Source organism: Punica granatum, chromosome 3, assembly GCF_007655135.1.
Source record: "Punica granatum isolate Tunisia-2019 chromosome 3, ASM765513v2, whole genome shotgun sequence".
Taxonomy (NCBI): Eukaryota; Viridiplantae; Streptophyta; class Magnoliopsida; order Myrtales; family Lythraceae; genus Punica; species Punica granatum.
In genome coordinates, this window is record NC_045129.1 from 6,271,746 (window position 1) to 6,409,235 (window position 137,490).

At 37.7% G+C, this 137,490-nt stretch overlaps 17 protein-coding genes and 1 long non-coding RNA gene across 28 annotated transcripts; 10 read left to right on the forward strand and 8 right to left on the reverse strand.

Annotated features, from left to right (window-relative positions):
* The first annotated feature begins 1,687 nt into the window (after positions 1 to 1,687).
* On the forward strand, positions 1,688 to 3,316 carry LOC116201844 (cold shock domain-containing protein 3-like). The gene is made up of 2 exons (XM_031533272.1): positions 1,688 to 2,095; positions 2,561 to 3,316. Exons 1-2 carry the CDS (start codon positions 1,773 to 1,775, stop codon positions 2,994 to 2,996), a joined length of 759 nt encoding a protein of 252 aa, XP_031389132.1. The 5' UTR covers positions 1,688 to 1,772; the 3' UTR covers positions 2,997 to 3,316.
* A 1,674-nt stretch (positions 3,317 to 4,990) lies between these two features.
* Positions 4,991 to 6,121, reverse strand: LOC116201845. Of its 2 annotated transcripts, none has more exons than XR_004155954.1 (4): positions 5,859 to 6,121; positions 5,587 to 5,722; positions 5,373 to 5,412; positions 4,991 to 5,086 (listed from the first exon to the last, which is right to left on the reverse strand). It is a non-coding gene; the product is annotated as an uncharacterized LOC116201845 (long non-coding RNA). The 2 variants fall into 2 exon arrangements; XR_004155953.1 differs by having other exon boundaries at positions 4,991 to 5,160.
* Positions 6,122 to 9,727: 3,606 nt separating this feature from the next.
* On the reverse strand, positions 9,728 to 10,782 carry LOC116201827 (chaperone protein dnaJ 11, chloroplastic-like). Its single transcript, XM_031533242.1, has one exon. The coding sequence runs from the start codon at positions 10,744 to 10,746 to the stop codon at positions 10,270 to 10,272; it is 477 nt and encodes a 158-aa protein (XP_031389102.1). The 5' UTR covers positions 10,747 to 10,782; the 3' UTR covers positions 9,728 to 10,269.
* Positions 10,783 to 17,392: 6,610 nt separating this feature from the next.
* Positions 17,393 to 22,348, reverse strand: LOC116201038 (calcium-dependent protein kinase 16-like). 3 transcript variants are annotated; one of them, XM_031532107.1, is made up of 13 exons: positions 21,752 to 21,890; positions 21,475 to 21,652; positions 21,156 to 21,286; positions 20,901 to 20,942; positions 20,400 to 20,541; positions 20,226 to 20,304; positions 19,666 to 19,835; positions 19,293 to 19,419; positions 18,912 to 19,027; positions 18,720 to 18,827; positions 18,572 to 18,634; positions 18,268 to 18,441; positions 17,393 to 17,986 (listed from the first exon to the last, which is right to left on the reverse strand). In XM_031532107.1, the coding sequence occupies exons 3-13, from the start codon at positions 21,284 to 21,286 to the stop codon at positions 17,855 to 17,857; spliced, it is 1,284 nt and encodes a 427-aa protein (XP_031387967.1). In that variant the 5' UTR covers positions 21,475 to 21,652; positions 21,752 to 21,890; the 3' UTR covers positions 17,393 to 17,854. The 3 variants fall into 3 exon arrangements, with proteins under 3 accessions (XP_031387967.1, XP_031387964.1, XP_031387965.1); XM_031532104.1 differs by lacking the exon at positions 21,475 to 21,652 and having other exon boundaries at positions 21,752 to 22,348; XM_031532105.1 differs by lacking the exon at positions 21,475 to 21,652 and having other exon boundaries at positions 20,400 to 20,511; positions 21,752 to 22,347.
* Positions 22,349 to 29,813: 7,465 nt separating this feature from the next.
* On the reverse strand, positions 29,814 to 31,509 carry LOC116201161 (naringenin,2-oxoglutarate 3-dioxygenase-like). Its single transcript, XM_031532291.1, has 3 exons — positions 31,051 to 31,509; positions 30,365 to 30,793; positions 29,814 to 30,261 (listed from the first exon to the last, which is right to left on the reverse strand). Exons 1-3 carry the CDS (start codon positions 31,423 to 31,425, stop codon positions 29,947 to 29,949), a joined length of 1,119 nt encoding a protein of 372 aa, XP_031388151.1. The 5' UTR covers positions 31,426 to 31,509; the 3' UTR covers positions 29,814 to 29,946.
* Positions 31,510 to 41,357: 9,848 nt separating this feature from the next.
* Positions 41,358 to 43,582, reverse strand: LOC116201162 (protein WUSCHEL). The gene is made up of 3 exons (XM_031532292.1): positions 42,946 to 43,582; positions 42,548 to 42,657; positions 41,358 to 41,999 (listed from the first exon to the last, which is right to left on the reverse strand). Exons 1-3 carry the CDS (start codon positions 43,388 to 43,390, stop codon positions 41,619 to 41,621), a joined length of 936 nt encoding a protein of 311 aa, XP_031388152.1. The 5' UTR covers positions 43,391 to 43,582; the 3' UTR covers positions 41,358 to 41,618.
* Positions 43,583 to 53,384: 9,802 nt separating this feature from the next.
* LOC116201933 (RNA demethylase ALKBH9B) lies at positions 53,385 to 57,686 on the reverse strand. 3 transcript variants are annotated; one of them, XM_031533400.1, is made up of 6 exons: positions 57,430 to 57,683; positions 56,059 to 56,661; positions 55,080 to 55,165; positions 54,514 to 54,824; positions 54,162 to 54,233; positions 53,385 to 54,051 (listed from the first exon to the last, which is right to left on the reverse strand). In XM_031533400.1, the coding sequence occupies exons 1-6, from the start codon at positions 57,599 to 57,601 to the stop codon at positions 53,760 to 53,762; spliced, it is 1,536 nt and encodes a 511-aa protein (XP_031389260.1). In that variant the 5' UTR covers positions 57,602 to 57,683; the 3' UTR covers positions 53,385 to 53,759. The 3 variants fall into 3 exon arrangements, with proteins under 3 accessions (XP_031389260.1, XP_031389261.1, XP_031389262.1); XM_031533401.1 differs by lacking the exon at positions 57,430 to 57,683 and adding an exon at positions 57,146 to 57,405; XM_031533402.1 differs by lacking the exon at positions 53,385 to 54,051 and having other exon boundaries at positions 54,158 to 54,233; positions 57,430 to 57,686.
* Positions 57,687 to 58,351: 665 nt separating this feature from the next.
* Positions 58,352 to 61,404, reverse strand: LOC116201934 (uncharacterized RNA-binding protein C17H9.04c). Its single transcript, XM_031533403.1, has 7 exons — positions 61,188 to 61,404; positions 60,162 to 60,547; positions 60,005 to 60,044; positions 59,598 to 59,671; positions 59,307 to 59,473; positions 59,053 to 59,133; positions 58,352 to 58,740 (listed from the first exon to the last, which is right to left on the reverse strand). The coding sequence occupies exons 1-7, from the start codon at positions 61,384 to 61,386 to the stop codon at positions 58,692 to 58,694; spliced, it is 996 nt and encodes a 331-aa protein (XP_031389263.1). The 5' UTR covers positions 61,387 to 61,404; the 3' UTR covers positions 58,352 to 58,691.
* Positions 61,405 to 61,580: 176 nt separating this feature from the next.
* On the forward strand, positions 61,581 to 63,543 carry LOC116201936 (60S ribosomal protein L8-1). The gene is made up of 2 exons (XM_031533404.1): positions 61,581 to 62,091; positions 63,016 to 63,543. Exons 1-2 carry the CDS (start codon positions 61,652 to 61,654, stop codon positions 63,356 to 63,358), a joined length of 783 nt encoding a protein of 260 aa, XP_031389264.1. The 5' UTR covers positions 61,581 to 61,651; the 3' UTR covers positions 63,359 to 63,543.
* A 4,164-nt stretch (positions 63,544 to 67,707) lies between these two features.
* Positions 67,708 to 70,279, forward strand: LOC116201987 (AAA-ATPase At3g50940-like). Its single transcript, XM_031533485.1, has 5 exons — positions 67,708 to 68,223; positions 68,341 to 68,439; positions 68,523 to 68,949; positions 69,335 to 69,676; positions 69,809 to 70,279. The coding sequence occupies exons 1-5, from the start codon at positions 67,835 to 67,837 to the stop codon at positions 70,010 to 70,012; spliced, it is 1,461 nt and encodes a 486-aa protein (XP_031389345.1). The 5' UTR covers positions 67,708 to 67,834; the 3' UTR covers positions 70,013 to 70,279.
* A 2,859-nt stretch (positions 70,280 to 73,138) lies between these two features.
* Positions 73,139 to 76,320, forward strand: LOC116201134 (peptidyl-prolyl cis-trans isomerase Pin1). Its single transcript, XM_031532257.1, has 2 exons — positions 73,139 to 73,618; positions 75,980 to 76,320. Exons 1-2 carry the CDS (start codon positions 73,384 to 73,386, stop codon positions 76,102 to 76,104), a joined length of 360 nt encoding a protein of 119 aa, XP_031388117.1. The 5' UTR covers positions 73,139 to 73,383; the 3' UTR covers positions 76,105 to 76,320.
* Positions 76,321 to 82,559: 6,239 nt separating this feature from the next.
* LOC116198990 (putative disease resistance RPP13-like protein 2) lies at positions 82,560 to 86,647 on the forward strand. The gene is made up of 3 exons (XM_031529273.1): positions 82,560 to 85,520; positions 85,861 to 85,923; positions 86,261 to 86,647. Exons 1-3 carry the CDS (start codon positions 82,653 to 82,655, stop codon positions 86,411 to 86,413), a joined length of 3,084 nt encoding a protein of 1,027 aa, XP_031385133.1. The 5' UTR covers positions 82,560 to 82,652; the 3' UTR covers positions 86,414 to 86,647.
* A 4,543-nt stretch (positions 86,648 to 91,190) lies between these two features.
* On the forward strand, positions 91,191 to 95,189 carry LOC116199012 (putative disease resistance RPP13-like protein 3). The gene is made up of 2 exons (XM_031529301.1): positions 91,191 to 94,244; positions 94,565 to 95,189. Exons 1-2 carry the CDS (start codon positions 91,446 to 91,448, stop codon positions 94,703 to 94,705), a joined length of 2,940 nt encoding a protein of 979 aa, XP_031385161.1. The 5' UTR covers positions 91,191 to 91,445; the 3' UTR covers positions 94,706 to 95,189.
* A 4,414-nt stretch (positions 95,190 to 99,603) lies between these two features.
* Positions 99,604 to 103,766, forward strand: LOC116199013 (disease resistance protein RPP13-like). The gene is made up of 2 exons (XM_031529302.1): positions 99,604 to 102,442; positions 102,796 to 103,766. Exons 1-2 carry the CDS (start codon positions 99,689 to 99,691, stop codon positions 102,943 to 102,945), a joined length of 2,904 nt encoding a protein of 967 aa, XP_031385162.1. The 5' UTR covers positions 99,604 to 99,688; the 3' UTR covers positions 102,946 to 103,766.
* Positions 103,767 to 107,955: 4,189 nt separating this feature from the next.
* LOC116200316 (putative disease resistance RPP13-like protein 2) lies at positions 107,956 to 112,194 on the forward strand. The gene is made up of 3 exons (XM_031531176.1): positions 107,956 to 108,398; positions 108,569 to 110,785; positions 111,106 to 112,194. The coding sequence occupies exons 1-2, from the start codon at positions 107,956 to 107,958 to the stop codon at positions 110,034 to 110,036; spliced, it is 1,911 nt and encodes a 636-aa protein (XP_031387036.1). The 3' UTR covers positions 110,037 to 110,785; positions 111,106 to 112,194.
* Positions 112,195 to 116,226: 4,032 nt separating this feature from the next.
* On the forward strand, positions 116,227 to 117,453 carry LOC116200317 (putative disease resistance RPP13-like protein 3). Its single transcript, XM_031531177.1, has one exon. It carries the CDS (start codon positions 116,227 to 116,229, stop codon positions 117,451 to 117,453), a length of 1,227 nt encoding a protein of 408 aa, XP_031387037.1.
* A 29-nt stretch (positions 117,454 to 117,482) lies between these two features.
* On the forward strand, positions 117,483 to 119,543 carry LOC116199014 (disease resistance protein RPM1-like). 2 transcript variants are annotated; one of them, XM_031529303.1, is made up of 2 exons: positions 117,483 to 118,957; positions 119,275 to 119,543. In XM_031529303.1, exons 1-2 carry the CDS (start codon positions 117,512 to 117,514, stop codon positions 119,377 to 119,379), a joined length of 1,551 nt encoding a protein of 516 aa, XP_031385163.1. In that variant the 5' UTR covers positions 117,483 to 117,511; the 3' UTR covers positions 119,380 to 119,543. The 2 variants fall into 2 exon arrangements, with proteins under 2 accessions (XP_031385163.1, XP_031385164.1); XM_031529304.1 differs by having other exon boundaries at positions 119,284 to 119,543.
* Positions 119,544 to 119,627: 84 nt separating this feature from the next.
* LOC116199011 (kinesin-like protein KIN-7F) lies at positions 119,628 to 127,796 on the reverse strand. Of its 5 annotated transcripts, none has more exons than XM_031529300.1 (14): positions 127,320 to 127,796; positions 125,845 to 126,295; positions 125,513 to 125,602; positions 125,319 to 125,419; positions 125,066 to 125,179; positions 124,909 to 124,990; positions 124,745 to 124,812; positions 124,590 to 124,655; positions 124,372 to 124,496; positions 123,302 to 123,638; positions 122,790 to 122,888; positions 121,505 to 122,671; positions 120,576 to 120,895; positions 119,628 to 120,249 (listed from the first exon to the last, which is right to left on the reverse strand). In XM_031529300.1, exons 2-14 carry the CDS (start codon positions 126,041 to 126,043, stop codon positions 119,928 to 119,930), a joined length of 3,090 nt encoding a protein of 1,029 aa, XP_031385160.1. In that variant the 5' UTR covers positions 126,044 to 126,295; positions 127,320 to 127,796; the 3' UTR covers positions 119,628 to 119,927. The 5 variants fall into 5 exon arrangements, with proteins under 5 accessions (XP_031385160.1, XP_031385155.1, XP_031385159.1 ...); XM_031529295.1 differs by having other exon boundaries at positions 123,302 to 123,662; XM_031529299.1 differs by having other exon boundaries at positions 123,302 to 123,662; positions 125,845 to 126,304.
* Between the last annotated feature and the right edge of the window lie 9,694 nt (positions 127,797 to 137,490).

Below are 137,490 nucleotides of genomic sequence, written 5' to 3' on the forward strand. Positions count from 1 at the left end.
TCTGACTGTTTTGAGAAAATAGCTTTAATTAAACAAGAATGCATCATCAAATGTGTGTGTATCATAAATCCGCGAGTATTATAGAGCTTAATGTAAGGAAATTCTTTGGTACCATCAATGTACCGATTTTCTCTACTTAATAGCCGTTAAATTGTACTAGAGAGATCGTGAGAAAGAGAGGCGGCGGTCCAACAACCAGGAGTGCAACCCCACTTATGTACAGCCCCTTGATGGTACCATTGATCAAGGATTGGCTAATCGACATCCACTAATCACAAATCACCAGTTAATTACAGATCACGTGATTGCAAATCTGCTTGCTGATTATTACGTTATTAGTAAAATCTATTAAAGAATTTTCCAGCGAAACAAAATAGACAGGTCTTGCCGTCGAGGATAGTATTGTTAGTGAATTACACATCGAAATCCACACAGAAAATTAATTCCGTAAGTCACTACATTGCTCTAATTGGCTATATTAACATATCCACGAAATTTAATTATTATTGAACGAAAATCCTGAAAGCTGGATTAAGAACTTATACCAGCCATACGCATATTGTATGCAAAGATTGCGAAGATTTGTGTAATGTAATCAATGCTCTATTACAAGAGGAAAAGATAATTATGGACGAATATATATATATATATATATATATGTACTAGTCCTCCGCACGCAAGAGAAAGTATCGCATAAACTCAAGAATTGTTATTTTTAAAAAGATTATCTTTATTTTTTAACACATATAAAATTTGCTATTTTTTTAAAATAGATAGTGGATGAGATAATATATGAGTTTTTTATTTTATTTTTGCTTGAAAATAGATTAGATTCTTTAAATAATATATTAGTGATTTTTTATTCTTTATTTTCAAATTTTTCTTTCAACTAGGAGAGATTTTAGTAGTTTATATATCTATACTACCACAAAAATGAGACGGACAGGGCTTTGTCTAACATTCCTGTTCCAATAATGCACATTATATATTATTTGAAAAAAAAATTAAGATCATTAGATAAGAACAACTTAGAGAGTAAAATTATCTTTTTAAATATTTTCTTAACCGTTCATATCTTCACTTTTCTCCATTCCCATCTTTTCTCTCTCTTCTCTCAATTCTCGCATTCTCTCCTTTTATCTCCCTTCTCTCTTTTTTTTTGCTTTTATATATGATAAAGTTGAGTTTTAGGAAAAATGGTTTCGGTTATAAAATGAAAATTTATCTTAAATAACAGTAAAGATATAAGGTATAAGATGTATTATACATATAAAGAGCCCACGTATAAATTTTTATTTTCTATTCAAAAAATATAAAATCTTATGTTTTAAAACTTGGTCACATAAGAAAAGGGACCTCGATATGTATTCCGGATAATCCTATGATCAGTTTTAGATATGACCTCTCGATCGATGACATCCATATTCGTATAGATCTAATCGAAAAATAAGTTAAATTAATTTCAATTACATTTGCGATTTATTTAATAATACTCCTTTTTTTGCCTTAATTATACTCTTATTTTAATTATTACGTATAATTTTCTCTTTCATCCTTTTTCCTAAAAAGGAATTTCAGTAGATATCTATTAGGGTTTTCCCTATTTTTGTTCAGAGTCGTCCCCGGCTGCTTATATATATAAGCCCTAGACTGCCCAATACGCTTCTCTCACTTATTTGGTTCATCACTCAACTACGTCTCTCTCTCTCTCTCTCTCTCTCTCTCTCTCCCTGTGCTTGTTGATTAAATATCGAACTCAATCTATCAATCCGATGGCACAGCAGGAAAGATTGTCAGGCACCGTCCTCTGGTTCAACGACTTCAAGGGCTACGGCTTCATCAAGCCGAAGGAAGGCAGAGAGGACGTGTTCGTCCATCACTCTTCCATCAGATCGGAGGGCTACCGAAGCCTCGCTGAGGGCGAAGAGGTCGAGTACTCCCTCTCGTTGGAGCCTGGTGGCAAATCAACATCTGCTATCGACGTCACTGGCCAGAACGGATCGAAGGTGAAGGGCAGCTCGAGTGATGGCCAGGGCAGTGGCGCTGGGAGCAGGCGAGGTGGCTTTGCTAGGGACTGGAGGGGCAGCAGGGATAGGTAAGGCCGGCGAGACCTAATTGACGTAGACACAAATTTAAATTATCTCTGATAAGAAAAGCCGCGCGTAGTCATTATTAATGGGGTTCTATCAAACCATAAATTGTTGAAACATACTACCGGATTATTGGCGCGGATTACATAATTCATGCTAATTAAGCTATCTTTTCCGCTTGAGCTTCAAACAACGATGGATGAATTATTATAGACATCACAAAATATAAACATGGTGTAAAATAGAAAAGCATATTTGGTCTGACTATGAGCACTTCAGTGATATTAGAACTCGATACCGAACCTAATATGCTCATTGCTCGGTTTCATTTAGTTCAATTTAATATTGATCTTCACCCAATTGTTCCTCATAAAAAGAATATTTTTCTTCGCATGTTGCATCTTTAGGCAAGTTAAATTGATTGTGTTGTTCATTCTAGCAAGGGCCTGATTGATGATAAAAAAAAACAGGTACTGTCGTGGACCGGACGGGGCCGGTGGTGACAGGTGTTTCACTTGTGGAGAGGTCGGTCATATGGCCCGGGAATGTCCTCACTCAAGGAGTAACCATGCTGGCAGCAGTGGGAGCAGCGGTGGTGCTTGCTTTAGGTGTGGTGGCACTGGCCACATGGCTCGGGACTGCAGTCGCAGTACCAACGGTGGAGGACAGTCCTGCTTCAACTGCGGGGGTTATGGCCACATGGCCCGGGACTGCACCAGCAAGGGAAACAAGAGCAGCAGTGGCTATGCCGGCAGCAGCTTTCTTAGTGGCGCCTGCTATAACTGTAGCAAACCGGGCCATGTGGCAAGGGACTGTCCCGAAAGGCCAACCAGTCCAGGCAAACCAAAAATGCCGTGCTTCCATTGCGGGGAGAAAGGGCATTTCGCAAAAGAGTGCCCCAGTTAAGAAATATCTCGACTCTCCATCATCAAAAACAAAGAACAGCTCACGATGAGTAACCCAACGAGAAGTACAGATCCCCGACCGCCTTTCTCTCCTAACCATTCTTGTTTTTGGTTGGCTTTACTAAATGTAGTACTGTTGGATCGAAGACTATATATCAATTATACACAGGATGGTTACTATTATTTCAGATGGCTTTTCCGGAGACTAATTATGTTTTGTGCACCGGCTTGCCCAGGATGGCGGAATTTGTGATATTCTTGCTTCTGATTTGATTGATGAGTTATAACATATTTCTCCACCCAACTGAGCCTGAACTCATATATTTCATGATGTCTCAAAGCAAGTATTCATTGATCAAATACTTTATATTTTGGGATGTCACTGATTTCCTTAGCTCATCGCTATTGCCCACCAGCCTAGCTGTCTTTCTTTTTTATTCCATGTTTTGCCCCTATTAAGATTTTAGTGCAGCTGATGCCCTGATCTGTACATTAAAATCTTTCTGCTATACATATTGTTTGTTGATGGAATCTTGCTCCATCCAGCTTGACTTAGATATTCTACCTTGTTCATGCTAAGGGATTTGGCGCGAAAGGATTTCACAATATTTACTTCCCTTGTAAGAAAAATTAGAGGACTTGGTTTATGGGTTGGTCACAACCCCTTCATTCGGATCCTACTGGTGCGTTTGATTTTAGAGTTAAAGTAACTTTGATTTTGATTGTAGAAAATGACAAATGATTGTATAGTGTGTTGAGTTAAAGTTAAAGTTAAAATTTTTGTGATTTTAACTGCGAAACCAAACGGAGTGTACGTGTTTGACTGACTTAATTATCTCCATAGCCAAACCACATCCAAAAAGGCGCTAGCAGGGACATATGCTGGTTTACCAAGACTTACTGAATCAATCATGAATTCCTTTATGATTTCGCGATGATGAGATGATTAAGGTGAGTATATCCAGTTGAAGTATATGGAAACATACTAATCAAATAAATTAATGGAGCAACTGCTCATGCTTCATGCATTGCTATAATCGCTGTATATAAATACACATCACAATAACTAGCCTTCATGCACGTCCGATTGCTTTTAGGTTTGCGGCAAACTCAAATTTTGCTTTAAACAGTCCAAATAAAAATGACAATATCTTTCGCATTCAAAAGGCCTATTCCCGCCTTAATACAAAAGGGCTAAATATTTGCTAAGCAGAACCGCGACTTACTGTTTAGTTTTATAACATTGTTAAAAATTACAGCTGAAAAAAGAGTTTAACCAAAACGTAAGTTGCAAATATTTATTATTTTTGTATTATGATGGGTTTAGGCGAGGAATTGCGAAAAGTAGAGTTGATTTCATCTAGATTACTAAAGTACAAATGAGTTCGCACGTGAGTGATGGCTATTAAAAGCTATCACGCATGCACGAAGCATGATTGCTTTCGGGATCGATGCAAACTCGATTATTGGCTTGAACGATTGAACTCATTATACTATTGTCTCAGATCAAATCCCAGATAGTGGACGGCATAAAAAAGTAAACACTCGATCAAAGTATGCTAAAATATGTGCAAATAAAGATATATATAACATTAAAGTAAAAAATCGATCCGAACTTTTGCCTCATATTTAACAACCAAAAAAATACTCGATCCAACATCTATTTATTTTATTAATAAATTTAAATGATACATGTTTAACAAAATTATGAGCATATAATTTGTAAATACATACACACACGAAAAGACACAAAATTGGAAAATTAGTAAATAGAGAAGAAATTGGCTCAACTCTCCTTGGACATTCATTCACCTTCAACCATTTCTCATAGAAAAATATTTTGCTAGATGAATATGTTTGGTTAAGTAGACCTAAAGCAGCCAAAAAAGATATCCATTTTAGAACGCGATTAATCATCAGCGAAGAAGGGAAAAAGAAAAAGAAAAGGAGAGAAAACAATTGCAAATTGCAATTTGCAAATTAGCAGCAAATTGATTAATATTCCTTGTAACCTTCATTGCATACCTCAGATGAGCATCAATTCTTGAAATTGAGAGCGGAGATTAAGCAAAATCGAACATGAACTGGAACCTAAAATAATGAAATTACCATTATTGAGTAAGTAATCGTGCGATATGCGTAATAAACTCTTCTAAAAAATTAACCTGAAATGGGAAAAAAAGATTATTATGTCAACATTATAAGCCAGAACGTTTTCAAAGGCAAACACAACCGAAACAACACATCAAATAGATTACTTTTCCTTTTCGTTTTCCCTACTTTTTTTTCTCCCCTAAAGGAGGACAATTCATTCAAGCACTTCGAGGAAAGAAGGAACAACGTGAGAAAAAGGAAAAGGATTTGTACCCCTGATTACCTTGATCCCAAACCCCTTCTTGGAAGGTAAGCAGTAGAATCTGCAGAAGATATTGCAACTATTTTAAGCAAATACATCACTAATCAGAAAGGTAAGATTGTAATATGATTTTACAAAAGTTGATGGTGGATTTTACGGAACTCTCCGAGTTTGATGCCCCCCCGTCTCACACCTGAGTAAATGTCATACAGAAGCGAGAGGTTGATGTTCTTACGCTTCCAACTTGATTGCACGCGAATGCAAATGTCGGACATGTCATTTGTTAATCAGCGGATTTTGGTGAGCCGAGAGCCCTAATGGAGTAGCCCGGGCCCCCATTGGCCCAAGCCACTTGTTCTCCACCCTGCATGCTGTCCGGAAAAATACCCCGATAAATCAACAGTCGATGGCATAGCAAAAAATGAAAAGATCGGGATCAACATAGACAACCTACAGATAGAAAGCATACAGAGCAGACAACACCGACTTTCAAAGACTGTACTTCACCTGGAGCCTCGTCCTCGAAGATGGAGTTGACGTTCTTCCCAACAGTCGACAGCGCAATTGTTTTGGACCAGACATTTGACCAATGCGAAACAAAACTCTGCCTCTGAATCCATGGACATACTGTTTTCCTACTGCCCAACTCCTCCCCAGCTGCCTTCCACCTGTTATGCCGGAACTTCACTGAGTTGCATGGCTGGATGGCGAAAAGGGGGGAATTCGATCGCTAGGAAGGAACCGTCAAAACCTACTGATTTCTCTTTTGATGGGAGGGGGAAAATGGAAGATATATTATTAACTCGAAGAAAATAAAAATTGACTGCCTAAGCTTTTATTAACTGCGTAAGCCCTTGTGGTATCTATTTGAGGGCCCAATAAGCCCATTGACTGCAATTCCGTGATGTCAAGCCCATTATTAACATGCATGAAGAAAAGATTGCCAACTTCGCGGACTTTGTTCCACTGAGAATTTAGTGAGGGTAAATTCCAAGACACGCCTATAGCTTTGTCAAATACTACCTGCACTTTCTCGTTTTAAAAATACTATTTTTGCTGACATGATAGCTAAGCGGACGTCAAGGTACAATATTATGAGGTTGCACTTTTAAATATAGTTTTCAATTTAAAAAAATAAATAGAAAATCTAAAATAAAATTGAAAAAAGAACAAGGGCAGATTGTCGATGGGACTCCATCGCCGGCAACCTATACCATGGCGAGGTCACCGGAGGCCCTCACCTAGGAGACAAGTGGCCGGCCGGGGAGACACCGCCGATCTACCTCACCTTGGGGGACATGTGGTTGAGAGGGGTGGCTCAACCGCCAGTCTAGCCCCTCTCTACAATAATTTTAGAGGGAAGAGAGACGGAGCAAGACCCCACTAGCGATCTGCCCTTGCTTAATTATTGTTTTTTTTTAATTTCAGTTTTTTAAATTTTAAATTTTTCATTTATTATTTGAAATTAAAATCAATATTTAAAAGTGCTACTCTAGAATATTGTACGCGGCATCCACTCAGCTACCATATTAAAAAAATAAGGGCGGTCATTATCCTATTTTAAAGGGAAAGGGTGCTAGAACATTTGGAATGGAGAGACCCATTTTAGTGACTCATTTCCCATTTCATTCCAGAAAGTGTAATCCCTACTTATTTTGGGAGTCATTTCTGGAACCTATTTACATATCTATTAAAGGGGAAAGAGTGGCAGGCATTGAGAGCCATGCTTGATACGTGGAGTGCGTCAATTGTCCCTGGACCCTCTAATCCTGGCCCGGGGGGGGATGGGGATGGGGATGGGGATGTGGATTTGGGGTTTCGAGTTTCTCTTCCCCACAATGGCAACCTTTAATTTGTATTTTCGGCTAAGAACATGAATGATTTGTTTTTGTTGATAGGATATTAGTTAATATTACGTCGGCAATCACCGACTAATTAACATATGCTGTCGAAAACAAAGCCGATGCGGTTAAGGGAATATTCAGAGCAAAGCAAACGGCAGATGAAATTCTCTTAATCATAGAAAACGTTATAACCACCGACTATAAATACCTAGGTTGTGGACTCACTGACAGCTATATACAAGTTCCCTTGTTTAAGATTCAATTTATTCATATTCTTTTACTGAAGCCCCAGAAAATTATGCATAATTTGATGAGATCTACGAATTGTACATAAGTAATCGAAAACTAAGATCTAGCAACCGGCTCAATTTAAAATTACAAAAGTCACATTGACAAGAATTGAATCTTAAATGATTTAGTTCAACGGCACATTGATTAGCTTCTAGAAACATATCAAATGATTGGAGAGGGAAATATTTCTAGATGATGCCTCAATCCCATCATCCACTATATATATAATGATAATGTTTTTGCTCGAAGGAAAAACATATAAAATTATAATAATAAGGCTGGAGAACAATGAACATTTCTTTTCCCAATCCTTTAATAATATATATAGCAATTCAGAATAAATTTTTTTTATGTGTATCATAATACCAAATTTTGTTATTAACAATTATTTCCTTCACCCAACAAAGAAAAAAAAAAAGAAATCCATTCAGCTAATGAATGTGTTTTTTTTTTGTTTATTTTAATGCGAATGATTTGATATTCAAAAATTCAACAGTTTTCGATTGATTCAAGTTCGAATTTGATCGTCCACTAATAGATAAAATTCTTCCGATCGAAAAATCTTTTCATACATACTCAAACTAAAATCTAGCTTAAGAAAAAGAGAAACTCAATCATCTAAACCAATCTATTTGGTTCTAAGAAATGTCTTTATCTAGTCTTCTCTTCTTGGTGGGTGTAATATTATGTGCAGCTCAAACTACAGTATTATTTACAATTAAAAAAAAAGCAAAGGTTAAGGACTGCTACCACCTGAATTATTGATCAGTAATCGAATTCCTTTTCTTTTTTTATTTTCAAATAATGGATATATAATACTTATGAAATTATAATAATTCATTAGGTTTGAAAGATCGTACCCCTTTTGTTGTTTAGTGTAGAAGAACTGCCATAATTGGTTGGAACCATCGTCAGCCTAAGCAACAAAAGACAAGAAGATCAACCCCGAAAACTATGGACATTGAACAACATTCCAGCTAGCTGTCTTTTTCATTTTCCCGATGTTTCTCTGTATGCGGAGAAAAATCTACTAGTGACTATGGCAAATATTATGCTCTCGGGTTTGGTTCTACGATCCATGTTCTGTCACATCAATGATGATCTCGGGGAGTATATCTCGAAAGAGGAAGAAACAAGAACCGTGCTTCAATAATTTATCGATCGTCAACAATGCAAATATTCCTTGCTATGAAACTTCAACAACTGGAATGGTCCGTGCCCACACATTAATCAATAGATTTTTGAGATGGGGAGGAGTCTCTGTCAATTGACAAGGAACCCAATCAAAGTTATTAGAGAGATATTGGGAGTTATCAATATTGGACCACATAACCATGCATGCAAAAAGAATAAATAAAAAAGAAAAATCTATACCTCTAACGTCAAAGTAAATATTCGATGAATATTAGACAATCAAGTGGCTAAATAACATCCAATAAAAATACATATGAATAATATGCATAGTCTACAATAGTTTCATGGACTTTTATTTATATTTTCGTTATGATTACTCATTCATCGTGAATAAATAATACTCATTGAATTTTTTTTACCCTGACATCAAGCTCAAGGGGCCCGCAAACTTGTCGCATACAAACAATTTCGACCACTCCTTCCGTTTACCGATTGGTGTTCATTAATTGGTGAATCATATCTTTGAGTGAGTCCCTTCATCCCATAACTTGTTTTTCCACATTGAAGTGGAAATCCTTTTCTTTTGATGGATCTCCCGAGAGCCGGAAAGAACTTTATTTCACGAACATTGAACTCATGCCACCGGTCGTGCTTCTGAACGGACGAGATTAACCGTTAGGGAAATCTTATCAAGAGTTTGATATTCACGATGGATTCCACCATATAAAACGTTTGTATGTATTGACAAATATGAACTATGTATAGCATTTGTTTAGTGCATGCCATGTGTAGCTTCTTTCAAAGCAATTAACTTGGAAAATTCCAATTGCCGTGACGGTTCTGAACTCTCAAGGATTGGTAATTCGTGATGCAATTGCAGGCATATTTTTAAATTAAGGAAGATTGGTCAACCCCTCCAAGATCTCTCCATTACCACTTCTTCCATAAAACAGAGCTTCCTTTTTCCTTCCTTCCCCTGTTCTTCCCCAAGAAATTCACTACTCAACCATTAACACAGCTCGATCGCATGTACGGAACCAGAAGGATATGTTGCGCACATCTCATCGTGATTTCAAATTCGCGCTGTTGACAAAATAAACAGAGATCGAGACAGCAATGGAAATTTATACAAATCTCGTTTAACCAATCCATATACAATTATGTATGCATATTTATATCAGTACAACAAGTGCAATCGTAGCTCAATTACTAGAGATCATATTAGTGTCCCGCTAAACATGTCGCGCATCGAGGGGAGTGGCCTGATCATCAGAGAAGTGAGAACTTCCCTCTGTTATGTTCCTTTGACATGTACACCCGAAATATCTTCTATAGACAACAGATGATGATTTCTGCAATACTTAATCATCTCCCGATAACCCGACCACAGCCTCTCTAGCTTGGCTGAAACCAGTTTAGTCGATCGATTCGACTGCTTTGCTGATGATCCAAACACGTCTTTGTTGCACTAATTAGTAGTTGCTGACTGAATGGGCGTCTGTGAGACCCGATCCGACAAATAGTACTCCATCACAAACCTATCGCTTTCTTTAGGATTGCATAGAGTCGAGAAACCGAAGCACCGAGTGACCAGCAGGAGGCAGGCGCCTCATCTGCCAGTCTCCAGCCTGATTGGATCGAGAGCTTTTTCACCAGCACTGGTCGGTCTCCCAGTTCCGTCCTCGGTAACTTGAGAACCCGGATGACACGACCGTGAGCGGCCGGCTATTCCTGTACAACTTCCCGTCATATACAGCCCGTTTCTGGGGATCCGACAGGGTGGAGTAGGCAGCGTGGATTCTCATGAACTGATCGGCAGCATCCTTCCGCCTGACTGCGGCCACGTCAGGGTGGCACACCAGGGCCAGCCGCCGATACGCTGTCTTGATCTCTTCACTAGTGGCCGCCACGGGGATCCCGAGTATCTCATAGAAGGAAGCACACGCTGTCGCCATCTCGGACGACCGCAGTGGTGAGTTGTGAGACTTGCTCGACGTCCTGGAGGATGTGAAGGTGGCAGTGGCGGAGGCAACAACAGAACGGCGGGACAACCGGGGGTGACGCGGCGGACAGGTTGCCGCAGAGTGGCAGAGGATTGTGGATGGGGAGGAGGAGAGGGAGAGCATGATACGGTTGAGAGAAGCGGCTATTGATTAACTGGCTCTTCTTAATATAGCAACAGCCAACCGGTAAAGGGGGACTTGGGGAGTGTTTGGATGCGTATACATTTACAGGTGAAGAGGATTGGGGTTTTTTTTTTTTTTTTATATACCATGGTATCTGAAAGCCCTTTAAATTTCGAGTTTGAGTCAAGTCGATTCACTAAAAATAAATCTTTTTTAACGTGAATTTTCTCTAATCACGAGATTCAAATTCATAATTTTACTTAAAGAAATAAATATCGAATCACTTAAGCCAACTAACATTAATTTTTTTTTAAATAAGGGAGGTATAAACATAATAAGACAAGAATAGGAAAAGCGAAATAATTTGATATGAAAGTTCCACCCAATACCAATATGAATTAATTCAAGTAATTCGATATTTGTTCTTTCTAAGTAAGGTTTTTCGATTTGAGGCTCATAAAAAAAATCTTTTAAGTGTAAATCTTATGAATATGAAGAAATGCTGAAAGGGATTGACTTTATTAGGGAACGGATCTTACTCGAATTGAATTAATCTGAGTCTAATTGATTTCAAGATACCACGTTGCACATCGAAAAAAGAAGTCTTGATGGTGAGAATCACATCTGAAACCTCGAAGCCGACAATTTGTACCACTGCACTAAACTATTTATATATATATATATATATATATTGCTTGGATTGTAGCTTTAACCTGACCAGGGTTAAGGCAAACCGATAAAAGGGCTTATCCGATTGGAGGATGAGTCAGCAAACAACGGCTTATCCATAAAATATTTTTTCTATGGATGAGTCTAAAATGCACTGCATAAATGAGGTGGCCCTGTCCCTCCCTCCTCCATCGGATTTTATCTGCATAGATTTATTATTTTTCAAGCATACTATCGGCCTTTTGTGTAAGGAAAACAAATATACATATATATGTATATATATATAGCGCAGACAATTTGTCATGATACGAGCTCTTCACTCAAAAGTTTAATTACTAACAACATCATTCGTATTATATATAAATTTCAGATTTGTTCCTTACACAACAGATTTGAAATTCACGGGACTGACAAGATTGATGAATATTTTTTTTGTAGTATAAGATTTTGAAATAACACACTAGAAGCATTTCATGACCGGAAGAAACCGATGTGGGAGCACTTATGGTTTCATCGAAAGAATCAAAATTTGGTCGTCTTGACTGTATGTGATTTGAGTTGATATGAGACATTAGCATTGTGCAAAGTATTACAGGATAATTAAAGATGGAATACTTTCAGTTAGGAATTCAACTTCGACTTTTGTGATGATATCACGGTTGAGTTTTGGATTTAACTTTTAAGCATCGACCATCTTCATGACATTTCTCATATCCGCATATATCTTTCCGAAATTAGAAGAGTGAAGCCGAAGCACATACCTGGGTAGGCGAATTTTCATTCCTGTGGGCTCAATTTGCATGCCAGTATGTATCATGACACACCACACATCCAACCCGACAATGGCAAAATTCCGGACCCCCTCTCTTCATCGCTTCAAGCTCAAGAATGGAACAAAATTATGCCCATCAGGGCCATTACCAGTTTTTTCTTTTTCTTTTTCTCCTTTTTCCCCCTGACTTTTCGATATTTTATCCTTGCATGAATGGAATATTCAATTGAAAAACCGCGTCCCTCAGAATTAAAATTATAATCATGCATTTAATATCCGTTTCGAACGTATAGATCGTTTCAGACGGGAGAAAAATGATTTGTATTTCATGCATTTTAGACGATTCCATGGCCTAAATTATGGAAATCAACTCTTAAATATAAAGGGAAGAATGGAATGTAGAAGAAGAAGAAACCAACTCATATCCCCAGAGCCAGAGGCCACAGGTTCTCCCTCTCCACTCTTTTCTTCTTTTTTTCGAACTATAAAAGGAGAGTTATGACCTAATACAATAAAATAATTCTCTCTTTTGTTGCCTATAGACAAACCCTTACTTTGTTTTTCATGTACTTTTTTCCTTTATTTTTTCCTTAAAAATAATTATATGGTTAGAATGATTGCCAAAACTTTAATGGCGAACCGACTTGGCTAACTCAATTATTTCAGTCAAAAAGGTCGATGCCGGTTAAACTATGTAAGTGCATCGTTTCAATTGAGCAAATATGGAGTGATAACTAAGCAATGGTGGAGCCTTACGTAGATCCAAATTTGCAACTGGACATGACTGATTTGGAAGGACGTTTACACCTAGAAAATTATAACAGCAGTAATAATAACAATGATAATATTTCTCGAATGGACTCATAATATGTTTCGTTGACCCTTTAATTAATAATAATAATGTAACATATAATACAATTAACCTCCACATTAATTGCCCATATAAATAAATATTTTCTATTTATATAGTGGATAGACTAAAGACTCCAATCACCCATAGGTCACATGGCCAGCGATAGAGGGTTTTGTGCCTAATTATCTCACCATTGATGCGACTCCGCAGGCCACAAGCCAACTAACTATAATATTAGAGGATATTATGGAAGGAAAAGAGGAATATTTTGGATATAATAATAATTTTCTAATGATTTATTTTAAAAATTAGGAAAATATATTTTCTTTTTTGAATAATAAAATTTCCCGCCGCCGTACGTCAATATGTATGGGGCATATTCAAGTCCACGAGAAGCACAAATCCATTAATGAATAGGAAAATATCAAGTGCGACTGATTTCTCCTCCACTGATGCTGCCAAAATATCCACATATAAACTAAACAAATAATATATTTTTTTATCAGACAAGAAAAATTGATATTATTGCAAGTGTACCACTCTTATAACACTATGCTAGCTCATACAGTTGTGTAAATTATGTCAGTTCAGGGACGTGTATATGAAGTTAACTCTTATAAGTAGAGGATGGCTCGAAGCAGGCTTAGCACCATGTTGTTGTTGAAGAATAGTCTTTTCCAAGTGGGAATTGGCTAATCTAAACTAAGCAGTTGGACTATTTGAGGCCATGCGTACACACAAACATACATATATATATATATATATATATGTATACATAATAGAAAATAGGATATGGAGACTTTATGAAGAGATGTCATATTCATTCACGGGATATGAGTGACTCCATCTAGAATCGATGCTCAATGGGCCATTTGCATGGCTGATTTGAGAGTCACTCGGATATTTTGTGGATGGAAAATCAAGATGGGGTACCTTTAATGATCAACTAGGAGTCACCGTTGACTCAATCTCTAATAATTAACCAACGTCTCAATCTAATCGTCCCTGCAATGGTCATTTCTTTGATTTTTCGCATGGTTTTGGCTTTCAATATAGTTTCTATGACGTACCAAATACTGTTTTCATGACTTCTCATCAATGATCAATGTTCGATGTCCCTCCGTCTCGAGGATCCACTACATAAATATATTCTTGAACAGGCAAATCGAAACATCACTTTCAACTCTTCTCTTTAGGATTTTATAGGATTTTAGGATTTTAATTTTTCTCTTTAGAAGCATAGACATAATCCTTCTAAATAATGGTTCGGCCCCACAAACCCATTAACCAAAGTTGCACGATTCTTTTAATATCGTTTTCATTTTTTCGGCGGATGAACTAAAGTAAATGGATCATTTATTATTAAAGCAGTTCAGTGCTTATTTTCCTTAAACAATGTCTCAGATTTAAATTTTGTGAGTTAAGAAAATCTTTTATTATGAGAGTTTTACTCCTTAATTGACCGACCATATTTGAACTATATTAATCGAGGTCTGTTGGGTTTTTAAATATCAAATCACACACCGAAAAAGGCAAATGCATCAAATGGGACACCGGACATAACTTGAAGTTCATAGAAACGTGCATTTAACCTCTTCATATCAGCTTAGGATCAGACTTCATCCATTTATCGTTTATCTTCAATTTCTCAAACATCATCTATTCAATATTTCTTGTTTTTCTTTATTCCAATTTTTTGGCCAGGGATGAGCCAGCAGAGGATCAGACTATATATCCGATTAGAGTATATAAAATGCCACTTTTAACCGCTTCAATAAATCGACCGTGTCAAGTCGCCATGCTATTATATATTGGGGCAACTTATACGTAAATTGGCCGGCCAGCAATACGTGTACTCAATCTTAATTTTATTTTCTCACATATATATATTTGTACATCGCTATTGCACATATTATTAATATGTGTATACTTCTTCTATTGCATATATATTTAGACTAGGTCCATGAAAAGATTCATATAATTTCTCAAGAAAGAGACCTATGCAATAAAAAATAAAATAACTTTTGGTACGTCCGATTTGCAAACGGACCTTTATTATACATTGTTAATCAAATACAAGGTCATTAATTATTGATTTATGTCTTTTTTCTGCTAATTTTGTTTGCCCTGTGAAATGGCACTCGTTTAAAAATTAATATTGAACCTTGTTTGACTTACAAAGATATGCGAGGACGTAAGTACGTTGCACGCACAAGATCTGGCTTGAACCCTTCAAAGCCCCAAAAGGAACAATGCCATATGCCATGTTGATGTCGCCATCCCAAGTTAGCAAAATGGTTTCATCAATTGGGCTTCAAGTTTGTTCTTATCCCATGGATTTTTGTCACTCCGACAAAGACGGTTCCCGCATCTTCATCGATCAAGTCAAAAGAGATCAATTATTATATATTTGGACGGTGCAAATTATCGGTCGACCCCTTATAGAGTTAATGCCCTTTGAGAGGTGATAAATGTTAGATCGGATGAGTGTTGTTAATCCAAAGGACTATAAAGGGGACAGGATGAATTCCTGATTTGACAATTACGGCTTAAGTTAATCCTAGGGCGCGGCTAAGTTTTGTATCATTTCTTGATACACTTTTGAAGCCTCAGCTATTTTCTCCTGTAATTTCTATTATATCTAATAACACTCTAATTAAAGAGGTGACACCATTGATTTTATCTAAGGCCGCCCTTATCTCCTTTTGCCGTGGAGGTTTCACCATCATCATAGCCGCATATGTGTCCTTTTCACCTTTAATTTTGTTTCACGAATAGGAGCTGAAATTCGGAGTGCTTATCGAAGAGGTCGGCATTGTCGCATTAATACAGTTTGTACCTCATGATTCATGTGCAGCTTCCAAATCACTCTAGGTTGAAAAGTCAGTATAAGTTTATCCTGATTCGTGTCACAACAGGCATACCGATTACAGAACGAGTTTTCTCGTGTTTTCTATACTCACAAGCTGTAGTTTGATATTAAGGTTGAGCAAGGTTTGGAATTAGGAACAAGAGATATGTTCATGAAGTATGATTTATGAATAAATGAATCGAGTCGTCGACCGATATATTGCTGCTTCTTTTTATCGTCATTACAAGTCATTTTAATTTCATTACAATCTTTGTCTATATAAAAACTCCCAACATTGTTAGAAACCATCGTTTTCTCTTTTTAATTATTCGTGCATTTTCCAAAATGAAAAATAAAATAATTCATTCACACGGCAGCGATGCACATCCTACTATAGTATTATATATAACATATATATATATATATATATATATATGTAGAAAAACAAAGAAAACATGGCTTGCGACATTTGCTTGCGTTTGTGAGCGAAGTAAACAGGCTCGTTAATTAGTACAACTGGAACTGAGATGTACTTGCGTACAAGTACGTCAATTTTTAAATGTAAAATTGATATGAAAAATAGATAAAAGGGCGATCAAGACATGCTAAAATTATATGTTGGACACATTAGTTGTTCACGGGAATTACAATTTTTCAACGGTCCTTCAATATGCATCTCCTTTCTCTAATAAGCTATATGATTGATCTAATCACAATTGGATTTCGATCGGTAAGTTATCCTACCTACAACCATGCGACCGCACTGTTCGATCTTTACGTATAATGATTCAGCCTTTGGGGTTCGATGAAGACTTAACACACATTTGCCGGCCACCCGAATGATGAATCCGTACTTACATATTAGGATGGACTTAGACTTCTAAGTCCTACGGATTATGGCCCATGAAAGTCGAGCTGGGATGACACACTTCATCTTGGGGCTACATCAGAGGGATCAGAGTTAACCGCGCAGGGAGGATACACCGGTTCCGCCTCACCTCTGACGGCCGTTTTATCGGCGAGAATCAGTTGAATCTGTGCCGTGGCATTGGCTGAAAACATGAAAGGCTGTTCAGTTGGCGTGTGCGTTCCAATTTCCCTAAATGACACTTAAGATACACACAGGTCAAGAAGGAATGGGCGGGAAAGTGCTGGTGAGTGTACCGCATGATCGTCGGAAACTAGTTTCATACCGAGTATTTGCAGCACGCCCCTGTTGCTATCTATATATATACACGTTGCACGTTGCGTCAAATATCTTATATAATCAGGAACTGCATCGGATTTAAAAGGAGTAGCTACCACCGAGAGATCATGTTTAGATGCCGTGAAGGCATCAACCGAGGGAAACTAGGCACGGGTCTTCCTTATCTAGGTTGTTGTAGAATCGAGAACCGAGTGGTTAAGTCAGTTTTTGCCTTACAAGTATCTCATTCGACATCGATATCTGACACAAAGTAAACCTTGCAGAACTAGCAGAAGTCCAGGAAGGTTGCAGAACTTGCGAAGGAAATATGACCATAGCTTCCACCAGGTAATATATTTATCGTAACAAACTTCCAATTTGAGGCGCGCCCAAGAAATCCCGAACTCTCACTATAAGCGGACATTTTGTGAACTAATTTTAGTAACCATCAACACCTAGAGCTCACTCACGGACACAACTATACATATGAACTTTCAAAAGTACATGTGGCTAGACATACATATTCACAATCCTATGGCATACTAAATACTGACGTAATTGGAAAAAATTCGGTAGATGTCTTTGCAATGCACAATCTTTCAGTCACCAACATTTCTTTGAGAGAAATGATGGAGAAAATGAAAAAGAGGGGCAGCAACCGGGAGAAGTCGAGCTTGAAAACATTTTTGAAGTAAAAAAAACTTCCCCTGACTTCACACAGCGGATCTCTGTAACGAGTCTGCATTCTCTACCATGAGAGCTGGTTAGTTCAGCATGCTATGTCATAAACTTTGAGCTCATGCTTGCAGTCCTTAGCAGTCTCCGGAATTCCGATAAGCTTATTCTTCCATCCATGTCGATATCAGCCTCCTCGAGAAGGGGATCGATTGAACCTCTTAATCCAGTATGCTGCATAGAATTGCAACAAATGTAAGAAAATAACACAAAGAATGTACGCGACAAATAAGGCAAACGTGATAGCTTGCAAATAATTGATGACTTTATTTTTTTCGGTGAAGAACGGGGCTGAATCCCCAAAAAAGACAGAAAAGGAAACTAAATGAAGCTTGCGCAGCACCTTATTATGATTTTAATTTACCAATTTATATTTTTCTTACTTAGCATGACAAAAAAGAATGGACGAGCAGGGTTAAACAAGAAGAAAAATCGGGAAGGGAAAAAGAACTGACCATTCTAAGCTCCTCTGGAGTTATAAAGCCATCTTTATCAATGTCAAACTTCTCAAATGCAACTTGTGATCGCTGGAACCACTTCTCGGAGTTGTGTTCCTCTAGTTGATGCACGTGTAAAGTGGCGGCAACAAACTCGTGGAAATCCACCGACCCGTCTGTGTTCGTATCAATCTGTATTGAAACATCAAATGGAGTCATTCCATTTCAAAAGAATGCTATAAACCATAATGTCACCCGAAAAGGTTTTCCTCGATCATAACAAAAAAATGATTTATAAAAAAAAGAGGAGAGGGAAGCTCACCGCCTGGAGAATTTCTAAGACACGGGATTCTTTCAACTTCCAGGGGAGATCCTTAGCTAGGGCCTGCACGAAAACTAACAGAGTAAGCCAGTAAGAAGAGCTTCTATGAGAAAGCATCAGCAATGTAAGTTTGAAGTAAAAAATTTACCTGTTTCATTTCCTCTAGACTGATGTAACCATTTTTGTCCACATCAATAGCATCAAACTGATCCTTGAGATCGGCCAATTCATCTTCGTCAAGAGTGCTCGCAAGTGCCTGAGAGGAATAACAATGTAAGATGCCAAAACGGCATGCTGTGAAATATCAGTTTCAGAAAACAAGAGCATATTGTTATCTCACCCTCAAAGCAAATTGTTTAAAGCGGTTGTACTTTACAAACTGCCTCATATTGTGGAGAACAGATATGTCTATCGGTATCTCCGATGCGTCTCCTCCTTCTCGGACCCAAGGATGAGCTGAGATAACAGAGATCGATCAGCAAACTGAAACCTAGGAGGTGTTTCTGTCTGGCTCGAGCAATCCACAGACAATTTTCCAGTTTCTATCTTCTATTTTCCTCATCTCAAAATGCCTCAAATTTCACTTATACAAGACCTCCGGGACATATTTCATCCAACCGTGACTCACAAGTTTCCTCCTACTTTTCAGTGCTAGAAAATGGGAAAGTAAAAAAACCTCCATGCGCAATAATATTCAACAGTTAGAAGAGAAGATACATACAGAGGGCCTGAGCAGCAGTCAGTCTTGCCCGGGGATCCTTGACCAGTAATTTCTTCACAAAATCTTTGGCACTTTCGCTTATGGTGGGCCATGGTTTGCGGCGGAAATCCGGTTTCTTTCTTAAGACCTGCAAGAATATATACTCTTCGAATAAGTTCTTCCACTGAAAGGAAATCACAATAGAAACATCAAAAGAGACTAATTTATAGGCAAGCACAATCAAGAACGAGGAAAAATTAAAAGAGATACATAGAGAGTGAAACAAGATACTGCGCTTAATGAACCCTAGGACAAAAATAACGTTCAAATCTCATTAGTAGGTTAAGTTTTAGAAAGAAGGAAAAGGAAAGTCGTAACATAAGGATGTACCGACCTCCTTGAATATACCATCTTCGGTCTTATCCCAGAATGGACGTCGCCCGCAGAGTAAAATATAAGTTATCACACCAATACTCCACACATCCGATTCAGGTCCTGATTTGCGTTTCAACACTTCGGGAGCGACATAGTATGCGCTACCGACAATATCTTGGAACTTCCTCCCTGCAAATGAAGTCGAAGTCCAGATCAGCAGATGGACAAAGATGATCGGGAAAATAAAATACAGTCAACAATCGCATGTTGCGCCAAGCAGCATCAGACATTGGATTCATGAGTGCGGGGCCTGTAAGCTTGTACGATCACGAAGTTGCATTTATTGAGAGCCTTAGGGACATTCCAATTAATATCTAGTGGGCACTGTGGAAGTTAGCATACATGGTAACAAAGCAGGTTAACTGGATTGGGTCTACAGTCTCTCATGTTTCATCCCATTTATTTGATGTCGACAATGTTTGCCTAATTAATCGTCTTAGGCGAAGTGGATATGAGTGGATTCTCATCTATTGAAATTTTAGACGGGCTGATAAAGGCTTACAGCACAAAATTACTCACCTGGCCTTATGAAGTCGGACAGACCAAAATCCGTGGCCTTGAGGGGCGAGTTCTCCTTCTTTGATTTAAAGAGAAAATTCTAGGAGCAAGCAAGAGAGTAATATTGATACGAGGATTTACTAAATGTCAGGCCACTTGTAATAACATATAAGCAGAGCATCGTTTGGAAAATACCTCAGGTTTCATGTCGCGGTGCACCAGACCATGCAAATGGCACTCAGCTGCAACTTTGAGCATCTGACGCACAACTACTGCTGCGTCTTTCTCAGTGTAACGACTGTCCTTTCTGCTTAGAAGAAAGCCAGAGTATGAATTCCTGTTGTCAGATGAAATTCATCAATGGAAAGAAATTAAAGGATTCTCTCTGATCCACATTTGCTGTTTTACAGAATTTCAGTCTTCCATTATTATTTCTACTGCTCCAGATCTAATCCGCTGCTGGAAATTAACTCTCAGATCTTTTTCTCGTCAATGTCATCGATTAATAGCGACAGTTGTACAATCCAATTCCTCTCTGATTTGCAAAACCAAATCAGTTATTTACTAATATATATGGACTCTAATAATAAGATTTCTTCAAGGAAATTGAAATGATGAAAAGCATTTCATTGGAGAACCCGAACATAAGTATTAATTTAATAATAGAAATGAAGCCAAGTGAGAGGGGAAGCATACTTTGCCAATATTCGGTCAAGCAACTCACCACCCTCGCACAATCTGTAAAGAGAAAACCCAAACATATAAATTAATTAATAGCAGAACTGAAGCCAAGGCTGTGAAGAACTAGATATACACCAGACTTCGCGATTGGTATGAAGGAACGACATAATATCCAAAAACCAAAATCGTCCTATAAAATTGCATCATATACATTGTGACTGAATTCCCAAGAGATTCAGGGAATCGAAAGAAGAGGGCAGCACAACTTACTCCATAACAATGAACACATAAGATTCATCCTCGAATGCGTTGTGGAATTGGACAACATTCTCGTGGCCTGTTAAGGCTTGCAATATCTTAACCTCCCGCTTGACATCCTCGACAGCTACAGGAAGAACCATCTGCCACCAAAGAAATCATAAAATTTAAGTTGTCGCCCCGAAATGCACAGCTCTCAAGTGCGTCTTTCCATCAGATAGCATCTAAGGCATTTCTTTCTACATCTAAAGCAACCGGCTTTTCAATGGAAAAATCGGGGACTCGAGATGGCTGCACTACAGGAAGTCCATTAAAGCAAGAAAAAAGGTACCTTAAAGCCTAAAATTCACAGATTAAAGTGTCATTAGCTGAAACAGAGACAGAGGACACGGTATATCCTCCACTCAATTAAAGCTCTTCTCCAATGCTAATCCAAAGAAAAATCCATTAAAGCCCATGAAACAGACGAACCCCACATATCACCAAGGCTCCAAATTGAGCACAGAACACTGTTACAAAGGAATCCACGACAAATCACTGGAAAATTTTGCAGCATTTGGGTGAGCTCAAAAACATTGAAGAAGAAGAAGAAGAAGCAGAAGGGTCACCTTGTTCTTCTCAATTCGCTTAACAGCGACCCGATCCCCGGTGGTCCTGTCGGTGGCAACGTAGGTGTACCCGAACTGGCCGTGCCCGAGGAGCTTCCCGATGGTGTAGCGCCGGTCAAAGTCCTTGGCGTAACCAAAGTCCGTCTTCTTGCCGCAGGGGATGACGCCCCCGCTGCTCTGCTTTTTCCTGCGGCCTCTGTCTTTCTTCCCATCCTGTGCCCCATTGGGCTTGTTGTTGTTGTGGTTCTGATCGGAGGCGCCCTGCCTCATGGCTGCGGCGGCGGCGGCGTTGCTGCTGGAGCCGCTGACCCTTGTGGTGGAGAGGCATAGCCCCATGATCCGGAATGAATTGACCGCTTACTCGGGGCAGACACTGGGATTCTTCGTCTTGGTCCTTCTGCTTCTGCTTCTTCTTCGTCGTCGTCTTCATTCAGTCATTCATTAAATTATATGATATAGGAAAGTATGAGGCAGGAGATGAGGAAGAAGGGAAGAAGGAGAAGTATAATGGTCAAAGGAAGACTCCCTTTTCAGTGTGAAATCTTCGAAAGAAGAGAAAAAAAAAACCAAAAACCAAAAAAAAAAAAAGACAGATGAGAGAGAGAGAGAGAGAGAGAGAGAGAGAGAGCACAGTGATGGAATGGAGGAAGTAGAATGATCTCTGCCCGGCTTCCATTTCTCTTGGACGGATCAGATTGGGAGGGAAGGAAGGAAGGAGGAGAGGGAAAAAAAAAAAACTTTTTTTTTGTTGCATTATTGTTTCTTTGTTTTGTTTAATCAGAGGTTGCATTATGAGTTTTATTTATTTATTTTAATTCCAAAGGTTTTGACTTGTGTTCTGCCCTTTTCTTTGGAAATTTCAGTTTTGATTTTTGGCCCAAAAATTACAGCCCATAGAGAGTTTTGGCCGACCAAGTTCGTGTAGATTAGGAAACTCCATTTCAATAACACGGTTTTCTTTCTGTTTTGTTCTTTCCAAACAAGTTTTGCCCTTTTCTTTTTATTGACATCTTCTTTTAACCGGAAATTATCAATCAATGATTCATGCCGCTTCGCATAATAGAGAGGAAGAGTTCGTGCATAGCTAGCCTAGATGACTCGTTGGATAGTGTACTCGACTCGTGTTGACCTCTAACGCCTTGGGAGAATGGCTCCCTACGAGGATAGCTAAGTCGGCCAAACGCGGTCGGATCCGTGGTGTAACCTCCCGCTAATTCTGACGTTTAAAAAAAGGAATTAATCCTGGGTATATTATCGAGAAAAAGAAAGAAAGAAAGAAAGGAAACAAAAAAAAAGAATATTCTTATATATCATAAGAGATTATCGAGTGCTATAGGAGGCAAAAAGATAACGCTCCGCGGAATCGCGGTTTAAAATTTTAACTTTAACTTTAACTCAATACACTACACAACAAAACATACTTTTCCAAAATCAAACTGGTGAGCCCCATATATTATTTAATGTACAATCTCATACACTACAATTAAACGCACTGTAAATGTTTTACTGGTTCTTCTTTCCTTTTTTTTCTTTTTTTCCTTTTACAGTAAGTTCGGGTTGCATGTCAAGCCGGTCACTACAACGCTACGTCTGCTCGTAGAAGTACGGTGGTGTTATTAGAAGAGAATGATGTTCTACAATCGTGTAATAATTTTCATTAAATACAACCTACGGAAAAAAAAACTTTAAATACAATGACCGCGACCTGGATTTTACTTCATAAATTGAGAAAGCTTAACATCAAGAAAATAGAAATCATGTATGCTGAATGTTTTATGAATTACTATAGGATGTATGTATATGTCGATTACATATATATATATATATGTGTATACTAATTAATAAATATATAGTAGAAGTAGATAAACGGAAGATAAGGGGGCTGTATTTGCTCTAATCAAAACTTTTATGTGCCGGCATGCATGATTCCTAACATTTGTAAGATTGCCATTTAGATACTAACAGAGAACAAGAAATATAAATTATGTAATACATCATATACATTAATATATAAAATTTGAAAAATTAATGAGATTCGCAGAGAACTTAATTAAGAAAGTCTGAAACCTATCACCTACTCCCACGCATTATTGGGTGATTTGTACGCTCGAGGTTAGGAGTAAAGACACGCGGAGGGTTGAGGTGTCCTCGAACAACATTAAACTAGTCACCCGAATAATATTATTAAGTGTCGAAAAATAATATATTTTATTATTTAACATAATTGTATCTTATAAAAATTATTTATTTATTTATTTATTTATTATTATAAAATTTTCTTTTAAGTATTTGTTTAAGTTATATATTCAATAGAATATATTAAATTCATGAGCTTTTTTCTACTAATTTGTTTTGCTAACTAGTACTTTACTTACATCAAAGTATCGCTAAATTTGTATCAAAATTAACAATATTTTTTATTTTTTATGGTCCCGAAAGAACTTTTTAATTTATATATCGAAATTACAATAGGCATGTCAATATTCAGAATTTACTTTACATCTTCTAGACATAATAAAGCACTCCCATAATTTAAAAATTCATGTTAAACTATATAAATTTACTTACTATATTTATTAAATTTACATAGTCTATTGTTTCATTTTAAATATCCCTACTACAATTTTTTTTTCATGTTATATATAAATATTCCTATTTTTTTAAAGGAAATATATGTTCATCAACTCAAATTAATATTTGTTGTTTAAGGTTGATCATGGATGACTTACCTTTGACTCGATCAGGAAAGTGGACTAATGAAAGAGCGTGCAAGCTGGTCCTATTACAATTCAATCATTTATAGAAAGAAGGTTTTGATTATCCATATAATCTAGCGAATATGATTTATTTTTGCATTCATTCTATGCATAGTAAATGGATCTTTTATTCGCTAAATTATGAATCGATTTGTAAATAAAGTTCAAGAGTAATTTTCTATACTTGATCATAGTATTTTCAGTTTTAACTTTTTTTTTAGAATTTCATGGTTTAATTAATGTGATGGGTTAACAATATATGTAACATATGAAATTGCTTAATTAATGTCACGGGGCATGTGAAGGGTCAAGCAATGAGGAGTTGAGGATATAGCAACTAGAGCAATGACATTAATCCTCCCACATCATTTTACAATTATATTATATATATATATATAATATATTTAAATTTTGATATCCAATCTTTGCAATACTTGAGGAAATTATGCAAAACTTTAACAATTGTATATACATAAAAATCATCGACCATGGAAGATATTGCTATTTGTCTTATGTCACTGCAATTTTTAATTAGCTTTTAAAAGGTTTCGACGACTTCGCTTGATTTCTCTGTATTAAATTTCTATCTCCGATTAAGGTTCATGTGCATCTCTTCAAAGCTTAATTAGCTTTACAAAATATATGGTCAGGTTTATGTATCATTAAATTTTTTTATAACATTTTTATCTGATTGTAATTTTCTTTAGAATTTTATACTTGATGTGGGTTGACTTTGTTGACTTACATTTCCATGTCCCCATATATGCATTGAATTAATTTTTGTTTGTTTCTTAAATTTTTATTGGTAATTTTTAGTTTATAGATTATTAGCTTGGGTAACACTCATGGATTTCCAATCCCTCTAATGAGTGCGCATTAGTTCAATAATATGAAAAATTGATATTTTTCTAGTTAAAGTGGTAAAATAGATGTATTATTACATACATAATAAGTTTATTTTAGCATAAACATTTTATTTATTATAAATTTTTATTTATCTTGTTGGGATGTTCTACTCAAATCGTGAAAATGAGGATTATCATAAAACAATACAAATGACTCGAGAATAAAAAGGGCTATGCTTTACCTACAATTATATATGTAGTTTAATTACCAATTGACAAAAGAATTAAAAAAGGAAAGGCGACCGGAGAGAGTAATGTGTGGGTCTAACCATAACTATGAGATTGTGGATAATATGATAATACAAGCAATTAAATGAGTGTATTAACCAAATTGGGTGTGAAAATAGCCCTAGTCTTTTCCTTAATTTCTATTAAAAAAAGACATAATATTTTCCAAAAGGCCAAAAAAAAAAAAACGAAGACAAGAAAAATGATGGAAGTGCTGCACTTTTAGTTTTAGTTTTAGCTATCTTGTCGGTTCTTTTTCGGCTAAGTTCAGATGCGTCCATGGGAATATTTCCCGCCGGAAATCATTGCCATATTAACACAAAAAACATGTGCATTTTATATTCACCGCCAAAGGGAGGAATTGGAAAGAACACAGGTTACATAGTATTCAAACGTTGTCTACCTGTGCTAAATTCGGCCAGCTATTACTTACGTATGCTGTTCACTACACATTGTGAGTGGAACACCGATGTACTTACTTCAAGACCTAAGGATTTCGAAAACGTGGATGCTCAAATGAGCCATATCTCATTTTCTATAATAATGATTTGTACCTCTTAGAATATTATTACCATAAGTAGATTAAATAACAAATAGGACGATATTTCTCCACTTTATGGAAAAAAAGAACAAATGTTTCCTCACATTTGATTCTTGCACTTCCGATTTAAAATTGAGAATATCAGCGCGTTATCAACTAAGTTATCGTCTCATTGATACTTGATTTGCATATGCTTGAATATTACGGGATATGTAACTTCCACGATCGATCGGTCTTATCCATACTTACTCTCATTGAATATGCAAGTATGACAAATACTCGAAAGGCAGCTTTCGGTTGGAAAAAGAACATAAAAGTTCCACACGTGCTTTGAATAGACTTTAATTTATTATTTAATGTGTCAATTCTGTCTTCCTTCTTCTTCAAAGAAGAAATTAAATATGGAACATTTGATAGAATTATACATACGAAGCACCAAGGAAACGAATTTTGCTCCCCATGACCCGAAAATTGGACTTGGTCAGTGAGGACTAGGTGGCAATCGTTTCGAGTAGAATTTTCCAGTTTGCAGACTAATGAGAAAGCAGTGTAAATTGACCGTTTCTTCAAAATTGGGTGCAGTGCAGCAGCACACATCCTCATTAAGAAATCAAGAGATTTCATATTTGATTCATGTAAGTGAAACTGTTTCTATCTCTTTATTTGATATTTTATTTTTTGTAATATGCCATGAACTTCCCTTATAAATAAAAATGATTGATGATTTCTTTGGCAATATTTGCATTTTTTTTTTGTTACAACGGAAGCCGCAGATCCTAGTATAATAATGAAATAAAAATCCTATTAATTAATAAAGAAGTGCAGATAGTCTCACACAGTATCGAACTAAGAACCTCTTAATTATTAGACAATGACGTGTATTATTACGCTACACCCACTTTTGACATGTATATGTATTTCTATTGGATGATTTCTCAGCAGCCTTGACTTTTAGAAACCCCGACCAAAGTTCCGGAGCATGTTCACGAGCATCTTCTCCGTTACTGATGGCATTACACTAAACATGGCTAATTAACAAGACATCTAAGCATATGTATATATATGTCTGTGTGTATGCGCGCATGATACTAGTTTCGTTTCTGGGCCGGTGTACATAGCTTGCTACACGTACATAGATAGATCTCAATAAGTGATTAGTGCTATTGATCAACGTCAGAGCTATAAGTTAAGTGGGAATATACTAATTATTTAGTCTTGTGTGAACATTATCATTGATATATATTATAAATTATGTATGAAAATGAGCTATACGTACGTTGTAGTTCAGATGTCACTTGTCGGAAGCTCGTCTCATGACTGGAATTAATAATAAGTTGCATTTGAATATGGTCAGTTTGCCACAATCTTAGAATGTATTTGTTTCAACTTAATTAAATAAATGCTTAAAAGTCAGTTACAAATTAGTTATTGGAGAAAATAAATATAAGAATGAGGGAAAGATGAGAGATAATGATCTAAACAACTTAATTATTAATCAAAAAATCAATTAATGAAATAAACAAAAAAAATTGACTTAATAAAATAAGTCATTCTTTACTTATTAGTGCACTTTATTTCTCACAAAATTTTTCTCATCCTTATTTATTTCTCCCTTCTTCCTATACATTTATTCCATTAACTAATTAAGTACTTAATTTTTAAACAATTAATTTATCAAACATCCCTTATAATCGTGTACACGTTAGGAGCGGATTATTAGTACATAATTATTTTGTTGCCCACCGCCCCAAGAAACAAATAAAAATCTATAGCATATGAGATCTAGTGCTACTTAATTATTAGCTTGGCTCATCATTGCACCAATTTCTTTATTTAAGAAACGACTTCCCTACCATATATAATTTTTTATTTTAAGATCAAAAAATAATTATGATATCTTCTAATAATCTAATAAAATAATTACGCGGGCTTTAATTAATTATGCCAAAATTAGGCCAAAATTCAACTATAGAAGGAATCCTTATGGAGCCTGTTGCTTGTAATACAAGGTATTCAGAGCAGGTGATAGCACAGTGAAGAGCCGTCTCCAACGAATCTTCCAGTTGGTCATCTTCTCATCGATTAACAACTCTTCCAATACCGGCATGCTAATGTATACTCCACTCTTGACCATTTCCACATAGAATTCTTCCATGTCCCGGGAGTCGGTGCGAACCAGTTGGCGATATATTCCGTGTGCGGAGGCAGCTGAAGACCAGAGCATGCCGAGCAATATCATGTTGCAATAGCTTACAGACTACAGTCAGTATAAGCTGGAAGCTTATGTAAATTCATGGTGGTACCGATAAGGATTGACCGAGGAATTCGAATGAAGAGGGGAGAAATGAATTTACCAAAAAGAATTTTGTAAATTTCTGATTCGAATGGGAAATTGAATAATTTTCCTGATTATAAATGGTTCCATATATGAAGGTTACCTTTGGATTGGATCCTTCCATGGGAATAAACTATAAACCTCCAGCTCGGAGGGTTTGGGGCTTAATCAAATTAGATCGAACTGTTTTACTACTCATGAGCCTCCCTTATAATCCGAAAAAAAAAAGAAGAAAGAAGAAAATGGGGCTGAATATAGGGCTGTGCAAAAAATTCCAAAAACCGAATCGTCCCGTAAAATTGTTCCGAACCAAATCAAAAACCGAATTAATTGGCTATGGGAATAATCCAATTTAGGAATTTAAAGGGAAACCGGTTATATGATGGTTATGGTTTTCAAAATTAGAAATCCCAATTCACCGTCCCATCCGAATATATATGTTAATTATATTATTATAATTATTATTATTCATTATTATTGATGTTCATATAATATAAAAGTCAGTAGAATCTTTGTCAGTGAATCCCTAATCTTAGTTCGGTGATTTCTATTCAAAAGATGATATTATATTAAAATTATAAATAAATATCCAGTAATATAATCTAAATCCCTCATCGGCTAATCCCCATTTTTATCTTTGTGATGTGCTGAATCTTTGATGAATGGATTGGAGTCCGCTAAGTTCTTGATTTCATAATTTTTCTTTTATTTTCTCAGTATCAGTTCAATCCGGTTAATCAAACCATAAAACTGGTTTAATTTCGGGACGATTTTTTTCATTATGATCCGTTACGGTCACTCAAATTCCGGAATCGAAAATCCGAGATGATTACGGTTTAAACTAAAAACCGTCCATAATCGTCCCATGCCCACCCCTAACTGAATATCTAACATCCTAGACAAAGACCATACCTATAAGACATGAAAGAGATGTCGAGTATATAAGGGGCCGGGCTTTAGAACCAAGTAATGCATTCTAAAACCATGCAGGCCACGACCCAAAATGGATAATATTACTAGGGGCTGGGCTGTCATGTCTGGTACAAGATTGGCCCTTTCTGCCAGAAGAAAAAAAACTGGATTGGCACTGTTGAAATAGCCATTTCAAAGCCTCCTGTCTACATATAATTAGCTCTTGAATCAGGTCCAAATAATCCAACCACACACATAATCAGGACGAAATCATGGACCGGTGATCGTTAAAGAAGGTTGGGCAATCGATAGGACGCTCATTTTAATCTTGTCATTGAGTATCTTGATGCCGATCTACTGCTCTAGTATCGCGTATCGGCGACCATTTTCGTTCAACCACACAAAGTTTCACTTCATATAATCGCATCTCGTTCAACAGTATATAATGCAGAAACACAATATCATGATCAGGGAGACATTATTAAACGTGTACATGTAGGCGTTTCAAATTAGAGTTTCTAAGCAAGTATGTCGTTCAAGGTCTTGGTCTCCAACTTGAGTCGTTCTGCGGATTCCATTTCCTTCATCTGCTGCTGCTCCTTGGCGAGCTTCTTTAGCCGGGCGACCTCGAGGTCCTTGCTCATCTTCCTCCGGTACATCTCCGCGAACGTGATCGGCTCCTCCATCACCGGCTTCTCTCCCTCTGGAACCTTGAGCGGGTACACTATGGCATCCGGGGCCGGGTTCTGGAATGTCGCTATTGACAGCCTGCTGCAGTCCGAGTTCACCACTGCCTGGTGGTCCGCGTTCTTGAACCTCCCGTTGCTGAGGAACTGCAAATTGCAAAGAAATAAAATGAGTTACCATCGATTGTTCGAACTTAATCGACAACATTATAGTAGAGAGTAATCAATCAGCGCGCGATTGCACACTCACGTGACCGTGGTCTCCGAGGTTGACAACAAAGGCACCCTCGATGGGCTGGACAGTGATCCAGGTCTTGCCGTCGTCCTTAGTGGCCTGGAGTCCGCCAACCTGGTCCTGGAGGAGGAGTGTGATGGTGCCAGGGTCAGTGTGACGCTTGAGCCCGAGGGTGAGGTCGGGCTGTGGGCACTTGGGGTAGAAGTTCACCACCACCTTCTGGTCCATGTCGACGCAGGCCTTGGTCAGGGCCTCCTTCTCCAGCCCCATTGCCTCCGACAGCACCCCGAGGAGCTTGCACGCCAGCTCCATCAGCTTCTCGCTGTACTCCTCTGTCACCGCCCTCCATCCCTCCGGCTTGTCCGGCCACCTCGTGTAGTCACGGCTCCGGATTGGGTACGCGAAATAGGTCACTATTTCGCGCCAGTCTTGCACTGCTTCTCCCTACAACCATAATCAATCATGACTTAATTATTTATGGTACAAAACAATCCTATGGCTTTGACTGACCAGACACTCAAAAAGTACATGAAATAATTTGTCAATCCATTTCTTGTACCATGCCAGCTCGTTAGGGAATGCATTTGAAGGAGGATATACAAATTAATATATAATGAATCAAATACTGACCAATACAAATTACAATCACCGTAACTTGAAAATGAAACGGACCGCGGCGTAATCCCGTGAGATATTATTACCTGGAGGTGGCTAGACACAATGAATCCGCCCTTCTTCCCCCCGGTCATATCAAACCTGAGCTTCTCCTCTGCGGGCAGCGCAAAGAACTCCTTAGCCAACCTCGTCATGTCCCCGATGAGTTTGGCATCGATCCCGTGGTCGATCACCTGGAAGATCCCCCATTCCTCGCATGCCGCCACAATCTTCTTGCATATCTCAAATCGCCTGCTCCCCTCAGCCTTGTCATCAATCCCGTCAAGTGAGATCACAGGGATTTCACTGCTGAACTGGTTGTACGCGACCTTGGGCCTCTCGTCCTCATCCCGCACGAACCTTGACTGCAGGGTCTTCTCCTCCGCAAGGGCCGTCAGCGTTGTTGCCGTTGGTGGCGCCATATTTCTGGATTCGATTTTTATTTTCCTTTGGCTTTGATTTTCACCTGAAGAGATTGTGTAATTTTGATGGTGTGGAAGAGTGATTGAGAGGACAGGGATTTATATATATGCAAAGTGAAGGTAATCCTGCCCGGGGGATTGAAGGAAGGTGGCAGCTCCCAAGTCCCAACCACCTCGTGATCGGTCTCCCCGGCCCCTCACATCTACCGAACTCGATCTTCTCTCCCCAGCTTTCTTTTCCTCTTTTGATTTTGATCTTCACACGGGCATAATCTAAAAAACCAAACCAATGATCAAAAGAGGGTATAACGCAATGACCTACATCATTGCTTGCTGACTTAAAAGGTCATAGTTTCGATACATAGTGAGACTACCCGTATCTCTTTCGTTAATAATTTAAGATTTCCTTTTCACTATACTAGGACTTGGACTTCTTTTGTGAAAAAAATTCGAACCAACCGGGCTTGGGCCCCTAATTCAAAAAAAAAAAACGAGGTGTAAATTCAATCAAATGAGGTTTGGCTTAATAGCGTACGTCATCGCTTGATAATCAAGAAATTCTAAATTCGATATTTATTGAAACTATCCGTCGTGCCCCTTTATTAGTTATTAGGATTTTTATTTGATTGAACCAAGTCCATATATCTCCCTTATAATAGAAAAAAAAAAGATTACAAATTCAAGTAAGATCTTTATCTATCGGATCGTCCGATTCACTTTCCAATTAGTATCATGGGAATGACTATGTCAAACATACAATTTCTTTTTCGAGTACCGATTCTACGTCCTATCGCAGCTTGTAATCAGGGATGGACCGAGGGGGAGAGTTGGGGGTGGCAGTCGCCCTCCTAAAATTTTCACGCCTTAAGAAAATTTATATATAGTCTTTCAAATTTTAATAAAAATTTTTATATTCACCCTTTCTAATTCAGAAAACTATCCTATAATTTACTCCCTTAAGAATCTCGTCCCCTAACTCCAAACCTTGGGTTCGTCCCTTCTTGTAATGGATCATTATGAGGAGTTATCATGGTAAGATTATTAATAATTAATCGAATTCGATGACCACGAATGCCTCTCATTATTATAAACGGATTTGTTTATCTTATTGATCAAAATCAATGCCGAGGAAATTTGATATTGACACAGCGAGATGGAGATTTGAAAAATTATTGATCTTCAATCACAGCCCTCTCTCTTTTGCCGGGTGAATTATGACCTCGCGATTCCTTGTTCGTGTTGATGTTTCTTTGTTTCACGTCATCTTTTATTTTCGAGGACCTTAGCTATATCTACCGAGCGAGCATAAAATCATTGGCTTCGGGAGCACAAAAGAGACACATATATGTCTGCACGGCAACCAAGGAAACGAGGACATATCTTGCTCGATAATTAATTACTGCCGATATGCTATGCAAGTATGCAGACGTAGGTTCTAATTAATACCGAATAATAGAGATTCTACACTCACAAGCAACATAAATAAATGTCATGAAATTGTAAGTATTATCTCCTGTAAAAATCTTTGAGATCAACGGGCACGGATTGCTTCATATAATTTAAAGGGATTTTTACCTAATATGGTCCATGATTTACTCGTTTTATCAAATTTATCATATACTTTTTTTTTGTCAAATTTATCTCATGATTTACTTTTTGCATCAAATCTATCCCGACGTTATTTTTTCCGTCGACATCTAACGGCCGTGCTGACGTGGCATGTAGAGAGATAATAGGCCACACTTGCCACGTGGGCGCCATGTCAACACGACTGTTAGATATCGACGGAAAATATAACGCCGAAATAGATTTGATACAAAAAATAAACCATGGGATAAATTTGACAAAAAAAACATATGATAGATTTAACAAGATGGGTAAATCATGGGCCATTTTAGGTAATTTCCCCTAATTAAAAAAATTATCTTCAATTCAACAATATAATTATTACTTTTCTCTTTTTCTTTAATTTTTTTAACCATTCAATTCAATTTTTAATATTAAATTCTATCAACTTTTCATTATAATTTTTCACAATTTAACAACACAATCATTACTTTCCCATAACTATTCATTACTTTTTCATAATTTAACAACGCAATTATTATTTTCTCTCAATTATTCATTACTTTTTCACACTTTTTCTCATAATTCAATACCACAATCATTATAAACTAATTAAAATTAAAAGTCAACTCAACTCAACTCTAAAACCAAACACAACCTAAGCTTGTTTGGAATTAGAGTCGGGTAGAACTGAGTTAAGCTCAATTTTATTCTAACTTTATATATATATATATATATAATTTAATTGTAATGATTGTGTTGTTGAATTATGAGAAAAAAATGTGAAAAAGTAATGAATAATTGAGAGAAAATAATGATTATGTTGTTAAATTGTGAAAAAAGTAATGAATAGTCGAGAGAATTTAGTATTAAAAATTGAATTAAATGGTTAAAAAAACTAAAGAAAAAATGGAGAAGTAATAATTGTATTATTAAATTGAAGATAAGTAGAGTTAAGTGACGTTAAATGTGAATGTGAAGTAGAGTTAAAATATAAGTATAAAACCAAAATGACATAGCTTCGTGTTTGGGTCAATTTAGTTGTCCGTACACGGATTGTTTTGACTTTGGAGGGTTAGGGAAGAACATCACGTGCCTAATATTACCTACCAGTTATCGTTATTTGTCGGGCACGTGCTTTAACAGCCACCACTTCTGCTCTTCTGTTTCAGCGGTGGAGAAGGAAAACGCGCACTTCTCCATCTAAATCAGTGGGCTGCTATGCTTATGGTCCACTGCATAGAAATATGACTTCGTATTGTTCAGTGTCGATTAATTAATTAAAGAGAGAAAGAGTGCATACTATTCATTTCTTGTTCTTCTTAGTCGTACTTTGTCTCTTTTGACAAAAATGTTTATCTAACTCGAAAAAATTCCATCTAACGGTCGCTTCGGTTCCCTTCCCCGTCGGATTTGGAGGAGCAGACTCCTTGCTAAAGACAGGGGTGCCATCCGATGGGGAAAGGGCACGATAACCCCCAAATAGAGGGAAGAGAGAAGAATTGCGCACAGTAACACCTCATATGCACCATAAGCATTCCGCGATGAATCGTCCCGGGCATCGATGCTACGTCCATACGGGCTATATACATCCCGATTGGGCCAATGGAAGAAGATGACCAATTCAATTACCTTTCCTAACGGCAAGAATATGCAATGCGCCGAATGAATACTGCAGGACTAATGGGCCCACGACACGAGAATTCCCTTGTTGGGCTCGGCTTAGCCCAGCTCTGCTTATCATGGGAGATGGCCCAATGGATTAGCCTCGTGCATCCAGCCACAATCGTGATAGGTGTGATCCAATGAGTTCTTTTTTCTCGATGAGTAACGAGGATTTTTTTTCAATGCTGAGAAATGAGTACAAATAAAAATGCTCAAGGGAAAGAAATTACAAGAGCGCGAAATATCATAGGATCCTCAAAGCGACCGCAAACGAAAAATACAGGAGATTTGTGATTTGTCTAATAAAGGTTTTTGATCGACTAGCCAAAGTCAACAGATATGGGAGTTAATTGATCTTTGCTTGTCGGTGGGTTGATGAACCAATAAGCCAAAGCAAGAGCTATGTCGTCCCGACCAAGTAGCTACCTCTATATATATAGTGTCATCAATCTATTTATATGCACCATAGCCCACTTGGGTCAAATTCCCTTATCATATGTATATAAACACAGAACGGAACGATAATTACACGAATCTGAACCATTTTCTTTGAATCTTGAGTTTCGGGAAAACATGCATGGCTATGCAAGATTTACAAGTATGGATGTATGTACGTATATGTATCATAACGTGACATGACGACCGAGCGGACTTAGTTCTATTACTTCTATTTGTGGATAGTAAATATTGATTGCACACGTGAAATTCAATCTATATATACACATATACACATATACATAGCCTTCACCAGGACGGCAGGCAAAATGGGCTCTTCCCGGATCCTTTTACATGCTCAATGATTTTACATGCAAAAAAAGTCATGACTCTCTCTCTATCTCTCTCTATCTTTCTGTCCCACAAAGAAAGCCAAAAATGCGTGCGTGCGTTGTCCTTTTTGGCTCTCGCAAAATCAATTTCCTCGTAAGGGACATAACGTACTTGAAGCATCGTAAAGCTACCGGAGATCTTCTCGGATCTACAACTCCCATTGTCGACCTCTACATACACCGCCCCCCCACATCCACATGTGTGTAGTGTATATGACCAAAACGTCGTCCATTTCTTTCATGGAACAGACGCACGTGAACAGACGGTCTGGATCAATATGATCATGTGGCGGTTTCTTACTATCAATCACAACTTGTCCACAAGATTCTTCTAGGTAAACGTTGGCCAATGAATTGTTTGTTATATACATCAGGTTACTAATTAACTTCCTAGACCTTCGGTAGGCATCGGCCTCGTAATTATTCAGGAACGTTTGGAGTGTGGAGATCTTCTTGTACGATATGTGTTCCTAGCTACATCCTCACAATTGGCATATCTTGACTATGAATGTACATGTTTTGGTTTTTCGGTTTCATCGTGGCAATCTGTTAGTCGTTGTGCCACCAACAGATTGAGGGCCATATCTACCATATATCTGTTGATATATGCACATCTTGTGGACCTCGACCCTGAGTTGATGGTCCCTTTCCACATAGTGAATGAACCCCAATGCCGAACCAAGAAATTGTACTGGGGGGTCGACCTCTCCATAATTCATTGAGTCATAAAAAAGAAAAATCTCAAAAACCAAAAAGGGAAACCGCATCCCGCCCAAAATCTTGGTGATGTCGACCCTCACAATCAATAGAGTGGCGCCTAGCAGACTCAAACAAAGACGGAACAAAACAGATAGAAATTTGACTCACACATCATCGAGTTTGTTGAATGTCTCTTTTGATGCTTCCATCATTATTAATTACACATATAGCATCCACTTTTTTATTTTTTAATATCAAACGATCGATATCTGAGTTTCGCTCGGCTTAACCGCTAGATATCCAGCATGACTTCGCAGAGAGACTCGGGTGTTTACCAAGAGAAATGGCGCTGTTCAACCACCAGGCTAAGTGGCGCCAACCCTATAGAGTTTATTGCTCGGTGTTTTTGTATTATATTTCTTAGAATACCAGAGAAAACAAAATTCTTCATTTTTGTTTTATGATCCTATTTTTTTTCCCCAGGAGATCAGGGAGTCATGAATTCTGGGTAGCAGAAGTAGCTATCCGGTTGAAATCTTTCAGTCGTAAATTGAGTACCTCTCATCAGTTTGGATTCAAACTTCCAGCTAATAAAAGTTTATACAAAAGTGAGGATCGAAGAGTTTTTAATTTACAAACATATATATATATATATAAGTATGAAGGAGCTATAGAGACGCTAATTACTCACTTGATTGCTCAAAAGGACCCAATGGCACTCCATTCAACAGTTCTCCCGCAGCCAACTAAAATGGGTAAAATGATCTAGAGTGCTGGTTAAAGGTTTTTTTTTTTTTTCGGTGTGAATCCTGATATCCCGAAGTTTCATTGGGCACCGACTAAACCATATTTTTACATTCACTTGAATCCGAAACTTTACTTAAGCGGAATAAATACCGAACCGTTTGAACCAATATAAAGTGCCGGTTAAAGCTTTGATAATAAGAAACCGAAAAAATGTGTATTATGTGTGTATTCACTCCCCGCAATCTCTAGAGCTGGGGTACATTTGGTCTAGGCAATCTCTTTCAGTTCAATGGGCAATAAAAGGAAAAAGTAGGCCGTACTAATAAACCAAAAATAATTAAAATATATATCTCTATCTATGTGTGAGTATATTGGTAAATTAGGTTCAATATTAATTATGGCACATTATCATTTCTGAATACCCACTTCTTAGCCACCGAAAAAAAAAAAAAGAATACCCACTTTTTAAATTTGATTGTCATTCCATAGCCTTGGGGTTTATTATATATACGTCCATCTTCCTCTCTGACGCTATATTCCTTCATTCTCCCTCACATCAAAAACAAAGGGTTTGTCCATATAAATACACATACGGATTGATCCGGGACTATCCGGATTGAGAGATAGTGAGGTTCTTAAAAGGGCTATAGAAAGGTAATAATTGTCCAAGTAATTATCGGAAGTAATCTTATTGAGAAAAATTAGAGAATTATAATATATAAATATCCTGAGAACATCAAAATGTTAGGTTATGACAAGTGTTTTAAGTTCCCTCGGTCCATAGTGACTAATATTTTTGTCTTGTTTTTGGGTAGAAATTTTTCTATGTCATTTATATTGGAGTCCCCATCAATAAAAATACAGTTTTTTTCTCGGTAGTCAATAAAAATCCAGTTTTAGAATCCGGTGGGGATAAATAAAGATATCACTCTCACACACGATCCTCCATGACCCTTAAGTGTGAATCATATACTAAGATTAGCTTCTCTTCTAAACATTAGCGATACAAACTCAATTTAAAAGCTCCATCTTAAAAATAATCATCTCCATATTATCATCTGCTCTTGTTGATGCTCAATTCATCTTTGGAAAATACACGTACGTCTAGCAAGTAATGTATCCCAATATATGAGCTGTCTATACATGATGCCATAACTAGCATCATATGAAACAGATCGATATAATTTGCTAAAATTACTTTGCATAGGGTCATATATATAATGTGATTTTTTTTTGCTGAATATAATGTGATATTATAAATCGTTTGGGAGAGCCCAAACCCCATGAGGCCATCATTGTTGTTCATCTTATGAAGGAACGACGAAATGGCTATTGATTTGATACTATGACAATAATTAACACATCGTCACTTTTCCCACTTAGACGAGTAGCTAAGAACATGGAAATATTTACTTTGAATTATTGTGCATTTGAACAATATGTCACATTTCCTCCGGGCGCGCTTCACGAGGTGAAAAAGGGTTCAAACTTCAAAATTAATGTTTATAACTTTATATAACCCTTATTTATATTTTTTAAATTTTGCCGCAGATCGTACATATATATTTTACGTGATATGATATTATTAAATTATTATATTTTGGAAATCCACAGAGTGAGTGAGGCCGTTTCCAATCTCCCACTTTCCATTGTATTCTCTAACAATTGTAGCTTTTGCTTTCTCAGAATCTCAGGTTTGCCTTTTCGGCCCGCAAGCCTTTACCCATCACTGACACAATATATCCAATCCTTCAAGATAATATATATCTATATGTAATAATCCTTTTATTTGATGAAGGTCCCCATGATCATATACCTAGCTAGCTAGGTTTCGAGATCCATACCTTCAAGGGAATCAGCATTCAGCATTAGAGCTGGTCTTCTACAGTGTTCATCTTAACTTTGGTGATCATTCGTCTTGCCACTTGAGTAGATGAGTCGTGAAATACGGGCTCCTAAAGTCCATTTAGAGATGGAGCCCATACGGTGCGTTTGGTTTCAGAGTTAACATAACTTTGATTTTGATTGTGAAAAAGGACAAATATTATGTAATGTATTGAATTAAAGTTAAAGTTAAAATTTTTGACTTGGAAAATGTGTATTTTTGTTGTGTAGTGGGTTAAGTTAAAGTTAAAGTTAAAATTTTTGTGATTTTAATCCTGAAAACAAACGGGCCAATAAAGTCTAATATTGAGGCCCACAATCTAATTGTGATAACGATTTTCAGAATTCAAATTCAAACATCTTTCTAGGTAATCGCCAAAGTTTATAATATTTTACAGGTATGTAACTTTATGGACAATTCATTCATTCATTCAAATTATAATTACTCATTTAAGTATCGAAGAGACAAATCGAAATTCCCTCCCGATATTCCCCTTCTTGCAGATTATCGAAGCATGGAGTCCTTTCCGACGATATTGGGTCCATTTCCCGACCCACATCAAGTGCGTAAATGGATTGTTAAAATAGCAAGGTACGGATAACATATTAATCATAAGAACACTTGTAATATAGTGAGAAAGAGCTTGATCGACATATTGGTGTGCCATTTTCTTGAGCATAGCTCGACTTTTTAGCCTTGATAATGATAGAATGGGAAGTATATAACTTGCTCCCACTACAAGAAAAAGCGTCTAAGTCGACACTTTTTTGTCAATGCATTTAAAATGCATTAAGAAAGGGTTGTTAAAAATGGCCTATGCCAATGCAAAAAAGTGAGTTGGCAAAAGTCGAACTACATTGACGTACTTATAGTGAGTCGGGAAAATTTTTTATATGATGATGATAAGATCTTTGGCAATGCAGTTTGTTGCGTTGATTGATGGAGATGCATATGCTGACATAATTTTTGTTGGGAAAGACACCTTTTTATGGGCGCAGCAACTTACGTGACATGGGACAACACAAAACGATACGTCAGCCAATGCGCAATTCTATGCTGACATAAATTATGCCGGGATAGGTTAGGCGAGAAAACAAAATAAAAAATTAAAATTTCCCGCTCAATACAATTTTGAAAATTTAAGCAACATAACTTTAAATATGCTGATTTTAAGAATGAGTGGTTGCCCATCTCCGACCCTTACTGGTCAACCTAAGAGCAAACAACTATTGCGTTCCACTTATTGAACAAGATTCTATGGTCAGTTCGCGACCCCAAGATGCTGAAGGCATCCTTGGAGTGATCTCGTAGTTCCTACGAGGTGGAGCTTCCTCTCCACTTCACTTTTCCACTTTTTCACTTTTCTTTATGGTCTCACATAAATTTTGTTAATTGTGGTTAATTTAATTTATGTTTATCATTCTTAATGACTTTTAATTTATCATTTGAGTACATATTACATACCAGGCTAATGCATATTGTACTCTTTTTTTAAAATTTTTTTTAGTTACTTCAATATGTAAATTACATCTACTAAGGGATATTTATTATGTATAATTGAATGACTGAAATAAAAATAATTGTATTACAAAAATTGTTTCTCCGTTCTTGCAGCGACGAGCGAGTCTTACGCTAGTTATGGTAAATCCAGAAGAAGTAGGAATCATGTGAAGTAAAGATATTTATTAATCTATAATATATTGGTCAGCTTGTACCATAAGAAAAATCGACATGTCTATTTCACCCAATTTGGAAAAAAAAAAAGAAATGTCGAGGCATAATTACTTCTTTTCTTTTTTGGACCAAAATTTATTTTTGATAATGAGCATACAAAATCTGAAAGTTTCATTTGTTTTAAAGGATGAATTTTAGTTCCTTTTATACCACAAAAGTGAAAATAATAAACAATTGGCGCAATCGTTTAAAGCCCCAATTCCAACATTGTGCATCACCAAATCGAAGAAAGATCATTTATTCACTAACCAATGAAGTTGACGTGAAACTACTCAAACCCATGGTCAATTGTCCCTGATAGCACCCTTGCTAAATTTCATAATATGTAATTTCAAATAAATATAGCTTAAAAAAGTTTTCACAGTATTACATTTTGAAGATAAAAAGTTTATGATATATTCATTTTTAAATGAATTTTTCATATGCCTTTTCTTATTGTTAATTAATGGAAAAACATATGAACATTGATATCGAAATTAATTGAACTTTGGTCTCGATTGATGATGTGATAGTGATGTACAGTGGTGTCATGATTTTGGTGGGAAGATAATTAATTAGTAGTTCGTTTTCATCAACTAATAAAGTTAATTAATGCAATCCACTGGGGTTGGTGGGATCCTTTCCTGCTGGAGTTAATAGCTGAAAAGCGTTAACCAATGATTATGTACTTTTCCTTAATCCAATGCATTTTGAAAATGATAGTATAGCATATATAAGGATATTTCGACAAGATTAAGGTTAACCTTCAATAAAGGTGATAATGAAGGGAATTAAGTTCTTAGCGTAACACTTGTCATGATATTGCCCGATCATTAATTAGCCTGCAACTATATATATTACAAAACTAACAAATGCATGATATCATCCATCACATTCTACATACTGGATGTTCGTAATATATATAACATTTCACAGTTAAACATCATATGAAATAATATAAGATATAATCAGCGATACTGGACTAATCAGATTTTCTTATGAAGGTCATCGACCTAGCTATAGTTGATTACGATGGCCAACTAAAGAGCATCAGATTATGATAATGCGGGTCCTATTAATGTAAGCTATGGCTAGGGCGAACTCGGGGACATGGCAGTGTAGGAGTTGAGGCTGAGCTCGAGGGAAGTACGAGAGCTGCCCATGAAGACATCATCGTACCAAATACCAGGACCTCCATCCGTGTTGTGCTTGATCCCGCAAAAGCCGTTGATGTTGTCATGCATTGGGAAAAGCGGTAGTGTCTCGATCTCGCGAGCGGAGTTTCTTTCTTCATCCTCTTCCTCCTCTTCCTGTTCATCATGTTCTTCGTTGACATTGCAGCCTTGCTTGTCAAAGATAGAGCGAGAAGAATATGGGTACGGGTCGACTGCAATCCATCCGAAATTGTGACTCATGGATCCTCCGACGCCGGGGCTCCCACCGCCACCGCAACTGGATGATATGGAACAATTCTATTCGAAGAAGAAAATCTTGGAGATTAATTAGCAAGACAACATGCTATGAAGTCTCCCTTTTGTACACCGAAAAAGAAAAAAGCCATGAAGTATTGCTATATATGGTCATTGAACTAAAATCTTGACTTTTCTTAGTTAAGCCAAATAAATAGATTTCATACAATGGATAAAAACACCGTTAGCAAGGGAACGGAACCAAAGTAAAAAAAAAAAATTGTCTTAAGATTAACTAAACGATGGACCGACCAAAAAAAAAAACCCTAAAATGTTGGACCCTTTCTTAATCTAATTTCCTTCACTAGTATACAGCCAATTCTCGTGAAGATGAAAGAATTTTGAAGTTTACTCAGCAGATCAAGACTACGCTTTATGTGAGCGGATTAAATACATATCGTAGTGTTACCCAAAAGAAAGAAATTTTTTTTTAGATATTTCTTATAATTTTACGTGTTACAGAAAAAGAATAAATCTCTTCTGAACAGGTCTTCTTTCCGAGGTTGAGCTAATTAATTTCTAGTAGCAATAGCAAACATTATTTAACTTACTCTAAAATTCTTTTCCATGGTGGCCGTGGAACCATATCCATAGTTAGCCATCTGTCCAAAAGCCACCAGACCAGCTGGGGTAGCAGCAGACGATGAAGAAGAAGGCAGTCCTGTTCGTATCATGTTTTGGTGAAAAAATACAAATTTAAATAATTTGTCGCCAGAAGTAAATTTCTTTGAGAACTACATCAAATTAGGAAAACAAAATGATGTTTATATGTATATGTCATAACAATATATAACATGGATGTAAGGGGATAGAGATCTTCATGTCTAATGTTGCGATGATATTTGATTTTTCTATAATATCTAATATCGTGTTTTTGACATTTTTGTCACAACATCCACAACTCCATTAGGGCACCAAAAATTAACATAAGTTCAAGTTGTTTCCTCACCGATAGCACTCCCGAAGTTCGGGTACTTGTTGTCATGATGAACCGGCAGATCGCCGAGTTTGCTCTCAGCGGAGGGACCGAAAGAGTTGGCAGCGGCCGGGAGGTGGTGAAGAGGGTTAGGGTTGGGGTGGTGGTCGGGGACGAAGCGCTTCTTCTGGCGCTCGCGGGCCTTGTGGTTCTGGAACCAGTAGAACACGTTCTTGCCCTCGATCTTGCCGTACTGCCGGAGCCGGGCGGAGATCCGCTGTATCTGATCGGCGCTGGGCGACCGCACCCCGTAGTTGTAGTAGAGGTCCTTGAGGATGCGTATCTGTTCCGTCGTCGGGGTCCACCGCGTGCTGCTCTGCCTGCAGAGTAAGCTGCTGCCTCCGCCACCGCCTCCACCTTTGCTGCCGCCGTTGGCATCTTCGTTCAGTTGCTGATGATGCTGCTGAGGTTGTTCCATGTTTGTGGGGCTAATGTTAGGACAGCAAGAGAACAAAAGGACGGCAACAAAGTAAATATGATTTTCACAGAGAGAGAGAGAGAGAGAGAGAGAGAGAGAAGAGAGAGAGAGAGAAGAGAGAGGGAGAGGGATTGGGGTAGGTGAGAAGTGCAGGGGAATGTTGAGATCGGAGGTGTGGGGTTATATTAATGGCGCAGGACCAAGAACTTGAGGGGGCTCCTCATCACCAATGGTAGCGACAGTCCATATCGACTTCGCGATTAGCAGATTCCGATAGTAACAGCTCAGTGATAATTGGGCCAAGTTCATCATGATTTAGAGAGGAACTCCTCATTAGTTGTCGAACTGTGTCATATATATTATATATATTATCGCGAGTTAGTTCGATTTTGAGATAAATTTTCTCATGGTGGGTATCAAGAGGGTTCCCCAACTTAAAAATGGTTTCATAGTGTAACTTCAGAGTAAGTACTTTTGGCCACTCTAGAGTGAAATGAGATAATATATCTATTGACAATAATATCATCATCCTCTTATCTAGTAAGAATAGTAATATAAGCAGATTATCTGCATAAGTTTCGTTCAACTTCGTGTTCTTTTGTTTTCAGCCTATGATCGAGGCTACTTCTTTCTTTCCGCATCATTTATATTTTTATTTTATGTGGTGAGCAATAAACGAAATGTGCGTAAAGAAATAAGTGGCCGATATGGACCACATAATTAGTAATAAAAAGAAAATGAGATATCCCCAAACACACAGAGCACATGGATGAAGAGGGAAATTTGGGGAGGAGATCAGAGGGGAAGATCTGGAGGAGAAGGACGAGTGAAGTTGATGGGCAAGAGGAGTGGATCATAAAAAGGTAAGGGGACAAAAGAGGCCAAAGAAAGGGAAGGGCATCAGGGGATATATTATATCTCTCTGTCATATATAGTGTTGTTACATTACATTACATGTATGTATTGTTTGCTTGGATGAAAAGGCAATGACGAATTATTCTTCAATTTCCTGTATTTTCATTATTGGAGAGAGAAAATATTGGAAAAGATGAAATCAAGAAAATGAGGCATGAAATGATATATTTGGGATGGACTGGGAAAGAAAGATGGGCCACAGGGGAGGGAGAGAGAGAGGAGCTTAATTGCGAATGAATGAATGAGTGAAGGCACCCACAAAATAATAACAATCATGGCATGTTTGAGTATCTATCCAAGAGATAATTAAAATTGGACAAAAATTCATGTTATAATGAAATCGAATAACTGAAAAGTTCTTATATACTTTGTTTCGATGCAAGTATTCATATAAAATACTTCACATCGGATAGATGAGAATTGTATATGAGAACTTATCTCCCTTCTCGGTTTTGATCGAGGGTTTGTACAATCATGTTTTTCTTTATTTTTTTTAAAGGTTACTTTTCGTAGTATTTTCCTCTCCAATTTTGCCTAGTTTTGTAATTCTTGTTGATGATTTTATCAAGCACCCTTTCAAGTAATACTAGATTAAAACTCACGCGTTGCGCGGACGATTATCGAAAAATATAAAGATAGAAATATTTAATTATAAAAAATTAACAGTAATTAATTTGAAAGTTGCATTAAAAATTTCAGTCTACAAATCAAAATTCAACCAAAGGTTAAGAATAAATAAATAAAGCTACTAACTCGAAATTCAGGAGAAAAGATTCCAGTAAATTATAAAATAAGAATAATAATGAAATATTCAAGGCATAGAAATCATAATAGTCTTACCGTTACTGACGCGGCATCTATAGTAAAATTAGGATAGAAATCTTGTCAAAAAAATCAATATCAAAATAATCAGTTTTAAATTTATATTAAAAATTCAATCAACAAATCAAAGTTTAACAAAAAAAAGACTTGGCAAAGGGAAAAATGAGGTAAATTCACAATGAAAAAAATAAAAAAATAAAAAAATATATTGACTCGAAGTTCATGGAAATAATATTCCATTTAATTATGAAATAAGAATAACAAAGAAATATCCAAGCATAGAAATTAAAAGAGTCTTACCGTTATTGAAGCGACTTCTATAGTGGAATTAGAATAGAGATCATATCAAAACAATCATTATCGAAATAATGAGTTTACACTAAAAAATTCAATCAACAAATCAAAATTAAACTGAGAAAAAGAAAGAATTCAATCAATAAATCAAAGTTCGACCAAGAAAAAAAGACTTGAGAAGGGAAAATGGAGGTAAATTACTTATCAAAATTTAATCAAAGAATAAGAATAAATAAATAGATCTATTGACTTGAAGTTCATGCAAAAACATTCCATTTAATTATGAAATAAGACTAACAAAGAATATTCAACACATAGAAATCAAAAGAGTCTTATCATTATTGAAACGGCGTTTATAATGGAATTATAATTGAGATCCTATCAAAACAATCAATATCGAAATAATGAGTTTACACTAAAATATTCAATTAACCAATCAAAATTAAACTGAGAAAAAGAAAGAATTCAATGCATATGTTTTTTTTTTATATAATCTAGATATATATATTGGTATAAGGTAAACAGTATATATATGTTTAGAGTTATTCATATTATATATATTTTGTTTTATATATTCTATATTTATATTCTTTATAAATAAGCAAACATTTGAGGTTCATAATTCTATATGTCATTTTCCAGTTGTGCTTCCCACCCCCCCCCCCCCCTCTCTCTCTCTCTCTATATATATAGATAATATTATGCCCTGCATGCCTCATTTTTATAAAGATTTTATTAAGATAATATTATATGTTTAGAGAATCATATACATAATTTTTAGATTGTGCTTGCCCTTTTGATAAGGTGCAATATATATGCATGTGTTTTATATAATCTATATATGTTTTATATAAACTATATATAGGTATAAGGCATACCGTATACATATATATATATATATACGTACATAGTCATTCATATGATAGATATTTTGTTTTTATATGATCTATATTTATATTCTCTATAAATAAGCAAACATGTGCTTTAGTCTATATATATTCAAAATATATTCTTTATACATATATATACGTTCAATTTCACACACACAGAATCTCGAGATGTATTGATGAATAAGAAAATTGTATAATTTAAATATAAAAGGATTTCTTAAAAATTAAGTGATGACGTAGCAAAATGAGATAACTCCGTTTGATGAGGTAACTGCCTGAGAATTCGATTTACAGTTCGGCTATAGATTATAATCCTGATTCTTCTTGAATGAAAGAATATATATAAATTCTGTAAATTATCTTTGAAAAAAAAATTGTAGGCGATCAATAATTGAACTTTTTCTCCTCTTTACTGCAGAAAATTTTGTGAAGGGGTTTATTCCCTCCTTTTAATGTGGATAGGATCTATCTTTTCTACCAGTCCCCAACTCCCAAAAACTCCTATCAATGACACCAAGATATTCTCCTGCACTCATATGGAATTATTGGGAACATGAACCACATCCATGCTTCAGTTCTATGCACCTCATTTGTTAATGTGTGCATGTTTCTAACCATACATAAATTTTAAAGAGAGAAAGTAAACCTTTTTGGCAAATCATCATTTCTAAATAATTACCAATAATTTTAGAGCCTATGAAAGTAATTACTCAATGAAGGGTGTCTGTTTAGAATCTACAGTCAGCATAATTAAATTTCGAACCACGATAGTACTTCGGATAGACATTTGCACTTTACAAACATATTTTCCTGTACGTACGACACATCAAAAAACTCATCATGGACTGAGATGTTTATTATCCTTATTAATTATCCTATAACAATATAATTTGTAAAATTGAGTTGAGCGTATGCATATATATATATATCCACTTCCATCAATTTCCACATTTTTTTGGGGGATTTTTTTTTGTGGGGGTTCAGTCGAGGTGATATTATATATCTCCCTTGATTTCAACCTGTAACAGTCCCAATTCCATTTTTCGACAATTCTGACTGCTGCAGTCACTCCCTCTTGCTTTCCTCCGTATGTATATATCTCTCTATCTCTTCTGCGAATTAACTTTTTCAGATTTGCGTTATTTTGTTGACATTGACAGCGCCATCATGAGATTTTGCCTTTCCTTATCATAGCATTTACAGTACACCTTACAAGAATCACACACGCTCTCTCTCTCTCTCTCTCTCTCTCTCTCTCTCTCAGAATCATATTATATTCCGGATTGGGTATTAACAGGATCCCTAATAATTATTAGGGTTAGATTAGGGTATAAACTCAGAGACAGTTATATATTATGAGTTATTATGGTAATCCAAACTAAGCCAATTCGCAATCCAAGCTCATGCGAGCTAGAGCTCACGAGCCCATATGAGCTCAAGCTCTGCTGGTTTGGTGAGCCTATACGAGCCAAGCCGAGCCTTCGCTAAGTACAACGAACCAAGCCCAAGCTCGAAGAGTTAAGCTTGCACGAGCTCAAGCTCGGGCCAAAGCTCTTGAAATAATAAATGAGCCGAGCTCGAGCCTAGTATATTCGGGCTCGGCTCGGCTCATTTACTCCCTATGTTAGATTGAATGATTAACTTCTAATTTAATGGGTTGTTCATAAAAGAAAAATATTAAATTGAGAAAACACGAGTAATTAATCCTCACTTTCTTGTCATGCATTTATGTAATAACATGTATTATCGTATTTTTTTTCTATTTTTTGTATGGAAAGATGAGTCCAATAAGGCAGTAAACGAGGCTTTCAGATTTTAAGAAGAAGAATGGAAATTCTTCAGAGCTGATTATAAGTCCTACTCCGCATAGAATGTATTGCAGAAGGTATCGGTTCTTATGAGCAGCTAAGGAGCCAAAATTCTTTGGATTCTATCATCCTAGAATATTTAAGATGTATATATGTTAGGAATTTTTCTGAAATTTAATTAGTTGTATCGTACATATTTTAACAGATTAATTGCTAGAGGGATTGGATGTTATCGTACGGTGTGCTCGCATAAGATGTTGGAACTGTTAAACTTGACTTCAGCCAGTTATCCACTAGATCCTCCATTTCATAGAGCTATACTTATAATGAAGACCCTTTTTTTTTTCCAGTGATCAATGGGGCCGGAGCCCGAATAATGAAGATTTCTAGGGTTCCAAAGTTCTAACATGTATGGATGTAATATGCATGTAAATATTTTTGCTCATGAATAGATTTCTTAAAATCAGTACTTCATAGTTTACTTGCAAGCACTCATGATCAAGTTCTTGTTGGTTGTCTAGTAGAAGAATGTTTGAATCATGGGATTGGTGTACTCCCAAGATTCTTCCAATTTTTCCTCGTGTATAAGCTTCGTTTGACTGGAAAGGCTTTATTCCCAGGAAAATGATGGCTTTTGGTTCGACTATCGTGGATTATATGAAATGTGAAAATTGAAGAGAAAATTTAATTATAAATTTTTTTAATGCGTTAAAAGTTGAAAGGTGAGATTATTATGTTATTATATTGGATTACGATGAATGTTGGTGATAATATAATATATAATTTATTTTTGCAGTGATGATCGTGAATTTCACTGCCGTAATTTCCATTGTAATCTAATAATTCCACCTATTTTGAATGCAAAGCCTTTATCGAACACGACTTGTAAAGTTATAACTTGAGCAAATAATTACAATTATTAATTTTCACAACATCTATTAACAATGCCATAAAATAGTATGTAAGGTTCGAACTACACAGTGAAACAAACTGCGAGTAAGGGGGTGTTTGGTTTGAGTATTGTTAGATAATATGGAATGTGAAGATCGAAGGAAAAGTTTAACTACAAATTTTTTTTTCTTGGACTAAAAGTTGAAATATGAGATTGTTAAATTATTTTGATTACGAGGAATGTTGGTGATAATATAAATACATGCTTTATTTTTGATGAGATGATTGTGGATCCACGACCGTAATCTCTATTATAATCTAACAATTCTACTTGTTTTGAATGCAAAGTCTTTATCGATTACGGCTATAAAGTTCTAACTCGAGCAAATGATTATAATGGTTAACTTTTACAACATCTACAAGCAAGCGCCGTAAAATACTATGTAAAGTTCGAACTTTACAATAGAACCAAACACCCCCCGTTTGGATCAATGTATTCTTCGGATTTTTTCGGGAAAATTCGAAGATTATGACTTATTTTACGTCGTTGGGCATAAATTCTTTAGGGGTGTGATTAAGAAATCATTTTCTCGGGTTAGGATTTTATGGGGAAAGTTGAAAATGTTTCACGATCGAAATGCTTAGTAATATTGGATTACGGTCGGGGGTTCCGCATTTTATCTCTATAAAAAAATCATTATCACCAATATCCCTTGTAGTATAATATATTTATCAAACATAATTATCTTACTTTTTGACTTTTAACTAACGTAAAATAATTTCATAGTTAAATTTTCCTTATAATATTCACATTTGCCGTAATTTAACAATATTCGTAATGGTTTCCCATGGGATTGTAAATCCGGGGAATCAAAATCTCATCATGACAGGTGATATTCTTGGATTATCATTGTGCGTCTCACCATCGAAATTCCTCAATTTCTCAACTTTGTCCATCTTCCTTTCTCATCCTGCACCTCCCGAGCTCTACAAATAAATAAGGGCGTTCTTGTAATTTGCATTCATTTTTCTGTCAAATTATATTTATTATAAGAACCTAGTATAATAAGATAGAAATAATAAATTTCTAATAAATGGTCATGAGTAGTTCCACCTAAGTATCAAATCTAGGACCTTTTGATCACTTAAAAACGACACGAGCTATTGCATTACACTCTCTTTAATTCTATCAAATTATTTGGAGTACCAAAATCGCTCTAATATCTTATTACCTTCTATATTACATAGAATTCAATATACTTTCATTTTTTGGGGCGAATATAAAATTTCAAATATAAAATTTTCACATTTTGACATATACACTTCAAGGATTTTCAAAATAACTAGTGAATTTTTCTTGTTATGCTTAACATTCTCGGTAATCTGACGAAACTCAAACCAAACACCGCCTAAGAGTAAAGGAATTATTGGGTTTTATTTGTCCTAGCTACTGGGGTTAAAGCAAGAATTGGGGCTATTGTTTGGGGGTCTAGGAAAGCTATTAATTGTCACATCCCTCTCCTCAGTTTCGATCATCAACTTTATGAGACTTTGATTTGGCAGTGAATTGAAACCCTCTCTCTATCTTATTCAAACTGCTGATAGCAGCTTACCTCATTCAATAGGTGATAACCTTCCTTGCACTGCATCTTAAAAAGAATTTTGCTCATCGGAGCAATCACATCCGTTGATTATCTCGGTTTATAAATTCTTTCCAAACGATCCATACTAAGGAAGCATTTCTCGTTACGTACAATATTGAGCTACCCCATTGGAGATATTATTCAGTACATGATACACTATAGTTCCTGTCCCCAGCTTTTTTCTTCGAGGTAATCATCTTCTTGATGTTATTTTCAATTCCACCATATCTTTCACTGGTACACCACCAGATCAGTTCCATATCTCTCTTTCCCTCCTGAGTTCTCTAGTCTTTAGACTGCTATGCTTGTTAGAGTCTCTTTTTCGTTCTTGGCAGAAAAGGAAATATTACCCACCGGACTCCGGTAAATATAATTACGACTAAACTCTTACGAAATTAACTTCTTAAAATAAGTAATTACGGAATTATGATCATCGATTGAAGAGGTCATGTAATTACATCGTAGACTAGAGCTTGGCCAACAGCCCGAGCAAGATAACATAGTAATTTAAAAACTTCCTATTTTCATGGGCAGATCGCATTTTAGGAATAAAATCTGGCCTGTAGTCAGAGGATCTTATCAATCAAGAAAAACTATAGGGCTCACTACTAAGTGACGGCTTGATAAATAGAACTTATTAGTCGGTCCGGTTCGTCTGATCCACAAAAATAATATCTCCTTCCCAAGTCGTGGCCGATAAATGAGCTTGACAATCAAGAATGGACCCTGGACTTACAGACCACTTTAAAAGCTTTCTATACCAATTTAAATAATATTCAATAAGCACATTCCTCCCCCCCCCCCCCCCCCCCCCCCCCCCCCCCCCCCCCCCCCCCCCCCCCCCCTCTTGACCACTCTAAACTCAAATTTTAATTGCCTTTTTTTCTTCTCAATCAGTTAGCGAGATTCAGTGTTGCCGACGTGTATAGCGCAAGGGTTGAGTTATGATAGATGGACTAAGAAGTCATCTTGTCAAGAATGTAAGAAAGAGGAATTGATCTCGTCCAAATATGATGGAATACCAAGAATAGGGTTTTCCAATATCATTAAAACATTATGATAAGTTCACAAATTTGTTATTATACAAGAACAAATATATAACATATACATATACATTGGCTGGAATATGATTGTCTATGTTACTTGCATAACTTGATAAAGTATTGTGGTGTATGTACAAGTACGGGGGGATCAATGAATGCACTTCATCATTCCCAAGTAAAGAACTTTCTCAAAATGGACAGACTCCCAAGTACAGCAAACACACACAACATATGCTCTATGTGAAGATTCTTCCAACACTTTCTCTCTTCATTTGCTCAGTGGCAAGGAAATAATATAAACAATTTCATTGGAAACCCTAAATGAAAAAAAATAAAAAATTACCGCTCTCAGTCACTTTCATATATTTTCTGCATTTGTTTCTTTCTTTCTTTTTTTTTTTTTCCCTTCCTTCCTTCTATATGTGTCAGTTTATTACTACAGTTCTAGGAAAGGGAGAGGTTCCTACATGTGAAGGAAGGAAACCCTAGAAATAGTGGTAGTGTGGCCCCATGCAGTTCTACTGGTGATGGCTGGGGCTTTTATTAAGTTAACATCAATGACTTATTGATCTAAATCAACATTGGGCTATACAGAAATATATCTACTGCAATTTCGATCTGCAAAAATCAATCTCGGTTAGCCTGAACATGTTCTTATAGATAGGCTTTTGAAGGGATTTTGGCCACGTATTGCTCACGCAACTTATCGACAACTTCCAACTTAGGAAATTCTTGCTCACTATCGCAAATTACGACTCTCGCGGATTGATTGTGAATGCTGATAAGTAATTCCTGTCACTCGAGTTTTTTTCGAGATTCAGGGTATGTGACCGTAAGTCCCCTCTAACTTCAACAAGCCGAGCCCATAACTTTAGATAAACGTGAGCAACTTTCCCGATCTGTCTCATGACCTCCAAAGTCACATGATCAGCATCGACAGGGCCAAAATCTACCATAGAGATTGACAGGGTTAAGAGTTATTTTTGGGTGATATGAGATGGTTTGCTCCGCCTTTATGCTAAGATATATGCACATGTCTCTGGATGGAAAGAAGAAAATGAATGGCTCCATGTGAATTCTTAACTAGAGATTGACTGTGCCGAGTGCCGACTAGTTTCCCAGCGATAATGAGATTACCTTTTATCAGTTTGGGATGTAACTAGGACCACACAGAAAGAGAGTAAAAAATGACACTGTGGGGAAATGGTTGAGATCAGAATCTCTTTGGGTACCAATAAATGAGCTACATTGACTATTCCTGAAGGGACCACAAAAAAGTACATATTATGTTCTATTAGGTGTGGGACTCCGCCTCAGGTACATTTCATTCACTAGGAGGCTATATATAATATTATACATATATATATGTATGCCTCTATATATGATCTCTTTTTGTTGAATACTCTACTGTATGTTCGAGCAAAAAAAAAAAAAGTCTGCTGTATGATCTCATGTGATAGACAGAGAAAGAAACAGAGATAAAGATATACCTAATTGATGGGCAATTTCATGGATTTTCATGCAAAAAAATAGGGATTCTGTTTGTGACTCCCATTCCTGAAACCCCAAGAAAAATGACAATAAAGAAATGTTTTTACTCGTTTTCCTCGTTTTGGAAAACGGAACGCCATGGAATAACTTTCCATGTTTTCTCAAAGTTCTGCAACAAATGAGAGCAGAAATAATAATAGGGTGAAAACCGAACTCTCATATGCATTCCTCACTAACTATATATAAACTCTCGATGTTTCGTTAAGGTTTTGCAAGTTATTTTATGGTTTTGGTACATACAGAAACTAATAAACCGAACACAATTATCGGAAACTCTCCAGATTGTATCTCGCTGAAAGACACTCACCACAATCATCCCTCGGACCTACAAGTATGCAAACTCCACAAGCAATACCAAAACCCTCAGCTCAAATGAAAACACAAACTGACAAACTCATGGACGAAACCTCCCGAGTATAATGCCATAAGAATCAATTGACTGCAGCAGCAAGACTCAATCTTTGGCAACTCCGAAGATCAATCAATACTGGACATTGAGAAAGGTGAATCCATCAATTCCCCAAGTTCCCCCGGAACCTTGGTCTACTTGAAGAGCCCTGACGAGGTTGATTCCTGTGATGAGGCGAGTCACCGTGAGTTTCATTTCGCTCTGGGTATCCCCTTGCTCCCGAGTTTGCCTCCCTTCTGCCAGACTGCCTCCTTGAATTGCGAGGTCTATAAGAACCGAACCTCCTTGGTTTTTCATCTTCGTATGACAAGGGTTGAATATCCTGCAAGTCGGGCTCAGGGGCATAATTTTTCGGCCGTTTAGATTCATCCATTCTCCTGAATGTTATCGATATCCTGAAATACAGATGAAGAGGCAGATGTAGGTAAGTCAGCAAACCAAACCACACCTGAAAACTGGAAGCAGTTTCCCGTTTTCCAGAACAAGACTGTATCAGAATCATTACCTCTTTGTTGGGACTGCCGGAACACAGTGCTTAGCTACATCAGCTCCATTTCCATTTAAGACAAGAACGGATCTGCATGAAAGCATTAAGTGTTTAGACGGATAAAAAAAAGGCAAAATCAACTAAATTAAGAGTCTCTTAGTATAACTTAATAGATTAAGTGCTTAAGAAAATCAATTATATCTTGTGAGTTGGTTGATGAATATCCACTTTATGAATTATAACTTCATAGGGAGCTTGGGCTCAACCCTCCCTTTAGATGTTCTCTCCATCCTCAGTCTCTCCAAACCGTTTAATAAACTTTGCATACTGAATTTTCAGAAAACCACTAAAGTCAGATTATAGTACTTACCCAACAGGCAGGGAAATGGCCATAGATCCCTCGAACTCACCAGCACCAATGACTTTCAGGTTTGAACCGAAACGTATATTACACTCGCTAAGAAAAGATACAGTACAGAATGGACGGACAAAATCATGGTTGTCTATATGCGGAGGAATGCAATCGCCTTCTTCGTAGATATTCACAATGCAACTGTCGGGTACACAAGTGGGAGGTAGCACGTGCCATCTAACTAATCTCCTTATTATCACCTTGAAAAGATGAGGTATAGGATCTACAAATTCGTTTTGAAGGATGCCAGGTGGATTTCCATTTCTATCCTGCAAGAAGGAATGCAGATGATAAGGCTTCTCAACACATCTGATGCCTAGAATGAAAGGAAACGGGATTCCATGCCACCACAATTCATGAGGTGCTCCATTTCATTCCACTCCTATCTCATATTATCGTATCGAATGAGCTATTACTATTCTTATAGAATCAATTAAACTTCTATAAGTTATATTCTTATGGCATGTTATGCAGAACTATGAAATAGAAAAAAGGCAGTGGGATACAGCTCAGCAGAAACTTACTGTCGCATAATTGTAACAGCAACCGAACTGCAGAGTTACACGGCCCTTCCCCCTCATCCACTTATGCGGGGCTGAGTATGTCCGATCTGTAGAAAGTAAGCAGATATTCAACGCTTCAAGAACTAATCATGATCAGTGACAAGGCCAGAGTCATTCATGTGCAAGCACAACTACTTTAACAGTCTCACTCCGGTTTTGCATATGCCCAGGAATATTTTCATAATTAAGGTTCATTTATGGAAACATGAGGAATGAGACAGGACACACAGAGAAAGATCAACTCCTGCTTTAGATCAAACAAAGTAATAGGTTGACTATTGGTTTGCAACAACCACAGATACTCCTAATTGATGACATTACTGTATTTTCTTTTGGATTATTCTTCTCCAGCTAGATACTTCACGGAATGGCCATTTTGCTCATCCTTTCATTTCTTTTAACTTCTGAACTAATATTACAGTTTCAGGATTATTAAAAGAAAAGAGCTTCACTATGGTTATGGCAACCAAAGGAAACAACTATAGGCACACAACTTTGCAAAATGAAATATCATCTCTCTAAAAGTACCAACAATCAAGTATAAAATAAACAAAATAGAGTGTAAGTTTGATTAGACCTAAGAAAACAGAGAATTCAGCCTAGATCCAGATAGCTAAGTAACACGAGATTCTAGTTACTTGAAGATTTTAACAAGATTCTCAATTCAACTACATGAACTAGCTTCTGGTATGGCTCAAGCTTATGCACATGCACATGACAGGGCACAGGTTAGCATATACGGGCAATGTGTATCATGTACTTTCATGAATATAGTTCTCATAGTCAAAGAAGGGATTAATTATTGAAGAAAAGCTAATAACATAACCCAAACAGTCAATTGTTTCTGTGAAATAGTTAAACCTTAGCAAAAACATAGACGAGCACATAATTGTCACGTGAGACATAAGCAAGGCATAGAATGCAGGGCGGAGTAGCTGACCTTTCAATTCTCCCCTTTTTCCCTTTTCCTGAAGTTCGTAAACATAGTCAACTATCCGCTTCTGTTCCGCAGCACTAAAAACACCGGTGTGAAGTTCAAGTCCTTGTAGGATATTTACAAGCTTTCCATTTATCCTCTCAAAGCATATGAAATCCTTGTTCCTCTTAACGTTCATAAACCGTATCTGCTCTCGTTGTTCCCTAGGTAACTTTGGCTTCTCAGGAACTGCTGATATCCTCAGCTCGCCAGTGGAAGCATCCACATCAACAACTCGTTTGCCAGCTTCCTGTTCATCTTCCTCCTCCAGCTCATCCTCCTGTGCCATGTCAGCCCAAGACATATGGGGACTCTGACTCCCAACAGCAAGTGATTCACACATAGTAGAGCTAGTTGATACTTCCGGGGAGGGTTCGAAGCATCCCTGGGCCCCATCTTTCCAACTACCCAGTGAATGTGTCTCTGCCTCATCTTGGTCACTGCCCAATGAATTCCTGTCACAGTTATCGTCGTTGTTCTCATTAAATTCAGGAGCTTCCTCAGCATTAGAAGTCAGGGTATTGAGACCCTCCTCTGATTGCAAAGGTTTTGGTTCACCATCAACTCCTGTCATCCAGGTTAGAAGAATAAAACATGCATACCAACTAATTGAAATTCCATTAAGCAGCATGTACATGTTCAAGGAAGCAAATAGCATAACCAGAGGAAGTACCGACAAGCTGGAGATCATTTTTAGTGGCTAGAATCCATAAATCGGGCGTGCTAAAAATTACTGGAGGAAGAAAAGACATAATATTTCACGGTAGAATGACAGCTAAAAAACCATGATACGAGACCATTATTGTGCAGAAAAAAGGCGGTATCTTGTGGAGAAACACTGGAAAGCTTGCCCAGATTTGATTCATCCCGATTTAGAAACTGGGAACAGAATGCTTCTGGTTGATCGCTAACAATAAGTCAACATCCCCCGCATCTTTGTTTCTATTGCATTCTATCTCATCTAATTCCGTCATGCAGTATTTGCAAAAACTGAACTACAGAATGAAGTGGTTCTTCTCCCAATTAAATTCATCATACAAGAAGGCCTTACTCATGCAGAATCGATTTTGTTTTGATTTAGTCCTGTGTCGTCCCCATCAAGTTCTTCAGTGTCGGAAGACCAATACAGTTGAAGGAGAAGAAGAGAGTAACCAACATTATACACAATATCCTACTCTGAATTAACTACAGCTGAATTAAGCTCAAAAGCACAAACTTTCCAACGCCCACCAGCAGAATTGTGCCGAACGAGCGCTACCGAGCTGTCTAAGCCCATAATTTTGGACGAATTCCTCAGGAACCGAACTCATAGCAAGAACGGAGAGGAGAGAGTACCGGGGGCGGCGAGGGAGCACACCCGATCGGAGAGGACCTTGGAGCAGCTGGGGCACAGATCCCGGGAGAGGAAAGGGAGCCACGTCGTGAGGAACTCCGAGGCGATTCGGAGATCCGCCGGCTGGTACTTCTCGAGGAACGGATCCTCCGGGTTCCGCTGACCGTCGGCCATCGCGAGAGAGCCCCCAGCTCGAGTCTTTTAAGTCTCAGAGAGAGAGAGAGAGAGAGAGAGAGAGAGAGAGAGAATAGTTCGCCTAGTTTCGAATCCAACATATATTTATGGGATAGATTAGCCTATATTGGCCAAATTATTATCTGATTAGATATTTTTGTGTTAAGTTTGGAGGAAGTATAATAATTATATGATCCGAATAATTTTTTTGGTTTAATTTTAACAGTATTTCAACCTATACATGAAAATATTCATCTAAAGTATTCTTCAATGAGATGACATATTCGGTGAGACTAGTTATGCTTTCAGTGGAATCCGAGTCTTACACTGGAAGGGACATACCCACGTATGGTATATTACAGCTACACCAAACCTGTGATTCTCATGTATGTACTTTCTTTGTAAACATCAGCCAATCATTATATTATCCCATGACATCAACTAATGATATCATATCTCAATAATTAATGTAATTTAAGACGTAGATGTGATGTAATGCCGTATACCCGTGTTCATGAATGAAGCGAACGAAAGTGCATTTTGTATTGCGGATGCCATAAAACTGTGACATTTATATATATTCTCGAAAGTTTCAGTCCTAATTATAAAATATTTTATGGATTCTCTCGTCAGTTATTTTTCAAAACAAAGTGGCTCATCATCAGCTACAGCTCCGATCGATGCTACCAAACACAAAATGCAAACTCAACGCCCTCAATTGCCACAATAAATAGATCGGCACAATCAAAATGCACAATTAACGAACATAAAGTAAAAGTTCTGGAGGTAAATAACATAACCACCAGTTATAATATTCATCTACATGCACTTTAAACTCGATGTAGCCACAGATTCTCCGTTGCAATGTAATACAACTAATATTCAACCACACATGATCTAAACTTGATTTCGCGACAAGTACTCCACTGTGCTCACTAACTGTCAATCGAAAATCTACAGGACCATCCATCGAATGCAAAATGCGCGAAAGAGGCCTGTATAAGTGACGGTCGACTTTTTTGACAGCATGGCTCAGCAAAGAAAGCCTAAAGGAAACCGGAGCAATCATGTTTACATCAACCCGAAGCTTTCATGGATCAGCAACGGGTTGCGGAAGATCTGGTTTCTGAGTCTTACATCTGTCAGAACATGAGTAAACAGAGTTCAGCCTATTGAAAATACTAGTATCCCTTGGCATGAGAGAGAAATGTGAATAGGCAATGGAAGTTGATCAATAAGAAGCAGAAAGTATGCAAGCCCCATATATGAATTTGCACGGCCAGGTGATTCAAGCAGTTCAAAAGATCACCGTAAAAACCACTTTGTATACTCAGTCATCACTTTTATCTTCATCAAGTTTCAAAATAAGTTGGCAATACGAACTTCACTGCAGAAATTGACAAGAAATATCTGAAAATGTACATAGAACCTCAAGAGTAACATATACAAACCTATTGCACTCTTTTCTGGATTTGTAGTTATGGTTGTTACAATTTGTGCACATCCAATCACCATCCCGCCATTGTGTTGCTCTGATAAGAAGAGTGGCAAAGCATCAGAATCTCTGTTTAACCATTCTAAGCCATTTCAACCAAGGTATCGGCAACCATTTGTTTAGTCTTGAGAAGTAATATTAAAGTAATCTGTAAATGGAATTGATTTGAATATACAATTTGCATTAATGAAAATCATGGGGTTGATTTACCCTTTTCCGGGGAGAGATGCAGCTGCTTGACATGAAGTCTGGACTTGCATATTTGAAGCCACAACGGAATCGGCAACCGGAAGAGAGGCATAATCTCCATTTCTTGGAACAAAGCTACCTCCAGATACTTGCTCAAAGCCCCTGTAGGATTGCTGGTCTATGGTTGTCTATATATTCATACAAAGTCAGAGAAGTTGGTCAGAGCGAAGATTTTTAAATGATGAAAGTAATCAGTACCCTCCATCCATGGCTCAATAGCCTACACATGAAATCCGTGGGAAAAGCACTCACCATTCTGGCATTCAGTCTCTTGTTATCCCACTCATCGATGAGATTTTCAGAAGCTAGCCGCTTCATTCCAAGTGCTTTATATATACACACAGTCAGAGAAGAAAGGACAAATCAGTCACAAATGAACTAACAAAACTTATTCTCAAAATGACATTTTCTCCCAAGAACTCAAGAAGGTGACTCCAACAAAGCCAAAGGGAGATGATCAAAGAAAAAGTAAATTAAACATCACATTATCATGCCATCCATAAATATGCATCGGATACTAAAATGAATCAGGCCTGAATCATGCATCTCTGCCTTATTCTCATTAAGGAATTGTACCACTTATTATGCATGAGAATTGCAAATCAGCTAGTGATACCAGAAATAAGAATCTAACTCGAACCAATTAGAATTGTGAGTACCTGATGGCATGGTGCTCATAAAAGCATTGCACTTTTTACACTGTACATGGGATCAAACTTAAATTACGTCAATAACCATGTGGGGTGTGTGTGTGCGCGTTTTTTTTTTTTGGAGTGGGTGCGCACACTAGAAAATTATTAGGAAGAGCAATCATACCTGCGTACGAGAAGAGTAATTATGAAAACCACAGCGGCATATCCAATCACCATTACGCCATCCTTTTAGACCAGGAGGAAGCTGATTGAAAGGGTTCGGAAATGGAAGTCCTGCATTAAGGTTTCCACCTAAGAGCCTGGGTGACTGAGCTCCGTAGTTATCAAATTCCCTAGCAGAGGAATTTAAGGGAACCTCCTGAAGATCACCACTGCCCATTGCTCCAACTTCCATCTTTCGTCCCAATACTTCTTGGACCCTGGCAAAATAATGTGAATAAGTTGGGAGTGAAGCTCCAGCCATGGCAATTGCTGGCAATGCCGCCACCTCCTTTGGTTGCCCACACTTTTTGCACTTTTCCCTTGATGCATAATTGTTGTTAGTGCAACCTATTGATCCAATTCCAGGCAAACCCGACCAAGAACGCAGCCCAGGGGAAGGAATCGAAGCCAAGAATACGCACACCAACCAGCCCATCCCAGACAACACACCCACAAAAACACAAACCAACTCAACCTAATTGATAGTAAGCTTCGCATTTAAATAAACGAAATGGAAACATCATATCTAGAAGATAACTACACAACACACCAATATATATCAATGAGAAAAGAGATTATCCAATGCCAAAGTAGGCAAACAAATGCTGTATTGAGCAGCAACAGAGAACTACATATTCGTTCGCACGCATAAGTGCACCCTTATCATAAGCCCCTACGAACTTCAATAGTTTCATATGATCGTAATCGTTAAGTGAAAGCAGAAACGAGAGAGATTTTCAAAACTAAGCGATCATATGAACGAAACAGTAACCAAAGTTGTTCAGTATCTATGCAAGGAATTCATCCCCAACCAAGCAAGTTGCTGAAGAGAACTTCCACCCGGCAACTTCAGCAAGAGAGTAACCCGTACATCACTGGAACTGAAGTGAGCACTCAAAACGATCGGCAAAGGTGGAAAAAACACAAGAAAATGAAACTTGAAGCTGAGATCACGGAGACGAGAAAGGAAGAAGGTGCAGAGACTCACCGGTGCAGATCCAGTCACCGGCGCGGGGAAGCCATTTGGAATCGGCGGGCGTTTTGGCGTCGACGAGGAGGCGTGGCTGCTTGCATCTGTTGCAGAACGATCTGAACGCGTAGTTCCGATTGTTGCAGCTGCTGCACTCCCAATCTCCTTCTCTTCCTTCCGCCATTGCTGTCCCCTCGCCCTGTCTCTCGAGATTCATGGCAATGGCGTCCTTTACCAGTTAAAAGGAACGGTACAGAGTGGGAGAGAAGAGAACCACTCCCAGAGCTGATAGTGGGCCGAGCTGCTCAGCGGGAAAAATCCGGCCCATTTTTGGTTTTGGGCCTCACGGCCCATTATCCCAATTGACCCCGGCAGCAGAGGCCTCGGGGGTTCTCCTATAAAAGCTTAGAAACCCTAACATTTCCCTCCCGCCGGCGCACTGATACTCATTTCGCTGCCGCCGTCTTCTTCCTTCTCCGGCAATGGGTCGCGTTATCCGAGCGCAACGTAAGGGTGCGGGGTCGGTGTTCAAGTCCCACACCCACCACCGGAAGGGCCCCGCCCGTTTCCGCAGCCTCGACTTCGGCGAGCGTAATGGCTACCTCAAGGGCGTCGTCACCGAGATCATCCACGACCCCGGCCGCGGCGCCCCACTTGCCCGCGTCTCCTTCCGCCATCCCTTCCGCTACAAGAAGCAAAAGGAGCTCTTTGTTGCCGCTGAGGGCATGTACACCGGCCAGTTCGTCTACTGCGGGAAGAAGGCCACCCTCGTCGTCGGCAATGTCCTCCCCCTCCGGTCCATTCCCGAGGGTGCCGTCGTATGCAATGTTGAGCACCACGTCGGGGACCGTGGGGTCATCGCTCGCGCCTCCGGAGATTACGCGATTGTCATCAGCCACAACCCTGACAATGACACCACTAGGTAAAAGCTATAATTGGTCTGCGGTACTGTCTGACCTGTCGATTTTAATAATCTAATCAGCTCAATTCGAATGCGTGTCGGTGAAATATTCGTGAATCTGATGATTTGATGGTGGAATTAGATCTGTCGTTGCTCAATTTTGATCTGCAGAAAGTTGCTTCGTTTGTGTCGAACTTGTTGAGCTATTATTTTTCGTATTATGAATTATTAAAGATCATTTTTTTACGACAGATTCGAAGCTTCTTGTGGAGATGAATTCAGCCCTGCAATATTTTAGATCTGTATTGCTTGTTTGTGCGATTTTTAATTATTGAATTATCGCAGTCTATATTGCTTGCTTGTTTTGTAGCATCATGGAATTGGTCGCCTTTTCTGTTAGTCCGAGGTTTAGGTATTTCTGCAATTTTTGAGAGTTGATGATTGTATTGCATTGCCCTGAGAAATCGAACCCACGGGAATTGCAGGAAGTCATTTGTTTTAATGAAGTTTTAGAAACTCGGGTAGTTTGGCCAGCCAGTTGTGCGTACCTGCATTGCTGAATGCTTGACACAAATGTTTTGCTATGCTTTCCTCAACACGTTTTAGGATTCTCTGCAATATAAGAAAGTTCGAGGTTTTTCTGGACAATGTAAACTGTTGCCGTCAATAAGCAACTCAAACAGATAACTGACCTGCAGAGGATCCTTTTCAGTTGCAATATGCCCAAACCAAACTGCTGCAGTGTATTCGATCGAATTCCTGAACCAACGCAATTTGGGGACATATGTTGGAAGTGGTACAGAAAAATGGTAAAAGACAACGGTGTCACTTGTGCTTGTAGAAACAGTGTCATTAATGTCATAGCTGAGAAAGGAGTAGAGGCTTCAATGCATGCTCGCTAGACAGTGTAAAATCTGACGAGTCTCTACTCAATCGTTGTGGCAGGATCAAGCTTCCATCTGGGTCCAAGAAGATTGTGCCGAGCGGGTGCAGGGCAATGATTGGGCAAGTCGCAGGAGGGGGTAGGACTGAGAAGCCGCTCCTGAAGGCAGGCAATGCCTACCACAAATTCCGGGTGAAGAGGAATTGCTGGCCGAAGGTCCGTGGTGTGGCCATGAACCCCGTCGAGCATCCTCATGGTGGTGGTAACCACCAACACATTGGCCATGCCAGTACTGTCAGGCGTGACGCGCCGCCCGGGCAGAAGGTCGGTCTCATTGCTGCCCGCAGGACTGGTCGGCTCCGTGGACAGGCTGCCGCCAGTGCTGCTAAAGCCGACAAGGCTTGAGAGATTCCTGCAGTTTAGTTATGTTTTTCAGTTATTTTATTTTGATCTCACAGTTCTCAAAGCTTTGGAGTACGAAATTTGTAGCTTATGACAACTCTTTGTATTGGAAATTTTGCCTCTTGTTTGAAGGTTCAGAAAGTATTTGGTAAATGGAATGACATTGGTTGCATGTTGGTCTGGTTGTATTGGTTGCATGTTGGTCTGGTTGTTCTTTTTTGCTGGTACTAATTCAATTCTTTTTTCATCCAAGACCGAAGAAAATGGAGGTTTGAGCCATTGTTGGGCCCGATGACTGGAAATAGGTGGAACGAACAAAAATGATCATATCAACTTGTTGCATGGACAGTTCATTTTGCTTCGTTCTTGTAGTAGCAAACATGACTCTATGGCAAGGAATGCATATCTAAGCATGGAATCAGATGGACATTGCTAACGTTATATCGATTCGTTCGCTTCACCTGTTCACAGTGTGGGTAGTTTCAGCTTGGCCGTGAAGTCGAGTGTAGAGCGAAGATCATGATGTCCGAGCAACTGAGCAAAGTCCTCTTTAAGAGGATTCAATTCATTCATTTGTTAACTCAATTATAGATCGGTAGTGTCTTGGTTCGACTTCACAAGAGTTGGACCTGTGGGGGACCGGTGAGCCAATTACCTCTCGATATCTCCATCCGATCCGATGTTCTTACTAGATTTCCTATGCCTCGGAAAACAAATCCGTGGATTATCCTTCGTGCTTCATCCTTATAGATCGTACTAGATTTCCTATGCCTCGGAAAAGAATACCGCGGATCGTTGTTATGGAAGTGCACCCCGCTGGTGATATATTACCGACTGTTCCATATAATCATATTCATAGTGTTTAGCTTAAGGAGAATTAGAGAAATTGTCCTATGAGTTTGCCTCTTTTTTGATATTGATAAGTCTTATTTTTGTTTTCTTAGTCTTAAACGTTTGCTCCATTAGACACTTTATAATCCAAATCGTGACTAACCGTTAACTGGTGCTGACGTGAACGTAAACGGCGTTAAATCTTTTCCACTTATATATAAAATCCATATGTGAAAATTAAGAGATTAACAACGGTGGTCCTAAAAGTTTTTCATTTTTCAAATTCTAGTCTTATAAGTTCAATTTTACAAAAAACAATCATAAATCATTTCAAAAAGTGATATTTTAGTACATTACGTACCATCGTTAACGGGCGATAATGTGGACTTAACACTGTGAAAAAGGTTACGACTGGTCGTTAATATGGTACACGTGGACGAACCATCTTCAAGATTTTTTTAAAAAAATTTATAAAAAGTAGAAAAAATCTAAAGGTTGGATAAAACTAACAAAAACTAAATAAATATAAGAAAAAATTCCATTTTTCAAAAAAAGAAATTAATTTTTTGAAAAATATGAAAAAATTTAAAAATAAGATAATTCAGAAAATTAAAATAAAAGTTCATAAAAATTACGAAAAGTTCATAAAAATTAAAATTTTCAAAAAAAATTAAATAAAAAATAGAAAGTTATGGAAATAATAGTAAAAAATTAATACAATCTTCAAAAACAAACTAAATAATATTAATAAAGGAGGAAGATAATTTTCAAACTCATCAGCGAATGAGAAAGGGTTGGGTAGTTATCGAGATACCAATACAGGAAAGCTCTTTTCGCCACCACATTTCTCTGTTCAAAACAGAGAGATATGTGAGGGAATACCAGATGCTGCGAGGAAAGGGTGGCCAAAAGGACTATCTCATCTGGCACTTCCTTCCCCTATCTTTTTGCGTCGAGTAGAGAAATAGAAAAGGAAAGGGTCAAATGGGGGATCTCTTCAACCCATTCCTCCTTCTCGACGAAGTCGTTAGAGACTTTAGAGCCCCTAACCACCACACGCGAGAAGCAGGGGTGGCTCGAAGGGGAAGCCTAGTCCCTGATCCGATCCTTCCCTCCTTTTCTCTTCGAAAGAGAAAGACGGGGAGGAGGGAAGGATCAGAAAGGGGGTCTTCCGGCTAGAGCCTCAGACTACCTTGCCATAGCGAGGAGCGGTTGGAAAATCCCCTTATTTGATATTTTGGTAATTACACAGTTCCTTCTCATTATTCGATGGGTTTGAAAATTATCTTTCACTTAAAAATAAATAAATTATATAGTTATTTTTATATTAATTTTCTTATTTATTATTTTCCTAACTTTCTATTTTTTATTTAAAATTTCTAAATCTTTTAAAATTTTGAACTTTTTATGAACTTTTTGTAATTATTTTTTGAATTTAAATTTAAATTTAAATTTTATGTATTTTCTTATTATAAAGAATTTCAAAATTTTATGTAAATTTAATTAATTTATGTAATTTTTAAAAAAATTTCTTCAATTTTTCTATAAGTTTTAAATTATTTTAATTTTAAAAAATTCTTGTAGTTTTTTAAAATTTTAAATTTTTTTCTACTTTTTTCTTTAATTTTGGTTAATCTTATTCAATTTTTAAAATTTTATTTTCTGATTTTAATTTTTTAAAAAATCTTTAAAAATTTTCTGAAATGACATGCGACAGTTGGTCCACATGTGCCATATTAATTGCCAACTATAAGCTTTTTCATGGCGTTAAATTCACGTCACCGTCTCTTAATGTCCGGTCATAAGATGGAAGGACCAAGACTGTCATTTTTTGGAACGATTCAGAGCTGTTTCTTTTTTTTCCAAAATTGAACTTATAGGACTGAAGTTCAAAAAATTTAGAACTTTTAAGAATGTCGTTATTCTTTTAATTTCCATTTAGGCATGTTAAGTACAAGTGGAAAGGATTTAACGCCATTTACGTCATCATCGGCACCAGTTAGCAATAAGCCACAATTTAGATCATAAGTGTGGTGGAACAAACATTTAGAACTGAAAAAGGTCAAAATAATGCTTATAAAACTTGACGAAACTTATAGGATCATTTGTGTAATTCTCCTCATTATTTTGTCCAAGTTATCTTCCAGTGCGTCTACACAGTGTCGTGACGTGCAACTTATCTTTCTTTCCATGTCGATTTGGTTTCTTTTGCGACTTCGACGAAAGTCGGTCATCCTTTATTCTGGAGATATATTATTATTGATGTTTTGGACAGAAGCTTGGAAAAGTCAAGGTGTTTGAATGTTTGTGGAACATGAGTCGTATGAACATACTTGATGGTGAATTAATATTAATGATATTGGGCTAGTGGTAAGGAGGAATTCAATATCAACTTGTTCCCGAGTTCGATTCCCTCGAGGCCAGCAACCAGTCCATTTATGGGGGGTTTACCCGACCCGAGGGTCATTTTGTTCTAACTGATCACGTCAAATGGCTCATAATTTAAGCGTTTTGTCAAATCTATCATATATTTTTTTGTTAGATATATCTCATGGTTTATATTTTATTAGAAATTTATATCGCCGTTTTTATTGTCCGTTAATGAAATTTTAGTAGACTCCAAATATATCACATAGTTTCAATTTTATCCCAAATCTATAATATGATTTTAATTATTTTCTTAAAGTTATCCCATAATTTTAATTTTTTCTCAATTAGAGATTATTGTAGCAAAACCGTTAGACGTTGACGGAGATATAACGGCGGGATAGATTTGAAGCAAAATATAAACTATGGGATATAGCTGACAAATAAAAATATGTAATAAATTTGACAAAACTCGTAAATCATGAATTATTTAAAATAAAAACTCCTAAAATTAATTAATAAAAAAATATCATGAAGAGGGCTTCTTTCTGCCAGTCCACGTGCTTCGCGTCCCCCAGGAGTCGAAGCACTTTCAAAAAATTCTGCTCAAAGAAGTTGCCCTTCGCGGGGGACTAAGGGCCATCATATGGAGATCAAACAAACAAACAAACAACACCCGATTCAATAGAGATCTTTAACTTGATAAATATGTAGAGCATCACATGCTCGTATAGATCGTCGGAAATATCGGATATAATCCCAGTACATAGTAGATCGGAAGATATCTCTTTCGATAACCATCTAATTTTAAAATCTCATAAGTATTAAAGATACCACAAAATTCTCAGAATTAAATCAGATAACAATATACTCTAATATCTTAGCAAATACAACATCAGTGATCATCTTGCTGACGGGTCGACCGTGACATCTTCACCTGAGATGTCACAACTAAACAATAGATTTCTACTGGATTGGCTGCGATGAAGCTGCCAGGAAAGCTCTCACTGAGACTACTTGGCCGTATCCAAAAGAATTATATGGAACCTTTGGCCAATGTTACATATAAATGTACGTATGTTTACGATGACATCACATGGATGATGCAATCAACTTTCCGCCTCTTAAAATAAGGTAGAAAACCAGGAATTGAGCTCTCTCACTGTCCCCTCTGCTTTCTTTTGCGGGAGTAGGTAGTAGGAAACTGCAGCTCGTTGCTTTGGAGACCTCGAGAACAGAGAAGTGATCAGGCACATCCCTTCGGTCTTGCCACAGTTCCCGATGGGGGCGGTTCTGTCGGTGGCGGCTTCCGTGACGATCCTTAGGGGGACGATCAGAGAGCTCATCCCGGAGGAGCTCCGGGGCTACCTGTCGACCCTCATCCGCCAGTACTCGTCCGACCACACCATGGTGGTGAGAGAGACCCACGAGGAGACCACCAACCACCTCTTCGACTGCATCACCACGTACCTCGGCGGTGGCCCCCTTGCCCTCCTCTCTGCCACCGGCCCTGCCCCTAGGAGGCTCACCGCCGGCAAGAACGAGAACCTCAGGAACCTCACCTACGGCCTCGACCGCGACTCCGATATTGTCGACTCCTTCCACGGCGTGCCCCTGAGATGGAAGTACTGTTCCGACTACAACTCGGTGTTGCAGTCCGAGATTAGCTGGTACGCTTCTTAAACTGTGTAATTACCTCGTACTATCGATCACGAAGAACAATCGCGTTTCTGCGACTTTTGGTGATTTCTCGGGATTTCGATAATTAGTACGTTGCGCATTTATAGGTACGAGCTCCGATTCCACAAGAAACACATGAAGTTGGTTAGGAACCAGTACCTGCCGCACATACTCGAAACGGCAAAGATCATCAAGGACAGCAGCAGGTTTGTCGAAAATCAAATAAAAAGCTCCGACCAAGTCGCCCCAAAACATCATGAATTAATAATGTTTGCTATCTCAACAACAGGGTGTTGAAGTTCCACACTGTCAGGCGGGAGCGGTGGTCCTATAACCCAGTTAAGCTGAGCCATCCTATGACCTTCGAAACCCTGGCCATGGACGGAGACGAGAAGAAAGACCTCATCCGGGATCTCGAGGCCTTCATGAACGGACGGGAGTACTACAGGCGGATCGGTAAGGTGTGGAAACGAGGATACCTGCTTCACGGCCCTCCAGGGACGGGGAAGTCGAGCCTGATTGCTGCCATGGCCAACTTCCTTAACTATGACATATACAACTTGAATCTCTCCACCGTGCAATCCGACTCGGTTCTCGAGTATTTATTGCTTCATGTGTCCAATCGATCCATTCTTGTTGTGGAAGATATTGACTGCTCCATTAAGCTCCAAAACCGGGAAGCCGGGGATGAGCCTACTTCCTTCCCCCGAGCCCAGGTAAATCTTCCATCCTTGTTTCTTCAAGAATCTGCAATTCAATGGAAGTGGAACTATATGCATTTCAGCCGATGTCGGGCAGAACTTCTGGTGATGATTTCTGCCATGACATGAATCATTGAGGATAACCCGGCCGTAACAGGATATGAACATGTCAAGAATTTGATTGGACTCATTCTAACAATAATAGATCAGTTTAGGTGCCAGTGACAATTTTGACTTGTTTGATTGATCTCAAATCCGCATTCACATGAGTTACGATATAAACATTGAGGCCACGATGTGCAATGCATCTCTGGCTGCCTATTTCGATTTTTCTGGATGAGCATTCATGTGGTGGAATATCCATTGTGACATTCCGTAAAAGGTGTTTTTCCCTTAACAGTTGACACTTGCCGGAATTCTCAATGCCATTGATGGTCTGTTATCGTGCTGTGGTGAGGAACGGGTTATTGTCTTCACAACGAACTACAAGGACCTGCTCGACCCTGCACTCCTTCGAGCGGGCCGTATGGACAAGCATATATGCTTGTCCTACTGCAGATTTTCCACCTTCAAACAACTAGCTTCGAACTACCTGGGAGTCTCCGAGCACAATCTCTTCAGTGATATCGAGAAGCTGCTTGAACAGGTCAACGTAACTCCAGCAGAAGTTGCTGGTGAACTGATGAAGTCTAAGGATTCGAAGGCATCGCTAGAAGGCTTGATAAAGTTTATTGAGAAGAAGGTAAAATTAGAGCTTTGTTTTACATTGTCAAAGCAACAAGCAATGAAATATCTGTACCGACGTCGTTTCGGTTTCTGTTAAGCCAAATTCTATCATGACTATATACAACTTTCTATATCATTCTGTTATCAGATAAGTGATCCCGCCAGCCCGAAGGAGGAAGGGAGATTCGACGCCAATCTTTCTCAAGTGATCGATAAGACGCAGTCAGAGCTCGAAGGCTTCAAAAAAGAGATGACTGACCTGCAGAAGAAGTCCACGGCCACAGAGAACAAATTGGTGGAGCTGAAGGCCGTGTCGGAGAAGCTTGCCAAAGCACTCCGGTCTTTGAAGTAGTCATTCAATTTTTCGACCTTGTGGGTTGATTGATTGATCAAATTGCAGGACTACAGTTTGAACTTATGGAAAATGATCAACCCTAGGTACATGTTGGTTCCATGGAGGACTTTGTCAGTTAGGTCATTTAGGTGAATCCTTTGATCGTTTGTTCGGAATTTCACGGAAAATTGAAGGGCTCTTACCGTTGGAAACCGAAATTGCAGCTGCTTAAGGGTGAATTGCCCCAGGGAGTGAATCGAAATTCAATCCTATTTTATTTCAGCATTACAGTTTGCATTTTAGAGGAGAAATTTCTTTACAAAATCCTTTCCATATTCTGGGCGCCAAATTGAAACTATGATCCAACATTTGAAACCCAATATTTGAAAGATACGCCTCCCCATGTAACCGAAGAAAAAATATACATTTGAAGATACAAAATCGCTTCTCAGATTTCACCATTGTCGACTTTGGAATCTGAAATTAGTAGCTTTTACAACTCTTTTCTTGTGGAAGTTTTGCTTCTGAGATTTTTAAGGTTCACAGAGTGTGTGCTAAATTGAACTACAAGAAACTAAGATATTGTTATGTCATGTTCGAACTGATCAAGGATTTTGTACCATTCACAATCAATTGAACTCGATATCTTGCTTAAGGAGAATAAATGTCGAACCGCTTGAATCAATCCTTATTGGTGAAGTGTCTTTGATATTGTTACCCTTTGATTGGCGCAAGAGACTATCGAATGGAAATGTATGGTATGGAAAGGAATCAACTTAATGAAATAAATTGTTTTCTTGATAGATCATCACAGTACATGTTATTACTACAACAAACATGACATTATGGTAAGTGAACAACTTTCCTAGTTGTAGAACTAAACATATATCCCGACTGTAAGGCCTAAATATTAGTGATATGCCCCAGAGCCTGATTTATGTATTTGGATAATTCCTTTTATGACAATAAAGTTTATTCTATTATTCGTATACTGTCTATGTTTATTAGAATAAAGTCCTTAAAATATTTTGAATGCTTTCATTCTTAAGAGTTAAAAATATGAGTGACGAAATAATTCGGTAAGAATATCTTTAAACTGTTCACGGCCATAAGAGACTTAAATTGACATTATTTCTCCTGATAGATCGTCATCTCTGTCTGTTTCCATGATTAGTATACAAGTACTAATGAAGATGGAGTAGTGAGTCTCATGCTATCTGATAACTGTTATCAGGACAGATATGTAAATACTTATATGATAAGTAGTCGAACGTGACATGCAAATAATATTCATACGGTAATTTACTAATGTCTATGAATATTATATAGATGGTATTAGTGCATATAATCCTTAGACCTGAGATGGAACGCTATCTCGAGTATAGGTGATTAAGATTTGCTACTGCTAATGTATTTGTGCTTAGCATGAGTATTCGGCAGATAGTGGTCCTAGTTAGTTATACTTGGAGTTAGGTGTCCGATCAAGATAATATTCGCTAACCTGAGTAAACAGGAAAAATGTCTTACGGATATGAGTTTTGTTCTGGATTGAGAAATACTCGGTCGGTGTAGATAGACTCGAATCGAAAAGAGTTTTTGTTCAAGTACTACAGATTTAAGAATGAAATTAGAGAGTCCATATAATCGGCTATAGAGTTTAGCATTTACCGTAACTCTGGCTAGATCGGGATCTTGTAGTGAAGGGATTCAATACATGGCATATACGATCAAAGGTTCATCAGAATATTTCAATTATACATTCGTCATCATTTGGATTGTCACGATATGCTGCTAGGTGTCACTCGTGAACTTTGGGAATCAAATGCATTTTGAGAATTATATTTTTGGCTATATAAAGAGTTTTTGGTAGTGTCAAATGAGTTGATACTATAATCCCATTACCATTTGATGATGAACCTAGTTAGTCACACACATTGAGCATGTCTAAACCGAGAAAAGAATTAATTCTAATTAAAGAAGTTAATTAGGAATTAATTATCGAACGAGGCTTATAATGTGGTTGCAAGGGTGATAGCACATCCAGAAGCCAAGTTCAATATCAAGGGTAAATCTAATTAAGGAAATACAATAGTTTCCTTATTTAGAGAATTACTATAAATAGATTGTTTATTGATAAAAAATTGTGTCAAGGACTTGTTTTTATCTTTCTTTCTAACTATAAGGGCAAGTCATTGGATGACTTAAGTGTGATGACTGATGACTCATATGTGATTTATTAATTAATGTAGATTAATCTATAATTGCATTTTAGTCCCTAGGGTAAAGATATATATAGATATATTCTTACAGATAACCCTAAAACGCAATCGATCAATAAGACCCGATATTAGAGAGAAAGAGAGTGAGTTTCGGCTGAGAAATTACAGCAACCCAGCCGCACATATCCCAAGGCTGATCAGAGTTCTTCTCGGCTCCAATTTGGAGTTTCGGTGTTGTCATTGACGTCCTTGAAAAGATCTTTTCATTCCGTAATGATTCCGTTCGAGACCGGTGACATAGATCGGAATGTACGAGTAGAAAGGAACTCAATCTCGGTGGAGGCGTGCTCGTGTGGACGAGCTAGAGATCGGACACTTGGACGGTTAGTTTGATCGACTCGAATCGACAAGGTTAATATAAAAGTCTAAACTTTTCTTGTGGATTCGACATGTAATGTTATCTATTCGTTTAGAAGGCGATTCTCGTGTCGAGATATGATCTTGAAATTTTTGATTAAACGAGCATGCGATAAAAAATTAATTTTTACCGTAATTAACTTTTTCGCTGCGCACATGCTCGGTTTTCTAACACTAAATCAGTTTTATTAGCGAGTAGAAAGTACGATTACGTTCAGTACGGCTAAGATCACAGCAGCGGTCTTTCGGTAAACGTATGCATGGATCTGTCGATCCAAGTTCCTATCCGAGCTCCTTACCTCGTCGCTCCATTTCTCTCGATCTAGACAATTCGTCACTCCATTTCTCTCGGTGTAAACAACGCGTAAGACGCTTTGGTGGAGAAATCGAACGTTAAATGAAATTCTTCTTCTTGTTTTTTTTTTAATGTCATCTTAGGGTTTGTAGAACCGATTATTTCGATTATATTACATATGCATGTATGGAGACTCTCTCTATATAAAGCATCGATTTTAGCTCAACCTCAAGTCCTCAGCAGCTCCCAGTGGAATTCTCTCCTCTCTCTCGCTCTCTCTCTCTCTCTCTCTCTCTCTAAGATCTGCAAAAATAGAGTCCACCGACCGAAAGCGGAAGAAGCCGCTGCCGTCCTCCGCCGCCGCGGATCCCTCCGATCCCAAGAAGCCCGACCAGAGCAGCTCCGCCGCCGAGAAAGAAAAGCACCACCACCACCATCACCACAAGAAGAAGAGCAAGATGTCGTCGGGCAACCAAGTCCGCGCGTCACACATTCTGATAAAGCACCAGGGTTCCCGCCGGAAGGCCTCGTGGAAGGATCCGGAGGGCCGCGTCATCATGAGCACCACCCGCGACAGCGCCGTCTCCCAGCTCAAGGCCTTCCGCGAGGACGTCGTCTCCGGCAAGGCCAAGTTCGAGGACCTTGCCGCCCGCCACTCCGACTGCAGCTCCGCCAAGCGCGGGGGCGATCTCGGTTAGTAAAGTCCTCTGTTGCGCTTACTGGATTTCCCATGCTTGAGGGAATATGATTGTTGAATCCCCGATTGGAATTGCTGGTGCTTCAGCTGCTAGTTTGCATTTACTTGTTGCTGCTAATGCAGTCTGGAAACTTTTGATTGAATTCTGGTCATGATGGGAAGTGAATACCTACCCGATCTGTTGATTAGGCAAAATGAAGGGATGGAATTTCCGACTTAGAATTCGACTAAACACGCCTCGTTAAATCTATCCCAAGCTGAAAGGAATATGTAGGCATCGCATGGCGGTGTGATCTAACACCATGGTTATAGATTTTATCTTACTTTCGTAATTGATGGCACTGTCCTTTTCCACGTATTGAAGTTGATTATGTTATGTATCCCTTGTCCCATCGCTATACCCCTCGAAATAATTGCAATTTATTCTAATGTATCATCCAAATCCAAGTTTGGTCTTCAAGATTTGATCTTGCTCCTATTGTTGTTCCTTTGAGAGACTCACTGCTGTGTATTGTGCCAGGCTGAACAGAGTGTTTCAGATATGGTGTTCCCTTTTTGTTATTTCCTTTTAAATCGGTTTTGAATCCAAGATTTGATGTTGCTCCTGTCGTTTTTCCGTTGAGAGACTAACTGCTGTGAGTTAAGTCAGGCTGAACAAAGCGTTTGCATATGTTGTTGCCTTTTTGTTATTTCCTTTTAAATGGGTTTTGAAAATGTGAAGAAAATTGTTTTATCTGTAGAAGGTTTCTTCTGCTAGAGGAGTTTACATGGGATAAGTTTGGTCTACAAGATTTGATCTTGCTCCTATCGTTGTTCAGTTGAGAGACTCACTGCTGTGTAGAGTCAGGCTGAACAGAACGTTTGGGGACATGTTGTTACTTTCTTGTTATTTCCTTATAAATGGGGTTTTGAATTTGTGAAGAAAATTGTTTTATCTGTCGAACGTTTCTTCTGCTAGAGGAGTTTACATGGGAAAAGACCATATAATTGCAATGTTTATAGTCGAAGAAGAGACCCTGGAGTTGGTGATTGAAGAGATTCAGTACTCATGATTAATATTGCCAGATGCTACTGTCTTTGTTGCAAAAGATCCCCAACATATATGACCATAATAAAAGCTTCAGCCTGTTTCACGGCTTCATCCCTGCATCCTTCAATGGGGTGGGCCTCGCCTTTGAAGGTTTCATTCGATCCCAAATTTGTCAATTCATTGCTTTGTTGGGAAGGATTTTGATAAATGAAAATGTGACGAAAGACGACTTTATGGCAAGAATGAGATAATGGACAGCAGTCAAGTCCATAGCAGTTGATTGGTTCAGGAGGCTTCTGGATATTGCATCATAGCTCTCATATTACTGCCAAGAAAAAGTTGAAAAGCATGTGACACGAAGTAGGTCTGGGTAATATCTTGATTCCTTTGATCGAGTCCCTCTCTTCAGAGCCTAACAGTGTTGTGATGATTCTTTGTCTGAAAAATTAAACTCAATTGCTTTAGTAATCTCACAGGGAGTTTTGAATTAGAAAAAAGATATATTCATGTCATATGGCTTGTGATTAGCCAATATCAAATTCATTTGTCAGTGGTGCTGGATTCTTCGGATATCAGTAAGAGCTGGTCCTTTCTTGCTATACTAGGATTCCTATTGGAATTATTCAGCAAAAAAACGATTCCTATTGGAATTCTCCTATAGATAATGCCGATCAGTTTAATAGATTAGTAGTGCTTCCTATGAGGCTCTTTTGCCGTACTGGTAGATTCCCATCACAAAAGATGGGAAGAAAAAAGGCACGATAAAATGGAAGAGATATATTGCTCGAAGAAGAAACATTTTGTTGTTGTTTAGATTCAACAATGTGGCAGAAACAATCTCCTGAGAGAAGCAATTTAACTTTAATTATTAGCACGATCTGTATGACGAGAATCCTGTTGATTTTTTTCTTGATAATATAACATTTGACCCAAGTTATCATCGACACCAAAATACTGCATGCATTTTATTCTCGAGAATAAAGTCTTTCACAATGTATCGAGTTCCTTTGCCAAGCACAAGCAGTTCATTTTGCATCACCGTTTTGTATAATTAATTCGTCTTCAGTTTACTACATTCCTTGTAAAAGAATGGAAAGAACATCGAGTAGATTCGTCATATTAAATGATATTGTCACATGTGATATTTGTTTCCTATGTTTTTTTGTTACATTATTGCTTGTATCCTAGGTTAGATGATTATCTTTCGATTAGCTTGTAAAGCAAGACTGTTTAGAACGATTGGTCCTAATCTATTTTTACTCAATATTCGGAGAAATCACTTTTTGTTCAGAGCAGTTGTATTAACTTTTTTCCCCCCATTATGCAGGTCCTTTTGGTCGGGGACAGATGCAGAAGCCCTTTGAGGAGGCTACGTTCGCTCTCAAGGTTGGTGAGATAAGTGATATTGTGGACACGGACAGCGGAGTTCACATCATCATGAGGACCGGCTGATATTCTTCAAGACGCAAACATATTAAAGTGCTTTGTTTTGTTTTCTCTTGTTCACGTTTCGCATTTCATTCCAGTGCTGTCGGTGTAACAGTGCACTTTGTGGATTTATAAATATCCGAGTGCGGAGGCTTCAACATGAGATATGGCCTTATAAATGTGACTGATGCAATTCGATTGACGCAAGAAAAGACAACGGTGCTTGAGGTTTTTCCAATATGCTTTGCTTCGTGATGTGTTCAAAGCTAATTCTACATATAACGGAAACGTTCCCCTTCTGTTCCAGTTCCTTATCATTGAGTGATGGATACAATTTCAGTGATCGGATTTATGCCAAAAAGAAAGAAAACAGAGAAACTGGTAGACATTTCTACAAGATTTTTAAGTGTTGAAGTATCAACATTTCAAGAAATAAATGTCTGTTATTATTTATAATAAAGGCTCGTACCTGAAACCTAATATTCTTTAGGGGAATAAACGTCCATTTGCTTGAATCAATCCATTTGCTTGAATCAATTCATGTTTGTCTGTTTCAACAAGATTTTAAGTTCGGAAATATCAACCATTCAAGAAATGTACATCTATATTTACATCTTTATCTATATATATGAAAGCAAGATACGAGTGGATCCGATCATATAGTGTTAGAATGCTTCGTTTCGGAATGAAATTTTCTCAGTTTTTTTAGTTTTTTAAATTTTTAATTATCTTTTATTATGAAATTAGCAACAAAATCTTTCGAAATTATTTTCGGTTATAATATTCCATTTTAAAAAGACTGCAAATATCACAAAATCTTTCGAATACTATAGTGATATCTAAGGCAATATGAATTTTCTGAATGAAATTTTCTAGATTTTTATTATTTTATTTTCGAAATTACTTTCAGTAATTTTTTTTAAAGGTACATCATAAAATTTGATTTCTTTAATTTTTATAATTTATATAACATAATGTATTTGAAATAAATAAGAAGAGTTTATTATATGTGTAGATATTATTTAATAATCTTGAATTTTCTAAAATTAAATTAATATTTCATCACGTCAATATTAACATCAAAATAAGTATATATTAGCATATATTTTTTAAAAGGAATTTTCTAGGTTTTTATTTGTTTATTTATATTTTCGGAATTATTTTTAATAAAAAATATATTTTTTTGAAGTTATCTCATCAAAAAATATGATTTCTTGATTTCTTTAATTTTTATAATTTTTATAATGTAATGTATTTGAAACAAATGAAAAGATTTTATTATATGTATAAATATTATTTAATAATCTTGAATTTTTTAAATAAAAATTAATGTTTCATCACATCTATATTAACATGAAAATAAGTATATATTAGTATATATATTTATACATAATATAAATATACTTAATATATGGTTATGTGGACATCCTTCAGTAGAGGAAGAAAAAGTATATATAAGTTATATGTTTTTGTAGATATCTATTTTTTAAAAATATATTAGATAATAATTTATAGTATAGATATATATATGAATTATATTTTCTTTTCAAAAAACAAATCATATTTGTTAACAAAAAAAGGAAAATAAATCAGATTATATTTTATCTGGATTATATATGATAGTTATAAATATAACTCATCACATAGATGCACATGGACCTATTTAGATCTCAAATAATACTTTTACAATAAGACGCGAGCTCTCGAAATGTATGTCTATCCCTAAATGCAAGTGAGATAATTGAATTCATGTTTTGATTTTTTTCTCTCATTTTTATCGTAATTTTATTTTCTCTTTTTTTTTGCTCTTTTTTTTTTCTTGATATTCTTTCTTAAGATTAGTAATGTGACTTTCATCTCTCGAAAGGTTACCCCTATATGCAAGCTCTCAGAAAATAAGTTCGTTTACCACTAAAGGTGAAGAAGGTTGTTTTCTTATTTTATTTATTTTGTTCCACTTTTGACTTTCAAAGGAATTTCTCTTTTTAATTCTTAATAATAATTTCTTTTCAGACTGTTGTACTATTTCGTACAACGCACGGACTATACTATTAGTATATATGAAAGCAAGGTACGAGATGTGCCCGGCCAGATAGCCTTAGAACGCTCCGTTTATGAATGAAATTTTCTTTATTTTTTGAGTTTTTAAAATTTTAAATTGTCTTTGATTATAAAATTAGCAAAGAAATCTTATGAAATAATATTCCATTTAAAAAACCAAAAATACCATAAAATCTTTGGATATTACGATAATCTCCAATTGAAGGCAAAATAATTTTCTAAATGGACTTTCTAAGTTTTTAATTTTTTTTTATTTTCGGAATTACTTTTAAATAAAAAATATTTTTAAAAGATAACTCATGATAAAATCTTATTTCTTGATTTCTTTAATTTTTATAATTCATATATTAGTTAATAATCTTGAACTTTTTAATATGAAAGTAAATATTTCATCTTAGATGGCTTTAGAATGCTCCGTTTCTAAATAGATTTTTCTTGATTTTTTGCGTTTTTTAAAATTTAAAATTATACTATATTATAAAATTAACAACAAAATCTTCTAAAATAATATTTCATTTAATAAAACAGATAATACCATAAATTCTTTTGGGTAATACGGTGATCTCCATTGAATTTAATATGAATTTTCTAAATGGAACTTTCTAAGTTTTTTAATTATTTTTAATTTTTGAAATTATTTTTAATAAAAAAATATTTTAAAAAGATATCTTATCATAAAATACGATTTCCTATTTTTTTTAATTTTTGTAATCTGTATATTTTTTAATAATCTTGAATTTTTTAAAATAAAAAATAAACATTTCATCAATTAAATATTAACATCAAAATAAGTACATATTTTATATATTCATACATAATATAGATATATGTGGAGAACTTTTAGTATATATAATATAAGAAAAAGCATATATGAATTATATTATTTTATAGATATCTATTTTTAAAAATAGATTAGTCAATATTTTATAGATATATATATATATATATAGAATTTTCTATATTTTTTTGAATTTTTTATTTTCAGAATTATTATTTTTTAAAAATATTTCATTACATAAATATTAACATCAAAATAAGTATATGTTATTATATATTCATATATGATATAGATATATTAATATATGGTTATGTGAATGATTTGTAGTAAACATGAATTATATTGTCTTATAGATATCTATTTTTTAAGAATAGATTAGATAATATTTTATAAATATATATGGAATTTTTTAGATTTTTTGAATTTTTATTTTCAAAAAGATTTTAATAAAAAAAATTATTTAAAGATATATTATCATAAAATCCAATTTCTTGATTTCTTTAATTTTATAATCAATATAACATAATATATTTGAAATAAATGAGAAGATTTTATTACATGTATAGATATTATTTAATAATCTCAAAATTTTTAAAATAAAAAATTAATATCTCATAAATAAATATTAACATCAAAATAAGTATATATATTAGCATATATTCATACATAATATATTATATGTTAATATATGGTTATGTGGACAACCTTTAGTATATATAAAAAAACATATAAATTATATGTTTTTGCAAATATATATTTTTAATAATAAATTAGATAATATTGATAGATATATATAAATTATATTTACTTTTCAAAAAAAAAAGATTTGTTCACCGAAAAAAGAAAACAAATCAGATTATATTTTATCTATGTATTGTGTGATAGTTACAAATATGAATTACACAAACATAAATAAAAGTTTATTCAGCTCTCGAAGAATACGTTTACAGCTAGACGCGAGCTATTGGAGCTATGTCTCTCTTTAGATACAAGTGAGTTGATTAAATTTATGCTTTGATTTTTTTTATTTTTGTCGAAAATTTTCATTCTTTTATTTTTCTCTAATTTTTTGCTTTTTTCATATTATTTTTCCAAGTTGGTGATGTGAGTTTCATCTCTCTAAAGGTATTGCTACCCCTATATACAAGCTCTCAAAAAGTAAGTTATTCTATTACTAAATGCGAAGACTGTTTGTTTATTTTATTATTTTTATTTCACTTTTGGTTATCCAAGCAATTTTTCTTTTTAATTTTTAATCATATTTTTTTTTCGAATTAGTGGAACTATTCCATGCAATGCACGAGCTTCACGACTAGTAAAATATAAAACGAAGTTCTAGCTAGATGGCCTTGCTCGGTTTCTAAATGAAATTTTCTCGAATTTTGACCTTTTTTTCTTAAAAATAAAGTTTTAAAAATTTTAAAATATATAAATGTAGATTTGTGGGACTTGTAATTATTTTCTTGACTTTTTTAGCCTTCTTGAAATTGTTTTTTCGATTTTTTAAAAATTTTAAAATATATAAATATAAATTCGTGGAATCAATCATCATTGTTAGTTTTTAGCTTTTTTATAAAAATAATTTTTATATTTGAGCTTTTAAAACATATGAATATAAATATATGTTGGTGAGACTATCGTTATTTTCTCAATGTTTTAAACTTCTTTTACAAGAGGAGGTTTGTAATTTTTTAAAACATATAAATTTAGATATAGATATAGACATTAGGAATCGTCAATATTTTCTCAATTTTTTATTTTTATATTATAAGTATTTTATGAAAAGATCCCAATAAAATAAACCACATAAGATTGTCACGGGCCAGCTTCCTGGTCTCTCCCCAAATGCGATAATAGAGTTTCTATGACTGTGTACTAATTGCTTTCATTGTACGTGGGCTAATATGAGCAGCTATATCACAGGTGCGTATTCCGGGTGTTGTACTTCATATTGGTTGGATATCTGTGTTAGCATGTCAATCCTGGGGAGGGCTGGTCCGGGGAGCCTCGGTGCTCGTATCCCTGGACGCCCGCACGGGCATCAAACTTTGAGCCCGTGACAAGTGGTATCAGAGCTAGTCTTGGTAGGAGTAAGCCATGATGATGCAGGGTCGACGAGGTTGCAGTGACAAGCGTAGTGACGCTTCGGCTCAGGCAGGAGTGCTTTCCTACGAGAGGAGAGCGTGGAGACTCCAAGCTAGGGTGTCGAGAGTCGCTGGTCTTCGTTCAACAAGGAAGCTGGTTGTGGTGTCTCACTAGGATGATCCAATGGTCGGCAAGCTAGGGAAGACACGTGATACAACAACCAGCGAAGGCGTAAACTGTCATGGAACCTGATGTGTTCTTGTGTCCTTTTCCGTGGGGGAGTTTGTGTAGTGGGAGCCGAACTGCTCTGGAATTGACACCACTACGGAGTGGTGTGCGGTGAAGGCAGTGTTGTTGCTGAGGTACTGACACCACGAGGGTTTGTGGTGTGGGGTGAAGGCGATGTAAGGCGTTGGGACTGCTGCACGGACAAGCCCGCAACAAGGACGTTTGCGGATTGGGTGGGGGAGAACGTCATGGGCCAGCTTCCTGGTCTCTTCCCAAGTGCAATAATGGAGTTCCTATGACTGTGTACTGATTGCCTTCATTGTACGTGGGCTAATATGAGCTGCTATATCACAGGTGCGTATTTCGGGTGTTGTACTCCGTATTGGTTGGATATATGTGTTAGCCTGTCAATCCTGGGGAGCCTCGGTGCTTGTATCCCTGGATGCCCGCACGGGTATCAAACTCTGAGCCCGTGACAAGATCATATTTGATTTTCATAATGCAAATCAGATGATATATTCTTTTATATATATATAGATATAGATATGTTGTATTATCTATATATAAATAGTATGCGTATCCGATTTGGCTCTGAAAAAATATTGTTACCATTAAATGCAAGTTTTTAATTTTTTGTATGTACACAACCTTATTTTGGTACGTCTATTATTAGACGTGAATGATGATCATTTTTCTACTTTTTGCTTTTCTACATGTAAACTTTTGTAAAATTTTTGGGTTCTCCATTTTATGTATGTAGCTAACTTAAGATACAATGTAACAAGGCTGGAGTTTTTTCTTTTTTATGCATAATCTCTTTTCAAATTGGCGGACACGAGTTTTATAATTTTTTACCTATTTTATTTGTACTAATGCACCAATTTTTTCATTATCTTATTCGTAAAATGATATTACTATTAGTCTTATACATAATAGTAATATAGTAAATTTTTATTGATTTTAAATTATTATTTTTAACAACTTACAACAATATTTTATATAACAAAAATATAATAGAATCGCATTCTATTCCGTATACAGTAGAAATGTCTCAGGAATTGCTTCTCTTTATCACTCATCTCTCCAAGCTGAGGCTTCAGAGACAATTGGACCGATATTCTTCGTAAACGTTACTTGGGCACTGAGTAAAGCCCGGGTCGATCTCTTTCTCTCATTCGTTCACTTGGTTTTTCTCTTTTTGATAGTTATGGAACACAAGGCAAGGTTAGGAATCATGAATGGAAGCATGGTTGGTAGCTACATATATGATCATACTCGCACGGAAAGAACCTATCGACACACGGTGGAGGACTATAAGTAAGGTAACCCAAGGATCCTAATTCCCAGCAGCAAAGAAGAACCTGCAACCTTAGAAGAGAAAAGGGAAATAGAGAAAAGAGAGCTTGCTTTCGGTGAATAAATGGAGAGAGATATTAGCCAAAAAAAAATGGAGAGAGATAAGGAGAGCGAGCCGATTAATATAGTGGCTGATGCGGTGGTGGTGATAATGATAGAGAAGCTGCGGAAGCTCAAGTCGGCCAAGGAGTTGTGCCCCTTGCTGAAGAGTCAGCTCGATGATGTGATCCCAAAGCTCAAACGGATCTACGATTTCTTGAAGGACGAGAGCAAGAAGGATAGCCATCCTGAGTGGACGGACCGCCTCCTGCGGGCCCTCTACCAGGCCGAGGACCACATTGACATTTTCTTCCGCCCGATAGGCAAGTGGGAGCAGGTGACTATCACGCTTGTTCCCGACGTGCTCGCGACACTGAGGAAGGGCCTCCTCTGGCGGAGGATGAGGCTCTTCGTCAGGCAAGTGGATGGGGCACTTGCGGACCAACACCTGTACCTGAAAGGGGCCGCCCCTGATTCGAGGCCGACCATCCCCAACGAAAGGGCCCACCAGTACTACGACCGGTGGAGGAGAGTCAATGCCGACCAAGAAAACACAGCTGAGAACACTAGCATATTCCGCGGTGCTCTCGACAGGGTCATCAATGATCGACTCCTTACTGATGCTCACAAGGGTCTCTATTGCAGTGCGGTCGTCGGTGAAGAAGGGTCGGGCAAGACGTACCTCGCCTGGAGGATTTACAACCGACCGGAAATCAAGAAGCACTTCCCATGCCGAGCCTGGGTACACGTCTCGGATGATCGTGCACTCAAAGATATAAGGTACTTGGTCCTGAAGCAGATCTCAGACCAGCTGAAGAAGAACAGCGAGTACATGGACAACCAGGTGTTGAAGAACCGCGAGCACATGGAGGACAAGGAGGTGACGCAAGCTCTCCAGAAGGAACTTTATGACAAGAGGTACCTCATAGTGTTGGATGATTACGACGACACTCACTCCTGGTATCAGTTCATAAGGTTCCTTCCCGACTCCAAAAAAAGCCGCGTCCTAGTCACGACCCGAAGCTGGCAAATGGCAAGTGTAGTTGATTATGATTACCCCCCAATCGAACTAAACAATTTGGAGTTGGGTGACACTGTGCAGCTCTTTAAGGAGAAAGCGCGTAGCTTGGAAATCAACTTGCAGGATGAGGACATCAAGGAGAAGATCTTCCCAGCGAGTGGGGGCTTGCCCCTCAAGATCGTTCTGCTAGGCGGGCTATTGATGAACCTTAGTCGTGGGACTAAGAATTGGCATGACGTGATCAAGAGAGTACAGAGTCTCACCGACATACTCACTTTGAGTTACAATTACTTGCCGCCGGAAGAAAAGCCGTGTTTTCTTTACTTGACCCTCTTCCCTAAAGCTATGCCAATTCCGGTACGAAGGATAGTACGGTTATGGCTCGGCGAGGAGTTGCTGATGGGTGAGTGCGATGACAGGCTTCACGTGAATCCCGAAGTCTGGGGGGAGAAGTATCTGGAGGACCTGATACTGAGCAACATGGTCGAAGTGGTGAGTTGGAACCCCGACGGGACCCCAAGGACGTGCCGAGTGGTGACACCTCTCTATGATACGTTCCGTCGCCAAGCGGTAGACCTTGGCCTCCTCCACATCCACGACCAAAAGCCAAAAGATTCTGGGCCAACTCAGGCGGAATCGGACAGGTTCAAAAGGCGGCAGTCCAGCATCCATTGGCTCGCGGAATACTCCAACATCAAGAGCTTCGGCTGGTCGGACCCTTACAACGTCAAGCGAATGCGTTCCTTCACTTCCTTTTACGCCCGGAAGGGAATCCTCACCAGCGACATAGATAAGTTCCTCCGAGCCGTGACTTTGCACAACAGTCACCGGCTCCTAAGGGTACTCGACCTGGAAGGTGTTTACAAGCCGTACTTGCCCGGCGTTATTGGGAGGTTAGTCCTCTTGAAGTACCTTGGGTTGAGGTCGACGGTCCTGGATTCACTACCCAACTCCGTTGGCGATCTCCCACAACTGGAGACCTTGGACATTAAGAACACCAATATAGTCCTTCCGGTTTCCCTTTGGAAGTCTAAGAGCCTCCGGCACCTCTACTTGAATGGGTTTCCCGTTGATCCATCGATCCTCAAACGTTGCACGAGCTCAGGGTTCTTACCAGACCTTCGAACCTTGACTGGGCTATATGTGAGCAGCATTGATGACGACTTAGTGAATGGTCTGATGAAGTCCTTGAGAGGCCTTACCAAGCTCGGGATCATCTCCCAGTGGAGCTACAAGCTAGGGAACAATATAGCCCGGTGGGTTCCCATGCTGACCAATCTTCAGTCTCTGAAGCTGGGCATGATTGAAAAGGATAAGGAGAAGACCAAAACAGAAAAAGAAAAGGATAAGGAGTCGAAGACCAAAACAGAAAAAGAAAAGGGGTCGCCCCCGCCTAGCCTTCCCTCCTTGCCCGAGCTTCGCAGTCTGTTCGACCTGTACCTGCTCGGGAGACTCCAAAATGTGGAAGCAAATCAGCTGCCTTCATGCCTCAAGGTCCTCACGCTGTCCAAGTCCGAGTTTTCAGATGACCCGATGCACAACCTTGGGCAGTTACAGCAACTGAGAACCTTGAGGCTCTTATCCAATTCATACACAGGTGAGAAAATGAGTTGCTCAAAGGATGCATTCCCGAGCCTCCGGGTTTTGAAGCTCTGGAACCTCACCAAACTGAAGAAGTTGATTCTGGAGCAAGGCTGCATGCCTAAACTTAAAGAGCTCGAAATTCGAAAATGTCCGGAGCTTCGATTCGAAGGGATCGATAGTCTGGAGCATCTTGAGTCACTGAAGGAACTTATTCTCACAAAAATGCACCATGAGTTTTTCACGGATTCTGAGAAAATACTGAAGCATTGCCAAGTCATCGAAGTTGAGGTATGTTTACTTTGCACCATGCTGCTATTAATGAGTTCGCTTCTTTCAAGTCAGGTACCTAACCGAAATGTCTTGAAACAACAATCGATTTTGCAAAAGTTCGCGGATTAAAAATGACCATTTTCCGAAGCTTCCAGGGCCAAATTCAACACAAAAAGCAACTTACAGAGTGAATATTTCGTGTCTTCAATTCCAATTGTTTATCGAGTAGTTGCAATAACAATACTGGATAGATCCATCACCAACTATGCTCTGTCCATTGAATCTTTCTTTTCTTGGAATCGACAATTTTTCCATGTCAATTGACACAGTCGTATATTGTTTGTGTTAACCGTGGCAGCCAGAAGAACATCATGACAAGGGTAAGGATGCTTTGGTCTCAACCAAGCAACCAGTGGTCGAGGTATGTTTACTTTGCACCTTATGCTGCTATTTATGAGTTCGCTTCTTTCAAGTCAGATACCTAACCGAAATGTCTTGAAACAACAATCGATTTTGCAAAAGTTTTCCGATTAAAAATGACCATTTTCCGAAGTTTCCAGAGCCAAATTCAACACGAAAAGCAACTTGCAGAGTGAATATTTCGCGTCTTCAATTCCCAATTGTTTATCGAGTAGCCGCAATAACAACACTGGATAGATCCATCACCGACTATGCTCTATCCATTGAATCTTTCTTTTCTTGGAATCGACAATTTTTCCATGTCAATTGACACACTCGTATATTGTTTGTGTTAACAGTGGCAGCCAGAAGAACATCATGACAAGGGTAAGGATGCTTCGGTCTCAACCAAGCAACCAATGGCCGAGGAGGATGGCCAAGACGAGGAGCCTATAAATGCCCGTGCAGTCCCTAGTGAAGACCATCCCTCTGCTCCCTTTCCGTTTGTTTAATAAGCCCCGAAGGATTTGTGCTGTGGTTGGGCTGTTCCAGTGGGGCCGGCAGTCATCCATTTTTTTTTTCCAACTATATATCTTCAAAGTTCGTGCCGGTTTCGGTTTCATGATTAAAGAATCGGATTGTAATGCATAGGCTTGAGATGCAATTTATCAGTTATCAAATTTGTTTGCAGTTTCCTGAGAAGGCTTTTTCTGAAAGTTTACACCAACCACTCCCCCTTTGCTAATGGGTTCAAGCAGAATTTAGAAAGCTGAAACAGTTTAAAGGATCAAATTTCAATTGCCAAAAGTCTCCGATCTCCAGTAAATTTACAAAGCCTTTCTTTTGTACAAATGTTACCAACCACATAAATAATCACAAGCCGAAGAACACTCTGCCTGTTAATAGGATAGCCAATAAACGTGACTTAAGCGTCTAACTTACAACAGAGACAACTCGGAAGACAAGCACCTGAGTCTTTCTAAACCTATATTTAACCTGTACCGATCGTCGAGGCATGACGAACCGATATTGTATTGGCAAACATAAAGGAGATAGACTTGGGCTGCTGACCTCACAATGGAGATAACACTCCCCTTTTTGAAGACATTTGATCTCCTGCCGGATCCCCGAGGCGCAAAGTTCAGGCCGGACATTTCCTTCGGGGCATCCTCTGCAGGGACGAGCCCCACAAGCATCGCCACAATGGAGGCACTTTCAGATATGTGGTCGATGTCATCCGTGCGGGTCCAAAGGCGGCAGGCCAACTGCAAGCTCCTGTTCTTCGAGTCCAAGCCAATACCCCACGTGAGGAACAGTCTCTCCCCGTCTATTGTAGAGACCTTCTTCTGCATCTGCTTCCTCAGCATCTGCCTCTCATGGCAAAGATCCTGCAGGCTATTGTAAGAGAATATGAAAACAGAGTTGTGGTATTATTGACAGAAGAGATCTAGATGTAGTAGCAAGCTACCAAACGGTAGTACTATTTACCGCAGGAAGTTAGTCACGCAAACATCAATATAAAAGAGTGAAGAATGTGGTAATAAACTTAAAGAGACATCCCTCGGCTGTTTACTAACACTAAGCAGTAATTCTGATGCATGATTATTATAAGGGGCGCGAATTTACTGCACTGTACAGCAATCTACTGGCATATTCGCAAGATTACCTAGATGCACAGTCATTTCATGAAGCAATCTTTCTTGCTTATTCTAGAGTCAATACCTTGATGCCGCGCTCAGGGTGTGACCGCCTTCCAGAGTTTGACTCCCCCGATCAAATGCGTTCTCGAGGAAAGACAAGTCTCCTGAGTTCCACCTCCATGTAAATGGAGTCTGCAGGGTCACCTTTGAAGAGCAAGAAGAAGTAAGTCGGATGAACCAATGAAACATTGCACGCATCCCAGAGCTCAATAATCTCCTTCTGGATCTTCCTGAACTGTAACTGCCAATGATCAGGGCTTTCAGGATCCTCCTGCATTGGTCCTATGTTCCTCACCTTCTTTGTTAAATGGAATTTTCTAGGTTTTTATTTTTTTTTTATTTTTCGAATTATTTTTAATAAAAAATTATTTTTTAAAGATATCTCATCATAAAATTCAATTTCTTGATTTCTTTAATTTTCATAATTTATACAACATAATTTGTTTGGAATAAATGAGAAGATTTTATTTGATAATCTTGAATTTTTAAAATAAAAATTAATATTTCATCACATTAATATTAACGTCAAAATAAGTATATATTAATATGTATTTTTTGAAAGGAGTTTTCTAGGTTTTTATTTATTTTATTTATTTTCAGAATTATTTTAACAAAAATTATTTTTTAAAGATACTAATCATATAATCCGATTTCTTGATTTCTTTAATTTTTATAATTTATATATATAGCATAATTTATTTGAAGTAAATGAGATGATTTTATTATGTCTATAGATATCATTTGATAATCTTGAATTTTTTAAATAAAAATTAATATGTCATCCCATCAATATTAACATCAAAATTAAGTATATAGTAGCATATGTTTTTGAAATGAGTTTCTAGGTTTTTATTTCTTTATTTTTATTTTCGGAATTATTTTAATAAAAAATATTTTTTAAAGATATCTCATCATAAAATCCGATTTCTTGATTTCTTTAATTTTTATAATTTATATAACATAATGTATTTGAAATAAATGGGAAGACTTTATTATATGTATAGATATTATATAATAATCTTGAATTTTGTAAAATAAAAATTAATTTTTGATTACATCAATATTAACATGAAAATAATATTAATATATATATATATATATTTATACATAATATAAATATATTAATATATGATTACGTGGACAACCTTCAGTATATATAGGAAGAAAAAGTATAAATACATAATATGTTTTATAGATATCCATTTTAAAAAAATAGATTAGATATATATGTGTGTGTGTGTGTGTGTGTGTGTGTGTGTGTGTGTGTGTGTGTGTGTGTGTGTGTGTGTGAATTATATTTTCTTTTCAAAAAATAAATCAGATTTGTTCACCCAAAAAGGAAAACAAATCTGATTATATTTTATGTAGATTATGAATGATAGTTATAGTTATAAACATGAATTATCACACACATGCACGCGGGCCTATTCAGCTCTCAAACAATACGTCTACAACTAGAATTGAGCTCTTGAAATATATGCAAGTGAGTTGATTAAATTTATACTTTTATTTTTTCTCTCATTTTTATCGTAATTTTTCCTTTTTTATATATTTTTCTATAATTTTTACTTGTTTTCTCATATTCTTTCTCAAGATTGGTGATATGAATTTTATCTCTAGAAAGGCTATTCCTATACGCAAGTTCTCAGAAAGTAAGTTCGTCTACGACTAAACATGAAGGTTGTTTGTTTGTTTTATTATTTTTGTTTCACTTTTGATTCTCGAAGGAGTTTTTCTTTTAAATTTATAATTGTAATTTCTTTTTAGATTGGTGTATTATTTCATGCAACGCGTGAGCTCCACGAATAGTTCTACAGACAGTGGAAATGTTTGCCTTATGTTCCAGTTCCTTATCATTGAGTGATGGATACAATGTCAATTGTTGGATCTATGCTAAAAAGAAAGAAAACAAAGAAAGTGGGAGACATTTCTACAAGATTTTAAGTTTTGAAATATCAACCTTTCTAGAAATTAATGTATGTTATTATATATAATGAAGACTCAAATCCGAAACCTTCTTTGAGGAAAATAAGCGTCCAACCGCTTAAATCAATCCATATTTATTTGTTTCAAAAAGATTATAAGTTTGGAAATATCAACCTTTCAAGAAATGTACATCTCTATCTGTATAAAATATAAAGCGGACTTGTGTAGCCAGATGGCCTCGCTCGGTTTCTGAATGAAATTTTATCGAATTTTTGAGAGCCTTATCCCCATAAAACATGGTTTTTAATTTTTTAAAATAAATAGATGTAGATTTGTGAGACCGGTTATTATTTTCTAGATTTTTTTAGCCTTCTTGAAAAAAAAATTCAAATTTTTAAATTTTAAAAATATAAATATATATTTGTGGAATTAGTCATCATTCTCGGTTTTTTTCTTTTTTTATAAAACGAATCCTTGTATTTAAGCTTTTAAAACATATAAATATAAATATATATTGGTGGGACTGTCGTTATTTTCTCGATGTTTTAAACTTCTTTTAGAAGAGGAAGGTTTTAATTTTTTAAAACATATAAATATAGATATAGATATAGATATAGACTTTTGGGAACCGTCATTATTTTCTGAATTTTTTTATTTTATATTAAAAGTATTTTATGAAAAGATCCCAATAAAATAAATCACGTAAGATCATATTTGCTTTTCAAAAAGCAAATCAGATGATATTTTCTTATATATATAGATAGATATAGATATGTTGTTTTATTTATATACAAATAGCGGACCTACCCGATTTGTCTCTGAAAAAATATTGCTACCATTAAATGCGAATTCTTAATTTTTCGTATGCACACGACCTTATTTTGGTACGTCTATCATTAGATGTGAATGTGAGTTTTTCAACCTTTTTGCTTTCCTACATGTAAACTTCTGTAAAATTTTTGGATTCTCCATTTTATGTATATAGTTAACGTAAGACATAATGTAACAAGGTTGGAATTTTTTTTTAATGCATAATCTCTTTTCAAAGCGGCGGACATGAGTTTTATAATTTTTTCACCTATTTTATTTGTATTAACGTACCAAATTATTCATTATCTTATTCGTAAAATGATATTACTAGTAGTCTTATATATAATAGTAATATAGTAAATTGCTATTGATTTTAAATTATTATTTTTAACAACTTATAACAATAATTTACATAATAAAAATATAATATAATCGCATTCTATTTCGTGCAATACACGTGCTCTGCCATTAGTTTTATATATAAGATAAAGATATGATTGGTTGCTTTTTTATCACGTTATCGTGGAAGATAATGAAGTGAGATATTGAAATGCAGCGAGATATCTTGTAAAGGATAAAAACCCGAAATTAGATTATTCTGTTCTCCTCAACGAAGAAGGAGCGAAATGGAGATTCCGGACATGGTTTTATGCAAGCAAAACATAGGAATCATGCTTTCTTGGAATATAACAAAGTAGAAATGTCTCAGAAATTGCTTCTCATTTATTCATCTCTTCAAGCTGAGGCTTCAGAGACAATCGGACCGATATTCTTCGGGAACATTTTCCACGGGGTGGATCTTAGCTTTACTTGGGTCCAGAGTAAAGCCTGGGTCGATCTCTTTCTCTCATTCGTTCACTTGGGTTTTCTCTTTTTGATAGTTATGGAACACAAGCCAAGGTTAGGAATCATGAATGGAAGCAAGGTTGGTAGCTACATTGTGCTGCGCGTATATGATCATCCTCTCACGGAAAGAACCTATCGACACACAGTTGAGGACTATAAGTAAGGTAACCCAAGGATCCTAATTCCCAGCAGCAAAGAAGAACCTGCAACCTTAGAAGAGAAAACGGAAATAGAGAAAAGAGAGCTTGCTTCTGGTGAATAAATGGAGAGGGATAGGGAGAGCCAGCCGATTTATATAGTGGCTGATGCCGTGGTGGTGATAATGATAGAGAAGCTGAGGAAGCTCAAGTCGGCCGAGGAGGAGATGTGCCCCGTGCTGAAGAGTCAGGTCGACAAAGTGATCCCAAAGCTCAAACGGGTCTATGAGTTCTTGAAGTACGAGGGCAAGAAGGAAAGCCATATTGAGTGGACGGATCGCCTCCTGCGGGTCCTCTACGAGGCCGAGGACAACATCGACATTTTCTTCCGCCGGATGGTCCATTTGGAGCAGGCGACTATCGTACCCGTTCTCGACGTGCTCGAGCCACTGTTGTGGAAGGGCATCCTCTTGCGGAAGATGAGGCTCTTCCTCAGCAACGTGACTCGGGTACTTGAGGACCAACACCTGGACTCAAAAGGGGCTGGCACTGATTCGAGGTATTCCATCCCCAACGAAGGGCGCCACCAGTACTACGACCGGTGGAGGAGAGTCAATGCCGACCAAGAAGACGCAGCCGAGAAAATTGGCATATTCCGTGATCATCGCGACAAGATCATCAATAATGGTGGTGAGTGGCTCCATTGCTGTGCGGTCGTCGGTGAAAAAGGGTCCGGGAAGACGTACCTCGCCTGGAGGATTTACAACCTACCGGAAATCAAGAAGCATTTCCCATGCCGAGCCTGGGTACACGTCTCGGATGATCGTGCACTCAAAGATATAAGGTACGCGGTCCTGAAGCAGATCTCAAAACAGGTGTTGAGGAACAGCGAGCACATGGACGACGAGGAGGTGGAGCAAGCTCTCCAGAAGGAACTTTATGACCAGAATTACCTCATAGTGTTGGATGATTACGACCACACTGATTCCTGGCATGCGTTCATGTGGTCCCTTCCCTTCTACAACAAAGGCCGTGTCCTGGTCACGACCCGAAGCTTGCCAATGGCAGATAAAGCTGACAGTAAGATCAAACTAGATAATTTGGGGGAGGAGGACACTGTGAAGCTCTTTAAGGAGAAAGTGCGTAGCTCGAAAATCAACTTGCAGGATAAGGACATCAAGAAGAAGATCTTCCCAGCGAGTGGGGGCTTGCCCCTCAAGATCGTTCTGCTAGGCGGGCTATTGATGAACCTTAGTCGTGAGACTAAGAATTGGCATGACGTGATCGAGAGAGAACAGAGTCTCACCGACATACTCACTTTGAGTTACAATTACTTGCGGCCGGGAGAAAAGCCATGTTTTCTTTACTTGACACTCTTCCCTAAAGCTACGCCAATCCCGGTACGAAGGATAATACGGTTATGGCTTGGCGAGGAGTTGCTGATGGGTCAGCGCGATGACGGGCTCCCCATGAATCCCGAAGACCGGGGGGAGAAGTATCTGGAGGACCTGATACTGAGCAACATGGTCGAAGTGGTGACTTGGAAGCCCGATGGGACCCCAAGGACGTGCCAAGTGGTGACACCTATCTATGATATGTTCCGTCCCCAAGCGGTCTCCCTTGGCCTCCTCCACATCCACGACCAAAAGCCAAAAGATTCCGGGCCAACTCAGGCGGAATCGGACAGGTTCAAAAGGCGGCAGTCCAGCGTCCGTTGGCTCACAGAATACTCCAACATCAAGAGCTTCGGCTGGTCGGACCCTTACTACATCAAGCGAATGCGTTCCTTCAATTCCTTTTACACCCGGAAGGGAATCCTCACCAGAGACCTAGGTAAGTTGCTCCGAGCCGTGACTTCGCACAACAGTCACCGGCTCCTAAGGGTACTCGACCTGGAAGGTGTTTACAAGCCCTACTTGCCCGGCACTATCGAGAGGTTAGTCCTCTTGAAGTACCTCGGGTTGAGGTCGACGGTCCTTGATTCATTACCCAACTCCGTCGGCGATCTCCCACAACTGGAGACCTTGGACATTAAGAACACCAATATAGTCCTTCCGGTTTCCCTTTGGAAGTCTAAGAGCCTCCGGCACCTCTACTTGAATGGGTTTCCCGTTGATCCATCGATCCTCAACCGTTGCACGAGCTCAGGGTTCTTACCAGACCTTCGAACCTTGACTGGGCTATATGTGAGCAGCATTGATGACGACTTAGTGAATGGCCTGATGAAGTCCTTGAGACACCTTACCAAGCTCGGGATCATCTCCCAGTGGAGCTACAAGCTAGGGAACAATATAGCCCGGTGGGTTCCCATGCTGACCAATCTTCAGTCTCTGAAGCTGGGCATGATTGAAAAGGATAAGGAGTCGAAGACCAAAACAGATAAAGAAAAGGATAAGGAGTCGAATACCAAAACAGAAAAAGAGAAGAATAAGGAGTCGCCCCCGCCTAGCCTTCCCTCCATGCCCGAGCTTCGCAATCTGTTCGACCTGTACCTGCGCGGGAGATTCCAAAATGTGGAAGCAAACCAGCTGCCTTCATGCCTCAAGTTCCTCACGCTGTCCAAGTCCGAGTTTTCAGAGGACCCGATGCACAACCTCGGGCAGTTACAGCAACTGAGAACCTTGAGGCTCTTAGCCAAATCATACGTAGGTACGGAAATGAGGTGCTCAAAGGATGCATTCCCGAGCCTCCGGGTTTTGAAGCTCTGGCAACTCACCGAACTGACGAAGTTGACTGTGGAGCCAGGCAGCATGCATAAACTTAAAGAGCTCGAAATTCGAAAGTGTCCAAACCTTCCATTCGAAGGGATCGATAGTCTGAAGCATCTCGAGTCACTGGAGGAACTTATTCTCACAAATATGCCCAATGAATTTTTCAGGGATTCTGAGAAAAAACTGGAGCATTGCCATGTCATCGAAGTCCAGGTATGTTAAAAGTACTTTGCACCTTATGCTGCTATTTTTCCACCCAGCCGAAATGTCTTGAAACAACAATCGATTTTGCAAAAGTTTTCGGATTAAAAATGACCATTTTCCGAAGTTTCCAGGGCCAAATTCAACACCAAAAGCAACTTACAGAGTGAATCTTTCGTGTCTTCAATTCCCAATTGTTTATCGAGTAGCTGTAATAACAATACTGGATAGATCCATCACTAAGTACGCTTTGTCCGTTGAATCTTTCTTTTCTTGGAATCGACAATTTTTCCATGTCAATTGACGCAGTCGTATGTTGTTTGTGTTTGCAGGGGCCGCCAGAAGAACATGACGAGGGTAAGGATGCTTCGGAACAAATGGCTGAGGAGGATAGCGAAGATGAGGAGCCATCCTCTTTAAGTTCCCGTGCTGATCTTAGAGGAGACAATACCTTTGCTCTCTTTAATCTGTGATAGGTAAAGCCTGATTTACGTTTGTTTAATAAGCCCCGACGGATTTGTGCTGTGGTTGGGCTGTTCCAGTGGGGCCGGCAGTCATCCATTTTTTTTTTCCAACTATATATCTTCAAAGTTCGTGCCGGTTTCGGTTTCATGATTGAAGAATCGGATTGTAATGCATAGGCTTGAGATGCAATTTATCAGTTATCAAATTCGTTTGCAGTTTCCTCAGAAGGCTTTTTCTGAAAGCTTGTACCAACCACTCCCTATTTGCTAATGGGTTCAAGTAGAATTTAGAAAGCCGAAACACTTTAAAGGATCAAATTTCAATTGCCACAAGTCTCCGATCTCCAGTAAATTTACAAAGCCTTTCTTTTGTACAAATGTTACCAACCACATCAATAATCACAGGCCGAAGAACACTCTGCCTGTTAATAGGATAGCCAAGAAACGTGACTTACAGATCTAACTTGCAACAGAGACAACTCGGAAGACAAGCACCTGAGTCTTTCTAAACCTATATTTAACTTGTACCGATCGTCGAGACATGACGAACCGATATTGTATTGTCAAACATAAAGGAGATAGACTTGGGCCGCCGACCTCACAGTAGAGATAACACTCTCTTTCTGAAGACATTTGATCTCCTGCCTGATCCCCGAGGCGCAAAGTTCAGGCCGAACATTTCCTTCGGGGTTTCCTCTGCAGGGACGAGCCCCACAAGCATCACCACAATAGAGGCACTTTCAGATACGTGGTCGATGTCATCCGTGCGGGTCAAAAGGCGATGGGCCAACTGCAAGCTCCTGTTCTTCGAGTCCAAGCCAATGCCCCACGTGAGGAAGAGCCTCTCCCTGTCTATTGTAGAGAGCTTCTTCTGCATCTGCTTGCTCAGCATCTGCCTCTCGCGGCAAAGATCCCGCAGGCTATTGTAAGAGAATATGAAAACAGAGTTGTGGTATTATTGACAGAAGAGATCTAGATGTAGTAGCAAGCTACTGAACGGTAGTACTATTTACCGCAGGAAGTCAGTCACGCAAAAATCAATATAAAAGAGTGAAGAATGTGGTAATAAACTTAAGAGACATCCCTCGGCTGTTTACTAACACTAAGCAGTAATTCTGATGCATGATTATTATAAGAGGCGCGAATTTACTGCACTGTACAACAATCTACTGGCATATTCGCAAGATTACCTAGAGGCACAATAATTTCATGAAGCAATCTTTCTTGGTTATTCTAGAGTCAATACCTTGATGCCGCGCTCAGGGTGCGGCCGCCTTCCAGAGTTTGACTCCCCCGATCAAACGTGTTCTTGAGGAAAGACAGTCTCCTGAGTTCCACCTCCATGTAAATGGAGTCTGCGGGGTCACCTTTGAAGAGCAAGAAGAAGTAAGTCCGATGAATCAATTATCTCCTTCTGGATCTTCCTGAACTGTAACTGCCAATGATCAGGGCTTTCAGGATCCTCCTGCATTGGTCCTATGTCCCTCACCTTCTTTGTTAAATGGAATTTTCTAGGTTTTTATTTTTCCAATTATTTATAATAAAAAATTATTTTTTAAAGATATCTCATCATAAAATTTAATTTCTCGATTTCTTTAATTTTCATAATTTATACAACATATTTTTTTTGGAATAAATGAGAAGATTTTATTATATGTATAGATTTTATTTGATAATCTTGAATTTTGAAAATAAAAATTAATATTTCATCACATTAATATTAACATCAAAATAAGTATATGTTAGTATTTACTTTTTGAAAGGAGTCTTCTAGGTTTTTATTTATTTGCAGAATTATTTTAACAATTTTTTTTAAAAGATATCTAATCATATAATCTGATTTCTTGATTTCTTTAATTTTTATAATTTTTATATATAACATAATGTATTTGAAGTAAATGAGACGATTTTATTAAGTGTATAGATATCATTTGATAATCTTGAATTTTTTAAATAAAAATTAATATTTCATCACATGAATATTAACATCAAAATTAAGTATATAGTAGGATATGTTTTTGAAATGAGTTTTCTGGGTTTTTATTTCTTTAGTTTTATTTTCTGAATTATTTCAAAAAAATATTTTTTAAAGATATCTCATCATAAAATCCGATTTCTTGATTTCTTTAATTTTTATAATTTATATAACATAATGTATTTGAAATAAATGGGAAGACTTTATTATATGTATAGATATTATTTAATAATCTCGAATTTTGTAAAATAAAAATTAATATTTGATCACATCAATATTAACATGAAAATAATATATATATATATATATATATTTATACATAATATAAATATATTAATAGATGGTTACGTGTACAACCTTCATTATATATAAGAAGAAAAAGTATATGTAAATAATATGTTTTTATAGATATCCATTTTTAAAAAAATAGATTAGATATATATATATATATAATTGTGAATTATATTTTCTTTTCAAAAAATAAATCAGATTTGTTCACCGAAAAAGGAAAACAAATCTAATTATATTTTATGTAGATTATATATGATAGTTACAGTTATAAACATGAATTATCATACACATGCACACGGACCTATTCAGCTCTTAAATAATACGTCTACAACTAAAATTGAACTCTTGAAATATATGCAAGTGAGTTGATTAAATTTATACTTTGATTTTTTTCTCTCATTTTTATGGTAATTTTTCCTTTTTCTTATTTTTCTCTAATTTTTACTTGTTATCTCATATTTTTTCTCAAGATTGGTGATATGAATTTTATCTCTAGAAAGGCTATTCCTATAGGCAAGCTCCCAAAAAGTAAGTTCGTTTACACTAAACATGAAGGTTGTTTGTTTGTTTTATTATTTTTGTTTCAATTTTGATTCTCGAAGGAATTTTTCTTTTTAATTTTTAATTATAATTTCTTTTTAGATTGGTGTACTATTTCATGCAACGCGTGGGCTCCACGAATAATTCTACAGATAGTGGAAACGTTTGCCTTATGTTCCAATTCCTTATCATTGAGTGATGGATACAATGTCCATTATTGGATCTATGCCAAAAAGAAAGAAAACGGAGAAACTGGGAGACATTTCTACAAGATTTTAAGTTTTGAAATATCAACCTGTCAAGAAATTAATGTATGTTATTATATATAATGAAGACTCAAATCCGAAACTTTCTTTGAGGAAAATAAGCGTCCAACCGCTTAAATCAATCCATATTTGTTTGTTTCAACAAGATTATAAGTTTGGAAATATCAACCTTTCAAAAAATGTACATCTCTATCTATATAAAATATAAAGCAGAGTTGAGTAGCCAGATGGCCTCACTTGGTTTTTTTAATGAAATTTTCTCAAATTTTTGAGAGCCTTATCTCTTAAAAACAAGGTTTTTAATTTTTTTTAAATATATAGATGTAGATTTGTGGGACTGGTTATTATTTTCTAGACTTTTTTAGCCTTCTTGAAAAAGTTTTTTCAAATTTTTAAATTTTAAAAATTTTAAAAATATAAATATATATTTGTGTAATTAGTCATCATTCTCGGTTTTCTATTTCTTTTTTTGTAAAATGAATCCTTATATTTAAGCTTTTAAAGCATATAAATATAAATATATATTGGTGGGACTGTCGTTATTTTCTCGATGTTTTAAACTTCTTTTAGAAGAGGAAATTTTTAATTTTTTAAAATATATAAATATAGATATAGATATAGACTTCTGGGAACCGTCATTATTTTCTGAATTTTTTATTTTATATTAAAAGTATTTTATGAAAAGATCCCAATAAAATAAATACGCAAGATCATATTTACTTTTCAAAAAGCAAATCAGATGATATATTCTTATATATATAGATAGATATAGATATGTTGTTTTATTTATATATAAATAGCGGACCTACCCGATTTGTCTCTGAAAAAATATTGCTACTATTAAATGCGAATTCTTAATTTTTTGTAATCACATGACCTTATTTTGGTACGTCTATCATTAGATGTGAATGTGAGTTTTTCAACCTTTCTGCTTTTCTACATGTAAACTTTTGTAAAATTTTTGGATTCTCCATTTTATGTATATAGTTAACGTGAGATATAATGTAACAAGGTTGGAATTTTTTTTTAATGCATAATCTCTTTTCAAAGCGGCGGACATGAGTTTTATAATTTTTTCACCTATTTTATTTGTATTAACGTACCAAATTATTCATTATCTTATTCGTAAAATGATATTACTAGTAGTCTTATATATAATAGTAATATAGTAAATTGCTATTGATTTTAAATTATTATTTTTAACAACTTATAACAATAATTTACATAATAAAAATATAATATAATCGCATTCTATTTCGTGCAATACACGTGCTCTGCCATTAGTTTTATATATAAGATAAAGATATGATTGGTTGCTTTTTTATCACGTTATCGTGGAAGATAATGAAGTGAGATATTGAAATGCAGCGAGATATCTTGTAAAGGATAAAAACCCGAAATTAGATTATTTTGTTCTCCTCAACGAAGAAGGAGCGAAATGGAGATTCCGGACATGGTTTTATGCAAGCAAAACATAGGAATCATGCTTTCTTGGAATATAACAACGTAGAAATGTCTCAGAAATTGCTTCTCTTTTATTCATCTCTTCAAGCTGAGGCTTCAGAGACAATCAGACCGATATTCTTCGTAAACTTTTTCCACGGGGTGGATCTTAGCTTTACTTGGGTCCAGAGTAAAGCCTGGGTCGATCTCTTTCTCTGATTCGTTCACTTGGGTTTTCTCTTTTTGATAGTTATGGAACACAAGCCAAGGTTAGGAATCATGAATGGAAGCAAGGTTGGTAGCTACATTGTGCTGCGCGTATATGATCATCCTCTCACGGAAAGAATCTACCGACACACAGTGGAGGACTATAAGCAAGGTAACCCAAGGATCCTAATTCCCAGCAGCAAAGAAGAACCTGCAACCTTAGAAGAGAAAAGGGAAATAGAGAAACGAGAGCTTGCTTTCGGTGAATAAATGGAGAGAGATATAGTGGCTGATGCCGTGGTGGTGATAATGATAGAGAAGCTGAGGAAGCTCAAGTCGGCCGAGGCAGGGTGCCCCGCGCTGAAGAGTCAAGTCGACAAAGGGATCCCAAAGCTCAAACGGGTCTATGAGTTCTTGAAGGACGAGGGCAAGAAGGAAAGCCATACCGAGTGGACGGACCGCCTCCAGCGGGTCCTCTACCAGGCTGAGGACGACATCGACATTTTCTTCCGCCGGATAGTCGAGTTGGAGCAGAGGACTATCACACTTGTTCCCGACGTGCTCGAGACACTGTGTTGGAAGGGCGTCCTCTTCCAGAAGATGAGGCTCTTCCTCAGCAACGTGACTCGGGTACTTAAGGACCAACACCTGTACTCAAAAGGGGCCGGCCCAGATTCGAGCTCGTCCATCGCCAACAAAGTGCGCCCCCAGTACTACGATCGGTGGAGGAGAGTCAATGCCGACCAAGAAGACACAGCTGAGAACACTAGCATATTCCGTGGTGCTCTCGACAGGGTCATCAATGATCGACTCATTACTGGCGATGACTCGCTCGATTGCATTGCGGTCATTGGTGAAAAAGGGTCAGGCAAGACGTACCTCGCCTGGAGGATTTACAACCGACCAGAAATCAAGAAGCATTTCCCATGCCGAGCCTGGGTACACGTCTCGGTTGATCATGCACTCAAAGATATAAGGTACGCGATCCTGAAGCAGATCTCAAAACAGGTGTTGAAGAACAGCGAGCACATGGAGGACCAGGAGGTGACGCAAGCTCTCCAGAAGGAACTTTATGACCAGAGGTACCTCATAGTGTTGGATGATTACGACGACCCTGATTCCTTATATGAGTTGCTGATGTCCCTTCCCGAGTCCAACAAAGGTCGCGTCCTGGTCACGACCCGAAGCCAGTACATGGCACTTGCAGTTGATTACCGGCGGATCGAACTAGAAAATTTGGGGGAGGAGGACACTGTGAAGCTCTTTAAGGAGAAAGTGCGTAGCTCGGAAATCAACTTGCAGGATAAGGACATCAAGAAGAAGATCTTCCCAGCGAGTGGGGGCTTGCCCCTCAAGATCGTTCTGCTAGGCGGGCTATTGATGAACCTTAGTCGTGAGACTAAGAATTGGCATGACGTGATCGAGAGAGAACAGAGTCTCACCGACATACTCACTTTGAGTTACAATTACTTGCGGCCGGAAGAAAAGCCGTGTTTTCTTTACTTGACACTCTTCCCTAAAGCTACGCCAATCCCGGTACGAAGGATAATACGGTTATGGCTTGGCGAGGAGTTGCTGATGGGTCAGTGCGATGACGGGCTCCCCGTGAATCCCGAAGACCGGGGGGAGAAGTATCTGGAGGACCTGATACAGAGCAACATGGTCGAAGTGGTGAGTTGGAAGCCCAACGGGACCCCAAGGACGTGCCAAGTGGTGACACCTCTCTATGATACGTTCCGTCGCCAAGCGGTTGACCTTGCCCTCCTCCACATCCACGACCAAAAGCCAAAAGATTCTGGGCCAACTCAGGCGGAATTGGACAGGTTCAAAAGGCGGCAGTCCAGCGTCCGTTGGCTAGCGGAAAACTCCAACATTACGAGCTTCAGCTCGTCGGACCCTTACATCATCCAGCGAATGCGTTCCTTCAATTCCTTTTACACCCGGAAGGGAATCCTCACCAGAGACCTAGGTAAGTTCCTCCGAGCCGTGACTTCGCAGAACAGTCACCGGCTCCTAAGGGTACTCGACCTGGAAGGTGTTTACAAGCCATACTTGCCCCAAGCCATCGGGAGGTTAGTCCTCTTGAAGTACCTTGGATTGAGGTCTACGGTCCTGGATTCACTCCCTGACTCCGTCGGCGATCTCCCACAACTGGAGACCTTGGACATTAAGAACACCAATATAGTCCATCCGGTTTCCATTTGGAAGTCTAAGAGCCTCAAACACCTCTACTTGAACGGGTTTCCCGTTGATCCATTGATCCTCAAACGTTACATTGGCTCAGGGTTCTTACCAAACCTTCGAACCTTGAGCGGGCTATATGTGAGCAGCATTGATGACAACTTAGTGAATGTCCTGATTACGTCCTTGACAAACCTCACCAAGCTCGGGATCAAATCCCAGTGGAGCGGCAACCGTGGGAACAATATAGCCGGGTGGGTGTCCAGGCTGACCAATCTTCAGTCTCTGAAGCTGGTCATGATTGAAAAGGACAAGGAGTCGAATACCAAAACAGACAAAGAAAAGGATAAGGAGTCGCCCCCGCCTAGCCTTCCCTCCTTGCCCGAGCTTCGCAATCTCTTCGACCTGTACCTGCTCGGGAGATTCCAAAAAGCGGAAGCAAACCAGCTGCCTTCATGCCTCAAGTTCCTCACGCTGTCCAAGTCTGAGTTTTTGGACGACCCGATGCACAACGTCGGGCAGTTACTGCAACTGAGAACCTTGAGGCTCTTATCCGATTCATATGTAGGTAAGGAAATGAGTTGCTCGGACGGTGCATTCCCCAGCCTCCGGGTTTTGAAGCTCTGGAAACTCACCAAACTGACGAAGTTGACTTTGAAGAAAGGCTGCATGCCTAAACTTAAAGAGCTCGAAATTCGAAAATGTCCAAATCTTCCATTCGATGAGATCCACGGTCTGGAGCATCTCGAGTCGCTGGAGGAACTTATTCTCACAAATATGCCCGAGGGGTTTGTCAGGAGTTCTGAGAAAATACCGAAGGCTTGCCAAGTCATCGAAGTCCAGGTATGTCAAAAGTACTTTGCACCTTGTGCTGCTATTTATGATATCGCTTCTTTCAAGTCAGGTACCCAACCGAAATGTCTTGAAACAACCATCGATTTTGCAAAAGTTTTCGGATTAAAAATGACCATTTTCCGAAGTTTCCAGGGCCAAATTCAACACGAAAAGCAACTTACAGAGTGAATATTTTGTGTCTTCAATTCCCAATTGTTTATCGAGTAGCTGCAATAACAATACCGGATAGAGAGATCCATCACCAACGATGCTCTGTCCATTGAATCTTTCTTTTCTTGGAATCAACAATTTTTTCCATGTCAATTGACACAGTCGTATATTGTTTATGTTAACATTGGCAGCCAGAAGAACATCATGACAAAGGTAAGGATGCTTTGGTCTCAACCGAGCGCCCAATGGTCGAGGAGGATGGGGAAGACGAGGAGCCATCCTCTATAAGTGCCCGTGCAGATCTTAGTGGAGTCCATCCCTCTGCTCCCTTTACTGAGTGATAGGCAAAGCCCGATTTACGTTTGTTAATAAGCCCCAATGGATTTGTGCCAAGTCATCCATTTTATTTTATGTTTCCCTGCCGGTTTCGGTTTCATGATTGAAGAATCGGATTGTAATGCAGAGGCTTGAGATGCAATTTATCAGTTATCGAATTCGTTTGCAGTTTCCTCAGAAGGCTTCTTTCTGAAAGCTTATACCAACCACTCCCTATTTGCTAATGGGTTCAAGTAGAATTTAGAAAGCTGAAACACTTTAAAGGATCAAATTTCAATTGCCTCAAGTCTCCGATCTCCAGTAAATTTACAAAGCCTTTCTTTTGTACAAATGTTACCAACCACATCAATAATCACAGGCCGAAGAACACTCTGCCTGTTAATAGGATAGCCAAGAAACGTGACTTACACATCTAACTTACAACAGAGACAACTCAGAAGACAAGCACCTGAGTCTTTCTAAACCTGTATTTAACCTGTACTGATCGCCGAGGCATGAAGAACCGATATTGTATTGGCAAACATAAAGGAGATAGACTTGGGCCGCCGACCTCACAGTAGAGATAACACTCTCTTTTTGAAGACATTTGATCTCCTGCCGGATCCCCGAGGCGCAAAGTTCAGGCCGGACATTTCCTTCGGGGCATCCTCTGCAGGGACGAGCCCCACAAGCATCGCCACAATGGAGGCACTTTCAGATATGTGGTCGATGTCATCTGTGCGGGTCCAAAGGCGGCAGGCCAACTGCAAGCTCCTGTTCTTCGAGTCCAAGCCAATACCCCACGTGAGGAACAGTCTCTCCCCGTCTATTGTAGAGACCTTCTTCTGCATCTGCTTCCTCAGCATCTGCCTCTCATGGCAAAGATCCCGCAGGCTATTGTAAGAGAATATGAAAACAGAGTTGTGGTATTATTGACAGAAGAGATCTAGATGTAGTAGCAAGCTACCAAACGGTAGTACTATTTACCGCAGGAAGTTAGTCACGCAAACATCAATATAAAAGAGTGAAGAATGTGGTAATAAACTTAAAGAGACATCCCTCGGCTGTTTACTAACACTAAGCAGTAATTCTGATGCATGATTATTATAAGGGGCGCGAATTTACTGCACTGTACAGCAATCTACTGGCATATTCGCAAGATTACCTAGATGCACAGTCATTTCATGAAGCAATCTTTCTTGCTTATTCTAGAGTCAATACCTTGATGCCGCGCTCAGAGTGTGACCGCCTTCCAGAGTTTGACTCCCCCGATCAAATGTGTTCTCGAGGAAAGACAGTCTCCTAAGTTCCACCTCCATGTAAATGGAGTCTGCAGGGTCACCTTTGAAGAGCAAGAAGAAGTAAGTCGGATGAACCAATGAAACATTGCACGCATCCCAGAGCTCAATAATCTCCTTCTGGATCTTCCTGAACTGTAACTGCCAATGATCAGGGCTTTCAGGATCCTCCTGCATTGGTCCTATGTCCCTCACCTTCTTTGTTAAATGGAATTTTCTAGGTTTTTATTTTTATTTTTTTTATTTTTCGAATTATTTTTTTAAAAATATCTCATCATAAAATTCAATTTCTTGATTTCTTTAATTTTCATAATTTATACAACATAATTTGTTTGGAATAAATGAGAAGATTTTATTATATGTATAGATTTTATTTGATAATCTTGAATTTTTAAAATAAAAATTAATATTTCATCACATTAATATTAACGTCAAAATAAGTATATATTAATATGTATTTTTTGAAAGGAGTTTTCTAGGTTTTTATTTATTTTATTTATTTTCAGAATTATTTTAACAAAAATTATTTTTTAAAGATACTAATCATATAATCCAATTTCTTGATTTCTTTAATTTTTATAATTTATATATATAACATAATGTATTTGAAGTAAATGAGATGATTTTATTATGTCTATAGATTAATAGATATCATTTGATAATCTTGAATTTTTTAAATAAAAATTAATATTTTATCCCATCAATATTAACATCAAAATTAAGTATATAGTAGCATATGTTTTTGAAATGAGTTTCTAGGTTTTTATTTCTTTATTTTTATTTTCGGAATTATTTTAACAAAAAATATTTTTTAAAGATATCTCATCATAAAATCCGATTTCTTGATTTCTTTAATTTTTATAATTTATATAACATAATGTATTTGAAATAAATGGGAAGACTTTATTATATGTATAGACATTATACAATAATCTTGAATTTTGTAAAAGAAAAATTAATTTTTGATTACATCAATATTAACATGAAAATAATATTAATATATATATTTATACATAATATAAATATATTAATATATGATTATGTGGACAACCTTCAGTATATATAGGAAGAAAAAGTATAAATACATAATATGTTTTATAGATATCCATTTTTAAAAAATAGATTAGATATATGTGTGTGTGTGTGTGTGTGTGTGTGTGTGTGAATTATATTTTCTTTCCAAAAAATAAATCAGATTTGTTCACCCAAAAAGGAAAACAAATCTGATTATATTTTATGTAGATTATGAATGATAGTTATAGTTATAAACATGAATTATCACAAACATGCACGCGGGCCTATTCAGCTCTCAAATAATACGTCTACAACTAGAATTGAGCTCTTGAAATATATGCAAGTGAGTTGATTAAATTTATACTTTTATTTTTTCTCTCATTTTTATCATAATTTTTCCTTTTTTATATATTTTTCTCTAATTTTTACTTGTTTTCTCATATTCTTTCTCAAGATTGGTGATATGAATTTTATCTCTAGAAAGGCTATTCCTATACGCAAGTTCTCAGAAAGTAAGTTCGTCTACGACTAAATGTGAAGGTTGTTTGTTTGTTTTATTATTTTTGTTTCACTTTTGATTCTCGAAGGAGTTTTCTTTTAAATTTTTAATTGTAATTTCTTTTTAGATTGGTGTATTATTTTATGCAACGCGTGGGCTCCACGAATAGTTCTACAGATAGTGGAAACGTTTGCCTTATGTTCCAATTCCTTATCATTGAGTGATGGATACAATGTCAATTGTTGGATCTATGCTAAAAAGAAAGAAAACAAAGAAAGTGGGAGACATTTCTACAAGATTTTAAGTTTTGAAATATCAACCTTTCTAGAAATTAATGTATGTTATTATATATAATGAAGACTCAAATCCGAAACCTTCTTTGAGGAAAATAAGCGTCCAACCGCTTAAATCAATCCATATTTATTTGTTTCAACAAGATTATAAGTTTGGAAATATCAACCTTTCAAGAAATGTACATCTCTATCTGTATAAAATATAAAGCGGAGTTGTGTAGCCAGATGGCCTCGCTCGGTTTCTGAATGAAATTTTATCGAATTTTTGAGAGCCTTATCCCCATAAAACAAGGTTTTTAATTTTTTAAAATAAATAGATGTAGATTTGTGGGCCGGTTATTATTTTCTAGATCTTTTTAGCCTTCTTGAAAAAAAAATTCAAATTTTTAAATTTTAAAAATATAAATATATATTTATGGAATTAGTCATCATTCTCGGTTTTTTTCTTTTTTTATAAAACGAATCCTTGTATTTAAGCTTTTAAAACATATAAATATAAATATATATTGGTGGGACTGTGGTTATTTTCTTGATATTTTAAACTTCTTTTAGAAGAGGAAGGTTTTAATTTTTTAAAACATATAAATATAGCTATAGATATAGACTTTTGGGAACCGTCATTATTTTCTGAATTTTTTTATTTTATATTAAAAGTATTTTATGAAAAGATCCCAATAAAATAAATTACGTAAGATCATATTTGCTTTTAAAAAAGCAAATCAAATGATATATTCTTATATATATAGATAGATATAGATATATTGTTTTATTTATATACAAATAGCGGACCTACCCGATTTGTCTCTAAAAAAATATTGCTACCATTAAATGCGAATTCTTAATTTTTCGTATGCACACGACCTTATTTTGGTACGTCTATCATTAGATGTGAATGTGAGTTTTTCAACCTTTTTGCTTTTCTACATGTAAACTTTTGTAAAATTTTTGGATTCTCCATTTTATGTATATAGTTAACGTAAGACATAATGTAACAAGGTTGGAATTTTTTTTTAATGCATAATCTCTTTTCAAAGCGGCGGACATGAGTTTTATAATTTTTTTCACCTATTTTATTTGTATTAACGTACCAATTTTTTCATTATCTTATTCGTAAAATGATATTACTATTAGTCTTATATATAATAGTAATATAGTAAATTGTTATTGATTTTAAATTAATATTTTTAATAACTTATAACAATATTTTACATAATAAAAATATAATATAATCACGTTTTATTCCATGCAATACACGTGCTCTGCGACTAGCTTTATATATAAGATAAAGATATGATTGGTTGCTTTTTTATCACGTTATTGTGGAAAATAATGAAGTGAGATATTGAAATGCAGTGAGATATCTTGTAAAGGATAAAAACCCGAAATTAGATTATTCTGTTCTCCTCAACGAAGAAAGAGCGAAATGGAGATTCCGGACATGGTTTTATGCAAGCAAAACATAGGAATCATGCTTTCTTGGAATATAACAAAGTAGAAATGTCTCAGAAATTGCTTCTCTTTTATTCATCTCTTCAAGCTGAGGCTTCAGAGACAATCAGACCGATATTCTTCGGGAACATTTTCCACGGGGTGGATCTTAGCTTTACTTGGGTCCAGAGTAAAGCCTGGGTCGATCTCTTTCTCTCATTCGTTCACTTGGGTTTTCTCTTTTTGATAGTTATGGAACACAAGCCAAGGTTAGGAATCATGAATGGAAGCAAGGTTGGTAGCTACATTGTGCTGCGCGTATATGATCATCCTCTCACGGAAAGAACCTATCGACACACAGTTGAGGACTATAAGTAAGGTAACCCAAGGATCCTAATTCCCAGCAGCAAAGAAGAACCTGCAACCTTAGAAGAGAAAAGGGAAATAGAGAAAAGAGAGCTTGCTTTCGGTGAATAAATGGAGAGAGATATTAGCCAAAAAAATATGGGGAAGGTGTGCCCCGTGCTGAAGAGTCAGCCAATTTATATAGTGGCTGATGCCGTGGTGGTGATAATGATAGAGAAGCTGAGGAAGCTCAAGTCGGCCGAGGAGGAGGTGTGCCCCGCGCTGAAGAGTCAGGTCGACAAAGTGATCCCAAAGCTCAAACGGGTCTATGAGTTCTTGAAGGACGAGGGCAAGAAGGAAAGCCATATTGAGTGGACAGATCGCCTCCTGCGGGTCCTCTACGAGGCCGAGGACAACATCGACATTTTCTTCCGCCGGATGGTCCATTCGGAGCAGGTGACTATCGTACCTGTTCTCGACGTGCTCGAGCCACTGTTGTGGAAGGGCATCCTCTTGCGGAAGATGAGGCTCTTCCTCAGCAACGTGACTCGGGTACTTGAGGACCAACACCTGGACTCAAAAGGGGCTGGCACTGATTCGAGGTATTCCATCCCCAACGAAGGGCGCCACCAGTACTACGACCGGTGGAGGAGAGTCAATGCCGACCAAGAAGACACAGCTGAGAACACTAGCATATTCTGTGTTGCTCGCGACCGGGTCATCCATAATGGTGATAAGTGGCTCCATTGCTGTGCGGTCGTCGGTGAAAAAGGGTCGGGGAAGACATACCTCGCCTGGAGGATTTACAACCTACCGGAAATCAAGAAGCATTTCCCATGCCGAGCCTGGGTACACACGTCTCGGATGATCGTGCACTCAAAGATATAAGGTACGCGGTCCTGAAGCAGATCTCAAAACAGGTGTTGAGGAACAGTGAGCACATGGACGACGGGGAGGTGGAGCAAGCTCTCCAGAAGGAACTTTATGACCAGAGTTACCTCATAGTGTTGGATGATTACGACCACACTGATTCCTGGCATGCGTTCATGTGGTCCCTTCCCTTCTACAACAAAGGCCGTGTCCTGGTCACGACCCGAAGCTCGCCAATGGCAGATAAAGCTGACAGTAAGATCAAACTAAATAATTTGGGGGAGGAGGACACTGTGAAGCTCTTTAAGGAGAAAGTGCGTAGCTCGGAAATCAACTTGCAGGATAAGGACATCAGGGACAAGATCTTCCCAGCGAGTGGGGGCTTGCCCCTCAATGTCGTTCTGCTAGGCGGGCTATTGATGAACCTTAGTCGCGAGAATAAGAATTGGCAACACGTGATCAAGAGAGTACAGAGTTCCAACGACATACTCACTTTGAGTTACAATATACTCACTTTGAGTTACAATTACTTGCTGCCGGAAGAAAAGCCGTGTTTCCTTTACTTGACCCTCTTCCCTAAAGCTACGCCAATCCCGGTACGAAGGATAATACGGTTATGGCTTGGCGAGGAGTTGCTGATGGGTCAGTGCGATGACGGGCTCCCCATGAATCCCGAAGACCGGGGGGAGAAGTATCTGGAGGACCTGATACTGAGCAACATGGTCGAAGTGGTGAGTTGGAAGCCCGACGGGACCCCAAGGACGTGCCAAGTGGTGACACCTATCTATGATATGTTCCGTCCCCAAGCGGTCTCCCTTGGCCTCCTCCACATCCACGACCAAAAGCCAAAAGATTCCGGGCCAACTCAGGCGGAATCGGACAGGTTCAAAAGGCGGCAGTCCAGCGTCCGTTGGCTCACGGAATACTCCAACATCAAGAGCTTCGGCTGGTCGGACCCTTACTACATCAAGCGAATGCGTTCCTTCAATTCCTTTTACACCCGGAAGGGAATCCTCACCAGAGACCTAGGTAAGTTGCTCCGAGCCGTGACTTCGCACAACAGTCACCGGCTCCTAAGGGTACTCGACCTGGAAGGTGTTTACAAGCCCTACTTGCCCGGCGCTATCGAGAGGTTAGTCCTCTTGAAGTACCTCGGGTTGAGGTCGACGGTCCTTGATTCATTACCCAACTCCATCGGCGATCTCCCACAACTGGAGACCTTGGACATTAAGAACACCAATATAGTCCTTCCGGTTTCCCTTCGGAAGTCTAAGAGCCTCCGGCACCTCTACTTGAATGGGTTTCCCGTTGATCCATCGATCCTCAAACGTTGCACGAGCTCAGGGTTCTTACCAGACCTCGAACCTTGACTGGGCTATATGTGAGCAGCATTGATGACAACTTAGTGAATGGCCTGATGAAGTCCTTGAGACACCTTACCAAGCTCGGGATCATCTCCCAGTGGAGCTACAAGCTAGGGAACAATATAGCCCGGTGGGTTCCCATGCTGACCAATCTTCAGTCTCTGAAGCTGGGCATGATTGAAAAGCATAAGGAGTCGAAGACCAAAACAGATAAAGAAAAGGATAAGGAGTCGAATACCAAAACAGAAAAAGAGAAGAATAAGGAGTCGCCCCCGCCTAGCCTTCCCTCCATGCCCGAGCTTCGCAATCTGTTCGACCTGTACCTGCGCGGGAGATTCCAAAATGTGGAAGCAAACCAGCTGCCTTCATGCCTCAAGTTCCTCACGCTGTCCAAGTCCGAGTTTTCAGAGGACCCGATGCACAACCTCGGGCAGTTACAGCAACTGAGAACCTTGAGCCTCTTAGCCAAATCATACGTAGGTACGGAAATGAGGTGCTCAAAGGATGCATTCCCGAGCCTCCGGGTTTTGAAGCTCTGGCAACTCACCGAACTGACGAAGTTGACTGTGGAGCCAGGCAGCATGCATAAACTTAAAGAGCTCGAAATTCGAAAGTGTCCAAACCTTCCATTCGAAGGGATCGATAGTCTGAAGCATCTCGAGTCACTGGAGGAACTTATTCTCACAAATATGCCCAATGAATTTTTCAGGGATTCTGAGAAAAAACTGGAGCATTGCCAAGTCATCGAAGTCCAGGTATGTTAAAAGTACTTTGCACCTTATGCTGCTATTTTTGCACCCAGCCGAAATGTCTTGAAACAACAATCGATTTTGCAAAAGTTTTCGGATTAAAAATGACCATTTTCCGAAGTTTCCAGGGCCAAATTCAACACCAAAAGCAACTTACAGAGTGAATCTTTCATGTCTTCAATTCCCAATTGTTTATCGAGTAGCTGCAATAACAATACTGGATAGATCCATCACTAAGTACACTTTGTCCATTGAATCTTTCTTTTCTTGGAATCGACAATTTTTCCATGTCAATTGACACAGTCGTATGTTGTTTGTGTTTGCAGGGGCCGCCAGAAGAACATGACGAGGGTAAGGATGCTTCGGAACAAATGGCTGAGGAGGATAGCGAAGATGAGGAGCCATACTCTATAAGTTCCCGTGCTGATCTTAGAGGAGACAATACCTTTGCTCTCTTTAATCTGTGATAGGTAAAGCCTGATTTCCGTTTGTTTAATAAGCCCCGATGGATTTGTGCTGTGGTTGGGCTGTTCCAGTGGGGCCGGCAGTCATCCATTTTTTTTTACCAACTATATATCTTCAAAGTTCGTGCCGGTTTCGGTTTCATGATTGAATAATCGGATTGTAATGCATAGGCTTGAGATGCAATTTATCAGTTATCAAATTCGTTTGCAGTTTCCTCAGAAGGCTTTTTCTGAAAGCTTATACCAACCATATCTGCTAATGGGTTCAAGTAGAATTTAGAAAGCTGAAACACTTTAAAGGATCAAATTTCAATTGCCACAAGTCTCCGATCTCCAGTAAATTTACAAAGCCTTTCTTTTGTACAAATGTTACCAACCACATCAATAATCACAGGCCGAAGAACACTCTGCCTGTTAATAGGATAGCCAAGAAACGTGACTTACAGATCTAACTTGCAACAGAGACAACTCGGAAGACAAGCGCCTGAGTCTTTCTAAACCTATATTTAACTTGTACCGATCGTCGAGGCATGACGAACCGATATTGTATTGTCAAACATAAAGGAGATAGACTTGGGCCGCCGACCTCACAGTAGAGATAACACTCTCTTTCTGAAGACATTTGATCTCCTGCCTGATCCCCGAGGCGCAAAGTTCAGGCCGAACATTTCCTTCGGGGTTTCCTCTGCAGGGACGAGCCCCACAAGCATCGCCACAATAGAGGCACTTTCAGATACGTGGTCGATGTCATCCGTGCGGGTCAAAAGGCGATGGGCCAACTGCAAGCTCCTGTTCTTCATGTCCAAGCCAATGCCCCACGTGAGGAAGAGCCTCTCCCTGTCTATTGTAGAGAGTTTCTTCTGCATCTGCTTGCTCAGCATCTGCCTCTCGCGGCAAAGATCCCGCAGGCTATTGTAAGAGAATATGAAAACAGAGTTGTGGTATTATTGACAGGAGAGATCTAGATGTAGTAGCAAGCTACTGAACGGTAGTACCATTTACCGCAGGAAGTCAGTCACGCAAACATCAATATAAAAGAGTGAAGAATGTGGTAATAAACTTAAGAGACATCCCTCGGCTGTTTACTAACACTAAGCAGTAATTCTGATGCATGATTATTATAAGAGGCGCGAATTTACTGCACTGTAGAACAATCTACTGGCATATTCGCAAGATTACCTAGAGGCACAATAATTTCATGAAGCAATCTTTCTTGGTTATTCTAGAGTCAATACCTTGATGCCGCCGCGCTCAGGGTGCGGCAGCCTTCCAGAGTTTGACTCCCCCGATCAAACGTGTTCTCGAGGAAAGACAGTCTCCTGAGTTCCACCTCCATGTAAATGGAGTCTGCAGGGTCACCTTTGAAGAGCAAGAAGAAGTAAGTCCGATGAACCAATGAAACATTGCACGCATCCCAGAGCTCAATAATCTCCTTCTGGATCTTCCTGAACTGTAACTGCCAATGATCAGGGCTTTCAGGATCCTCCTGCATTGGTCCTATGTCCCTCACCTTCTTTGTTAAATGAAATTTTCTAGGTTTTTATTTTTCCAATTATTTTTAATAAAAAATTATTTTTTAAAGATATCTCATCATAAAATTTAATTTCTCGATTTCTTTAATTTTCATAATTTATACAACATAATTTGTTTGGAATAAATGAGAAGATTTTATTATATGTATAGATTTTATTTGATAATCTTGAATTTTTAAAATAAAAATTAATATTTCATCACATTAATATTAACATCAAAATAAGTATATGTTAGTATTTATTTTTTGAAAGGAGTCTTCTAGGTTTTTATTTATTTGCAGAATTATTTTAACAATTTTTTTTAAAAGATATCTAATCATATAATCCGATTTCTTGATTTCTTTAATTTTTATAATTTTTATATATAACATAATGTATTTGAAGTAAATGAGACGATTTTATTATGTGTATAGATATCATTTGATAATCTTGAATTTTTTAAATAAAAATTAATATTTCATCACATGAATATTAACATCAAAATTAAGTATATAGTAGCATATGTTTTTGAAATGAGTTTTCTGGGTTTTTATTTCTTTAGTTTTATTTTCTGAATTATTTTAACAAAAAATAGTTTTTAAAGATATCTCATCATAAAATCTGATTTCTTGATTTCTTTAATTTTTATAATTTATATAACATAATGTATTTGAAATAAATGGGAAGACTTTATTATATGTATAGATACTATTTAATAATCTCGAATTTTGTAAAATAAAAATTAATATTTGATCACATCAATATTAACATGAAAATAATATTTATATATATATATTTATTTATTTATACATAATATAAATATATTAACATATGGTTACGTGGACAACCTTCATTATATATAAGAAGAAAAAGTATATGTAAATAATATGTTTTTATAGATATCCATTTTTAAAAAAATAGATTAGATATATATATATATAATTGTGAATTATATTTTCTTTTCAAAAAATAAATCAGATTTGTTCACCGAAAAAGGAAAACAAATCTAATTATATTTTATGTAGATTATATATGATAGTTACAGTTATAAACATGAATTATCATACACATGCACACGGACCTATTCAGCTCTCAAATAATACGTCTACAACTACAATTAAGCTCTTGAAATATATGCAAGTGAGTTGATTAAATTTATACTTTTATTTTTTTTCTCTCATTTTTATGGTAATTTTTCCTTTTTCTTATTTTTCTCTAATTTTTACTTGTTTTCTCATATTTTTTCTCAAGATTGGTGATATGAATTTTATCTCTAGAAAGGCTATTCCTATACGCAAGCTCCCAAAAAGTAAGTTTGTTTACACTAAACATGAAGGTTGTTTGTTTGTTTTATTATTTTTGTTTCAATTTTGATTCTCGAAGGAATTTTTCTTTTAAATTTTTAATTATAATTTCTTTTTAGATTGGTGTAGTATTTCATGCAACGCGTGGGCTCCACGAATAATTCTACAGATAGTGGAAACGTTTGCCTTATGTTCCAGTTCCTTATCATTGAGTGATGGATACAATGTCAATTATTGGATCTATGCCAAAAAGAAAGAAAACGGAGAAACTGGGAGACATTTCTACAAGATTTTAAGTTTTGAAATATCAACCTGTCAAGAAATTAATGTATGTTATTATATATAATGAAGACTCAAATCCGAAACTTTCTTTGAGGAAAATAAGCGTCCAACCGCTTAAATCAATCAATGTTTGTTTGTTTCAACAAGATTATAAGTTTGGAAATATCAACCTTTCAAAAAATGTACATCTCTATCTATATAAAATATAAAGCAGAGTTGTGTAGCCAAATGGCCTCACTTGGTTTTTTAATGAAATTTTCTCAAATTTTTGAGAGCCTTATCTCTTAAAAACAAGGTTTTTAATTTTTTTTAAATATATAAATGTAGATTTGTGGGACTGGTTATTATTTTCTAGACTTTTTTAGCCTTCTTGAAAAAATCTTTTCAAATTTTTAAATTTTAAAAATTTTATAAATATAAATATATATTTGTGGAATTAGTCATCATTCTCGGTTTTCTATTTCTTTTTTTGTAAAACGAATCCTTATATTTAAGATTTTAAAGCATATAAATATAAATATATATTGGTGGGACTGTCGTTATTTTCTCGATGTTTTAAACTTCTTTTAGAAGAGGAAATTTTTAATTTTTTAAAATATATAAATATAGATATAGATATAGACTTATGGGAACCGTCATTATTTTCTGAATTTTTTTATTTTATATTAAAAGTATTTTATGAAAAGATCCCAATAAAATAAATACGTAAGATCATATTTACTTTTAAAAAGCAAATCAGATGATATATTCTTATATATATAGATAGATATAGATATGTTGTTTTATTTATATATAAATAGCGGACCTACCTAATTTGTCTCTGAAAAAATATTGCTACTATTAAATGCCAATTCTTAATTTTTTGTAATCACATGACCTTATTTTGGTACGTCTATCATTAGATGTGAATGTGAGTTTTTCAACCTTTCTGTTTTTCTACATGTAAACTTTTGTAAAATTTTTGGATTCTCCATTTTATGTATATAGTTAACGTGAGACATAATCTCTTTTCAAAGCGGCGGACATGAGTTTTATAATTTTTTCACCTATTTTATTTGTATTAACGTACCAAATTATTCATTATCTTATTCATAAAATGATATTACTATTAGTCTTATATATAATAGTAATATAGTAAATTGCTATTGATTTTAAATTATTATTTTTAACAACTTATAACAATATTTTACATAACAAAAATATAATATAATCGCATTCTATTCTGTACAATGCACGTGCTCTGCCATTAGTTTTATATATAAGATAAAGATATGATTGGTTGCTTTTTTATCACGTTATCGTGGAAGATAATGAAGTGAGATATTGAAATGCAGCGAGATATCTTGTAAAGGATAAAAACCTGAAATTAGATTATTCTGTTCTCCTCAACGAAGAAAGAGCGAAATGGAGATTCCGGACATGGTTTTATGCAAGCAAAACATAGGAATCATGCTTTCTTGGAATATAACAAAGTAGAAATGTCTCAGAAATTGCTTCTCTTTTATTCATCTCTTCAAGCTGAGGCTTCAGAGACAATCGGACCGATATTCTTCGGGAACATTTTCCACGGGGTGGATCTTAGCTTTACTTGGGTCCAGAGTAAAGCCTGGGTCGATCTCTTTCTCTCATTCGTTCACTTGGGTTTTCTCTTTTTGATAGTTATGGAACACAAGCCAAGGTTAAGAATCATGAATGGAAGCAAGGTTGGTAGCTACATTGTGCTGCGCGTATATGATCATCCTCTCACGGAAAGAACCTATCGACACACAGTTGAGGACTATAAGTAAGGTAACCCAAGGATCCTAATTCCCAGCAGCAAAGAAGAACCTGCAACCTTAGAAGAGAAAAGGGAAATAGAGAAAAGAGAGCTTGCTTTCGGTGAATAAATGGAGAGAGATAGGGAGAGCCTGCCGATTTATATAGTGGCTGATGCCGTGGTGGTGATAATGACAGAGAAGCTGAGGAAGCTCAAGTCGGCCGAGGAGGAGGTGTGCCCCGTGCTGAAGAGTCAGGTCGACAAAGTGATCCCAAAGCTCAAACGGGTCTATAAGTTCTTGAAGGACGAAGGCAAGATGGAAAGCCATATTGAGTGGACGAAACGCCTCCTGCCAGTCCTCTACGAGGTCGAGGACAACATCGACATTTTCTTCCGCCGGATGGTCCATTCGGAGCAGGTGACTATCGTACCCGTTCTCGACGTGCTCGAGCCACTGTTGTGGAAGGGCATCCTCTTGCGGAAGATGAGGCTCTTCCTCAGCAACGTGACTCGGGTACTTGAGGACCAACACCTGGACTCAAAAGGGGCTGGCACTGATTCCAGGTATTCCATCCCCAACGAAGGGCGCCACCAGTACTACGACCGGTGGAGAAGAGTCAATGCCGACCAAGAAGACACCGCTGAGAACACTAGCATATTCTGTGTTGCTCGCCACGGGGTCATCCATCATGGTGTTGAGTGGCTCCAATGCTGTGCGGTCGTTGGTGAAAAAGGGTCGGGGAAGACGTACCTCGCCTGGAGGATTTACAACCTACCGGAAATCAAGAAGCATTTCCCATGCCGAGCCTGGGTACACGTCTCGGATGATCGTGCACTCAAAGATATAAGGTACGCGGTCCTGAAGCAGATCTCAAAACAGGTGTTGAGGAACAGCGAGCACATGGACGACGAGGAGGTGGAGCAAGCTCTCCAGAAGGAACTTTATGACCAGAGTTACCTCATAGTGTTGGATGATTACGACAACACTGATTCCTGGCATGCGTTCATGTGGTCCCTTCCCTTCTCCAACAAAGGCCGTGTCCTGGTCACGACCCGAAGCTCGCCAATGGCAGATAAAGCTGACAGTAAGATCAAACTAAATAATTTGGGGGAGGAGGACACTGTGAAGCTCTTTAAGGAGAAAGTGCGTAGCTCGGAAATCAACTTGCAGGATGAGGACATCAGGGACAATATCTTCCCAGCGAGTGGGGGCTTGCCCCTCAAGATCGTTCTGCTGGGCGGGCTATTGATGAACCTTAGTCGCGAGAATAAGAATTGGCATGACGTGATCAAGAGAGTACAATTACTTGCGGCCGGAAGAAAAGCCATGTTTTCTTTACTTGACACTCTTCCCTAAAGCTACGCCAATCCCGGTACGAAGGATAATACGGTTATGGCTTGGCGAGGAGTTGCTGATGGGTCAGTGCGATGACGGGCTCCCCGTGAATCCCGTAGACCGGGGGGAGAAGTATCTGGAGGACCTGATACTGAGCAACATGGTCGAAGTGGTGAGTTGGAAGCCCAACGGGACCCCAAGGACGTGCCAAGTGGTGACACCTCTCTATGATACGTTCCGTCGCCAAGCGGTTGACCTTGGCCTCCTCCACATCCACGACCAAAAGCCAAAAGATTCTGGGCCAACTCAGGCGGAATCGGACAGGTTCAAAAGGCGGCAGTCCAGCATCCGTTGGCTAGCGGAAAACTCCAACATTGAGAGCTTCAGCTTGTCGGACCCTTACATCATCCAGCGAATGCGTTCCTTCAATTCCTTTTACACCCGGAAGGGAATCCTCACCAGAGACCTAGGTAAGTTCCTCCGAGCCGTGACTTCGCAGAACAGTCACCAGCTCCTAAGGGTACTCGACCTGGAAGGTGTTTACAAGCCATACTTGCCCCAAGCCATCGGGAGGTTAGTCCTCTTGAAGTACCTTGGATTGAGGTCTACGGTCCTGGATTCACTCCCCGACTCCGTCGGCGATCTCCCACAACTGGAGACCTTGGACATTAAGAACACCAATATAGTCCATCCGGTTTCCCTTTGGAAGTCTAAGAGCCTCCGGCACCTCTACTTGAATGGGTTTCCCGTTGATCCATCGATCCTCAAACGTTGCACGAGCTCAGGGTTCTTACCAGACCTTCGAACCTTGACTGGGCTATATGTGAGCAGCATTGATGACAACTTAGTGAATGGCCTGATGAAGTCCTTGAGACACCTTACCAAGCTCGGGATGAAATCCCAGTGGAGCGGCAACCGTGGGAACAATATAGCCGGGTGGGTGTCCAAGCTGACCAATCTTCAGTCTCTGAAGCTGGTCATGATTGAAAAGGATAAGGAGTCGAATACCAAAACAGACAAAGAAAAGGATAAGGAGTCGCCCCCGCCTAGCCTTCCCTCCATGCCCGAGCTTCGCAATCTGTTCGACCTGTACCTGCGCGGGAGATTCCAAAATGTGGAAGCAAACCAGCTGCCTTCATGCCTCGAGTTCCTCACGCTGTCCAAGTCCGAGTTTTCAGAGGACCCGATGCACAACCTCGGGCAGTTACAGCAACTGAGAACCTTGAGCCTCTTAGCCAAATCATACGTAGGTACGGAAATGAGGTGCTCAAAGGATGCATTCCCGAGCCTCCGGGTTTTGAAGCTCTGGCAACTCACTGAACTGACGAAGTTGACTGTGGAGCCAGGCAGCATGCATAAACTTAAAGAGCTCGAAATTCGAAAGTGTCCAAACCTTCCATTCGAAGGGATCGATAGTCTGAAGCATCTCGAGTCACTGGAGGAACTTATTCTCACAAATATGCCCAATGAATTTTTCAGGGATTCTGAGAAAAAACTGGAGCATTGCCAAGTCATCGAAGTCCAGGTATGTTAAAAGTACTTTGCACCTTATGCTGCTATTTTTGCACCCAGCCGAAATGTCTTGAAACAACAATCGATTTTGCAAAAGTTTTCGGATTAGAAATGACCATTTTCCGAAGTTTCCAGGGCCAAATTCAACACCAAAAGCAACTTACAGAGTGAATCTTTCGTGTCTTCAATTCCCAATTGTTTATCGAGTAGCTGTAATAACAATACTGGATAGATCCATCACTAAGTACGCTTTGTCCATTGAATCTTTCTTTTCTTGGAATCGACAATTTTTCCATGTCAATTGACACAGTCGTATATTGTTTGTGTTAGCATTGGCAGCCAGAAGAACATCATGGCGAAGACGAGGAGCCATCCTCTATAAGTGCCCGTGCAGATCTTAGTGGAGTCCATCCCTCTGCTCCCTTTACTGAGTGATAGGCAAAGCCCGATTTACGTTTGTTTAATAAGCCCCAACGGATTTGTGCCAAGTCATCCATTTTATTTTATGTTTCCCTGCCGGTTTTGGTTTCATGATTGAAGAATCGGATTGTAATGCCGAGGCTTGAGATGCAATTTATCAGTTATCGAATTCGTTTGCAGTTTCCTCAGAAGGCTTCTTTCTGAAAGCTTATACCAACCACTCCCTATTTGCTAATGGGTTCAAGTAGAATTTAGAAAGCTGAAACACTTTAAAGGATCAAATTTCAATTGCCACAAGTCTCCGACCTCCAGTAAATTTTACAAAGCCTTTCTTTTGTACAAATGTTACCAACCACATCAATAATCACAGGCCGAAGAACACTCTGCCTGTTAATAGGACAGCCAATAAACGTGACTTACACATCTAACTTACAACAGAGACAACTCGGAAGACAAGCACCTGAGTCTTTCTAAACCTGTATTTAACCTGTACTGATCGCCGAGGCATGAAGAACCGATATTGTATTGGCAAACATAAAGGAGATAGACTTGGGCCGCCGACCTCACAGTAGAGATAACACTCTCTTTCTGAAGACATTTGATCTCCTGCCTGATCCCCGAGGCGCAAAGTTCAGGCCGAACATTTCCTTCGGGGCCTCCTCTGCAGGGACGAGCCCCACAAGCATCGCCACAATGGAGGCACTTTCAGATATGTGGTCGATGTCATCTGTGCGGGTCCAAAGGCGATGGGCCAACTGCAAGCTCCTGTTCTTCGAGTCCAAGCCAATGCCCCACGTGAGGAAGAGCCTCTCCCTGTCTATTGTAGAGAGCTTCTTCTGCATCTTCTTGCTCAGCATCTGCCTCTCGCGGCAAAGATCCCGCAGGCTATTGTAAGAGAATATGAAAACAGAGTTGTGGTATTATTGACAGAAGAGATCTAGATGTAGTAGCAAGCTACTGAACGGTAGTACTATTTACCGCAGGAAGTCAGTCACGCAAACATCAATATAAAAGAGTGAAGAATGTGGTAATAAACTTAAGAGACATCCCTCGGCTATTTACTAACACTAAGCAGTAATTCTGATGCATGATTATTATAAGGGGCGCGAATTTACTGCACTGTACAACAATCTACTGGCATATTCACAAGATTACCTAAAGGCACAGTAATTTCATGAAGCAATCTTTCTTGCTTATTCTAGAGTCAATACCTTGATGCCGCGCTCAGGGTGCGACCGCCTTCCAGAGTTTGACTCCCCCGATCAAACGTGTTCTTGAGGAAAGACAGTCTCCTGAGTTCCACCTCCATGTAAATGGAGTCTGCAGGGTCACCTTTGAAGAGCAAGAAGAAGTAAGTCCGATGAACCAATGAAACATTGCACGCATCCCAGAGCTCAATAATCTCCTTCTGGATCTTCCTGAACTGTAACTGCCAATGATCAGGGCTTTCAGGATCCTCCTGCATTGGGTCCAATCCTATGTCCCTCACCTTCTTTGCTGGAGATGTGATCGTATTCAATTGTTTTGCCTCCTGTACCAGCAAATAAAGCAGAGTCAAATCACATTTGCGAGCATTTATTATTTATCGCTGAAGTCTTTGTCAAATTATTTGGAAAGACAGCATCGCATAGTTCTGACACCGAAGCGGGGCTGGGCAATGGACAACACATACTGATCCTGTCCCAAATAACCCAATATACAACTGACCCATCGAGCCGGCTGGTAGAGCCCTCAAGATATCATTTTGAGCCCATGATTTTCACATCTTGACAAAGATGGACAATCCGGTTGTAAAATCCATGAAAGACAATATACAAATAACTGGTATTTTAACTATTAACCACATAACATAGCTAGGATTTTTTTGGAGAACAATACATAATGAAACTCATCCACCATGCAAAATTAGCATATTTATCCCTTAGGATGATTTATAAATAATATTTTTAGTACTCTCTGTTATTCCTCATAATCAACTTCAACATCCCATATTCACTCTTGAGAGAACACCAACCCAACTAGGTTCAAAGTTTACTTATCCATGACTCCCCTCAGGATCCATTAGATAGTTGGAAATGAAACTGGAAAGGAAAATTTACAGGCAGTAATAGAAAGGAGAGACAAGATAGGAAAATCTCACATCAGGATTGGCAGATTGATCCTCTTGATGAGCATCAATTGCAATCTTTGTCTCTGAAATTGAATGGCAGCTACTACTATTTTCTTCATCGTCACTAATCGCGGCGTTGGAATTTTCCTCATCATCACTAATCGCGGCGTTGCAATTTTCCTCATCATCACTAATCACACTGTTGCAATTTTCCTCATCACCATGCTGATTATTCTCATCCAATCTGATTCTAACACTGTTATCCTTGTCATCTGATCCGACTTCAATGATGATAGTTCTCTCATGTGGGCTAACTCTGGCCCACTGATCTTCAAGCCCATTAATTGCAGCAGTGTCCCCTGACTTTTGAGAACCATTTCTTGACAACAAAGTGGTAGGGGCAGCATAATCCAATGAACAGAGTTTCCTGTCATATCTTTCAAGCATTCCGCTATGGTCCTTGTCTTCTACTGGCAGCGTGCTATGATTCTTTTCTACCTCCTCGAAGGAACTTAAAGACAGGTTTCCCATGAGACTGGCTTTACAACTCCTGCTCCTGATCACCTTCTTGAAGCTTCGCGAGCTCGAGAATTCCTTCTCCTGCAGCATCTCGAATGGTTCTTCCGGTGATAAGGAAACAAAAGCATAGGGCACACTTTCCAACTGATTATTTTCCTTCAAATTTGGTGATCCCTGTGATTCGGGTTTGGTTCCATCTCCATACTTGGCGGCCGGCAAGTGCATGATATCTTCTTCCTTTACCCTGAGATGTATAGGTCCATCCCATTGCGGTTCCTGAGTGCATTTGGGTGCATTATTAGAGGCTATCTGCAAGTTTGAGCAGTCATCTTCCATTTCGATACAGCGAACTACTTTACAGAAATCCTCGGAATCATCATATCTGCACTCTTCACTCTCGTCCTGAGAAATGCTGTTCCTTCCAGCACTAAGAATAGGAATTGAAATCTCTGAAGAGGGATCAGATCCCAACGAGTGGACGTCAAAATCAGGAATTCGGGCTGCATTTTCCTCATAATCTGTCCCACTGTGTCCCTCGGAATACTGGGATGCATCGAATGTGCTGACACCAATTTTCACACAGTGTGAATCGACAGATATGGGTCTATCTGATGTTGGAGTTTCATATCCCCAAGAGTGTCGTACTCGAAGTTTTGGGTAAATGTTGTGTTCATGAACCTAGAGTAGAATTAACAATTATAAGAAAAAACAATGACCCGGAGAGAAGGTTCATATAAAATTAAGCAAGAAAAAAAGATACTATCTTGGTTCAAAAACCAACTCCGTATAATCTTACAGTTGAATGTCCACAATCTTCAACCAATCTTCGCAAATCCTCAACCTCAGACTGAACAAGGTCTCGTTGCTGAGTTAGCTTTGCTATCTCATTCTTTAGCTGCATGAACAAATATGAAAATGATCAAGTCGTTTTCATATATCCCTCATGAAAAAGGGAAATCGCAATGAAATCAGGTTGCAAGAATCAGTAGAGGCTGAGTTAAACAAATTAAAAAAAAAATCCTGTTATTGCTGGTCAATAAAGATCAAATAATTGTCTGTTCACAGATCAGAATCTAAGTGATTTGACATAAAATGCTCATCCAGCTCATTTATCCTTGAACAGCATCAATAGTTTCAATATATTGTTAAAGAACTCAAGGGAAATTGAAAATGAACACGATCGTTCAACGTTTTGACGCTGAAATTCAACCATAAATTCAGAGAGTAACTGGGAGATGAGAACTTTCAGGACAAGTAGTCAACGACATTTGAAAACTGCGACGAAGTAATCAAAATCCTGTGCATCACCTTTTCTATTTCAAGGTCTTTCTCCCTCAGCAATGCAGCAGTATCAGATGTGACAGAGGCTATTCCTGAACTTCTCAACTCGCTTTCCAATCTAGCTAGTTCTCTCTGCAAATGCTTTACCAGTGCCTTATCAGACATGACCACATTAACCTGTGCATTAATAGTAACTTCTTTCGCACAACTTGCAAACAAGAGTGTATTTCTTGATTGCTCAACGTGGCTTCGTGCAGGACTCATGGTACAGATGATGGAAGTCCTCGCATTTCCCCCTAATGATGACTGTAGGATTCGAGTTAGCTTGGAATCCCTGAATGGAATATGCCCCGTTCTTCCCTTGCTGAATTCGTCCAGAAAAAAAGAACTACACATCATTAAGAGTGATGTATCATAATGATATGCTAAATTTACAGAATAATATTAATAATGGAACACTGGGAGGATGAAATGGAATGAACAATCAGGATAATAACAAAAGGGAGATGTTATCAGACAACATGTGGATGAATTATCAATTGGCATCCTAGTTGTGTCACATGTCCTCCCAAATGCCAACTAATAAACCAACCTAAATTTTCAGATGTTATCATGCTCGAAAGCCAGACAGAATAATCATGCAAGCTGATAGAAGCACTCGACATGCGTAGTAGCACCGATATCATAGTTATCAACAAGGGGCCGATGCCATGATTACTGTAGGGTGTATTTTCAATGCTGTTGTGGGTCTCAGCTATACAAAGGTACTAAATAACATTATAGTTATATACAACTTGCGCTCTTGATTTGGTCAGCTTATTGGTAACTCTGATTAGAAACTGAAAGTAGAGCTCTCCAATGCAGTTTCATAGCAAAGAATTAGTATAATGGGGGAGATTACCAGATTTAATGGTGAAAAGAAAAGAACGAGGATGCTGCAGAAGAATAATCCTCAATATGAGAAGATATACAGACTACCAAGAAGAGCATGCATAATTGCATCTCACACTATAGTTAGATAGATCCTCTATGGTTTTATTGGGTTTCAACTTTCAACACAGCACGGAAGACAGAGAAAACAAACCATGAATGCTAACCTCAGCTTGCGAACGACTGTTCCCAGAGTTAGCAGGCTGCGATTGATATGGCAACCCTCTTTCAACCTTGCACCAGCTGACAGTGACTGAGAAGCCCGTTCACTTCCCGCGAGATCCACAAAGTTCTGCATAAAAGGAAGAATTTTAACTTATTCCACAACCCACGTCATTCAGACCGATTAGAAATTGTCAACCAGAAGAGCATCAGATGTTCATACCACAGTCGCTGCAAGCATGCTTGAATTATCCTTCCCTAAGAGCTCACGCGTTGAACTCTCAATTATCTAGCAGAAAGCATATATATTATGTGAGACATCTTGTCATTGATTACCCCACTTCCAGCTCTATAGGAAGATAACAAAGAGAATCCTACCAATCTGAGGATCTGATGTGATCTGGAGCTTGTTTCATTAAGGGCTGTCTCTCCAATTTGTCTTTGAGCTATTACATGCATAATATTACTGTTATGAAAAACACAAATAAAAGAAAGCAGTAAGAAGAAATTCTCCAGACAATGCATGTGGCTCCGATGCTTACCTTCACAAACAGCCAGTAATTCTTGGAAGTGGTTCCAGTCCCTTAAAGGTTCTTCTGTAAGTTTCTCGACTATAGTCCCTCTCTGTCAAAAACACCTAAGGTTTAGCAAAATATTTTATAAAAGCACATTTTCTCGGCATACAAGAAAGAGAGTCACCTCCGGATCATCTAGAAGCCTTAGAGGGGTGCTATCGGCGCTGAGGAGGTCCCTGACAGATTCATTGTAAATCTCCATTGCACAAAACTTCAAAACAAATTCCCTTTCTTTGTGCTGATGCCGCAAAAAAGGAAGTTTCTTTCAGTTGCATTTTACCACAAGGGAAAGCAGCATCATGGAGAAATCAAGAACTCTAAGCGACACTTATAATAGTACAATTCAAGCTGTGTGCAGTACAAAAAGAAACAATTACCCGCTCAATATAGTTGTATATATCTGCAATTGCATACTCTGTTATACCGCTCATAGTGTACGTCTTCCCACTACTCGTCTGTCCATAAGCAAACACACTAGCTGCAAACGGAACAAACAAAAGTTTTTAGCCCATTCGAGTTTCACTGAACATGAAGACCAGAATGAGATCAAGGAAATGTGGATTATGCTCACCATTTATTCCACTGACAACTGAGAGAGCAACTTCTTTTGCTCCTTCCTCATAAACCTGCCTGGTGGAGGAATCACACCCAAAAACTCTATCTGCAGGCCAGTCGAAGTTCGGAAGAAGTCAACATAAAAGAGGGAAGATTTTTCAAAAAAAACAAATTCAAATGGCAAATGGTGGAGAGCGTCTTTCTGGAGAAGGCAGTGAGAGGCTGAGAGCACATTTTCTCAAAATTCACACTGTTGATAGATCGAAGCTCGTGTATGCAAAAACATAGTTTCTGAAGAAAGCGGGAATAATTGCGCTGAGATAAGCTTCAAAGATGGGAGTCACATACCAAAAGTATAGGCATTCGGGTAAACAGAACGCTCTGAGACAGAGAGAACGTTCCTGTATATGATAGTGTCATCATTTATGCACTCCCAATCGCAAACATCATTTCTTGCAATCTCCTTCTGATTCAGAGGCCTCAAGCGGACAGAAACAAGTATCTTCTCCTCAGGGAGACTTGGCCCCTGGACCGTCTCCTCCACCATCCTTCACTCTCAGCTTCCCGCTAGTCAGATCTCCAAACCAAAAACCATTCCCGAGAAAAAAAAAACCTGGAAGAAAGTCACTGCATTTTATGAAGCGCCATCACATCTTCCCCACTGTTCCCCACAACTTCACTCCCCTCACTGTTTGATTGAGCATTAAGCTTTCAGGGCTGAGTTCATAAAGCAAGCCTTGTTGTGATCCCACGGGACATGATGTGCAGCCAACTTTTCGCACCTACCATCATCACCCTCCTGCATAGACTAACTAATCTTGGGTTAGTTCTCAATGACCCACATGTCAATTTCACCTTCTCAAGCACAGAGATGAGATTAGTTAGTTAATCACCATTTGCTTTGCTTGACTGCTAATCAACTTTGGAAAAGTCAAAGCAAATACGTACATATACATACACACAACATATACAGAATGTGAAACCACAAGTGTCCACTCTCCTATACTACACAATACATATGGATGGGCGGTGTTCACTTTTTCTTACATCTCATATCATACATCCAACAATATTTAATGAACCCCGTTTTGGAGTTTTCTGAAAATGGTCCACCCTAACAGACTGTCAAAGTCTCCTCTTCATGTGCTGACACAACAGTGGAAATGTAGAATGTAACAAAGCAGGGGAGGCTCGCATCAGTTTCACCATCGGAAAGATGAAAACTTTTTTCACATGGAATGTCCGTTCACCGTAACGCACAGAGGGGTTCTGAGCTTCCGGGGCAGTTCATTGACAGATTGGGTTCCGTGAACAAAGATTTGGCTTCGGCGGTAAGGTAAACTACAAAATTTGCAGACAGAGCCAAACCCAGAGAGGATTCTCCGTAAATAGAATCCTGCTAGCTAGAAAACAGAAACTGAATTTCGGAAATGTTGAGGAAGAACAACCAAAATCGAACACTTTCTTTGTCGTCAAACGAAGGAAAGCCGTCAATGTGTTCTTTTTCTGCAGAAAATTCGAACGCATTGAAATTTGCAAATTCATTTCAATGTTCCTTCTCTTTTTTCTCTTTTTAAGAGCTAAATAGGAAAGAATTGCATGAAAAATAAAAATTAAAAAAGATAAATGCTCGGAGAATACGAGCTCGAGAAGAATCGTATGGCCGGTTTTCCAATCCAAATTCGGGGGCAAACTCATCGGTTCTTCGACCGTCGAACTTGCCGCCGATCCCAATTGCATAATTGCATTGGATTACTGGGGGAAGGAGGAGGAGGAGGAGAAAAGAGCAGAGCGGAAGCAATTCTGTAGCGGCGGACTCTCACCTCTTACAGCTCCGGCTCTGTGGTCAAATCGGAGATTTACGTGAAGCTGAAGGTTTTTTGACGTTTGCACCGCCGGGTGGGGGTGGGGGTGGGGGTGGGGGTGGGGGAAATTTTGGGCAAATGCGGGCCACCCAAGTCTGTCCGGCACCGCTCGGCGCGCAATTTCGAAGGCGTAGCAGCTGGAGGAGCGGGAAGAGAGATTTGATTTGCGAGGGAAGCAGAGACAGGAACTGTCGATAGAGAGAGAGAGAGAGAGAGAGCGAGGTTGGCGGGATGACGGGTTTTGGTTTTGTGGGGTTGATGCTGGTGGTGTCGTCGTCGCTGTTGTGGCGAGATCCTGCAAACGAGGGAGGGGAGGGAAGGGACAGGCGGAGCGGTCGGGCGCGAATGAGCTTCGACTTGAAAGAAGAGAAGTAGGCTATGGCGTCGGCTGGTTGCTCTGAGTTGGGCACTTGTCTTCCCCCTCCTCCTCCTCATCATCGTCATCAATTTAAAAAAAGAAAAATAATAATAATAATAATAACACATATATAGTTTTTTTATTTATACATTCTTGAGAATACAAATATAACAAATAAAGTGACGGTATCACATTTAATATTTTCAGCTCAAATACATAGTATTTCAATTTAAATATTAGTGTTTTGCAAGTAATAATAAAAATATTAAACAATCGAACTGAAGTACTACATATTTAAACCAAAGTGACAAATGTATCACCATAAAACTAAGGGTTTGTTTGGGAAATTGTCTAATTATAAATAATTATATTTATTTGAGGTTATAATAATTTTGTTGTTGAATTATGAAAAAAAAAGTAATGAATAGTTCAGAGAAAGTAATGATTGTATTTGTTAAATTGTGAAAAAAAAAAGTAATGAATAGTTGAGAAAATTTAGTATTAAAAATTAAATTGAATGATAATTAAGATAAAAAAATTTAAAAATAATTATTATTATTATGTTGTTAAATTAAAAATAAATAAAATTAAAGTATAATAAAATTAAAAATTTATTTTATTACCAAACAAGACCTATAAATCACGTTAGAATTTCCCATAAAAGGTCCGTCTGAAATGTCTCAACTCATACGACAGTTGAGATTGCTTTTCCACGTCCATAGTACAATTGACAGAAATGGCGGCATGGGTCCAATCAAATATTTTATTAAAAGTTCAAGTAAAACTCCCTCAAAATTCATGTATTTTATTTTATAAATAATTTAGGTAAAGCTGGCTGAAAAAAAAATATATATATATATATATATATAGTTTATTTTTCAATTGTAAATTTATTAGAAATTCAAGTAATTTATCGTTACCAATTTTCTTAAAACAGGTGTTGTCTAACTCAAAATAGTTGTAAATCGCTTTATTTACATGTATGGGACAATGACTTTAAAGTAATGGCACATTCTTAGTACATACATATGTATGTGTGTATTTCAATACAAGTAATGAGTAAATAATAGAGGAAATTGCACGACTAAAATAAATAAATAGATTGTCATACATCTTGCATTTATCGGGTTTTGCATTTTGAGGATTCTAGTGGTACTGTGTGATAAGGAAGGATCGTGTAAGATTTGTCAATTTTCGATTTCATTATTGAGTGTCACGTCGGATTTGAAAATGCCGCGCCATGTATATGCATTAACTTTCGCATCTATAGAAAGATAGAGAAGGGAATTATGCATTAATTCGTTCAATATATATATTGCCTCATTGATTTCCCCGTGGCCCTCACCCATACCTTTCTTTTTTTTTCTTTTTCAACTAGAATTGATCAGGGGATGGTTAGTGAAAAGTAAAAGAGAGAATTATCCCGAAGATGATAAATTATCTTATCCCATCTCGGACATTTTTCAAGTTTGTTTCTCGGGGTCTAGCCGGTCGGTTTTAGATCTCTTTAAGTTCAAACAAAGACAGCTCGTAGCACTTGGAAGCAACCAATTCATCGTAGAAATAATAAGGGAAGTGACAAATTATGTTATCCCATGGTATATGTTTTAAGTTCGTTTCTCTTTTCTTTTCTTTTCTTTTTTTTGTTGAATAAAAAGTTTGAAGGGGAGATCAGCGTAGCAACTCTCCCTAAAGACTAGAAGAGCTCTACAACCATCATGAAATATTTCATTCGCCCGAATGAGTAAAGAGTTTGGTGAGATATCAGTCCACTTAAGTGACCATGACCTCATCAAAGCTCATAGTGCACAAGCACAATTCCTATAGAATTGAGGACAAGGGTTTACTAACGCAAGCGCTTTCGTATTTAAGTCGAGTTTTGATCCCTTGACCTTTTGGAAGACAAAGTCCGTTTCACTGAGCTTTCGTTTCACATTATTATTATTATTATTAGTTTCGAATCCCTTGTAAGAAAGAATTGTAAGAAAGTCCGTAATACGTATGAAGTTAACCAATTTATGGGAGAATAGAATGGTGGATTAACTTTTGATATAAAATAAGAAAAACGCATTGGATAAGTCAATATGACAGATGCTTCTTTCTAAACTTCAAAAATTCAAATAGTTCTTTTCAAAATTTTAAAAAATTTCCTTTATGAGTATAATTCTTAGAGCTTGTTTGGATCAGGAAGCCCGAAATTAATCGAACGGGCGCTTAGTGAAACCACTATAAAGAAGACGATCCACTTTTGGCCTAAAATGAGAGGTGCATGCAATTGTGCCATTGAAGACCCACATATCTATACTATATAAATACAAGTATGAGCACTTCGAAGGTGTCTCTCCAAATTGGGTTTAATTAGTAGTGGATCTTCATGATATCGGGAGTTCTATTACTAGTGAGACAGATCTGGATCATAGTGAAGGCAGGCTCACCCATGACTTTAAGTTGGTGGAATAGTTTCTTTTAACAAAAAGGAAAACAAATGAATAAGCAAATAAGTGAGAATAGAATGTCCAGGGAAAAAATAATAATAATTTTATCTATTTACATATTTTCCGATCATAGTCAATTTACATATTTTACTCCCGCCACAAGGGAGGTGCTTGTACCTAATACCAATTTGCATATTTTTTACCATCCATTTTCTCACCTTTTTCTCCCTCCACTCTCTTTTCTCTCTCTTATGTCAACACACTTAGTAAAGACAAGCTGTTAAAATATTTTATTTAATTATCAACATAGGTTGATTCAAGCAGTTCGGCACTTATTTTCTTTAAGTAAGTGCTCGTATTTGGTTTCGAGTCTTGTGAATAGAAAAAATCCATACTGAAAGAGTTTTACCCCTTAGTAGACCAATCAAGCTCGACTGAATTAGTTAAGAGTCATTGAACTTTTGGACATCAGGCTGCACAACGAAAAATATTTTATTTAATTAGCAAATATTTTTCATAATTTGAATAACTTATTAATATTTTTTGTTATTAAGAGCCTTGCCAATTAAAAAAATTATACATGAAAAGGTGGATAGGAATAGTGGCAACCTTGCCGCCCCCTACTGCACAATGTTCAGACTCTCGTGCTCAAATATATCATAGGAACTGAACAGTCAGCATAGCACCATCAGAGGTATGGAATATTTCACAAAAGCTTATCTCCTCCATACCCAAGCCAAATAGCGCGCTTCTAAGAAATATTTTGACACAACTACATAGACATGATTTAAATTTGGGACTTAGAGATTACCAAACCACTAGTTGTTTTGTTTCATGAGATGCACGGGGTCATTTTCATATATCTTTATATCATTTATAACTGTAATTATTTATATTTTGAAACACCATCTTTGCAAATGATGATCTTCAATATTTTTTGTTATAAATAAGAGTAAGTTAGTTATTATAATAATAATTTGAAATTAATTATTTCAATTAATATGAGTCATTTTTAAAATTAATTTTTAATATAGATCTGTCACATATATTAAGTTTTATAATTAAGATAAAAATTTGTTTCGTCCTTTTTAAAACACTGTTCAGGAGATCGGTATTTTTAAGTTTTATTTTTATTTTATTTATCAGCTCAAATTCATAATGCAATGTCATAAAATTTTTCTTTTATAGGATGGTAATATTTTTTATAAGTTCTATATATAATTAATTAACTTTTGTGTAGTTTTATACCATTTACATTGCATATATATATATATATATTTGTTTTAAAATGTACACACACATATATATGTATCATTTCTTATAATAATTAATCTGATTTTTGAAAAATATATTTACTTCTTAACACAATAAAATATTTTTAGTGCTTATTTTATGTTTCATACGATAATCAATTAATAAAGTTAAACTAATTTTGAACGGTTTGATAAATATTTTCAAGTAATGGACTGAACTACTATGCATTTATATTTATTTAATCGTTGTATATTATATGTTTACACAAATTTGGATACATATTTTTTTTTTCGGTAGATAAAGGGGCAAAAACCCAAATAAACTAAAAGGTACAATAATGGGGCATAGAGGCCCCTGTGAAATCATCTAGTGATAAAGGACCAAGACCATTAGGAACTGAACACAAAAAGTGAAAGCCCAAAGGTAAAGAGACAGTTCTTCGCGCTAACCAGTCCACACAACAGTTACATTCCCTTTTAAGTATGAACCACTATGACTTCCCAATCCCTTGCCATCAAACGGTGAGACACAGAAAGAAGAGGGCGAAGCAAAGGTGCTCCTACCTCACGGCCTATGAGAAGTTTCTTGACGGCTGAAGAGTCGGCTTTTAGAATCAGCTTTCAACACCCCATTGACCATGCAACCTGCAAACCTGAACATACTCCCCTTGGCTCAGCCATTGAAGACGAAGCAACCCTGATGTTATGCATAAAACCCGCTAGCCAAGTGCCATTAGAATCCCTGATAAGACCACCCACTCCTGCTGGACTCGGATTGCCACGAGCTTCTCCATCTGTGTTTAGTTCGAACCAACCCTCATGCGGTCTGGTCCATCAAATAAATTTCCAGGATTTCACCATAGATGGAGAGACCTCGTCCTCCAAATCCTTAGGCCCTATTTGGATTCCCAAACACTTAATTTTAACTTTAACTCAACACACTACACAACAAAAACACACATTTCTCAAGTCAAAAATTTTAACTTTAACTTTAACTCAACACATTACACAACAAAAACATACATTCCCCAAGTCAAATTTATAATCACATCTCATTTGTCCTTTTCCACAATCAAAATCAAAATCAAAATTAAAGTTACTTTAACTCAGAATCCAAACGTACCCTTAAATCTGCTAAACCCATGAGCAGTGCGAAGGATACAACCAGCTTCATTGAATGGTCTTCTAAAATTATTTTGGAATAGCTCCTTATTCCCCTAACTCCAAAGCAACCAACAAAAAACAACATATACACCAGCCCATCCCGGAGAATCCCTAACCCGAAGATTTGAGGAAAGCTAATCTCAAAGAGGCTAAGTGAAAAAATTCGACATATATGTAGGGGACACTAGCCTGGTCCATATAGTCTTCGTGAGAGAACAGTCTCTGAGTACATGGAAGATTGATTCTGAAGCGAGGTTACATCTGTGGCATAGAGAGGACGCAACAATCTTGCACTGATAACGGTGCTCATTGGTGAGTAGTTAATTGTGAGCCACCAACCAAAGAAAACCCCGAATCCTCTTAGGTCCATTCCAAGACTAGATAGATTTCCAAAGAGGTTCCCGTGAATACCAACCCTAGTCCATGAGAAGTGCATAAGCAGAAGCAACCGAGTACTCACCCAAGGTAGAGAGTCTCTAATAGATGGTATCATGACCTATACTCGGGATAGGAGGACGAATAGCAGCAATACAAAGGGGGGTCGAATTATCAATGAGAGGTGTAAAAGTATCCCATCGCCAGTTCCCCTCCTCGGTAACAAAGTCATGTTCAAGTATCTCCCGAAAAGCTTCAGGTACAAAGCCAACCGCACTGTCAAGTAAAGGACCACAACCTTGAACCCAACAATCCTCCCAAAATCTTGCCCAATTCCCATCTCCGACTAGCCAGCCGATACCACTAGATACTTCATTCTGAGCTGATACCACTTCCTTCCAAAGCTAGGAATATGTTCGTCAAGTAGAGAGTGCAAAATTAGGGCCTTCCCTCCCATAATACTTATGACGAAGAAACCGACCCCATAGTTCATTAGCACTTGTAAATAATCCCCATCTAATAGAGAGCCATGTTGAAATCAGCTACTCTCCTCAAGCCTAAACTGCCTAGGCTAAATTATGGTGTCACATCCTACAAGATGAACTTTACGCCTTTACGAGGAGTACCACAATAAGAAATTGCGGCACATCTTCTCTATTTCCTTATAAATTATGGCCAGAAGACTCATAACATGCATTGTAGAGGACGGGGATAGCAAAAAGAACAAATTGGATGAGTGTCCTTCCCCCTACCATAGAAATGGTTGAAGTTGATCATCCGTTTAAACGGTTGCGAACTCTATTAACCAGTTCCCGAAAATAAGACTTCTGAACAGCTCCATGGACTATCGGGATCCCCAAATACTTGCCAAGGTTATCAGCCATAGAAAAATCTAACTGAAAGAATATCTCGACAGAAATTATCAGGAACATTCATTGGATACATATGTTTTAAATATAAAGTTTTATGACATCCTTATTTCAAATATTTAATTTTTATTTTTATATAATGCAACTTCATATATTATAATAAGAAATGATAAGAAATATATGAATTATTTCAAATAATCTCTATTAATTTTTAAATAATTATTTTAATAATTTTTAACATTGATGAGAAAGCATTTAATAATATATATATATATATATATATATATCTATGAGTCAATTTTACTAATATGTGAGGATATAGATATGAATGGATATAGGAGTAAGTTTGAAACTATTATACTAGAGCCCCGTAAAATTTATTCAAGCTAAGGAGAAGACAACATAAAAAAGTATGGTAAAATCCATCGAAAAGTTTTTTTCCAACATCTTTTGATTTTGAATAGAAAACATGTTTCCTATTATTAATATGATAAAATCCGCGCATCACGCAGACTTACTGATTTATGGTGTTACTCTCCATTCCATCTGACACCATGAAATCTTAAATGAAAATCTCATTAATGGATTTTCCTACTGCTCCTGTTTCTGATCCTCTTTTATGTTCCATGGGCCCCCGCTCTCGTATAATTGTTCTGACTTCTGATATGTGCACTTGTTGCGTCTATCCATGTACGTATCCGAAAAATATTGCGGACTTTGCGTAATAATACACAATTTCTTAATATTAATTTTGCTCGTTTTCGTAAGTATGGTTGGCGATGAAAGAAGAGATAAAGATCATAGAGGAAGGTGGCTCCCGGTAAGGATTTTTGGTTTGTCAAAATTCACGTGATGTGTTTTTCAAAATATTTACATACAATTAAATTAATTTACAAGTTATTTTTTCTCGATCAAAAGAGTCAAATTTACAACGTTTTAATTGACAGACAGTGATGTGCATCACATTGCGACACTCCCTTTCTCACCTAATTTACAAGCTTATCTACGGAGGAAAACTTTAAAATAGGAGCATTCTTGCATTTTTTTTCTTTTTTTTTTGGCGTAGATATTCAAGCATGTAGTTTCATATAACTTTTAAATGTACGAAGATGACGTATTGCATGTAAAAGTTGAAATTTTAGTTTTTTTTTTAAGAATCCAATTTTCAGACCAATTAATGGCGCTATTTAATCGAAGTGGGTAGGCTGTCCAATAAAAGAAAAGGTGAACAGAGAAGGGAAAGTCCTTCGCACCTAAATTGACATTAATTTCGAAACAAACCAGTCAGTGATATATATGTAATATGTGTGGATGGTAGCTATCTAATCTTGCAGAGTTAGATCTTATTTGCCAATTTTGGTTAAGTGGTTAATTTCATGTGGTTGCCAAGTATATTACTATCTATCAGTTGATAGGGTGTACACATATAATAAGGTAAAATATATTCAACTTCCCTTTATGTACATAACTTGATCAGTCCTGATCACACCTTGCGCCTTTTCTATTGAAGCGCGTTTTACATCAGATCGGGTAGATGTAAAGATACATAAACATCAAATTCCATTCGATTTATATGGTGCGTTTGGTTTCAGAGTTAAAGTACCTTTGATTTTGATTGTGGAAAAAAACAAATAATTGTGTAGTGTGTTGAGTTAAAGTTAAGTTAAAATTTTTGACTTGAAAAATGTGTATTTTTGTTATGTAGTGTGTTGAATTCGAATTAAAGTTAAAATTTTTGTGATTTTAACTGCGAAATTAAACGGATGATATATAGTATCATATCAATTAGATTGTGCATGCCGGGTGAAACAATATGCATGTCATGTGTGGAAGTCTTTTGGAGCCAAACACACCAAATAAATAAATGTCGAATTTAATGTGGATTCTTTCTTTCTTGCTTTTGATTTTATCAGCTAGACATCACATGTGATCCTAAAAGAGTCCTTTGTGCGTACGTCCTACCCTTCTCAAAGATCGATAATTAAATGGAAACCCCTACTATTCTACGTGGAAATCAGGAGAAGATATGAATTGTGTGTACCGAGTATGCCATGCGACACTATCACTTGACATATAAAATAAATCTACTTTTGTCAACCGTAATTTCTTTTTGGTGGTATTATTAAAAATAAAGAGGAATTGAAAAATTCTATTAACTTATGACATTATTACGAGATATATTCAATATATATATATCACTTTCTCGAAAACCAGAACCTACCTTGAGGAAGATCAATCGGAATATATCCTCGATAAGCGCCACCGTTGCATCAGTATGTCAGCCCTTGAAGGAACTCTCATGTTTAAGCAGTTGATTATTTATCATGCCCCGTCCAATTCCAAATAAGAAAAAGGAAATAAGATCAGAATAACGTGTAAGTCGTGAAAACAAAATGATAAATTTTTTCACTTTATATTGGATGAAAAATTAACTTCCGTTTAAAATGAGAATATTTTGGAGGGATAATGATATCTATCCCATCCTTTAATTACTTTCCTTAATTTGATTTTTATCGAAATCATTCCATCCAAACAAGTCTCAGGCTTCTTCTATTCATCGAAAATCCTTCCATCCCAACAATGCAATCCAGGCGGGAGGGAGATGTGGATGTAATTGCACCAGCCGTTGCTAGCTGGCCAGCGGACAAGCTTCATGGGAGACTTGTGATATGCACGTAAATGATTGGTCAACACTAATGAATATCCTAATTGGACGGATAGAGAGATATTCCCTTACATATAATTGGCCATTTTATGTCCATTTTTGATGTGATAGTTATGGACATTTATGCATGGTTATGTCGTTTGTTATAATTCAATATATGCTAAACTCCATACATCCATTTTAAACAATAACCCAACAAATTAAGGAATGATAAGAGGAAAGCAAGGGAAGAGAATTGAATTCCATCTTTTCTTTTTTCAAAAATCAAAATTTATGATTGGAAAATTTTTATCCCTGTATGGATCGATCTTATTCAAACTGAATTAGTCAAATTTATTGGACATTTGAATATTAAGATATATATAAAAAAAAGTTTCGAGACCTTTTTGAAATTTGAAATATGTAATTGTAGAAGCTGCACGTTATTAAATTAAAAACTCTTTAATTTAAAGACAAAGGCAAGCAGAGCAGAGGCAACCATTTGAAAATACAAATAGATATAGAGAGGGACCTCATGACTCCCTTTCTCACTTTTGACTTAAAAGAAAATTAACATCATTGGATTGTAACCCAAAAAGAATAACATAATTGGAATTGGAATATGGAACAATTGCATGTGCGCAGGACAGGAGAGACACAGAAGCTTGTGGGACCCGCACTTTGGTAACCAACCCAGTCAATTGACCCTTCTCCTCTTCTTCTTCTTTTTTGACGTAATATCCGAGGCCCAAAATATCCAATTTTGTTGGAACAGTTCCAGCGTAATATGAAGTAAAACTCTCTTAATATTATCCGAACTCAAAATAATACTTTCGAAGAACAAGTGTTAAATTACTAGAATCAATATACATTGATTAATTAAATAATAATATAATTTAAAAGATCTTGCATGCGATTTTTGACTGTGAAACTTTCTGTGTTATTTTATTTTTCTATCCTATTTATCTCTTTTAAAACCCATGGATCACATCATTGGATCACGTCATATAATTAATTTCATAACAAAAAAA

Bases quoted from the DNA above. Each gene is read 5' to 3' on its own strand.
- LOC116201844 (XM_031533272.1), top strand. From the start codon at position 1,773: ATGGCACAGCAGGAAAGATTGTCAGGCACCGTCCTCTGGTTCAACGAC. The intron at 2,096-2,560 runs GTAAGGCCGGCG...AAAAAAAAACAG, and splicing joins TGGAGGGGCAGCAGGGATAG to GTACTGTCGTGGACCGGACG.
- LOC116201827 (XM_031533242.1), bottom strand. From the start codon at position 10,746: ATGCTCTCCCTCTCCTCCTCCCCATCCACAATCCTCTGCCACTCTGCG.
- LOC116201038 (XM_031532104.1), bottom strand. From the start codon at position 22,087: ATGGGGCTATGCCTCTCCACCACAAGGGTCAGCGGCTCCAGCAGCAAC. The intron at 20,542-20,900 runs GTATGCTTCCCC...ATCTGACAACAG, and splicing joins CTTGACCGAATATTGGCAAA to GAATTCATACTCTGGCTTTC. The intron at 19,028-19,292 runs GTATGTATCTTC...CTGTTATCTCAG, and splicing joins GACTGCTGCTCAGGCCCTCT to CTCATCCTTGGGTCCGAGAA.
- LOC116201161 (XM_031532291.1), bottom strand. From the start codon at position 31,425: ATGGCGCCACCAACGGCAACAACGCTGACGGCCCTTGCGGAGGAGAAG. The intron at 30,794-31,050 runs GTAATAATATCT...TTATGGTTGTAG, and splicing joins TTGTGTCTAGCCACCTCCAG to GGAGAAGCAGTGCAAGACTG. The intron at 30,262-30,364 runs GTGAGTGTGCAA...TGCAATTTGCAG, and splicing joins ACCTCGGAGACCACGGTCAC to TTCCTCAGCAACGGGAGGTT.
- LOC116201162 (XM_031532292.1), bottom strand. From the start codon at position 43,390: ATGGAACAACCTCAGCAGCATCATCAGCAACTGAACGAAGATGCCAAC. The intron at 42,658-42,945 runs GTGAGGAAACAA...TGATACGAACAG, and splicing joins GAACTTCGGGAGTGCTATCG to GACTGCCTTCTTCTTCATCG. The intron at 42,000-42,547 runs GTAAGTTAAATA...TTCTTCGAATAG, and splicing joins CCATGGAAAAGAATTTTAGA to AATTGTTCCATATCATCCAG.
- LOC116201933 (XM_031533400.1), bottom strand. From the start codon at position 57,601: ATGGCCGACGGTCAGCGGAACCCGGAGGATCCGTTCCTCGAGAAGTAC. The intron at 54,825-55,079 runs GTAAGTTTCTGC...TCCTTCTTGCAG, and splicing joins GCTGTTACAATTATGCGACA to GATAGAAATGGAAATCCACC. The intron at 54,234-54,513 runs GTAAGTACTATA...GCTTTCATGCAG, and splicing joins GCCATTTCCCTGCCTGTTGG to ATCCGTTCTTGTCTTAAATG.
- LOC116201934 (XM_031533403.1), bottom strand. From the start codon at position 61,386: ATGAATCTCGAGAGACAGGGCGAGGGGACAGCAATGGCGGAAGGAAGA. The intron at 59,474-59,597 runs GTGAGTGCTTTT...ATGAATATATAG, and splicing joins AGAGACTGAATGCCAGAATG to ACAACCATAGACCAGCAATC. The intron at 58,741-59,052 runs GTTTGTATATGT...ATGTTCTGACAG, and splicing joins TCCAGAAAAGAGTGCAATAG to ATGTAAGACTCAGAAACCAG.
- LOC116201936 (XM_031533404.1), top strand. From the start codon at position 61,652: ATGGGTCGCGTTATCCGAGCGCAACGTAAGGGTGCGGGGTCGGTGTTC. The intron at 62,092-63,015 runs GTAAAAGCTATA...TCGTTGTGGCAG, and splicing joins CCTGACAATGACACCACTAG to GATCAAGCTTCCATCTGGGT.
- LOC116201987 (XM_031533485.1), top strand. From the start codon at position 67,835: ATGGGGGCGGTTCTGTCGGTGGCGGCTTCCGTGACGATCCTTAGGGGG. The intron at 68,440-68,522 runs GTTTGTCGAAAA...TCTCAACAACAG, and splicing joins ATCATCAAGGACAGCAGCAG to GGTGTTGAAGTTCCACACTG. The intron at 68,950-69,334 runs GTAAATCTTCCA...TTCCCTTAACAG, and splicing joins CTTCCTTCCCCCGAGCCCAG to TTGACACTTGCCGGAATTCT.
- LOC116201134 (XM_031532257.1), top strand. From the start codon at position 73,384: ATGTCGTCGGGCAACCAAGTCCGCGCGTCACACATTCTGATAAAGCAC. The intron at 73,619-75,979 runs GTTAGTAAAGTC...CCCATTATGCAG, and splicing joins CAAGCGCGGGGGCGATCTCG to GTCCTTTTGGTCGGGGACAG.
- LOC116198990 (XM_031529273.1), top strand. From the start codon at position 82,653: ATGGAGAGAGATATTAGCCAAAAAAAAATGGAGAGAGATAAGGAGAGC. The intron at 85,521-85,860 runs GTATGTTTACTT...TAACCGTGGCAG, and splicing joins GCCAAGTCATCGAAGTTGAG to CCAGAAGAACATCATGACAA. The intron at 85,924-86,260 runs GTATGTTTACTT...TTGTGTTAACAG, and splicing joins CCAAGCAACCAGTGGTCGAG to TGGCAGCCAGAAGAACATCA.
- LOC116199012 (XM_031529301.1), top strand. From the start codon at position 91,446: ATGGAGAGGGATAGGGAGAGCCAGCCGATTTATATAGTGGCTGATGCC. The intron at 94,245-94,564 runs GTATGTTAAAAG...TTGTGTTTGCAG, and splicing joins GCCATGTCATCGAAGTCCAG to GGGCCGCCAGAAGAACATGA.
- LOC116199013 (XM_031529302.1), top strand. From the start codon at position 99,689: ATGGAGAGAGATATAGTGGCTGATGCCGTGGTGGTGATAATGATAGAG. The intron at 102,443-102,795 runs GTATGTCAAAAG...TAACATTGGCAG, and splicing joins GCCAAGTCATCGAAGTCCAG to CCAGAAGAACATCATGACAA.
- LOC116200316 (XM_031531176.1), top strand. From the start codon at position 107,956: ATGGGGAAGGTGTGCCCCGTGCTGAAGAGTCAGCCAATTTATATAGTG. The intron at 108,399-108,568 runs GTATTCCATCCC...TCGGTGAAAAAG, and splicing joins GGGGCTGGCACTGATTCGAG to GGTCGGGGAAGACATACCTC.
- LOC116200317 (XM_031531177.1), top strand. From the start codon at position 116,227: ATGGAGAGAGATAGGGAGAGCCTGCCGATTTATATAGTGGCTGATGCC.
- LOC116199014 (XM_031529303.1), top strand. From the start codon at position 117,512: ATGGGTCAGTGCGATGACGGGCTCCCCGTGAATCCCGTAGACCGGGGG. The intron at 118,958-119,274 runs GTATGTTAAAAG...TGTTTGTGTTAG, and splicing joins GCCAAGTCATCGAAGTCCAG to CATTGGCAGCCAGAAGAACA.
- LOC116199011 (XM_031529295.1), bottom strand. From the start codon at position 126,043: ATGGTGGAGGAGACGGTCCAGGGGCCAAGTCTCCCTGAGGAGAAGATA. The intron at 125,420-125,512 runs GTGAGCATAATC...TTCCGTTTGCAG, and splicing joins AGTTGTCAGTGGAATAAATG to CTAGTGTGTTTGCTTATGGA. The intron at 120,896-121,504 runs GTGAGATTTTCC...TTGCTGGTACAG, and splicing joins ATCAATCTGCCAATCCTGAT to GAGGCAAAACAATTGAATAC.